Source organism: Panulirus ornatus, chromosome 25 (genome assembly GCF_036320965.1).
Source record: "Panulirus ornatus isolate Po-2019 chromosome 25, ASM3632096v1, whole genome shotgun sequence".
NCBI lineage: Eukaryota > Metazoa > Arthropoda > Malacostraca > Decapoda > Palinuridae > Panulirus > Panulirus ornatus.
In genome coordinates this window covers 24,843,780-24,984,133 of record NC_092248.1, presented here as the reverse complement: position 1 = coordinate 24,984,133, position 140,354 = coordinate 24,843,780, and the positions used below count along the sequence as shown (strand labels likewise).

The 140,354-nt window shown below is 40.8% G+C and overlaps 1 protein-coding gene across 1 annotated transcript; it reads left to right on the top strand.

The window, feature by feature from the left end:
• The first annotated feature begins 18,792 nt into the window (after nt 1-18,792).
• Nucleotides 18,793-113,628, top strand: LOC139757345 (ionotropic receptor 21a-like). Its single transcript, XM_071677768.1, has 10 exons — nt 18,793-18,802; nt 19,181-19,285; nt 38,318-38,459; nt 39,135-39,325; nt 60,237-60,362; nt 71,997-72,162; nt 72,867-73,108; nt 77,538-77,722; nt 111,504-111,734; nt 113,572-113,628. Exons 1-10 carry the CDS (start codon nt 18,793-18,795, stop codon nt 113,626-113,628), a joined length of 1,455 nt encoding a protein of 484 aa, XP_071533869.1.
• The last annotated feature ends 26,726 nt before the right edge of the window (nt 113,629-140,354 follow it).

The window sequence follows — 140,354 nt, the reverse complement described above, 5'->3', positions numbered from 1 at the left end:
AGTATTCCTGGTAAATTATATGGGCGGGTATTGATTGAGAGGGTGAAGGCATGTATAGGGCATCAGACTGGGGAAGAACAGTGTAGTTTCAGAAGTGGTAGAAGATGTGTGGATCAGGTGTTTGCTTTGAAGAATGTATGTGAGACATACTTATAAAAGCAAATAGATTTGTATGTAGCATTTATGGATCTGGAGAAGGCATGTGATAGAGTTGATAGAGATGCTCTGTGGAAGGTATTAAGAATATTTGGTGTGGGAGGCAAATTGTTAAAAGCAGTGAAAAGTTTTTATTCAGGATGTAAGGCATGTGCACGTGTAGGAAGAGAGGAAAGTGACTGGTTCTAAAATGAATAAAAGGTTTTCGGCAGGGGTTTTGATGTCTCCATGGTTGTTTAATTTGTTTATGGATGGGGTTGTTAGGGAGGTGAATGCAAGAGTTTTGGAAAGAGGGGCAAGTATGAAGTCTGTTGGGGATGAGAGAGCTTTGGAAGTGAGTCAATTGTTGTTCGCTGATGATACAGCTCTGGTGGCTGATTCATGTGAGAAACTGCAGAAGCTGGTGACTGAGTTTGGTAAAGTCTGTGAAAGAAGAAAATTAAGAGTAAATTTGAATTAGAGAAAGGTTATTAGGTATAGTAGGGTTGAGGGTCAAGTCAACTGGGAGGTAAGTTTGAATGGAGAAAAACTGAAGGAAGTAAAGTGTTTTAGATATCTGGCAGTGGATCTGGCAGCAGATGGAACCTTGGAAGCGGAAGTGAATCATAGGGTGGGGGAGGCACCGAAAATTCTTGGAGCCTTGAAGAATGTTTGGAAGTCGAGAACATTATCTCGGAAAGCAAAAATTGGTATGTTTGAAGGAATAGTGGCTCCAACAATGTTGTATGGTTGCGAGGCGTGGGCTATGGATAGAGTTGTGCGCAGGAGTGTGGATGTGTTTAAAATGAGATGTTTGAGGATAATATGTGGTGTGAGGTAGTTTGATCGAGTAAGTAATGTAAGGGTAAGAGAGATGTGTGGAAATAAAAAGAGTGTGGTTCAGTGAGCAGAAGAGGGTGTTTTGAAATGGTTTGGTCAAATGGAGAGAATGAGTGAGGAAAGATAGACCAATAGGATATATATATATATATATATATATATATATATATATATATATATATATATATATATATATATAGGGAGGTGAATGCAAGAGTTTTGGAAAGAGGGGTAAGTATGAAGTCTGTTGGGGATGAGAGAGCTTGGGAAGTGAGTGAGTTGTTGTTCGTTGATGATACAGCGCTGGTGGCTGATTCATGTGAAAAACTGCAGAAGCTGGTGACTGAGTTTGGTAAAGTGTGTGAAAGAAGAAAGTTAAGAGTAAATCTGAATAAGAGCAAGGTTATTAAGTACAGTAGGTTTGAGGGTCAAGTCAATTGGGAGGTAAGTTTGAATGGAGAAAAACTGGAAGAAGTAAAGTGTTTTAGATATCTGGGAGTGGATCTGGCAGCGGATGGAACCATGGAAGCGGAAGTGGATCATAGGGTGGGGGAGGGGGCGAAAATTCTGGGAGCCTTGAAGAATGTGTGGAAGTCGAGAACATTATCTCGGAAAGCAAAAATGGGTATGTTTGAAGGAATAGTGGTTCCAACAATGTTGTGTGGTTGCGAGACGTGGGCTATGGATAGAGTTGTGCGCAGGAGGATGGATGTGCTGGAAATGAGATGTTTGAGGACAATGTGTGGTGTGAGGTGGTTTGATCGAGTAAGTAACGTAAGGGTAGGAGAGATGTGTGGAAATAAAAAGAGCGTGGTTGAGAGAGCAGAAGAGGGTGTTTTGAAATGGTTTGGGCACATGGAGAGAATGAGTGAGGAAAGATTGACCAAGAGGATATATGTGTCGGAGGTGGAGGGAACAAGGAGAAGAGGGAGACCAAATTGGAGGTGGAAAGATGGAGTGAAAAGGATTTTGTGTGATCGGGGCCTGAACATGCAGGAGGGTGAAAGGAGGGCAAGGAATAGAGTGAATTGGAGCGATGTGGTATACAGGGGTTGACGTGCTGTCAGTGGATTGAATCAAGGCATGTGAAGCGTCCGGGGTAAACCATGGAAAGCTGTGTAGGTATGTATATTTCCGTGTGTGGACGTGTGTATGTACATGTGTATGGGGGGGGTTGGGCCATTTCTTTCGTCTGTTTTCTTGCGCTACCTCGCAAACGCGGGAGACAGCGACAAAGTATTAAAAAAAAAAAAAAAAAAAAAAAAAAAATTATATATATATATATATATATATATATATATATATATATATATATATATATATATATATATATATATATATATCTATATATATGGGTTCTCAGAAGAGTGAATGTTGGGGTGAAGAGGGTGGTGAGAGTAAGTGAGCTTGGGAAGGAGACTTGTGTGAGGAAGTACCAGGTGAGACTGAGTACAGAATGGAAAAAGTTGAGAACAATGGAAGTAAGGGGAGTGGGGGAGGAATGGGATGTATGTAGGGAATCAGTGATGGATTGCGCAAAAGATGCTCGTGGCATGAGAAGAGTGGGAGGTGGGTTGATTAGAAAGGGTAGTGAGTGGTGGGATGAAGAAGTAAGATTATTAGTGAAAGAGAAGAGAGAGGCATTTGGACGATTTTTGGAGGGAAAAATGCATTTGAGTGGGAGATGTATAAAAGAAAGAGACAGGAGGTCAAGAGAAAGGTGCAAGAGGTGAAAAAGAGGGCAAATGAGAGTTGGGGTGAGAGAGTATCATTAAATTTTAGGGAGAATAAAAAGATGTTCAGGAAGGAGGTAAATAAAGTGCGTAAGACAAGGGAGCAAATGGGAAGTTCAGTGAAGGGCGCAAATGGGGAGGAGATAACAAGTAGTGGTGATGTGAGAAGGAGATGGAGTGAGTATTTTCAAGGTTTGTTGAATGTCTTTGATGATACAGTGGGTGATATAGGGTCGAGGTGGTGTGCAAAGTGAGAGGGTTAGGGAAAATGATTTGGTAAACAGAGAAGAGGTAGTAAAAGCTTTGCGGAAGATGAAAGCCGGCAAGGCAGCAGGTTTGGATGGTATTGCAGTGGAATTTATTAAAAAAGGGGGTGACTTTATTATTGACTGGTTGGTAAGGTTATTTAATGTATGTATGACTCATGGTGATGTGCCTGAGGATTGGCGGAATGCGTGCATAGTGCCATTGTACAAAGGCAAAGGGGATAAGAGTGAGTGCTCACATTACAGAGGTATAAATTTGTTGAGTATTCCTGGTAAATTATATGGGAGGGTATTGATTGAGAGGGTGAAGGCATGTACAGAGCATCAGATTGGGGAAAAGCATTGTGGTGTCAGAAGTGGTAGAGGATGTGTGGATCATTTGTTTGCTTTGAAGAAAGTATGTGAGAAATACTTAGAAAAGCAAATGGATTGGTATGTAGCATTTATGGATCTGGAGAAGGCATATGATAGAGTTGATAGAGATGCTCTGTGGAAGGTCTTAAGAATATATGGTGTGGGAGGCAAGTTGTTAGAAGCAGTGAAAAGTTTTTATCGAGAATGTAAGGCATATGTACGTGTAGGAAGAGAGGGAAGTGATTGGTTCTCAGTGAATGTAGGTTTGCGGCAGGGATGTGTGATGTCTCCATGGTTGTTTAATTTGTTTGTGGATGGGGTTGTTAGGGAGGTGAATGCAAGAACTTTGGAAAGAGGGGCAAGTATGAAGTCTGTTGGGGATGATAGAGCTTGGGAAGTGAGTCAGTTGTTGTTCGCTGATGATACAGCGCTGGTGGCTTATTCATATGAGAAACTGCAGAAGCTGGTGACTGAGTTTGGTAAAGTGTGTGAAAGAAGAAAGTTAAGAGTAAATGTAAATAAGAGCAAGGTTTTTAGGTACAGTAGGGTTGAGGGCCAAGTCAATTGGGAGGTAAGTTTGAATGGAGAAAAACTGGAGGAAGTAAAGTGTTTTAGAAATCTGGGGGTGGATATGGCACCGGATGGAACCATGGAAGCGGAAGTGGATCATAGGGTGGGGGAGGGGGCGAAAATTTTGGGAGCCTTGAAGAATATATGGAAGTCGAGAACATTATCTCGGAAAGCAAAAATCGTATGTTTGAAGGAATAGTGGTTCCAACAATGTTGTATGGTTGCGAGACGTGGGCTATGGATAGAGTTGTGCGCAGGAGGATGGATGTGCTGGAAATGAGATGTTTGAGGACAATGTGTGGTGTGAGGTGGTTTGATCGAGTAAGTAACGTAAGGGTAAGAGAGATGTGTGGAAATAAAAAGAGCGTGGTTGAGAGAGCAGAAGAGGGTGTTTTTGAAATGGTTTGGGCACATGGAGAGAATGAGTGAGGAAAGATTGACCAAGAGGATATATGCGTCGGAGGTGGAGGGAACGAGGAGAAGTGGGAGACCAAATTGGAGGTGGAAAGATGGAGTGAAAAGGATTTTGTTTGATCGGGGCCTGAACATGCAGGAGGGTGAAAGGAGGGCAAGGAATAGAGTGAATTGGATCGATGTGGTATACCGGGGTTGACGTGCTGTCAGTGGATTGAATCAGGGCATATGAAGCGTCTGGGGTAAACCATGGAAAGCTGTGTAGGTATGTATATTTGCGTGTGTGGACGTATGTATATACATGTGTATGGGGGTGGGTTGGGCAATTTCTTTCGTCTGTTTCCTTGCGCTACCTCGCAAAAGCGGGAGACAGCGGCAAAAAAAAAAAATGTATATATATATATATATATATATATATATATATATATATATATATATATATATATATATATATATATATGTTTGTGTGTGTGTGTGTGTGTGTGTGTGTGTAAGTGGATGAGTGTTTCTTCGCCTGTTTCCTAGCGTTGAAGACGGTAAAAAGAATAATGATAATAACAATAATGATAATGATAATAGTGATAATAGTAATAACAATACTAACAATAATAATAATAATAGTAATAATAATAATAACAATAATAATAATAATGATAACAATAATAATAATAATGATAATAATAATAATAATAATAATAATAATAATAATAATAATAGTAATAATAATAATAATAATAATAGTAATAATAATAATAGTAATAATAATGAAAATAATGATACCAATGATAATGATAATATTCTCTTGCACACGGTTTTTTTTATGTCGTCTTGTATGGTAGTGCGATCTTGTCTTGTACGGTCGTGGCATCGTGTTGTCTTGTATTGGCTTGGCATTTTGTCGTCTTGTATGGTCGTGTTTTTTTGCCGTCTTTTGTGGTCGTTGGAATCTTGTCGTCATGTGTGGTTTTGGTATCGAGTCGTCTTGTATGGTCGTGACATCGTGTCGTCTTGTGTGTTCGTGGCATCGTGTCGTCTTTCATGGTCGTGACATCGTTTCGTCTGGTTTGATCGTGGCATCTTGTCGTCTTGTGTGGTCGTAGCATCGTTTCGTCTTGTTTGGTTGTGTCATCGTGTCGTCTTGTATGGTCGTGGCATCTTGTCGTATTGTATGTTCGTGGCATCTTGTCGTCTTTTAAGGCCATGACATCGTGTCGTCTTGTGTGGTCGTGGCATCGTGTCTTCTTGTATGTTCCTGGTATGTTGTCGTCTTTTGTGGTCGTGGCATCGTGTTGTCTTGTTTGGTCTTGTCATCGTCTCGTCTTGTATGGTCCTGGCATCGTGTCGCCTTGTATGGTAGTAGTTCCGTGTCGTCTTGCATGGTCGTGACATCGTGTCGTCTTGTATGGTCGTGGCACCGGTTTGTCTTGTTTGGTCGTGGCACCGTGACGTCTTGTGTGGTCATGGCATCGTTTCGTTTTGTATGGTCGTGGTATCGTGTTGTCTTGTAAGTTCATGGCATCGTGTCGTCTTTGTTGGTCGTGGCATCTTTTCGTCTTGTATGGTCGTGGTATCGTGTCGTCTTATGTGGTCATGGGATCGTGTCGACTGGTATGGTCGTGGCGTCGTGTCGTCTTGTGTGGTCATGTCATCGTGTCGTCTTGCATGGTCGTGGCATCGTGTCGTCATGTATGTTCATGGCATCGTGTCGTCTTGTTTGGTCGTGGCATGTTGTCGTCTTGTTTGGTCGTGGCATGTTGTCGTCTTTTGTGGTCGTGGCATCGTGTCTTTTTGTACGGTCGTTCCATCATGTCGTCTTGTGTGGTCGTTGTATCATGTCGTCTTATATGGTCGTGTCATCGTGTCGTCTTTTTTGTTCGTGGCATCGTGTCGCCTTGTATGGTCGTGGCAAAGTGTCGTCTCTATCGTCATGACATCGTGTCGTCTTGTATGGTCGTGGCATCGTTTCGTCCTTTGTGGTAGTGACATTGTGTCGTCTTGTATGGTCTTGGCACCTCGTCGTCTTGCATGATGGTGGCATCGTGTCGTCTTGTAAGGTAGTGGCATCGTTTCGTCTTGTGTGATCTTGGAATCGTGTCGTCTTGTATGGTCGTGGCATCGTGTCGTCTTCTGTGGTCCCATAGTGGCGTCTTGTATGATTGTGGTATTATGTCGTCTTGTATGTTCGTGGCATCGCGTCGTCTAGTATGGTAATGGCATCCTGCCGTCTTTTATGGTCTTGGTATCATGTCGTCTTGTATGATCGTGGCATCGTGTCGTCTTATATAGTCGTCACATCGTTTGTCTTGTACGGTCGTGTCATCGTGTCATCTTGTGTGGTTGTGGCATCGTGTCGTCTTATATGGTCGTGGCATCATGTCGTCTTGTATGTTCATGGAATTGTGTTCTCTTGTTTGGTCATGGCATCGTGTCTAGTATGTTCGTGGCATCGTGTCATCTTGTATGGTCGTGGCATCGTGTTGCCTTGTATAGTGGTAGCACCGTGTCTTTTTGTATGATCGTGCCATCAGGTCGTCCTGTGTGGTCGTGGCATCGTGTCGTCTTGTTTGGTCGTGGCACCGTGAGTCTTGTATGGTCGTGGCATCTTATCATCTTGTATGTTCGTGGCATCGTGTCGTTTGGTATGGTCAAGGCATCGTGTCGACTTGTGTGGTCATGGCATCGCGTCGTGTTTTATGGTCGTGGCATCGTGTCTTCTTGTATGGTCGTGCCATCGTGTCGTCTTGCATGGTCGTGGTATCGTGTCATCTTGTATGATGGTGGCATCATACCGTCTATAGTGGTCGTGCCATTGTGTCGTTTTGTATGGTTGTGTCTTCATGTCGTCTTGTGGGGTCATTGCATCGTTTCGGTTTTTATGGTCGTGGCATCGTGTCGTCTTTTGTGTTCGTGGCATCCTGTCGTCTTTTATGGTCGTGGCATCGTGTCATCTCTATGGTCATGAGATCGTGTAGTATTGTATGGTCGTGGAAACTGTCGTCTTGTGTGGTCGTGATGTTGTGTCGTCTAGTATGGTCGTGACGTTGTGTCGTCTTGTATGGTCGTGGTATCGTGTCGTCTTGTGTGGTCGTGGCATCGTGCCGTCTTGTATGAATGTGGCATCGTGCCGTCTTGTATGAATGTGGCATCGTGCCGTCTTGTATGAATGTGGCATCGTGTCGTCTTGTATGAATGTGGCATCGTGTCGTCTTGTGTGGTCGTGGCATCGTAACGTCTTTTACGGCAGTGACATCCTGTCGTCTTTTTTGGTCGTGGCATCGTGTCGTCTTGTGTGGTCGTGGCATTGTGTCGTCTTAATGGTCGTGGCATTGTGTCGTCTTGTATGGTCGTGACATCGTTTCGTCTTGTATGGTCTTGGCACCTTATCGTCTTGTATGATGGTGGCATCGTGTCGTCGTGGAAGGCCGTGGCATCGGTTCGTCTTGTGTGGTTTTGGCATCGTGTCGTCTTTTACGGTAGTGGCATCCTGTCGTCTTTTATGGTCGTGGCATTGTGTCGTCTTGTGTGGTCGTGGCATCGTGTCGTCTTAATCTTCGTGGCATTGTGTCGTCTTGTACGTTCGTGGCATCGTGTCGTCTTGTATGGTCGCGGCATCGTGTCGTCTTCTGTGATCCCATCGTGGCGTGTTGTATGATTGTGGTAACGTGTCGTCTTGTATGTTCGTGGCATCGTGTCGTCTTGTATAGTAGTGTTATCATGCCGTCTTTTATGGTCTTGGTATCATGTCGTCTTGTATGGTCGTGGCATCGTTTCGTCTTATATGGTCGTGACATCGTTTGTCTTGTACGGTCCTGTCATCGTGTCATCTTGTGTGGTTGTGGCATCATGTCGTCTTATATGTTCATGCATTGTGTTCTCTTGTTTAGTCATGGCATCGTGTCGTCTAGCATGTTCGTGGCATCGTGTCATCTTGTATGGTCGTGGCATCGTGTCGCCTTGTATGGTGGTGCGACCGTGCCTTCTTGTATGATTGTGGCATCAGGACTTCGTGTTTGGTTGTAGCATCGTGTCGTCTTATTTGGTCGTTGCACAGTTTAGTCTTGTATGGTCGTGGCATCTTATCATCTGTACCTTCGGGCACAGTGTCTTCTTGTAGTCGTGGCATCGTGTCGCTTGTATAGTGGTGGCACAGTGTCTTCTTGTATGATCGTGCATCAGGTCGTCTTGTGTGATCGTGGCATCGTGTCGTCTTGTTTGGTCGTTGCACCGTGTAGTCTTGTCTGGTCGTGTCATCTTATTATATTGTATGTTCGTGGCATCATGTCGTCTTGTTTGGTCGTGGCATCTTGTCATCTTATATGGTCGTGGCATCTTCTCGTCTTTTATGGTCGTGGCATCTTATCGTCTTGTATGGTCATGGCATCGTGTTGTCTTTTGTGTTCGTGGCATCGTGTCTTCCTGTATGGTCGTGGCATTTTGTCTTCTTTAGTGGTCGTGGCATCGTGTGGTCTTGTTTGGTCGTGGCATCTTGTCGCCTTGTATGTTCCTGGCATGGAGTTGTCTTGTATGGTCGTGGTATCGTGTCGTCTTGCATGATCGTGGTACCGTGTCATCTTGTATGGTCATAACATCGCTTCGTTTTGTATGGTCGTGGCATCGTGTCGTCTTGTGTGGTCGTGATATCATGTAATCTTGTATGGTTGTTTGCACCTTGTCTTGTATGGAGGTTGCATCGTGTCGTCTTGTATGGTCGTGGCATCTTATCATCTTGTATGTTCGTGGCATCGTGTCGTCTTGTATGGTCGTGGCATCGTGTCGACTTGTATGGTAGTGGCACCGTTTCTTCTTGTATGATCGTGGCATCAAGTCTTGTGTGGTCGTGGCATCGTGTCGTCTTGTTTGGTCGTAGCACCGTGTAGTCTTTTATGGTCGTCGCATCTTATCATCTCGTATGTTCTTGGCATCGTGTCATCTTGTTTCGTCGTGGCATCGTGTCGTCTTATATGGTCGTGGCATCTTATCGTCTTGTGTGGTCGTGACATCTTGTCGTCTTGTATGGTCATGGCATTGTGTCGTCTTGTAGGTTCGTGGCATCGTGTCTTCTTGTATGGTCGTCAAATCTTATCGTCTTTTGTGGTCGTGGCATCGTGCGGTCTTGTTTGCTCGTGGCATCGTGTCGCCTTGTATGGTCCTGGCATAGTGTCGTCTTTTATGGTCATGGCAACGTGTCGTCTTGCATGATCATGGTATCTTGTCGTCTTGAATGGTCGTGACATTGTGTCGTTTGGTTGTGCCATCGTGACGTATTATATGGTCCTGGCATCGTGTCGTCTTGTATGGTCGTGGCATCGTGTCGTCTTATGTGGTCGTGACATCTGTAGTCTTGTATGGTCTTTCACACCTTGTCTTGTATGGTAGTGGCATCCTGTCGTCTTATATGGTCGTCACATCATTTGTCTTGTACGGTCGTGTCATCGTGTCATCTTCTGTGGTTGTGGCATCGTGCTGTCTTATATGGTCGTGGCATCGTGTTCTATTGTTTGGTCGTGGCATCGTGTCGTCTAGTATGCTCGTGGCATCGTGTCATCTTGTATGGTCGTGGCATCGTGTTGCCTTGTATGGTGGTGGCACCGTGTCTTCTTGTTTGATCGTGCCGGCACATCAGATCGTCTTGTGTGATCATGGCATCGTGTCGTCTTGTTTGGTCGTTGCACCATGTAGTCTTTTATGGTCGTGGCATCTTATCATCTTGTATGTTCGTGGCATCGTGTCGTCTTGTATGATCGTGGCATCGTGACGTATTATATGGTCCTGGCATCGTGTCGTCTTGCATGGTCCTGGCATCGTGTCATCTTGTATGGTGGTGGCATCATGTCGTCTTTAGTGGTCGTGCCATTGTGTCGCTTTGTATGGTTGTGCCATCATGTCGTGTTGGGTGGTTGTTGCATCGTTTCGTCTTGTATGGTCGTTGTATCGTTTCGTCTTGTATGGTAGTGGCATCATGTCGTCTATTGTGTTCGTGGCATCCTGTCGTCTTTTAATTTCGTGGCATAGTGTCGTCTCTATAGTCAGAAGAACGTGTCGTCTTGTATGGTCGTGCCATCGTGTCGTCTTGTCTGGTCGTGACATCGTGTCGTCTTGCATTGTCGTGGCACCTTGTCTTGTAGAATGGTTGAATCGTGTTGTCTTGTAAGGTCGTGGCATCGTGTCGTTTTATGTGGTCGTGACGTTGTGTCGTCTTGTATGGTCGTGGCACCGTGTCGTCTTCTGTGGTCGTGGCATCGTGTCGTCTTGTATGAATGTGGCATCGTGTCGTCTTTTGTGGTCGTGGCATCGTGTGGTCTTGTTTGCTAGTGGCATCGTGTCGCCTTGTATGGTTCTAGCATCGTTTCGGCTTGTATGGTCGTGGCACTGTGTCGTCTTGCATGATCGTGGTATCGTTTCGTCTTGTATGGTCGTGGCATCGTGTCGTCTCGTTTGGTCGTGGCATCGTGACGTATTATATGGTCCTGGCATCGCGTCGTCTTGCATGGTCGTGGCATCGTGTCGTCGTATGTGGTCGTGACATTATGTAGTCTCGTATGGTCTTTTGCAACTTGTCTTGTATGGTGGTCGCATCCTGTCGTCTTGTACGGTCGTGGCAACGCGTCGTCTTTTATGGTCGTGGCATCGTGTCGTCTTGTATGGTCTTCGCATCGTCTCGTCTTGTATGGTCGTGGTATCGTGTTATATTGTATGGTGGTGGCATCATGTCGTTTTTAGTGGTCGTGTCATTGTGTCGCTTTGTATGGTTGTGCCATCATGTCGTCTTGGGTGGTTGTTGCATCGTTTCGTCTTGTATGGTCGTTGTATCGTTTCGTCTTGTATGGTAGTGGTATCATGTCGTCTATTGTGTTCGTGGCATCCTGTCGTCTTTTATTTTCGTGGCATAGTGTCGTCTCTATAGTCAGAAGATCGTGTCGTCTTGTATGGTCGTGGCATCGTGTCGTCTTGTCTGGTCGTGACATCGTGTCGTCTTGTATCGTCGTGGCACCTTGTCTTGTAGAATGGTTGAATCGTGTCGTCTTGTAAGGTCGTGGCATCGTGTCGTTTTATGTGGTCGTGACGTTGTGTCGTCTTGTATGGTCGTGGCGCCGTGTCGTCTTCTGTGGTCGTGGCATCGTGTCGTCTTGTATGAGTGTGGCATCGTGTCGTCTTCTGTGGTCGTAGCATCGTGACGTCTTTTATGGTAGTGGCATCGTGTCGTCTTTTATGGCTCTGGCATCGTGGAGTCTTGTATGGTCGTGGCATCGTGTCGTCTTATATGGTCGTGACATCGTTTCGTCTTGTATGGTCGTGGCATCGTGTCGTCTTATGTGGTTGTTTTCATCGTGTCGTCTTGTATAGTCGTGGCATCGTTTCGTCTTGTGTGATCGTGGCATAGTGTCGTTTTGTATGATCTTTGCATCGTGACGTCTTATATTGTCGTCGCATCGTGTTCTCTCTATGGTCATGACATCATGTTGTCTTGTATGGTCGTGGCATCGTGTTGTCTTGAATGGTTTTGACATCATGTAGTCTTGTATGGTCGTTTTCACCTTGTCGTCTTGTATGGTGGTGTCATCCTGTCGTCTTGTATGGTCTTGGCATCGTGTCGTCTTGTGTGGTCGTGGCATCGTGTTGTCTTCATGGTCGTTGCATTGTGTCGTCTTATATGGTCGTGTATCGTTTCGTCTTGTATGGTCGTGTCATCGTGTCGTCTTTTGTGTTTGTGGCATCGTGTCGTCTTGTATGGTCGTTGCATCGTTTCGTCTTGTGTGGTCATGGCATCGTGTCGTTTTGTATGGCCGTGGCATCAAGTCGTCTTGTATTGTCGTCGCATCGTGTTGCCTCTATGGTCATGACATCTTAACGTCTTGCATGGTCGTGGTATCATGTTGTCTTGTGTGGTCGTGAGATCTTGTAGTCTTGTATGGTCGTTTGCACCTTGTCGTCTTTTATGGTGGTGGCATCGTTTCAACCTGTATGGTCGTGGCATCTTGTCGTCTTTTGTGGTCGTGGAATCGTGTCGTCTTTTATGGTCGTTGCATCGTATCGTCTTGTATAGTCGTGGCATCGTTTTGTCTTGTGTGATCGTGGCATCGTGTCGTCTTGTATGGTCATGGCATCATGTCATTTTGTATGGTGGTGGCATCTAGTCGTCTTATGTGGTCGTGGCATCGTGTCGTTTTGTATGGTCGTTTCATCATGTCGTCTTGTATGATCGTTGCATCGTGTCGTTTTGTATGGTTGTGTCGTCATGTCGTCTTTTGTGTTCGTGGCATCGTGTCGCCTGGTATGGTCGTTGCATCGTGTCGTCTGTATCGTCTTGATATCATGTCGTCTTGTATGGTCGTGGCAACGTGTCGTCCTTTGTGGTAGTGACATCATGTCGTCTTGTATGGTCTTGGCACCTTGTTGTATTGTATGATGGTGGCTTCGTGTCGTCTTGTAAGGTCGGTGCGTCGTTTCGTCGTGTTTGGTCGTGGCATCGTGTCGTCTTGTATGGTAGTGGCATCGTGTTGCCTTGTATGGTGGTGGCACCGTGTCTTCTATGACCGTGGCATCAGGTAGTCTTTTGTGTTCGTTGAATAGTGTCGTCTTGTTTGGTCGTGGCACCATGTATTCTTGTATGGTCGTGGCATCTTATCATCTTGTGGCCGTGGCATCGTGTCGTCTTGTTTGGTCGTGGCATCGTGTAGTCATGTGTGGTGTTGGCATCGTGTCTTGTATGGTCGTGTCATCTGGTCGTCTTTTGTGTTCGTGGCATCGTGTCGTATTGTATGGTCGTGGCATCGTGTCGTCTCTATGGTCATGACATCGTGTTCTCTTGTATGTTCGTGGCATTGTGTCGTCTTGTATTGTCGTTGCATCGTGTAGTCTCTGTGGTCATGACATCGTGTCGTCTTGTATGGTCGTAGCATCGTGGCGTCTTGTGTGGTCATGACATCATGTGTGTTGTATGGTTGTTTGCACCTTGTCGTCTTGTATTGTGGTGGCATCCTGTCGTCTTGTATGGTCGTGCCACCGTTTCGTCTTGTGTGGTCGTGGCATTGTGTCGTCTTTTATGGTCGTGGTATCGTGTCTTCTTGTATGGTCGTGTCATCGTGTCGTCTCTATGGTCATGACATCATGTCGTCTTGTGTGGTCGTGGCATCGTGTCGTGTTTTGTGTTCGTGTCACCGTGTCGTCTTGTCTGGTCGTGGCATCGTGTCGTCTCTATGGTCATGACATCATGTCGTCTTGTATGGTCGTGGCATCGTGTCGTCTTATATTGTCTTCGCCGCGTGTAGTCTCTATGGTCATGAAATCGTGTCGTCTTGTATGGTCGTAGCATCGTGTCGTCTTGTGTGGTCATGATATCATGTAGTGTTGTAAGGTTGTTTGCACCTTGTCGTCTTGTATTGTGGTGGCATCCTGTCGTCTTGTATGGTCGTGCTACCGTTTCGTCTTGTGTGGTAGCAGCATCGTGTCGTCTTTTATGGTCGTGGCACCGTGTCTTCTTGTAAGGTCGTGTCATCGTGTCGTCTCTATTGTCATGACATCATGTCTTCTTGTGTGGTCGTGGCATCGTGTCGTGTTGTAAGGTTGTTTGCACCTTGTCGTCTTGTATTGTGGTGGCATCCTGTCGTCTTGTATGGTCGTGCCACCGTTTCGTCTTGTGTGGTAGTGGCATCGTGTCGTCTTGTGTGGTCGTGGCATCGTGTCGTGTTTTGTGTTCGTGGCACCGTGTCGTCTTGTCTGGTCGTGGCATCGTGTCGTCTCTATGGTCATGACATCATGTTGTCTTGTATGGTCGTGGCATCGTGTCGTCTTATATTGTAGTCGCACCGTGTAGTCTCTATGGTCATGACATCGTGTCGTCTTGTATGGTCATGACATCATGTAGTGTTGTATGGTTGTTTGTACCTTGTCGTCTTGTATTGTGGGGGCATCCTGTAGTCTTGTGTGGTCGTGGCATCGTGTCGTCTTATATTGTCGTCGCACTGTGTAGTCTCTATGGTCGTGACGTGTCGTCTTGTATGGTTGTGGCATCGAGTCATCTTGCATGGTCGTGCCACCGTGTCGTCTTGTGTAGTTGTGGCATCGTGTCTTCTTGTATGGTCATGGCATCATGTCGTCTTGTGTGGTCGTTGCATCGTGTCGTCTTGTATGGTCGTAACCTTGTGTCGTCTTTTGTGCTCCTGGCAGTATGTCGTCTTGCATGGTCGTGACAATGTTTCGTCTAGCATGGTCGTGGCATCGTGTCGTCTTGTGTGGTTTTGGTATCGTTTTGTCTTGTATGGCTGTGGTATCGTGTCGTTATGTATGTCGTGGCATCTTGTCGTCTTTTATGGTCGTGGCTTCGTGTCGTCTTGTGTGGTCGTGGCATCGTGTCGTCTTGTATGGTCGTGGCCTTGTGTCGTCTTTTGTGATCGTGGCAGTATGTCGTCTTGTATGGTCGTGACAATGTTTCGTCTAGTATGGTTGTGGCATCGTGTCGTCTTGTATGGTTTTGGCATCGTTTTGTCATGTATGGCTGTGGCATCGTATCGTTATGTATGTCGTGGCATCTTGTCGTCTTGTATGGTCGTGGCTTCGCGTCATCTTGTGTGGTTTTGGCATCGTTTTGTCTTATATGGCTGTGGTATCGTGTCGTTATGTATGTCGTTGCATCGTGTCATCTTGTATGGTCGTGGCTTCATGTCGTCTTGTATGGTCGTGGCATCGTGTCGTCTTGTATGGTCGTGGCATTGTGTCGTCTTTTGTGTTCGTGGCATCGTGTCGTCTTGTATGACCGTGGCATCGTGTCGTTTTGTATGGTCTTGGCATTGTGTCGTCTTGTATGGTCGTAGCATTGTGTCGTCTTTTGTGGTCATGACTTCGTGTCGTCTTGTATGTTCTTAACATCGTGCCGTCTTGGATTGTCTTGGCATCCTGTCGTCATGTATGGTCGTGCTATCGTGTCGTCTCTTGTGGTCGTGGCATCTAGTCGTCTTGTATTTTTCGTGGCATCGTGTCGTCTTGTATGGTCGTGGCCTTGTGTCGTCTTTTGTGCTCGTGGCAGTATGTCGTCTTGTATGGTTGTGACAATGTTTCGTCTAGTATGGTCGTGGCATCGTGTCGTCTTATGTGGTTTTGGCATCGTTTTGTCTTGTATGGCTGTGGTATCGTGTTGTTATGTATGTCATGGCGTCTTATCGTCTTCTATGGTCGTGGCTTCGTGTCGTCTTGTGTGATCGTGGCATCGTGTCGTCTTGTATGGTCGTGGCCTTGTGTCGTCTTTTGTGATCGTGGCAGTATGTCGTCTTGTATGGTCGTAACAATGTTTCGTCTAGTATGGTTGTGGCATCGTGTCGTCTTGTGTGGTTTTGGCATCGTTTTGTCATGTATGGCTGTGGCATCGTGTCGTTATGTATGTCGTGGCATCTTGTCGTCTTGTATGGTCGTGGCTTCGTGTCATCTTGTGTGGTTTTGGCATCGTTTTGTCTTGTATGGCTGTGGTATCGTGTCGTTATGTATGTCGTTGCATCGTGTCGTCTTGTATGGTCGTGGCTTCGTGTCGTTATGTATGTCGTGGCTTCGTGTCGTCTTGTATGGTCGTGGCATCGCGTCATCTTTTGTGTTCGTGGCATCGTGTCGTTTTGTATGGTCTTGGCATTGTGTCGTCTTGTATGGTCGTAGCATTGTGTCGTCTTTTGTGGTCGTGGCATAGTGTCGTCTTTTGTGGTCATGACCTCGTGTCGTCTTGTATGTTCTTAGCATCGTGCCGTCTTGGATTGTCTTGGCATCCTGTCGTCTTGTATGGTCGTGCTATCGTGTCGTCTCTTGTGGTCATGGCATCTAGTCGTCTTGTATTTTTCGTGGCATCGTGTCGTCTTGCATGGTCTTGTCAACGTGTAGACTTGTAAGGTCGTGCCATCGCGTCGTCTTGTGTGTTCGTGGCATTGTGTCGTCTTGTGTGGTCGTGGCATCGTATCGTCTTACATGGTCGTTTCATCATGTTGTCTTCTATGGTCGTGGCATAGTGTCGTCTTGTATTGTTTTGGCATCGTGTCGTCATGTATGGTCGTGGCATCGTGTCGTCTTGTATGGTCTTGGCATTGTGTCTTCATGTATGGTCGTGGCATTTTGTCATCATGTGTGGTCGTAAACTCGTGTCGTCTTGTATTTTCGTTTCATCGTGTCGTCTCTTATGGTCGTCCAGCGTGTCGTCTTGTGTGGTCGTGGCATCGTGTCGTCTTGTATTGTCGTGGCATCATGTTTTCTTGTATGGTCTTGGCATCGTGCCGTCTTGAATTGTCTTGGCATCGAGTAGTCTTGTATGGTCGTGAAATCGTGTCGTCTTGTGTGGTCGCGGCATCGTGTCGTCTTGTATGGTCGTGGCATCGTGTCGTATTGTATGGTCGTGAAACACTGTAGTCTTGTATGGTCGTGGCATCGTGTCGTCTTGTATGGTTGTGGCATCGTGTCGTCATGTATGGTCGTGGCATCGTGTCGTCTTGTGTGGTCGCGGCATCGTGTCGTCTTGTGTGGTCATGGTATCGTGTCGTCTTGTGTGGTCATGGCATCGTGTCCTCGTGTATGATTGTGGCATCGTGTTGTCTTGCGTGGGCATGGCATTGTGTCGTCTTGTATGGTCGTGACATCGTGTCGTCTTGTATGGTCGTGGCATCGTGTCGTCTTGTGTGGCCATGGCATTGTGTCGTCTCGTGTGGTCGTGGCATCGGGTCGTCTTGTGTGGTCATGACATGGTGTCGTCTTGTGTGGTCATGGCATCGTGTCGTCTTGTGTGGTCTTGACATCGTGTTGACATATATGGTCGTGGCATCGTGTCGTCTTGTATGGTCGTGGCATCGTGTCGTCATGTATGGTCATGGCATCCTGTCGTCTTGTATGGTTGCGGCATCGCGTCGTCTTGTATGGTCGTGGCATATGTCGTGGTTATGGCCTCCGTTTGAAGTGTTGATTAAGCGTGGACGGAGTGATGCAGTTGTCATAACGATGTAGTTTTTGTATTATGAAGTTTACAAACTTCAAATGGGTAGGAATATTTGTAAGCTACACTGGCAGACTGAAATGGGTTATTGATCCGAATGAGGCTGTTTTTCGTTAGACAGTCACTAGTTTTCTTATTCATATGGCAATGATGATGTTGAGACGGTTTCCAGGGATGTTGCAGGTAATGATCATATCCATTATCTGATAATAGACAAAATTATTTAATACAAGCGAGGTGTTGATTGAAAAGTTGTCTCACCAGACTTCTGCTGTATTGTATTACAGAATGCGTTGGTCAAGCATCTTCCTGTTATTACTTGTTGTGAGCAGTGAGTCCCAGAATGTAAAGTCTGAAGCGTGGGAGATGAGTAGTGAGGATGTGACCATGCTGGTACACCAATTGGTGAAGGAACATCTGGCGAAGTGTCATCTGCTCCTGGTTACCACAGCAAAACACTCACCACTCCTACACCACATCACTAGGTGAGCACACCACATCACTAGGTGAGCGCACCACATCACTAGGTGAACACACCACATCACTAGGTGAGCACATTACATCATTAGGTGAGCACGCCACATCACAACGTGAGAGCACCACATAGCTAGGTGAGCACACCACATCACAAGGTGAGCACACCACATCACTAGGTGAGCGCACCACATCACTAGGTGAGCACACCACATCACAACGTGAGAGCACCACATAGCTAGGTGAGCACACCACATCACAAGGTGAGCACACCACATCACTAGGTGAGCACACCACATCACTAGATGAGCACACCACATCACTACGTGAGAGCACCACCTCACTAGGTGAGCACACCACATCACTAGGTGAGCACACCACATCACTAGGTGAGCGCACCACATCACTAGGTGAGCACACCACATCACTAGATGAGCACACCACATCACTACGTGAGAGCACCACCTCACTAGGTGAGCACACCACATCACTAGGTGAGCGCAAAACATACCTAGGTGAGCACACCATATCACTAGGTGAGCACACCACATCACTAGGTGAACACACTACATCACTAAGTGAGCACACCACATCACTAGGTGAGCACAGCTCATCACTACATGAGCACATTAAATCACTACATGGGTGCACCACATCAGTAGGTGAGAACACCACATCACTAGTTGAGCACACCACTTCACTAGGTGAGCACACCACTTCACTAGGTAAGCACACCACTTCACTAGGTGAGCACACCACATCACTATTTGAGCACAACACACCAATACGTGAGAACGCCACATCACTAGGTGAGCACACCATATCACTAGGTGAGAGCACAACATCACTAGGTGAGCACACCACATTACTAGGTGAGCACGCCACTTCACTAGGTGAGCACACCATATCACTAGGAGAGCATACCACATCACTGGATGAGCACACCAAATCACCAGGTGAGAACAACACGACAGTAGGTGAGCACACCACATCACTAGGAGAGCATATCACATCACTAGGTGAGCATACCTCATCACTAGGTGCGGACACCATGTCACTAGGTGAGAACACCACATCACTATTTGAGTACACCACACCACTACATTAGAACACCACGTCACTAGGTGAGCATATCACGTCACTAGGTGAGCATACCACATCACTAGGTGCGGACACCATATCATCAGGTGAGAACAGCACATCACTATTTGAGCACACCACACCACTAAATTAGAACACCACATCACTAGGTGTGCATACTACATCACTGGGTGAGAACACCACATCAATAGGTGAGAACACCACATCACTAGGTGAGAATACCATATCACTAGGTGAGCATATCACATCGCGAGGTGAGCATACCACATCACTAGGTGAGAGCAATACATCACTAGGTGAGCACACCACATTACTATGTGAGCACATCATATCATTAGGTGAGAACACCACATCACTATTTGAGCACAACACACCGCTACGTGAGAACGCCACATCACTAGGTGAGCACACCATATCACTAGGTGAGAACACCATACCACTAGGTGAGCATATCACATCGCGAGGTGAGCATAACACATCACTAGGTGCGCACACCACATAACTAGGTGAGCACCTCATATCACTACGTTAGCACGCCACATCGCTATGTGAGCACAACACAACACTAGGTGAGAATACCATATCACTGGATGAGAACACCACATCACAAGGAGAGCACACCACACCACTACATTACAACACCATATCACTGAGTGAGAACACCACATATCTAGGTGAGCACACAACAGCAATAGGTGAGCACACCACATCACTAGGTGAGAATACCACAGCATTGGGAGAGCACACCACATCACTAAGTGAGAACAACACATCAGTAGGTGAGCACACCACATCACTAGGTGAGAAAACCATATCACTAGGTGAGCATATCACATCGCTAGGCGAGCGTACCACATCACTAGGTGAGCACACCACATCCCTAGGTGCGCAGCTTGATAATAGTGATAATGAGAATAAGAAAGATAAGTAAGATAATGATAATAGTGAAAATAATAATGATAATAATAATAATAACAAAAACAACAACAACAACAACAACAGCAGTAATAATGATAATAGTAATAATAATTATAATAATAATAATAATAATAATAATAATAATAATAATAATAATAATAATAATAATAATAATAATAATAATAATAATAATAATAATAATAATAATAATAATAATAATAATGATAATAATAATTTTAGGGAGAATAAAAAGATGTTCTGGAAGGAGGTAAATAGGGTGCGTAAGACAAGGGAGCAAATGGGAACTTCAGTGAAGGGCGTAAATGGGGAGGTGATAGCAAGTAGTGGTGATGTGAGAAGGAGATGGAATGAGTATTTTGAAGGTTTGTTGAATGTGTCTGATGACAGAGTGGCAGATATAGGGTGTTTGGGTCGAGGTGGTGTGCAAAGTGAGAGGGTTAGGGAAAATGATTTGGTAAACAGAGAAGAGGTAGTAAAAGCTTTGCGGAAGATGAAAGCCGGCAAGGCAGCAGGTTTGGATGGTATTGCAGTGGAATTTATTAAAAAAGGGGGTGACTGTATTGTTGACTGGTTGGTAAGGTTATTTAATGTATGTATGACTCATGGTGAGGTGCCTGAGGATTGGCGGAATGCGTGCATAGTGCCATTGTACAAAGGCAAAGGGGATAAGAGTGAGTGCTCAAATTACAGAGGTATAAGTTTGTTGAGTATTCCTGGTAAATTATATGGGAGGGTATTGATTGAGAGGGTGAAGGCATGTACAGAGCATCAGATTGGGGAAGAGCAGTGTGGTTTCAGAAGTGGTAGAGGATGTGTGGATCAGGTGTTTGCTTTGAAGAATGTATGTGAGAAATACTTAGAAAAGCAAATGGATTTGTATGTAGCATTTATGGATCTGGAGAAGGCATATGATAGAGTTGATAGAGATGCTCTGTGGAAGGTATTAAGAATATATGGTGTGGGAGGAAAGTTGTTGGAAGCACTGGGGGGTTTTTATCGAGGATGTAAGGCATGTGTACGTGTAGGAAGAGAGGAAAGTGATTGGTTCTCAGTGAATGTAGGTTTGCGGCAGGGGTGTGTGATGTCTCCATGGTTGTTTAATTTGTTTATGGATGGGGTTGTTAGGGAGGTAAATGCAAGAGTTTTGGAAAGAGGGGCAAGTATGAAGTCTGTTGGGGATGAGAGAGCTTGGGAAGTGAGTCAGTTGTTGTTCGCTGATGATACAGCGCTGGTGGCGGATTCATGTGAGAAACTGCAGAAGCTGGTGACGGAGTTTGGTAAAGTGTGTGGAAGAAGAAAGTTAAGAGTAAATGTGAATAAGAGCAAAGTTATTAGGTACAGTAGGGTTGAGGGTCAAGTCAATTGGGAGGTGAGTTTGAATGGAGAAAAACTGGAGGAAGTGAAGTGTTTTAGATATCTGGGAGTGGATCTGTCAGAGGATAGAACCATGGAAGCGGAAGTGGATCATAGGGTGGGGGAGGGGGCGAAAATTTTGGGAGCCTTGAAAAATGTGTGGAAGTCGAGAACATTATCCCGGAAAGCAAAAATGGGTATGTTTGAAGGAATAGTGGTTCCAACAATGTTGTATGGTTGCGAGGCGTGGGCTATGGATAGAGTTGTGCGCAGGAGGATGGATGTGCTGGAAATGAGATGTTTGAGGACAATGTGTGGTGTGAGGTGGTTTGATCGAGTAAGTAATGTAAGGGTAAGAGAGATGTGTGGAAATAAAAAGAGCGTGGTTGAGAGAGCAGAAGAGGGTGTTTTGAAATGGTTTGGGCACATGGAGAGAATGAGTGAGGAAAGATTGACCAAGAGGATATATTTGTCGGAGGTGGAGGGAACGAGGAGAAGAGGGAGACCAAATTGGAGGTGGAAAGATGGAGTGAAAAGGATTTTGTGTGATCGGGGCCTGAACATGCAGGAGGGTGAAAGGAGGGCAAGAAATAGAGTGAATTGGAGCGATGTGGTATACCGGGATTGACGTGCTGTCAGTGGATTGAATCAAGGCATGTGAAGCGTCCGGGGTAAACCATGGAAAGCTGTGTAGGTATGTATATTTGCGTGTGTGGACGTGTGTATGTACATGTGTATGGGGGGGGGGGTGGGGGCCATTTCTTTCGTCTGTTTCCTTGCGCTACCTCGCAAACGCGGGAGACAGCGACAAAGTATAAAAAAAAAAAAAAAAATAATAATGATAATGTATAAGTTTGTTGAGTATTCCTGGTAAATTATATGGTAGGGTATTGATTGAGAGGGTGAAGGCATGTACAGAGCATCAGATTGGAGAAGAGCAGTGTGGTTTCAGAAGTGGTAGAGGATGTGTGGATCAGGTGTTTCCTTTGAAGAATGTATGTGAGAAATACTTAGAAAAGCAAATGGATATATATGTAGCATTTATGGATCTGGAAAAGGCATATGATAGAGTTGATAGAGATGCTCTGTGGAAGGTATTAAGAATATATGGTGTGGGAGGCAAGTTGTTAGAAGCAGTGAAAAGTTTTTATCGAGGATGTAAGGCATATGTACGTGTAGGAGGAGAGGAAAGTGATTGGTTCTCAGTGAATGTAGGTATGCGGCAGGGGTGTGTGATGTCTCCATGGTTGTTTAATTTGTTTATGGATGGGGTTGTTAGGGAGGTGAATGCAAGAGTTTTGGAAAGAGGGGCAAGTATGAAGTCTGTTGGGGATGAGAGAGCTTGGAAAGTGAGTCAGTTGTTGTTCCCTGATGATACAGCGCTGGTGGCTGATTCATGTGAGAAACTGCAGAAGCTGGTGACGAGTTTGGTAAAGTGTGTGAAAGAAGAAAGTTAAGAGTAAATGTGAATAAGAGCAAGGTTATTAGGTACAGTAGGGTTGAGCGTCAAGTCAGTTGGGAGGTAAGTTTGAATGGAGAAAAAACTGGAGGAAGTAAAGTGCTTTAGAAATCTGGGAGTGGATCTGGCAGCAGATGGAACCATGGAAGCAGAAGTGAATCATAGGGTGGGGGAGGGGGCGAAAATCCTGGGAGCCTTGAAGAATGTGTGGAAGTCGAGAACATTATCTCGGAAAGCAAAAATGTGTATGTGTGAAGGAGTAGTGGTTCCAACAATGTTGTATGGTTGCGGGTCGTGGGCTATGGATAGAGTTGTACGCAGGAGGGTGGATGTGCTTGAAATGAGATGTTTCAGGACAATGTGTGGCGTGAGGTAGTTTGATCGAGTAAGTAATGTAAGGGTAAGAGAGATGTGTGGAAATAAAAAGAGCGTGGTTGAAAGAGCAGAAGAGGGTGTTTTGAAATGGTTTGGGCACATGGAGAAAATGAGTGAGGAAAGATTGACCAAGAGGATATATGTGTCGGAGGTGGAGGGAACGAGGAGAAGTGGGAGACCAAATTGGAGGTGGAAAGATGGAGTGAAAAAGATTTTGAGTGATCGGGGCCTGAACATGCAGGAGGGTGAAAGGCCGGCAAGGAATAGAGGGAATTGGATTGATGTGGTATACTGGGGTTGACGTGCTGTCAGTGGATTGAATCAGGGCATATGAAGCGTCTGGGGTAAACCATGGAAAGCTCTTTTGGGCCTGGATGTGGAAAGGGAGCTGTGGTTTCGGGCATTATTGCATGACAGCTAGAGATTGAGTGTGAACGAATGGAGCCTTTGTTGTCTTTTCCTAGCGCTACCTCGCACATGAGGGGGGAGGGGGATGGTATTCCATGTGTGGCGAGGTGGCGATGAGAATGAATAAAGGCAGACAGTGTGAATTGTGTGTATGGGTATATATGTATGTGTTTGTGTCTGTATATATATGTGTACATTGAGATGTATAGGTATGTATATTTGCGTGTGTGGACGTGTATGTATATATATGTGTATGGGGGTTGGTTGGGCATTTTCTTTCGTCTGCTTCCTTGCGCTACCTCGCAAACGCGGGAGACAGCGAGAAAGCCAAATAAGTAAATATAAATATATAAATAATAATAATAATAATAATGATAATAATAATAATAATAATAATAATAATAATAATAATAATAATAATAATAATAATTATAATAATAATAATGATAATGATAATAATAATGATAATAATAATAATGATAATAGTAATAATAATAATAATAATAATAATAATACTAATGATAATAATAATATTAATAATAATAATAACAATAATAATAATAATGAGAATAATAATAATAACAATAATTATAATAATAATGATAATAATAATAATAATAATAACAATAATAATAATAATAATAATAATGATAATAATAATAATAATAATAACGGGGATAGGGGTGAAAGAATACTTCCCACGTATTCCTCGCGTGTCGTAGAAAGCGACTAGAGGGGACGGGAGCGGGGGGCCGGAAATCCTCCCCTCCTTGTATTAACTTTCTAAAATGGGAAACAGAAGAAGGAGTCACGCGGGGAGTGATCATCCTCCTCGAAGGCTCAGAGTGGGGTGCCTAAATGTGTGTGGATGTAACCAAGATGTGAAAAAAGGAGAGATAGGTAGTATGTTTGAGGAAAGGAACCTGGATGTTTTGGCTCTGAGTGAAACGAAGCTCAAGGGTAAAGGGGAAGAGTGGTTTGGAAATGTCTGGGGAGTGAAGTCAGGGGTTAGTGAGAGGACAAGAGCAAGGGAAGGAGTAGCAATACTCCTGAAACAGGAGTTGTGGGAGTATGTGATAGAATGTAAGAAAGTAAATTCTCGATTAATATGGGTAAAATTGAAAGTTGATGGAGAGAGGTGGGTGATTATTGGTGCATATGCACCTGGGCATGAGAAGAAAGATCATGAGAGGCAAGTGTTTTGGGAGCAGCTGAATGAGTGTGTTAGCGGTTTTGATGCACGAGACCGGGTTATAGTGATGGGTGATTTGAATGCAAAGGTGAGTAATGTGGCAGTTGAGGGAATAATTGGTATGCATGGGGTGTTCAGTGTTGTAAATGGAAATGGTGAAGAGATTGTAGATTTATGTGCTGAAAAAGGACTGATGATTGGGAATACCTGGTTTAAAAAGCGAGATATACATAAGTATACTTATGTAAGTAGGAGAGATGGCCAGAGAGCGTTATTGGATTACGTGTTAATTGACAGGCGTGCGAAAGAGAGACTTTTGGATGTTAATGTGCTGAGAGGTGCAACTGGAGGGATGTCTGATCATTATCTTGTGGAGGCTAAGGTGAAGATTAGTATGGGTTTTCAGAAAAGAGGAGTGAATGTTGGGGTGAAGAAGGTGGTGAGAGTAAGTGAGCTTGGGAAGGAGACCTGTGTGGGGAAGTACCAGGAGAGACTGTGTACAGAATGGAAAAAGGTGAGAACAATGGAAGTAAGGGGAGTGGGGGAGGAATGGGATGTATTTAGGGAATCAGTGATGGATTGCGCAAAAGATGCTTGTGGCATGAGAAGAGTGGGAGGTGGGCTGTTTAGAAAGGGTAGTGAGTGGTGGGATGAAGAAGTAAGAGTATTAGTGAAAGAGAAGAGAGAGGCATTTGTACGATTTTTGCAGGGAAAAAATGCAATTGAGTGCGAGAAGTATAAAAGAAAGAGACAGGAGGTCAAGAGAAAGGTGCAAGAGGTGAAAAAAAGGGCAAATGAGAGTTGGGGTGAGAGACTATCAGTAAATTTTAGGGAGAATAAAAAGATGTTCTGGAAGGAGGTAAATAGGGTGCGTAAGACAAGGGAGCAAATGGGAACTTCAGTGAAGGGCGTAAATGGGGAGGTGATAACAAGTAGCGGTGATGTGAGAAGGAGATGGAATGAGTATTTTGAAGGTTTGTTGAATGTGTCTGATGACAGAGTGGCAGATATAGGGTGTTTTGGTCGAGGTGGTGTGCAAAGTGAGAGGGTTAGGGAAAATGATTTGGTAAACAGAGAAGAGGTACTAAAAGCTTTGCGGAAGATGAAAGCCGGCAAGGCAGCAGGTTTGGATGGTATTGCAGTGGAATTTATTAAAAAAGGGGGTGACTGTATTGTTGACTGGTTGGTAAGGTTATTTAATGTATGTATGACTCATGGTGAGGTGCCTGAGGATTGGCGGAATGCGTGCATAGTGCCATTGTACAAAGGCAAAGGGGATAAGAGTGAGTGCTCAAATTACAGAGGTATAAGTTTGTTGAGTATTCCTGGTAAGTTATATGGGAGGGTATTGATTGAGAGGGTGAAGGCATGTACAGAGCATCAGATTGGGGAAGAGCAGTGCGGTTTCAGAAGTGGTAGAGGATGTGTGGATCAGGTGTTTGCTTTGAAGAATGTATGTGAGAAATACTTAGAAAAGCAAATGGATTTGTATGTAGCATTTATGGATCTGGAGAAGGCATATGATAGAGTTGATAGAGATGCTCTGTGGAAGGTATTAAGAATATATGGTGTGGGAGGCAAGTTGTTAGAAGCAGTGAAAAGTTTTTATCGAGGATGTAAGGCATGTGTACGTGTAGGAAGAGAGGAAAGTGATTGGTTCTCAGTGAATGTAGGTTTGCGGCAGGGGTGTGTGATGTCTCCATGGTTGTTTAATTTGTTTATGGATGGGGTTGTTAGGGAGGTAAATGCAAGAGTCCTGGAAAGAGGGGCAAGTATGAAGTCTGTTGGGGATGAGAGAGCTTGGGAAGTGAGTCAGTTGTTGTTCGCTGATGATACAGCGCTGGTGGCTGATTCATGTGAGAAACTGCAGAAGCTGGTGACTGAGTTTGGTAAAGTGTGTGGAAGAAGAAAGTTAAGAGTAAATGTGAATAAGAGCAAGGTTATTAGGTACAGTAGGGGTGAGGGTCAAGTCAATTGGGAGGTGAGTTTGAATGGAGAAAAACTGGAGGAAGTGAAGTGTTTTAGATATCTGGGAGTGGATCTGTCAGCGGATGGAACCATGGAAGCGGAAGTGGATCATAGGGTGGGGGAGGGGGCGAAAATTTTGGGAGCCTTGAAAAATGTGTGGAAGTCGAGAACATTATCTCGGAAAGCAAAAATGGGTATGTTTGAAGGAATAGTGGTTCCAACAATGTTGTATGGTTGCGAGGCGTGGGCTATGGATAGAGATGTGCGCAGGAGGATGGATGTGCTGGAAATGAGATGTTTGAGGACAATGTGTGGTGTGAGGTGGTTTGATCGAGTAAGTAACGTAAGGGTAAGAGAGATGTGTGGAAATAAAAAGAGCGTGGTTGAGAGAGCAGAAGAGGGTGTTTTGAAATGGTTTGGGCACATGGAGAGAATGAGTGAGGAAAGATTGACCAAGAGGATATATGTGTCGGAGGTGGAGGGAACGAGGAGAAGAGGGAGACCAAATTGGAGGTGGAAAGATGGAGTGAAAAAGATTTTGTGTGATCGGGGCCTGAACATGCAGGAGGGTGAAAGGAGGGCAAGGAATAGAGTGAATTGGAGCGATGTGGTATACAGGGGTTGACGTGCTGTCAGTGGATTGAATCAAGGCATGTGAAGCGTCTGGGGTAAACCATGGAAAGCTGTGTAGGTATGTATATTTGCGTGTGTGGACGTGTGTATGTACATGTGTATGGGGGGGGGGTTGGGCCATTTCTTTCGTCTGTTTCCTTGCGCTACCTCGCAAACGCGGGAGACAGCGACAAAGTATAAAAAAAAAAAAAAAAAAAAAAAATAATAACGGTAATAATAATAATGATAATTGTAATAATATATTTTTTTTTTTATTATACTTTGCCTTTGTACAATGGCACTATGCACGAATTCCGCCAATCCTCAGGCACCTCACCATGAGTCATACATACATTAAATAACCTTACCAACCAGTCAACAATACAGTCACCCCCTTTTTTAATAAATTCCACTGCAATACCATCCAAACTTGCTGCCTTGCCGGCTTTCATCTTCCGCAAAGCTTTCACTACCTCTTCTCTGTTTACCAAAACATTTTCCCTAACCCTCTCACTTTGCACACCACCTCGACCTAAACACCCTATATCTGTAATAATAATAATAATGATAATAATAAAAATAATAGTAAGGGTAATAATAATAATAATGATAAAAATGGTAAAAATGATAATAATAATAATAATTATAATAATAATAATAATAATAATAATAATAATAATAATAATAATAATAATAATAATAATAATGATAAAAATGGTAATAATAATAATAATAATAGAAATAATAATAATAATAATAATAATAATAATAATAATAATAATAATAATAATAATAATGATAATAATAATGTGATGTCTCCATGGTTGTTTAATTTGTTTATGGATGGGGTTGTTAGGGAGGTAAATGCTAGAGTTTTGGAAAGAGGGGCAAGTATGAAGTCTGTTGGGGATAAGAGAGCTTGGGAAGTGAGTCAGTTGTTGTTCGCTGATGATACAGCGCTGGTGGCTGATTCATGTGAGAAACTGCAGAAGCTGGTGACTGAGTTTGGTAAAGTGTGTGGAAGAAGAAAGTTAAGAGTAAATGTGAATAAGAGCAAGGTTATTAGGTACAGTAGGGTTGAGGGTCAAGTCAATTGGGTGGTGAGTTTGAATGGAGAAAAACTGAAGGAAGTGAAGTGTTTTAGATATCTGGGAGTGGATCTGGCAGCGGAAGGAACCATGGAAGCGGAAGTGGATCATAGGTTGGGGGAGGGGGCGAAAATTCTGGGGGCCTTGAAGAATGTGTAGAAGTCGAGAACATTATCTCGGAAACCAAAAATGGGTATGTTTGAAGGAGTAGTGGTTCCAACAATGTTGTATGGTTGCGGGTCGTGGGCTATGGATAGAGTTGTACGCAGGAGGGTGGATGTGCTTGAAATGAGATGTTTGAGGACAATGTGTGGTGTGAGGTAGTTTGATAGAGTAAGTAATGTAAGGGTAAGAGAGATGTGTGGAAATTAAAAGAGCGTGGTTGAGAGAGCAGAAGAGGGTGTTTTGAAATGGTTCGGGCACATGGAGAAAATGAGTGAGGAAAGATTGACCAAGAGGACATATGTGTCGGAGGTGGAGGGAACGAGGAGAAGTGGGAGACCAAATTGGAGGTGGAAAGATGGAGTGAAAAAGATTTTGAGTGATCAGGGCCTGAACATGCAGGAGGGTGAAAGGCCGGCAAGGAATAGAGGGAATTGGATTGATGTGGTATACTGGGGTTGACGTGCTGTCAGTGGATTGAATCAGGGCATATGAAGCGTCTGGGGTAAACCATGGAAAGCTCTTTTGGGCCTGGATGTGGAAAGGGAGCTGTGGTTTCGGGCATTATTGCATGACAGCTAGAGACTGAGTGTGAACGAATGGAGCCTTTGTTGTCTTTGCTTTGAAGAATGTATGTGAGAAATACTTAGAAAATCAAATGGATTTGTATGTAGCATTTATGGATCTGGAGAAGGCATATGATAGAGTTGATAGAGATGCTCTGTGGAAGGTATTAAGAATACATGGTGTGGGAGGAAAGTTGTTAGAAGCAGTGAAAAGTTTTTATCGAGGATGTAAGGCATGTGTACGTGTAGGAAGAGAGGAAAGTGATTGGTTCTCAGTGAATGTAGGTTTGCGGCAGGGGTGTGTGATGTCTCCATGGTTGTTTAATTTGTTTATGGATGGGGTTGTTAGGGAGGTAAATGCAAGGGTTTTGGAAAGAGGGGCAAGTATGAAGTCTGTTGGGGATGAGAGAGCTTGAGAAGTGAGTCAGTTGTTGTTCGCTGATGATACAGCGCTGGTGGCTGATTCATGTGAGAAACTGCAGAAGCTGGTGACTGAGTTTGGTAAAGTGTGTGGAAGAAGAAAGTTAAGAGTAAATGTGAATAAGAGCAAGGTTATTAGGTACAGTAGGGTTGAGGGTCAAGTCAATTGGGAGGTGAGTTTGAATGGAGAAAAACTGGAGGAAGTGAAGTGTTTTAGATATCTGGGAGTGGATCTGGCAGCGGATGGAACCATGGAAGCGGAAGTGGATCATTGGGTGGGGGAGGGGGCGAAGATTCTGGGGGCCTTGAAGAATGTGTGTAAGTCGAAAACATTATCTCGGAAAGCAAAAATGGGTATATTTGAAGGAATAGTGGTTCCAACAATTATGTATGGTTGCGAGGCGTGGGCTATGGATAGAGTTGTGCTCAGGAGGATGGATGTGCTGGAAATGAGATGTTTGAGGACAATGTGTGGTGTGAGGTGGTTTGATCGAGTGAGTAACGTAAGGGTAAGAGAGATGTGTGGAAATAAAAAGAGCATGGTTGAGAGAGCAGAGGAGGGTGTTTTGAAGTGGTTTGGGCACATGGAGAGAATGAGTGAGGAAAGATTGACCAAGAGGACATATGTGTCGGAGGTGGAGGGAACGAGGAGAAGAGGGAGACCAAATTGGAGGTGGAAAGATGGAGTGAAAAAGATTTTGTGTGATCGGGGCCTGAACATGCAGGAGGGTGAAAGGAGGGCAAGGAATAGAGTGAATTGGAGCGATGTGGTATACCGGGGTTGACGTGCTGTCAGTGGATTGAATCAAGGCATGTGAAGCGTCCGGGGTAAACCATGGAAAGCTGTGTAGGTATGTATATTTGGTGTGGGACGTGTGATTTACATGTGTATGGGGGGGGGGTTGGGCCATTTCTTTCGTCTGTTTCCTTGCGCTACCTCGCAAACGCGGGAGACAGCGCAAAGTTATAAAAAAAAAAAAAAAAATATAAGGTAATATAATAATGATAATTGTAAGTAATATATTTTTTTTTTTATTATACTTGTGCTTGTATATTGGCGCTATGCACGATTCGCCATCTCAGGACCTCACCATGAGTCTACATCATTAATAACCTTAACCAACCAGTCAACAATTGTTCAGTCACCCTTTTTTTAATAAATTCCTACTTGCATTACCATCCAAACTTGCTGCCTAGCCGGCTTTCATTTTCCGCAAACTTTCCAACTCTATCATCTCGTTTACCAACATTTTCCACTAACCCTTTCACTTTTGCACACCACCTCGACCTAAACACCCTATATCTGTAATAATAATAATAATGATAATAATAAAAATAATAGTAAGGGTAATAATAATAATAATGATAAAAATGGTAAAAATGATAATAATAATAATAATTATAATAATAATAATAATAATAATAATAATAATAATAATAATAATAATAATAATAATAATAATGATAAAAATGGTAATAATAATAATAATAATAGAAATAATAATAATAATAATAATAATAATAATAATGATAATAATAATAATAATAATAATAATGATAATAATAATGTGATGTCTCCATGGTTGTTTAATTTGTTTATGGATGGGGTTGTTAGGGAGGTAAATGCAAGAGTTTTGGAAAGAGGGGCAAGTATGAAGTCTGTTGGGGATAAGAGAGCTTGGGAAGTGAGTCAGTTGTTGTTCGCTGATGATACAGCGCTGGTGGCTGATTCATGTGAGAAACTGCAGAAGCTGGTGACTGAGTTTGGTAAAGTGTGTGGAAGAAGAAAGTTAAGAGTAAATGTGAATAAGAGCAAGGTTATTAGGTACAGTAGGGTTGAGGGTCAAGTCAATTGGGTGGTGAGTTTGAATGGAGAAAAACTGAAGGAAGTGAAGTGTTTTAGATATCTGGGAGTGGATCTGGCAGCGGAAGGAACCATGGAAGCGGAAGTGGATCATAGGTTGGGGGAGGGGGCGAAAATTCTGGGGGCCTTGAAGAATGTGTAGAAGTCGAGAACATTATCTCGGAAACCAAAAATGGGTATGTTTGAAGGAGTAGTGGTTCCAACAATGTTGTATGGTTGCGGGTCGTGGGCTATGGATAGAGTTGTACGCAGGAGGGTGGATGTGCTTGAAATGAGATGTTTGAGGACAATGTGTGGTGTGAGGTAGTTTGATAGAGTAAGTAATGTAAGGGTAAGAGAGATGTGTGGAAATTAAAAGAGCGTGGTTGAGAGAGCAGAAGAGGGTGTTTTGAAATGGTTCGGGCACATGGAGAAAATGAGTGAGGAAAGATTGACCAAGAGGATATATGTGTCGGAGGTGGAGGGAACGAGGAGAAGAGGGAGACCAAATTGGAGGTGGAAAGATGGAGTGAAAAAGATTTTGAGTGATCAGGGCCTGAACATGCAGGAGGGTGAAAGGCCGGCAAGGAATAGAGGGAATTGGATTGATGTGGTATACTGGGGTTGACGTGCTGTCAGTGGATTGAATCAGGGCATATGAAGCGTCTGGGGTAAACCATGGAAAGCTCTTTTGGGCCTGGATGTGGATAGGGAGCTGTGGTTTCGGGCATTATTGCATGACAGCTAGAGACTGAGTGTGAACGAATGGAGCCTTTGTTGTCTTTGCTTTGAAGAATGTATGTGAGAAATACTTAGAAAATCAAATGGATTTTTATGTAGCATTTATGGATCTGGAGAAGGCATATGATAGAGTTGATAGAGATGCTCTGTGGAAGGTATTAAGAATATATGGTGTGGGAGGAAAGTTGTTAGAAGCAGTGAAAAGTTTTTATCGAGGATGTAAGGCATGTGTACGTGTAGGAAGAGAGGAAAGTGATTGGTTCTCAGTGAATGTAGGTTTGCGGCAGGGGTGTGTGATGTCTCCATGGTTGTTTAATTTGTTTATTCATGGGGTTGTTAGGGAGGTAAATGCAAGGGTTTTGGAAAGAGGGGCAAGTATGAAGTCTGTTGGGGATGAGAGAGCTTGAGAAGTGAGTCAGTTGTTGTTCGCTGATGATACAGCGCTGGTGGCTGATTCATGTGAGAAACTGCAGAAGCTGGTGACTGAGTTTGGTAAAGTGTGTGGAATAAGAAAGTTAAGAGTAAATGTGAATAAGAGCAAGGTTATTAGGTACAGTAGGGTTGAGGGTCAAGTCAATTGGGAGGTGAGTTTGAATGGAGAAAAACTGGAGGAAGTGAAGTGTTTTAGATATCTGGGAGTGGATCTGGCAGCGGATGGAACCATGGAAGCGGAAGTGGATCATTGGGTGGGGGAGGGGGCGAAGATTCTGGGGGCCTTGAAGAATGTGTGTAAGTCGAAAACATTATCTCGGAAAGCAAAAATGGGTATATTTGAAGGAATAGTGGTTCCAACAATTATGTATGGTTGCGAGGCGTGGGCTATGGATAGAGTTGTGCTCAGGAGGATGGATGTGCTGGAAATGAGATGTTTGAGGACAATGTGTGGTGTGAGGTGGTTTGATCGAGTGAGTAACGTAAGGGTAAGAGAGATGTGTGGAAATAAAAAGAGCGTGGTTGAGAGAGCAGAGGAGGGTGTTTTGAAGTGGTTTGGGCACATGGAGAGAATGAGTGAGGAAAGATTGACCAAGAGGACATATGTGTCGGAGGTGGAGGGAACGAGGAGAAGAGGGAGACCAAATTGGAGGTGGAAAGATGGAGTGAAAAAGATTTTGTGTGATCGGGGCCTGAACATGCAGGAGGGTGAAAGGAGGGCAAGGAATAGAGTGAATTGGAGCGATGTGGTATACCGGGGTTGACGTGCTGTCAGTGGATTGAATCAAGGCATGTGAAGCGTCCGGGGTAAACCATGGAAAGCTGTGTAGGTATGTATATTTGCGTGTGGGGACGTATGTCTATACATGTGTATGGTGGGGGGGGGGTTGGGCCATTTCTTTCGTCTGTTTCCTTGCGCTACCTCGCAAACGCGGGAGACAGCGACAAAGTATAATAAAAAAAATAAAATAAATATAATAATAATAATAATGATAATAATAATAATAATGATAATCATAATAATGATAATAATACTAATAATAATTATAATAATAATAATAATAATAATAATAATAATAATAATAATAATAATAATAATAATAATAATAATGATAATAATAATAATAATGATAATGATGATAATAATAATAATAATAATAATAATAATAATAATAATAATGATAATAATAATAATAGTAATAATAATAATAACAATAATAATAATAATAATAATAATAATAATAATAATAATAATAATAATATTAATGACATTGATAAGAATAATAGAAATGATATTAATAATAATGATGATAATGATAATAATATTGAAAATGATGATAGTAATAATGATAATAATAATAATAATAATAATAATAATAATGATAATAATTATCCCTGGGGATAGGGGATTAAGAATACTTCCCACGTATTCCCTGCGTGTCGTAGAAGGCGACTAAAAGGGGAGGGAGCGGGGGGGCTGGAAATCCTCCCCTCTCGTTTTTTTTTTTTTAATTTTCCAAAAAGAAGGAACAGAGGGGGCCAGGTGAGGATATTCCAAAAAAGGCCAAGTCCTCTGTTCTTAGCGCTACCTCGCTAACGCGGGAAATGGCGAATTGTTTAAAAGAAAAGAAAGAAACAATAATAATAATAATAATAATAATAATAATAATAATAATAATAATAATAATAATAATAGTAATAATGATAACAATAATGATAATATTTTTTTTTTTTCAAACTATTCGCCATTTCCCGCGATAGCGAGGTAGCGTTAAGAACAGAGGACTGGGCCTTTGAGGGAATATCCTCACCTGGCCCCTCTCTGTTCCCTCTTTTTGGAAAAAAAAAAAAAAACGAGAGGGGAGGATTTCCAGCCCCCCGCTCCCTTCCCTTTTAGTCGCATTCTACGACACGCAGGGAATGCGTGGGAAGTATTCTTTCTCCCCTATCCCCAGGGACAAAATAATAATAATGATAATAATAATAATGATAATAATAATAATGATAATGATAATAATAATAATAATAATAATAATAATAATAATATAATGATAATGATAATAATGATAATAACAATAATGATAATAATAACAATGATAATAATAATGAAATAATAATAATAATAATAATAGTGATGATAATGATAATAATGAAAATAATAATAATAATGATAATAATGATAAAAATAATAATTATAATAATAATAATAATACAAAATAATAATAGCAATAATAATAGTAATAATGATAATAATAATAATAATAATAACAACCATGGACACATCACACACCCCTACCGCAAACCTACATTCACTGAGAACCAATCACTTTCCTCTCTTCCTACACGTACACATGCCTTACATCCTCGATAAAAACATTTCACTGCTTCTAACAACTTGCCTCCCACACCATATATTTTTAGTACCTTCCACAGAGCATCTCTATCAACTCTATCATATGCCTTCTCCAAATCCATAAATGCTACATACAAATCCATTTGTTTTTCTAAGTATTTCTCACATACATTCTTCATAGCAAACACCTGATCCACACATCCTCTACCACTTCTGAAACCACACTGCTCCTCCCTAATATGATGCTCTGTACATGCCTTCACCCTCCTAATCAATACCCTCCCATATAACTTCCCAGGAATGATCAACAAACTTATACCTCTGTAATTTGAGCACTCACTCTTATCCCCTTAGCCTTTGTACAATGGCACGATGCACACATTCCGCCAATCCTCAGTCACCTCACTATGAATCATACATACATTATATGACCTTACCAACCAGTCAACAATACAGTCACCCCCTTTTTTAATAAATTCCATTGCAATGCCATCCAAACCTGTTGCCTTGCCGGCTTTCATCTTCCGCAAAGCTTTTACTACCTCTTCTCTGTTTACCAAATCATTTTCCCTAACCCTCTCACTCTGCACACCACCTCGACCAAAACACCCTATATCTGCCACTCTATCATCAAACACATTAAACACAGCCTCAAAATGCTCACTCCCTTTCCTTCTCACATCACCACTACTTGTTATCACCTTCCCATTAGCCCCCTTCACTGAAGTTCCCATTTGCTTTCTTGTATTACGCAATTTATTTACCTCCTTCCAGAACATCTTTTTATTCTCCATAAGATTTAATGACACTCTCTCACCCAACTCTTATTTGTTCTCTTTTTCACCTCTTGCACCTTTCTCTTGACCTCCTGTCTCTTTCTTTTATACATCTCCCACTCATTTGCATTTTTTCCCTGCAAAAATCGTCCAAATGCCTCTCTCTTCTCTTTCACTAATAATCTTAATTCTTCATCCCGCCACTCACTACCCTTTCTAATCAACCCACCTCCCACGCTTCTCATGCCACGAGCATCTTTTGCACAAGCCATCATTCCTTCCCTAAATACGTCCCATTCCTCCACCACCCTCCTTACCTCCTTTGTTCTCATCTTTTTCCATTCTGTACTCAGTCTCTCCTGGTACTTCCTCACACAAGTCTCCTTCCAAAGCTCACTTACTCTCACCACCCTCTTCACCCCAACATTCACTCTTCTTTTCTGAAAACCCATACTAATCTTCACCTTCGCCTCCATAAGATAATGATCAGACATGCCTCCAGTTGCACCTCTCAGCACATTAACATCCAAAAGTCTCTCTTTCGCGCGCCTGTCAAATAACACGTAATCCAATAACGCTCTCTGGCCTGCTTACATACGTATACTTATGTATATCTCGCTTTCTAAACCAGGTATTCCCAATCACCAGTCCTTTTTCAGCACATAAATCTACAAGCTCTTCAACATTTCCATTTACAACACTGAACACACCATGTATACCAATTATTCCCTCAACTGCCACATTACTCAACTTTACATTCAAATCACCCATCACTATAACGAGGTCTTGTGCATGAAAGCCACTAACACACTCATTCAGCTGCTCCCAAATCACTTGCCTCTCATGATCTTTCTACTCATGCCCAGGTGCATATGCACCAATAATCACCCATATCTCTCCCTCAACTTTCAGTTTTACCCATATTAATCTAGAATTCACTTTCTTACATTCCATTACATACTCCCACAACTCCTGTTTCAAGAGCAGTGCTACTCCTTCCCTTGCTCTTGTCCTCTCACTAATCCCTGACTTTACTCCCAAGACATTCCAAACCACTCTTCCCCTTTACCCTTAAGCTTCGTTTCACTCAGAGCTAAAACATCCAGGTTCCTTGTTAGGGAGGTGAATGCAATAGTTTTGGAAAGAGGGGCAAGTATGAAGTCTGTTGGGGATGAGAGAGCCTGGGAAGTGAGTCAGTTGTTGTTCGCTGATGATACAGCGCTCGTGGCTGATTCATGTGAGAAACTGCAGAAGCTGGTGACTGAGTTTTGTAAAGTGTGTGAAAGAAGAAATTTAAGAGTAAATGTGAATAAGAGCAAGGTTATTAGGTACAATAGGGTTGAGGGTCAACTTAATTGGGAGGTAAGTTTGAATGTAGAGAAACTGGAGGAAGTAAAGTGTTTTAGATATCTGGGAGTGGATCTAGCAGCGGATGGAACCATGGAAGCGGAAGTGGATCATAGGGTGGGGGAGGGGGCGAAAATTCTGGGAGCCTTGAAGAATTTGTGGAAGTCGAGGACATTATCTCCGAAAGCAAAAATGGGTATGTTTGAAGGAATAGTGGTTCCAACAATGTTGTATGATTGCGAGGCGTGGTCTATGGATAGAGTTGTGCGCAGGAGGGTGGATGTGCTGGAAATGAGATGTTTGAGGACAATATGTGGTGTGAGGTGGTTTGATCGAGTAAGTAATGTAAGGGTAAAAGAGATGTGTGGAAATAAATAGAGCGTGGCTGAGAGAGCAGAAGAGGGTGTTCCGAAATGGTTTGGGCACATGGAGAGAATGAGTAAGGAAAGATTGACCAAGAGGATATATGTGTCGGAGGTGGAGGGAACGAGGAGGAGTGGGAGACCAAATTGGAGGTGGAAAGATGGAGTGAAAAAGATTTTGAGTGATGGGGGCCTGAACATGCAGGAGAGTGAAAGGCGGGCAAGGAATAGAGTGAATTGGATCGATGTGGTATTCCGGGGTCGACGTGCTGTCAATGAATTGAGTCAGGGCATGTGAAGCGTCTGGGGTAAACCATGGATAGTTCTTTGGGGCCTGGATGTGGAAAGGGAGCTGTGGTTTCGGGCATTATTGCATGACAGCTAGAGACTGAGTGTGAACGAATTGGGCCTCTGTTGTCTTTTCATAGCGCTACCTCGCACACATGAGGGGAGAGGGGGATGTTATTCCATGTGTGGCGAGGTGGCGATGGGAATGAATAAAGGCAGACAGTGTGAATTGTGTGCATGTGTATATATGTATATGTCTGTGTGTGTATATATATGTGTACATTGAGATGTATGGGTATGTATATTTGCGTGTGTGGACGTGCATGTATATACATGTGTATGGGGGTGGGTTGGGCCTTTTTTTTCGTCTGTTTCCTTGCGCTACGTCGCAAACGCGGAGACAGCGACAAAGCAAAATAATAAGAAAAAAAAATAATTATAACAAGGTTGATAATTTAAATAATTGTGATAGTAATAATAACAATGATAATAATAATAATGACAACAATAATAATAGAATTAAAATTGTATTATTGTTTTTAATGGGTTCTTGTTTTGTTGAAAGTGTCAATGAAGGCTATCACTATAGAACTCTTTCCGCTCCAGGTATCTTTACAATAGATTTATTTTTTGGTGGTAAAACGGTGACCCTACTGGAGTAGCTCTACTTTAGTGTGAACCAATAGATAATGTTTTGTTACCTTTGATATATCACTATTGTGTAGGTTACTACCACGAGAAGATGAGATGACATATGACCACATATTCCAGACGTGTCTATGATGGTGCAGGTGGTGTGGTGGCCGAGGTCAGGTCGTTGTTCTTCTTGGACCAATCGTCACAAGAGCGCTTCCTGGAGGGTGTGTGGGGGGATGTTAGGTTCCCGTGTCGGGCCCTGATCCTCCATCTCACCAATAACCAGCTTGCCATCAGGTAATGTGACACTTATATACGAATCTCTATTACTATAACTGGGTCACTAACGGGGCATCAACATATGCTCTTTGCCAGATTGATATCAAACCTTGAGTACCTGAAGACAACGGAAAATGGACTCTATCAGCAGCAGATGTTTTCATTCTCATGCATAAATCTTTTTCATTTAATCTCTCGAAAATTCGAGAAAAATTTTAAAGAAAACGATGTGCCTTATTTTTCTTGGGGATGGGGGATCATTTCTCATTGAGTATTTCTGATTTTCTTCTCAGTCTTTTATATACGGAAAATATATTTGATTTTTCTTTATGTCGAGAATAATGCCCTTCACTCCAGCAAAGTTTCTTTTTTATCCCATTATATGCATCATCTTCCCTACTTTGTGATACTTTGTTCTCATGAAGCCAATAAACTTTACAAAATCAAGACTACAGTATCTCTCTACGTAATTCATAATCTTGATGATAAAGTCTCTGCGGTGTTGATGTTGTTTAATCTTCAGATAACTATGCGTCAGTCGTGCTGTGAACAAACCCTAAGTCTGACCTTCATTTGAGAAACATTTGCTTTAAAGATAATTTCAAAACATTTTCTCATCGACTAATGATAAGATAACTCAAAACTCTACTTATAGTATGAGCTTAAGTGATGACCGTTGGTTATCATTTACAGGTTTTTTGAAGTATCAAGTTTGTGGCAGCGGCCGGAGACACGCGTTGTGATTGTGGGTGGCAAGTCAGATATGGAGGCTCTTCTGTACCATTCTAGTCTTCGTAACACTGTTCACCTCCTCTACCTAGCCGCAGACATCCACAAGAACCTCACAGTCACCACAAGGCTCAGGACAAGACCCTCCAGCAGAGGTACTCGTAGTCAGCTCCAGCACCTCAACTTTCTCACGACAGGATGTAGTTGGCAGCAACAGCTTCCTGTACGTGTGACACTCTCGGATGTTGCTGCTACTGGTTGTAGGATTTAATACAAATGAATTCCAACATCAACAGCCTATTGGATCCTAGTGAAGCTCCTTCCGATAATGGAAGAGAACAGAAATTCATGTATTAGTTTGGCATCTGGGAGACACACAGATTGGTCAAAAAGGATAACATGTAAACTTTTCATAGAGCTAAATGTGTGCAAACAACGTTTTTCGTCGTCTTGAAGCGTAATACATATCAAATTTCTTTTAAAACGTATGTCTGATACTGCTTCCAGCAACCGTATTTTACAAATCATTCCATATGTTAACAATCCTGTTGACGAAAAGGCACTTCGCCTCATTATGGTTCAAATATTTGCCCACGAGTTTATATCCATTACTAAGTGTGAAATCAAACGAATCAGTCCATAAGTAGCACGTTGAATAGAGATGATCGAACCCTTTTATTATCTTGAGTACTTGTATTAATGCACCTCCTAACCCTCACTTTCCGAAGCTAGGTAATTCCAATCTGGTCAGTTAGCTCTCATGAAATTTGTTCTTCAGGCCGGAAACCATCTTGGCAGCTCGCCTCTGTGCCCTCTGCACTCTATTCATGCTGTTCGTTAAGTAAGACGACCAAAACTGAACTCAATATTTAAGAATGATATTCACCAAGTGACTTGTACAGATTAAGACTAATTTCCCGAGACTTAAATTCGAAAGTCCTATTAATGATTCTAAGAATTGTGCTCGTTATGGTCACTGTTTCTGTAACTGCGCTAGTGAATGTAGGTCACCAGGTACCACACGTAAGTAGTGTTTCCTCATTTACTTCTTGTTGCTGACCATAAATTATACTGGAGTTCTCTTTCCATTTTTACTATCGCTTTATAAAACTTTGTAATTATATAAATAAAAATTCATTAGCCGTTTGTCAGTCTAATCCATCAGCCTGTCTATATTAGTTTGAAGCTGCAGCTGTTCAGTTTCTGTTGTATATGTAATCCCAATTGAATATCTTCCTCGAATTTCGATAGCTTAGAATGCATCCCATCATTAGTATTATCGGTATATATGAGAAAGAAAATCAGTCTCAAGATTGATCCCTGTAGCACACCACTTTTTACGTCAAACCATTCGAGTTGGGCTTGACCATTAATCACTACCCGTTATTTGCATCCAAACAGACAATATCGAAGTGGAATCCTATCCATACCAAGAAATTAATTCATTAGTAATCTTTGATGTGAAAATTTTTTGAACGATTTTTGAAGTTCAAATAAATGACATTGAGCTTTATTTTCATGATGTATGTTGACTGTTGCTTTATTTTCATTATACACGTTGATTATTGCTATATTTACATGATATATGTTCACTGGTGCTTTAGTTTCATATCATATGTTGATTGCTGCTTTATTTTCATGATATATGTTGATTGTTGCTTTATTTTCATGATATATGTTGATTGTTGCTTTATTTTCATGATATATGTTGATTGTTGCTTTATTTTCATGATATATGTTGATTGTTGCTTTATTATCATATGTTGATTGTTCCTTTATTTTCATAATACATGCTGATTGCTGCTTTATTTTCATAACATATGTTGATTGATGCTTTATTTTCATAACATATGTTGATTGTTTCTTTGTTTTCATAACATATGTTGATTGTTTCTAGATTTTCATAATGTATGTTGATTGTGCTTTACTTTCATAATATATGTTGATTGTTGCGAAATTTTCATGATATATGTTTATTATTGCTTTGTTTTCATAATACATGTTGATTGTTGCTTTATTTTCATAATATATGTTGATTGTTGCTAGATTCTCATGATATATGTAGATTGTTGCTTTATTTTCATAACATATGTTGATTGTTGCTTTATTTTCATGATATTTTTAGATTGATGCTTTATTTTCATAGCATATGTTGATTGATGCTTTATTTTCAAAAGACATATTGATTGTTGCTTTATTTTCATAGTATATGTTGATTGTTGACTCATTTTTATAAGATATTTGGATTGCTGCTTTATTTTCATGATAAATGTTGATTGTTGCTTTATTTTCATAACATACGTTCATTGTTGCTTTATTTTCATAATCTATGTTGATTGTTGCTTTATTTTCATAATCTATGTTGATTATTGCTTTATTTTCATGATATATAATGATTATTGCTTTATTTTCATGATATATGTTCACTGTGGGTTATTTTCATAATATATGTTGATTCTTACTTTGATTTGATAATACATGTTGGTTGTTGCTTTATTTTCATATGTTGATTGTTGCTTTATTTTCATAACATACGTTCATTGTTGCTTTATTTTCATAATTTATGTTGATTGTTGCTTTATTTTCATAATCTATGTTGATTATTGCTTTATTTTCATGATATATAATGATTATTGCTTTATTTTCATGATATATGTTCACTGTGGGTTTTTTTTCATAATATATGTTGATTCTTACTTTGATTTCATAATATATGTTGGTTGTTGCTTTATTTTCATAAGTTGATTGTTGCTTTATTTTCATGATATATGTTGATTGCTGCTTTGTTTTCTTATTGTATATTGATTGTTGCTTTATTTCCTTATTGTAGGTTGATTGTTGCTTTCTTTTCATAACAAGTATTGATTGTTACTTTATTTTCATAATATATGTTGATTGTTGCTTTATTTTCATAATATATATTGACTGTTGCTTTATTTTCATAATATATTATGACTGTTGCTTTATTTTCGCATTATATGTTAACTGTTGCTTTATTTTCATGGTATATGTTGATTGTTGCTTATTATCATAATGTATGTTGACTGTTTCTATATTCTCATAATATATGTTGATTGTTGCTTTATTTTCATAATAAATGTTGATTGTAGCTTTACTTTCATAACATATGTTGATTGTTGCTTTATTTTCTTGATATATGTTGATTGTTGCTTTATTTTCAGAATATATGTTGAATGTTGCTTTATTTTCATAATGTATGTCTATTGCTGCTTTATTTTCGTAATATATCTGAATTGTTGCTTTATTTTCATGATATATGTTGATTTTTGCTTTCTTTTCATAACATATGTTGATTGTTTCTGTATTTTCATAATATGTGTTGATTGTTGCTTATTTTCTTGACATATGTTGATTGTTGCTTTATTTCCATAATATATGTAGATTGCTGCTTTATTTTCATGATATGTGTTGATTGTTGCTTTATTTTCATGGTATATGCTGACTGTTGCTTTATTTTCATTATATATATGTAGCATTTATGGAACTGGAGTAGGTCTATGATAGAGTTAATAGAGATGCTCTGTGGAAGGTATCAAGAATATATGGTGCTCAGGTAAGGTGTTAGAAGCAGTGAAAACTTTTTATCGAGGATGTAAGGCATATGTACTTGTAGGAAGAGAGGAAAATGAGTGGTTCTCAGTAAATGTTGGTTTGCGGCATGGGTGCACGATGTCTCCATGGTTATATAATTTGTTTATGGATGTGCTTGTTAAGGATATGAATGCAAGAGTTTTGGAAAGAGGGGAAAGTATGCAGTCTCTTGTGGATAAGAGAGCTTGGGAAGTGAGTCAGTTGTAGTTCGCTGATATGATATATATATATATATATATATATATATATATATATATATATATATATATATATATATATATATATATATATATATATATATATATATATATATATATATATATATATACATATATATATATATATATATATATATATATATATATATATATATATATATATATATATATATATATATATATATATATATATATATATATATATATATATATATATATATATATATATATATATATATATATATATATATATATATATATATATGAATACGAGGCAAGCATGCTAACCGCTAGGCTAATGGCCTGTATAATAGGAAACAACTGTTCGAAATACTAAGTACTCGAATACCCTTCGTCTCACTATGGTGAGCAACGGGGTCTATCGGTTGTTTCCGAACAGAACACATAGCCAGCTGATAGCGTTTTACCGAACCTGACTGTACAACGCGGAGTTATATGAATACGAATAAAGTTTATATGATCGCGCACCTTCATAGAACATACAAACCTCCATGAGCCAGGGTCGAACCTGGGACCCCTTGTGCAAGAGGCAGGCATGCTAACCGCTAGGCTAAGGGACTGTATAATAGGAAACAACTATTCGAAATACTAAGTACTCGAATACCCTTCGTCTCACTGTGGTGAGCAACGGGGTCTATCGGTTGTTTCCGAACAGAACACATAGCCAGCTGATAGCGTTTTACCGAACCTGACTGTACAACGCGGAGTTATATGAATACGAATAAAGTGTATATGAACGCACACCTTCATAGAACATACAAACCTCCATCAGCCAGGATCGAACCTGGGACCCCTTGTGCAAGAGGCAGGCATGCTAACCTTGGGAAGTGAGTCGGTTGTTGTTCGCTGATGATACAGCGCTGGTGGCTGATTCATGTGAGAAACTGCAGAAACTGGTGACTGAGTTTGGTAAAGCGTGTGAAAAAAGAAAGTTAAGAGTAAATGTGAATAAGAGCAAGGTAATTAGGTACAGTAGGGGAGAGGGTCAAGTCAATTGGGAGGTAAGTTTGAATGGAGAAAAACTGGGGGAAGAAAAGTGTTTTAGATATCTGGGAGTGGATCTGTCAGCGGATGGAACCATAGAAGCGGAAGTGGATCATAGGGTGGGGGAGGGGGCGAAAATCCTGGGAGCCTTGAAGAATGTGTGGAAGTCGAGAACATTATCTCGGAAAGGAAACATGGGTATGTTTGAAGGAATAGTGGTTCCAACAATGTTGTATGGTTGCGAGGCGTGGGCTATGGATAGAGTTGTGCGCAGGAGGATGGATGTGCTGGAAATGAGATGTTTGAGGACAATGTGTGGTGTGAGGTGGTTTGATCGAGTAAGTAACGTAAGGGTAAGAGAGATGTGTGGAAATAAAAAGAGTGTGATTGAGAGAGCAGAAGAGGGTGTTTGGAAATGGTTTGGGCACATGGAGAGAATGAGTGAGGAAAGATTGACCAAGAGGATATATGTTTCGGAGGTGGAGGGAACGAGGAGAAGTGGGAGACCAAATTGGAGGTGGAAAGATGGAGTGAAAAAGATTTTGAGTGATCGGGGCCTGAACATGCAGGAGGGTGAAAGGAGGGCAAGGAATAGAGTGAATTGGATCGGTGTGGTATACCGGGGTTGACGTGCTGTCAATGGATTGAATCAGGGCATGTGAAGCGTCTGGGGTAAACCATGGAAAGCTGTGTAGGTATGTATATTTGCATGTGTGGACCTAAGTATATACATGTGTATGGCGGTGGGTTGGGCCATTTCTTTCGTCTGTTTCCTTGCGCTACCTCGCAAACGCGGGAGACAGCGGCAAAATATATATATATATATATATATATATATATATATATATATATATATATATATATATATATATATATATATATATATATATATTTATATATATATATATATATATATATATATATATATATATATATATATATATATATATATATATATATATATATATATATATATATATATATATATATATATATATAAATATATATATATATATATATATATATATATATATATATATATATATATTTATTTATTTATTTTTATTATACTTTGTCGCTGTCTCCCGCGTTTGCGAGGTAGCGCAAGGAAACAGACGAAAGAAATGGACCAACCCCCCCCCCCCATACACATGTATATACATACGTCCACTCACGCAAATATACATACCTACACAGCTTTCCATGGTTTACCCCAGACGCTTCACATGCCCTGCTTCAATCCACTGACAGCACGTCAACCCCGGTATACCACATCGCTCCAATTCACTCTATTCCTTGACCTCCTTTCACCCTCCTGCATGTTCAGGCCCCGATCACACAAAATCTTTTTCACTCCATCTTTCCACCTCCAATTTGGTCTCCCTCTTCTCCTTGTTCCCTCCACCTCCGACACATATATCCTCTTGGTCAATCTTTCCTCACTCATCCTCTCCATGTGCCCAAACCACTTCAAAACACCCTCTTCTGCTCTCTCAACCACGCCCTTTTTATTTCCACACATCTCTCTTACCCTTACGTTACTCACTCGATCAAACCACCTCACACCACACATTGTCCTCAAACATCTCATTTCCAGCACATCCATCCTCCTGCGCACAACTCTATCCATAGCCCACGCCTCGCAACCATACAACATTGTTGGAACCACTATTCCTTCAAACATACCCATTTTTGCTTTTCGAGATAATGTTCTCGACTTCCACACATTCTTCAAGGCCCCCAGAATTTTCGCCCCCTCCCCCACCCTATGATCCACTTCCGCTTCCATGGTTCCATCCGCTGCCAGATCCACTCCCAGATATCTAAAACACTTCACTTCCTCCAGTTTTTCTCCATTCAAACTCACCTCCCAATTGACTTGACCCTCAACCCTACTGTACCTAATAACCTTGCTCTTATTCACATTTACTCTTAACTTTCTTCTTCCACACACTTTTCCAAACTCAGTCACCAGCTTCTGCAGTTTCTCACATGAATCAGCCACCAGCGCTGTATCATCAGCGAACAACAACTGACTCACTTCCCAAGCTCTCTCATCCCCAACAGACTTCATACTTGCCCCTCTTTCCAAAACTCTTGCATTTACCTCCCTAACAACCCCATCCATAAACAAATTAAACAACCATGGAGACATCAGACACCCCTGCCGCAAACCTACATTCACTGAGAACCAATCACTTTCCTCTCTTCCTACACGAACACATGCCTTACATCCTCGATAAAAACTTTTCACTGCTTCTAACAACTTTCCTCCCACACCATATATTCTTAATACCTTCCACAGAGCATCTCTATCAACTCTATCATATGCCTTCTCCAGATCCATAAATGCTACATACAAATCCATTTGCTTTTCTAAGTATTTCTCACATACATTCTTCAAAGCAAACACCTGATCCACACATCCTCTACCACTTCTGAAACCACACTGCTCTTCCCCAATCTGATGCTCTGTACATGCCTTCACCCTCTCAATCAGTACCCTCCCATATAATTTACCAGGAATACTCAACAAACTTATACCTCTGTAATTTGAGCACTCACTCTTATCCCCTTTGCCTTTGTACAATGGCACTATGCACGCATTCCGCCAATCCTCAGGCACCTCACCATGAGTCATACATACATTAAATAACCTTACCAACCACTCAACAATACAGTCACCCCCTTTTTTTAATAAATTCCACTGCAATACCAATATATATATATATATATATATATATATATATATATATATATATATATATATATATATATATATATATATATATATATATATATATATATATATATATATATATATATATATATATATATATATATATATATATATATATATATATATATATATATATATATATATATATATATATATATATGCATAGGGTGTTTTGGTCGAGGCGTTGTGCAAAGTGAAAGGGCTTGGGAAAATGATTTGGTAAACGGAGAAGAGGTAGTAAAAGCTTTTCGGAAGATGAAAGCCGGCAGGGCAGCAGGTTTGGATGGTATTGCAGTGTAATTCATTAAAAAATGGGGTGACTGTATTGTTGACTGGTTGGTAAGGTAATTTAATTTACGTATGATTCATGGTGAGGTGCCTGAGGATTTGGGGAATGCTTGCATAGTGCCATTGTACAAAGGCAAAGGGGATAAGAGTGAGTGCTCAAATTACAGAGGTATAAGTTTGTTGTTCGCTGATGATACAGCGCTGGTGGCTGATTCATGTGAGAAACTGCAGAAGCTGGTGACTGAGTTTGGTAAAGTGTGTGAAAGAAGAAAGTTAAGAGTAAATGTGAATAAGAGCAAGGTTATTAGGTACAGTAGGGTTGAGGGTCAAAGTCAATTGGGAGGTAAGTTTGAATGGAGAAAAACTGGGGAAGAAAGTGTTTTAGATATCTGGGAGTGGATCTGTCAGCGGATGGAACCATAGAAGCGGAAGTGGATCATAGGGTGGGGGAGGGGGCGAAAATCCTGGGAGCCTTGAAGAATGTTGGAAGTCGAGAACATTATCTCGGAAAGCAAAACATGGGTATGTTTGAAGGAATAGTGGTTCCAACAATGTTGTATGGTTGCGAGGCGTGGGCTATGGATAGAGTTGTGCGCAGGAGGGTAGATTTGCTTGAAATGAGATGTTTGAGGACAATATGTGGTGTGAGGTGGTTTGATCGAGTAAGTAACGTAAGGGTAAGAGAGATGTGTGGAAATAAAAAGAGTGTGATTGAGAGAGCAGAAGAGGGTGTTTGGAAATGGTTTGGGCACATGGAGAGAATGAGTGAGGAAAAATTGACCAAGAGGATATATGTTTCGGAGGTGGAGGGAACGAGAAGAAGTGGGAGACCAAATTGGAGGTGGAAAGATGGAGTGAAAAAGATTTTGAGTGATCGGGGCCTGAACATGCAGGAGGGTGAAAGGAGGGCAAGGAATGGAGTGAATTGGATCGATGTGGTATACCGGGGTTGACGTGCTGTCAATGGATTGAATCAGGGCATGTGAAGCGTCTGGGGTAAACCATGGAAAGCTGTGTAGGTATGTATATTTGCATGTGTGGACGTAAGTATATACATGTGTATGGCGGTGGGTTGGGCCATTTCTTTCGTCTGTTTCCTTGCGCTACCTCGCAAACGCGGGAGACAGCGGCAAAATATATATATATACATATATATATATATATATATATATATATATATATATATATATATATATATAATATATATATATATATATTTATTTATTTATTTTCATTATACTTTGTCGCTGTCTCCCGCGTTTGCGAGGTAGCGCAAGGAAACGTCCACTCACGCAAATATACATACCTACACAGCTTTCCATGGTTTACCCCAGACGCTTCACATGCCCTGCTTCAATCCACTGACAGCACGTCAACCCCGGTATACCACATCGCTCCAATTCACTCTATTCCTTGACCTCCTTTCACCCTCCTGCATGTTCAGGCCCCGATCACACAAAATCTTTTTCACTCCATCTTTCCACCACCAATTTGGTCTCCCTCTTCTCCTTGTTCCCTCCACCTCCGACACATATATCCTCTTGGTCAATCTTTCCTCACTCATCCTCTCCATGTGCCCAAACCACTTCAAAACACCCTCTTCTGCTCTCTCAACCACGCCCTTTTTATTTCCACACATCTCTCTTACCCTTACGTTACTCACTCGATCAAACCACCTCACACCACACATTGTCCTCAAACATCTCATTTCCAGCACATCCATCCTCCTGCGCACAACTCTATCCATAGCCCACGCCTCGCAGCCATACAACATTGTTGGAACCACTATTCCTTCAAACATACCCATTTTTGCTTTTCGAGATAATGTTCTCGACTTCCACACATTCTTCAAGGCCCCCAGAATTTTCGCCCCCTCCCCCACCCTATGATCCACTTCCGCTTCCATGGTTCCATCCGCTGCCAGATCCACTCCCAGATATCTAAAACACTTCACTTCCTCCAGTTTTTCTCCATTCAAACTCACCTCCCAATTGACTTGACCCTCAACCCTACTGTACCTAATAACCTTGCTCTTATTCACATTTACTCTTAACTTTCTTCTTCCACACACTTTTCCAAACTCAGTCACCAGCTTCTGCAGTTTCTCACATGAATCAGCCACCAGCGCTGTATCATCAGCGAACAACAACTGACTCACTTCCCAAGCTCTCTCATCCCCAACAGACTTCATACTTGCCCCTCTTTCCAAAACTCTTGCATTTACCTCCCTAACAACCCCATCCATAAACAAATTAAACAACCATGGAGACATCACACACCCCTGCCGCAAACCTACATTCACTTAGAACCAATCACTTTCCTCTCTTCCTACAAGAACACATGCCTTACATCCTCGATAAAAACTTTTCACTGCTTCTAACAACTTTCCTCCCACACCATATATTCTTAATACCTTCCACAGAGCATCTCTATCAACTCTATCATATGCCTTCTCCAGATCCATAAATGCTACATACAAATCCATTTGCTTTTCTAAGTATTTCTCATATACATTCTTCAAAGCAAAGACTTGATCCACACATCCTCTACCACTTCTGAAACCACACTGCTCTTCCCCAATCAGATGCTCTGTACATGCCTTCACCCTCTCAATCAGTACCCTCCCATATAATTTACCAGGAATACTCAACAAACTTATACCTCTGTAATTTGAGCACTCACTCTTATCCCCTTTGCCTTTGTACAATGGCACTATGCACGCATTCCGCCAATCCTCAGGCACCTCACCATGAGTCATACATACATTAAATAACCTTACCAACCACTCAACAATACAGTCACCCCCTTTTTTTAATAAATTCCACTGCAATACCATATATATATATATATATATATATATATATATAATATATATATATATATATATATATATATATATATATATATATATATATATATATATATATATATATATATATATATATATATATATATATATATATATATATATATATATATATATATATATATATATATATATATATATATATATATATATATGCATAGGGTGTTTTGGTCGAGGCGTTGTGCAAAGTGAAAGGGCTTGGGAAAATGATTTGGTAAACGGAGAAGAGGTAGTAAAAGCTTTTCGGAAGATGAAAGCCGGCAGGGCAGCAGGTTTGGATGGTATTGCAGTGTAATTCATTAAAAAATGGGGTGACTGTATTGTTGACTGGTTGGTAAGGTAATTTAATTTACGTATGATTCATGGTGAGGTGCCTGAGGATTTGGGGAATGCTTGCATAGTGCCATTGTACAAAGGCAAAGGGGATAAGAGTGAGTGCTCAAGATACAGAGGTATAAGTTTGTTGGGTATTCCTTGTAAATCATATGGGATGGTATTTATTGAGTGCGTGAAGGCATGTACAGAGCATCAGACTGGGGAAGAGCAGTGTGGTTTCAGAATTGGTAGAGGATGTGTGGATCAGGTCTTTGCTTTGAAGAATGTATGGGAGAAATATTTAGAAAAGCAAATGGATTTGTATGTAGCATTTATGGATCTGGAGAAGGCATATGATAGAGTTGATAGAGATGCTCCGTGGAAGGTATTAAGAATATATGGTGTGGGAGGCAAGTTGTTAGAAGCAGTGAAAAGTTTTTATCGAGTATGTAAGGCATGTGTAAGTGTAGGAAGAGAGGAAAGTGATTGGTTCTCAGTGATTGTAGGTTTGCGGCAGGGGTGTGTGATGTCTCCATGGTTGTTTAATTTGTTTATGGATGGGGTTGTTAGGGAGGTGATTCAAGAGTTTTGGAAAGAGATCCAAGTATGCAGTCTGTTGTAGATGAGAGAGCTTGGGAAGTGAGTCAGTTGTTGTTTGGTGATGATACAGCGCTGGTGGCTGATTCATGTGAGAGACGGCAGAAGCTGGTGACTGAGTTTAGTAAAGTGTGTGAAAGAAGAAAGTTAAGAGCAAATGTGAATAAGAGCAAGGTTATTAGGTACAGTAGGGTTGAGGGTAAAGTCAATTGGGAGGTAAGTTTGAATGGAGAAAAACTGGAGAAAGTAAAGTGTTTTAGATATCTGTGAGTGAATGTGGCAGCGGATGGAACCATGGAAGCGGAAGTGAAGCATAGGGTGGGGGAGGGGGCGAAAATCCTGGGAGCCTTGAAGAATGTTTGGAAGTCGAGAACATTATCTCGGAAAGCAAAAATGTGTATGTTTGAAGGAATAGTGGTTCCAACAATGTTGTATGGCTGCGAGGCGTGGGCTATGGATAGAGTTGTGCGCAGGAGGGTAGATTTGCTTGAAATGAGATGTTTGAGGACAATATGTGGTGTGAGGTGGTTTGATCGAGTAAGTAATGTAAGAGTAAGAGAGATGTGTGGAAATATAAAGAGTGTGGTTCAGAGATGCAGAAGAGGGCGTTTCGAAATGGTTTGGTCACATGGAGAGAATGAGTGAGGAAAGATTGACCAAGAGCATATATGTGTCAGAGGTGGAGGGAACGAGGAGAAGTGGGAGACCAAATTGGAGGTGGAAAGATGGAGTGAAAAAGATTTTGAGTGATCGGGTCCTGAACATGCAGGAGTGTGAAAGGTGTGCAAGGAATAGAGTGAATTGAAACGATATGGTATACCGGGGTCGACGTGCTGTCAATGGATTGATCCAGGGCATGTGAAGCGTCTGAGGTAAACCATGGAAAGTTCTGTGGGGCCTGGATGTGGAAAGGGAGCTGTGGTTTCAGTGCATTATTACATGACAGCTAGAGACTGAGTGTGAACGAATGGGGCCTTTGTTGTCTTTTCCTAGCGGTACCTCGCACACATGAGGGGGGACGGGGTTGTTATTCCATGTGTAGCGAGGTGGCGATGGGAATTAATAAAGGCAGACAGTATGTATTATGTACATGTGTATATATGTATATGTCTGTGGTTGTTTATATATATGTGTACATTGAGATGTGTAGGTATGTATATTTGCGTGTGTGGACGTGTATATGTATACATGTGTATGTGGGTGGGTTGAGCCATTCTTTCGTCTGTTTCCTTGCGCTACCTCGCTAAAGCGGGAGACAACGACAAAGCAAAATAAATAAATTTAAATATATATATATATATATATATATATATATATATATATATATATATATATATATATATATATATATATTGATTTATTCATTTATTTATAGTTACTATACTTTCTCGCTGTCTCCCGCGTTAGCGAGGTAGCGCAAGTGAAATAGACGAGAAAATGGCCCAACCAACCCACATACTTATGTAATATATATACGTTTACACACAGAGACACATACATATACATCACACCGTATACATATATATATATACACGCACACATATATACATATATACATGTGTATATAATTCATACTATGTGCCCGTATTTATTACTGTCGCCGCCCCTCCACACATGAAAAGACAAACCCCTCCGCCCGCATGTGCGCGAGGTATTAATAGGAAAAGACAACAAAGGCCACATTCGTTCACACTCAGTCTCTAGCTGTCATGTATAATGCACCGGAACCACAGTACTCTTTCCACAACCAGGCCTTACAAAACTTTCCATTGTTTACCCCAGACGCTTCAAATGCCCTGGGTTCAATGTATTGACAGCGCGACGATCCCGGAATAACATATCGGTCCAATTCACTATATTCCTTGCACGCCTTTCATCCCACTGCATGTTCAGGCCCCGATTACACAAAATTGTTTTCACTCCATTTTTGCACCTCCACTTTGGTTTCCCACTTCTCGTTCCCTCAACCTCTGACACATATAACGTCTTTGTCAATCTTTCCTCACTCATTGTCTCCTTGTGACCAAACCATTTCAAAACACATTGTTATGGTCTCTCAACCACACTCTTTTATTACCACACATCACTCTTACCCAATTATTACTTACTCGATCAAACTACAACACACCACATATTGATTCAAACATCTCATTTCCAACACATCCAAACTCCTTCGCACGACTCTATCTATAGGCAACGCCTCGCAACCTTGTAATATCTTTGGAACCTCTATTCCTTAAAACATACTAAATTTTGCTTTCCAAGATAACGTTCTCGATTCCACACGTTTTTCAACGCTCCCAGAATAGTCGCACCCTCCCCCACCCTATGATTCACTTCCGCTTATATGGTTCCGTCCGCTGCCAAATCCACTACCATGTATTTAAAACACCACTTCCTCTAGTTTCTCTCCATTCAAACTTACCTCCCAATTGACTTGTCCATCAACCCTACTGTACCTAATAACCTTGCTTTTAGTCACATTTACTCTCAGATTTCTTCTTTCACACACATTACCAAACTCAGTCACCAGCTTCCGAAATTTCTCACACGAATCAGCCACCAGCGCTGTATCATTACCGAACAACAACTGACTCACTTCCCAAGCTCTCTCATTCACAACAGACTGCATACTTGCCCCTCTTTCCAAAACTCTTGTATTCACCTCCCTAACAACCCCATCCATAAACAAATCAAACAAGCATGGAGACATCACACACCCCTGCAGCAAACCAACATACACTGACAACCAGTCATTTTCCTGTCTGCCTACACGTACACATGCCTTACATCCTCTATAAAAACTTTTCACTGCTTCTAACAACTTGCCCCATACACCATATATTCTTAACACCTTCCACAGAGCATCTCTGTCAATTTTATCATATGCTTTCTTTAGATTCATAGATGCTTCATCCAAATTCATTTGCTTTTCTAAGCAAACACCTGATCCATATATCCTCTTACCATTTCTGAAAACAAGCTGCTCCTCTCCAATCTGATGCTTTGTACAGGTCTTCATCCTCTCAATCAGTACCCTCCCATGTAATTTCCCAGGAATACTCAACAAACTTATACCTCTGTAACTTGAGCACTCACTTTTATCCCCTTTGCCTTTGTGCAATGGCACTATGGAAGCATTCCGCCAATACTCAGGCACCTCACCATGATTCATACATACATTAAGGAACCTTTTTTGATAAATTCCACTGCAATACCATTCAAATCCACTGCCTTGACGGCATCCATCTCCCGCAAAGCTTTTACTGCCTCCTCTCTATTTACCAACTCATTCTCCCTAACCCTCTCACTTTGCACACCACCTCGACCCATATACCATATATCTGCCGCTCAGTCATAACACATCCAACAAACCTTCAAGATACTCACTCCATCTCCATCTCACATCACCACTACTTGTTATCACCTCTCCATTAGCCCCCTTCAGTGAAGTTTCCATTTGTTCCCTTGTCTTACGCTCTTTATTTACCTCCTTCCAAAACATCTTTTTATTCTTTCTCACATAGGAGGTGGGCAGATTAGAAATTGTAGTGAGTGGTGGGATGAAGAAGTAAGATTATTAGTGAAAGAGAAGAGAAATGCATTTGGATGAATTTTGCCAGGACATAATGCAAATGACTGGGGGATGTTTAAAAGAAAGAGAATGGTCAAGAGAAAGGTGCAGGAGGCGAAAAAATTGGCAAATGAGAGTTGGGGTGAGAGATTATCATTAGATTTTAGGGAAATTAAAAAGATGTTTTGGAAGTAGGTAAATAAAGTGCGCAAGACAAGGGAACAAATGGGAACATCATTGAAGGGACTAATGGGGAGGTGAAAACAAATAGTGGTGATGTGAGAAGGAGATGGAGTAAGTATTTTGAAGGTTTGTTAAATGTGTTTCATGATAGAGCGGCAGATATAGGGTGTTTTGGTCAAAGTGGTGTGGAACATGAGAGGGTTAGAGAAAATGATTTGGTATACGGAGAAGAGGTAGTAAAAGGTTTGCGGAAGATGAAAGCCGGCAAGGCAGCGGGTTTGATTGGTATTGCAGTGGAACTTATTAAGAAAGGGGGTGACTCTATTGTTGACTGGTTGGTGAGGTTATCAAATGTATATGAGACTCATGGTGAAGTGCCAGAGGACTGGCGGAATGCGTGGATAGCGCCATTGTACAAAGGCAAAGGAGATAAGAGTGATTGCTCAAATTTCAGAGGAATAAGTTTTTTGAACTTTCCTGTGAAATTATATGAGAGGGTATTGAGTTAGTGGGTGAAGGCATGTAAAGAGCATGAGATTGGGGAAGAGCAGTATGGTTTCAGACTTGGTGGAGGATGTTTGGATCAGGTGTTTGCTTTGAAAAATGTAAATGAGAAATACTTAGGAAAGCAAATGGATTTGTATGTAGCATTTATGGATCTGAAGAAGGCATATCATAGAGTTGATAGAGATGCTCTGTGGAAGGTTTTAAGAATACATGGTGTGGGAGGTAAGTTGTTAGAAGCAGTGAAAAGCTCGGTTTGCGGTAGAGGTGCGTGATGTCTCCATGGTTGTTTAATTTGTTCATGGATGGGGTTGTTAGGGGGGTGAATGCAAGAATATAGGAATGACTGGCAAGTATGCAGTCTGTTGTGGATGTGAGAGCTTGGGAAGTGAGTCAGTTGCTGGTCGTTTATGATACAGCGCTGGTGGCTGATTCGTGTGAGAAAGTACAGAATCTGGTGACTGAGTTTGGTAAAGTGTGTGAAAGAGGAAGGCTGAGAGTAAATGTGAATAAGACCAAGGTTATTAGGTACAATAGGGTTTAGGGACAACTCTATTGGGAGGCAAGTTTCAATGGAGAAAGCTGGAGGAAGTGAAGGGTTTTAGATATCAGGGAGAGGATTTAACAGTGGCTGAGACCATGAAAGCGGAAGTGAGTCATAGGGTGGGGGAGGGGGCGAAAGTTCTGGGAACGTTGAAGAATGTGTGGAAGTCGAGAACAGCATCTCGGAAGTCAACTGGGAGGTAAGTTTGAATGGAGAAAAACCGAAGGAATTGAACTGTTCTAGATATTTGGGAGTGGATTTGGCAGCGGATAAAATCATGGAATCGGAAGTGAATCATAGAGTTGGGGAGGGGGCGAAAGGTATGCGAACTTTGAAAAATGTGCGGAAGTCGAGAACGTTATATTGGAAAGCAAAAATGGGTATGTTTGTAGAAATAGTGGTTCCAACAATAATATTTAGTTGCGAGGCATGTGCTATAGATAGAGTTGTGCGGAGGAAGGTGGATGTGTCGGAAATGAGATGTTTGAGGACAATATGTGGTGTGAGGTGGTTTGATCGAATAAGTAATGAAAGAGTAAGAGAAATATGTGGTAAGAAAAAGAGTGTGGTTGATAGAGCAGAAGATGTTGTTTTAAAATGGTTTCATCACATAGAGGGAATGAGTGAGGAGAGATTGACAAAGAGGATACATGTGTCAGAGGTGGAGGGAACAAGAACCGGGAGACCAAACTGAAGGTGAGAAGTTAGAGTGAAAAAGATTTTTAGTGATCGGGGCATGAATATTCAGGAGAGTGAAAGGCGTGCAAGGAATAGAGTGAATTAGAACGCTGTGGTATACCGGGGTCGACGTGCTGTCAATGGATTAAACCAGGGCATGTGAAGCGTCTGGGGTAAACCATGGATAGTTTTGTGGGGCCTGGATGTGGAAAGGGAGCTGTGATTTCGGTGCATTATACATTACAGCTAGAGAATGAGTGTGAACGAATGAGGCCTTTGTTGTCTTTTCCTAGCGCTGCCTCGCGCACATGCGGGAGGAGGGGGTTGTCATTTCATTTGTTGCAGGGTATCGACGTGAATGATGAAGGGCAGACATAATGAATTACGTACATGTGTACATATGTATATGTTTGTGTGTGTATGTATATGAACACACACAACCATGGAGACATCACGCACATTTGCCGCAAACCAACATTCACTGAGATCCAATCACTTTCCTCTTTTCTTACACATACACATGCCTTACATTCCCGATAAAAACTTTTCACTGCTTCTAACAACTTACCTCCCACACCATATATTCTTAATACAGAGCATCTCTATCAGCTCTATCATATACCTTTTCCAGATCCATAAATGCTATATAGAAATCCACTTGCTTTTATAAGTATTTCTTACACACATTTTTCAAAGCAAACACCTAATGTACACATCCTATATCACTTCTGAAACCACACTGCTCTTCCCCAATCTGACGCTCTGTACATGCCTTCACCCTCTCAATCAATACCCTCCCGTACAATTTCCCAGGATTACTCAACAAACTTATACCTCTGCAATTTGAGCACTCATTCTTATCCCCTTTCCCTTTTTACAATGGCACTATGCAAGTATTGCGCCAGTCCTAAGGCACCTCACCATGAGTCATACATAAACTGATTAACCTTACCAACCAGCCAACAATAGAGTCACCCCCTTATTTAGTAAGTTCCACTGGAATACAATCCAAACCCGCTGCCTTGCCGGAGTCCATTTTCCGCAAAGCTTTTACTACCTCTTTTCTTTTTACCAAATCATTCTCCCAAACCCTCAAAATCTGCACACCACCTCGAACAAAACACCCTATATCTGCCACTCTATCATCAAACACTTTCAACAAACCTTGAAAATACTCACTGAATCTCCTTCTCACATTACCACTACTTGATATCATCTTCCCATTAGCCCCTTTCACTGATGTTCCCATTTGCTCAATTGTCTTACGGAATTTATTTACTTCCTCCCAAAACATCTTCTATTCTCCCTAAAAGTTAATGATACTCTCTCACCCCAACTTTCATTGCCCTGTTTTTCACCTCTTGTACCTTTCTCTTGACCTGCCTCTTTCCTGTATACATCTCCTAGTCATTTGTATTATTTCCCTGCAAAAATCGTCCAAATGCCTCTCCCTTCCCCGTCACTAATAATCTTTCTTCTTCATCCCACCACTCACTACCCTTTCTAGTCTGCCCGCCGCCTACACTTCTCATGCCGCAAGCATCTTTTGCGCAAGCCAACACTGCTTCCCTAATACATCACATTCCTCTCCCACTCCCCTTACATCCTGTGTTCTCACGTTTTTCCATTCTGTACTCAGTCTTTCCTAGTACTTCCTCACACAAGTCTCCTTCTCAAGCTCACTTACTCTCACCACTCTCTTCACCACAACATTCTTCTTTTCTGAAAACCTCTACAAATCTTCACCTTCGTCTCCACAAGGTAATGATCAGATATTCCTCAAGTTGCATCTCCCAGCATATTAACATCCAAAAGTCTCTCTTTAGCGCGCCTATCAATTAACACGTAATCCAATAACGCTCTCTGGCCATCTCTCCTACTTACATACGTATACTTATGTATATTTGTCTTTTTAAACAAGGTATTCCCAATCATCAGTCCTTTTTTTGCGCACATATCCAGAAGTTCTTCGCCATTTCAATTTACAATGGGGATGAGCATTGTGGCTTCAGAAGTGGTAATGGCCGTGGGAGAGAAATGGGTTGTGTGGTAATAAAAAGCGTGTTGTTGAGAAAGCAGAAGAGGGTGTTTTGAAATGGTTTGGTGTTTGCTTTGAAGAATGTATGAGAGAAATACTTAAAAGAACAAATGGATTTGTATGTAGAATTTATGGATCTGTAGAAGACATATGATAGAGTTGATAGAGATGCTTTTTGGAAGGTTTTAAGAATATATGTTGTGCGAGGCAAGTTATTAGAAGCAATGAAAAGGTTTTATCGAGGATGTAAGTCATGTTCACGAGTAGGAAGAGAGGAAAGTCATTGGTGTTCAATGAATGTTGGTTTGGCAGGGGTGCGTGATGTGTCACTGGTTGTTTAATTTGTTTATGGATGGGGTTGTTAGGGAGGTGAATACAAGAGTTTTGGAAGGAGGGGCAAGTATGCAGTCTGTTGTGGATGAGAGAGCTTGGGAAGTGAGTCAGTTGTTGTTCGCTGATGATACACCGCTGGTGACTGATTCGTGTGGGAAACTGCAGAAGCTGGTGACTGAGTTTGGTAAAGTGTGTGAAAGAAGAAAGTTAAGAGTAAATGTGAATAAGAGCAAGGTTAATTATTAGGTACAGTAGGGTTGAAGGTCAAGTGAATTGGGATTCAAGTTAGAATGGAGAAAAACTGGAGAAAGTGAAGTGTTTTAGATATATGGGAGTGGATTTAGCAGGGATGGAACCATGGAAGCTGAAGTGAATCATAGGGTGGGGTACGAGGTGAAATTTCTGGGAACGTTGAAGAATGTGTGGAAGTCGAGAACATTTTCTCGGAAAGGAAAAATGGGTATGTTTGAAGGAATAATGGTTCCAGCAATGTTATATGGTTGCGAGGCATGGGTTATAGATAGAGTTGTGCGGAGGAGGGTGGATGTGCTGGAAGTGAGAAGTTTGAGGACAATATGTAGTGTCAGGTGGTTTGAGCGAGTAAGAAATAATAGGGTAACAGAGATGTGTGGTACTAGAAAGAGTGTGGCTAAGAGAGCAGAAGAGGGTGTTTTGATATAGTTTGGTCACATGGAGAGAATGTGTGAGGAAAGATTGACCAAGAGGATATATATGTCAGAGGTGGAGGGAACGAGGAGAAGTGGGAGACCAAATTGGAGGTGGAAAGATGGAGTGAAAAAGATTTTGAGTAATCAGGGCCTGAACATGCAGGAGGGTGAAAGGCGTGCAAGGAATAGTGAATTGGAACGATGTGGTATACTGGGGTCGACATGCTGTCAATGGATTGAACCAGGGCGTGGGAAGCGTCTGGGTTAAACCATGGAAAGTTCTGTGGGGCCTGGATGTGGAAAGAGAGCTGTGGTTTCAGTGCATTATACATGACAACTAGAGACTGAGCGTGAACGAATGTGGCCTTTGCTGTCGTTTCCTATCGCTACCTCGCGCACATGCGGGGGAAAGGGTTATTTCATGTGTCGCTGGGTGGCGATGGGACTGAATAAAGCAGAGAGTATGAATTATGTACACGTGTTTATATGTACATGTCTCTGTGTGTATATATATGTATACGTTGAGATGGATAGGTATGTATATTTGGGTGTGTGGGCGTGTATGTATATACATGTGTATGTGGGTGAGTTGGGCCATTCTTTTATCTGTGTCCTTGCGCTACCTCGCTAACGCGGGAGACAGCGACAAAGCAAGATAATATGTAGAGAGAGAGAGAGAGAGAGAGAGAGAGAGAGAGAGAGAGAGAGAGAGAGAGAGAGAGAGAGAGAGAGAGAGAGAGAGAGAGAGAGAATGAGATGAGTACGTATATGGATTGATATGTGGACTGAAAGGAGGAGAGGTACTTAGATATGATTCGTTACTCATTTCATTGATAAATCCCCAGATACATCTTTGTATACGGTGTAATCCATGAATACCTTCCCTCGTATCATGTGTCCCAGGCTGGAGTGACCACATCAACATTTACCGACGATGTCTTTATTGTGGCAACGGGGAAGTGGACGTACAACTGCTACAACGGTGGCATCCCTCTCGTGTTCTCCAGGACCTCAAGTCCATCTTCACAGGTTTGTAAAGTGTCTTGGTAATGTCCACCTCTCGTAGTATGACCCATAACAATTCGTTAACATTTCCAAAATGGAAAAGCATGTGAATATATGAATCAAATATCAGCGAACAAGGTATTGTGGATGAAAACATCGACAAGTATTCATTTTTCTATGCGTATTCTTAATGAAATTAAGAGTATACATAACACAAAGGATGATATATGCTTGGCTTCACACACACGCACACACACACACACACACACACACACACACACACACACACACACACACACACACACACACATACACACACACTTGTGTGAGGAAGTACCAGGAGATATTCACTGTAGAATGGCAAAAGGTGAAATGGAATGGGTTGTGTGGTAATAAAAAGAGGTTGAGAGAGCAGAAGAGGGTGCTTTGAAATGGTTTGGTCACATGGAGAGAATGAGTGAGGATAGAATGAAAAAGAGGATACATGTGTCAGAGGTGGAGATCAAATTAGAGTTGGAAGAGTGGAGTGAAAAGGTTATTGACCAATCGGGGCCAAAACATATAGGAGGTTGAAAGGCGTGAAAGGATTAAAGTAAATTAGAAAGATGTGGTAAACAGGGTAGACGTGTTGTTAATGGCTTGAATCAGGGCATGTGAAGCGTCTAGGGTAAACCGTGGAAAGTTTTGTTGGGCCTGGATGTGGAAAGAGAGCTGTAGTTTAGGTGCATTACACATGACCGCTAGAGACTGAGTGTGAACGAATGTGGCCATTGTTGTCTTTTCCTAACAGTGATGGGGGAGGGGATGCCATTTTATTTGTGGCGGGTTGGCGACAAGATTGAATGAAGGCAACAAGTATGAATATGTACATATTTATATATGTATATGTCTGTGTATGTATATGTAAGTATACGTTGAATTGTATATGTATGTGCATGTGCGTGTGTGGGCATTTATGTATATACATGTGTATATGGGTGGGTTGGGCCATTCTTTTGTCTGTTTCCTTGCGTTACCTTGCTGGCATGGGAGATACCGACTGATTATGATAACAAAATTAAGTTTCTAAATGGAGAAACAGAAGTAGTCATGCGGGGAATGCTAATCCTCCTCGAAGGCTCAGATTGGGCTATAAGAATGTGTGTTGATGTAACAAAGATGAGAAAATAGGAGAGATAGGTAGTATATTTAAGGAAAGGAACCAGAATGTTTTGCCTCTGAGTAAAACGAAGCTCAAAGGTATAGATGAAGAGTTGTTTGGGAATGTCCTGGGAGGAAATTCACGGGTTGGTGAGAGGACAAGAGCATAGGATAGAGTAGCACTACTCTAGAAACAAGAGTTGTGGGAGTATGTGACAGACTGTAAGAAAGTAAACTCTAGATTGATATGATTAAGACTGAAAATGGATGGAAAGAGATTGGTCATTATTGGTGCCTATGCACTTGGTCATGAGAAGAAATATCATGAGAGGCAACTGAGTGTGTTGACAGGTTTGATGCACGAGACCAGGTTATGCCGATGGGTGATTTCAATATAAAGGTGAGTAATGTGGCAGTTGATGGTCTAATTGGTGTACATGGGGTGTTCAGTGTTGAAAATGGTGAAGAGCTTGTAGATTTGTGTGCTGAAAAAGGACAGGTGATTGGGAATATCTGGTTTGAAATCAGAGATATACATAGGTATACGTATGTAAGTATGAGGGATGGGAAGAGAGCGTTATTGAATTATGTGTTAATCGATAGGCGTGTGAAAGGGAGATTTTTGGATGTTAATGTGTTGAGAGGAGCAACTAGACATATGTCTGATCATCATCTTGTGGAGCAAAGGTGAAGATTTGCAGGGGTTTCCAGAAAAGGAGAGAGAATGGTGGGTGAAGAGGATGGTGAGAGTAAGTGAGCTTGGAAAAGAGACCGATGTGAGGAAATACCAGAGGGATTGAGTGTAGAATGGAATACGTGAGAGTTAAAGACGTAAAGGGAGTGGGGAGGAACGGGATGTATTTAGGAAAGCTGTGATGGCTTGCACCAGTGATGCTTGTGGCATGAGAAACGTGGAAGGTGGACATATTAGAAAGGATAGTGAGTGGTGGGATGAAGATAATATATTGATAGTGAAAGAGAAGAGAGAGGAGTTTGTTCAATTTTTACAAGGAATTAGTGACAATGACTGGGAGATATATAAAAGAACCAGGCAGGAGGGCGAGAGAAAGGTGCAAGAGGTGAAAAAGAGGGCAAATGTGAGTTGGGGTGAGAGAGTATCATTAGATTTTAGGGAGAATAAAAAGATGTTATGGATTAAGGAAAATAACGTGCGTAAGACAAGAGAACAAATGGAACATCAGTGAAGGGGGCTAATGGGGAGGTAATAACAAATAGTGGTGAAGTGAGAAGGAGGTGGAGTGAGTATTTTGAAGGTTTGTTAAATGTGTTTGGTGATAGAGTGGCAAATATAGAGTGTTTTAGCGAGCTGGTGGACGAAGTGAGGGTCAAGGAGAATGGTTTGGTAAAGAGATAATAGACAGTGAAAGCTTTGCGGAAGATTAAAGCTGGCAAAGCGGTGGGTTTGGATGGTATTGTAGTGGAATTCATCAAGAATGGAGGAGACTGTGTTGTTGACTGGTTGGTGACGATATTCAGTGTATGTACGGCTCATGGTGAAGTATCTGATGATTAGCTGAAGAATGCATAGTGCCATTGTACAAAAGGAAAGGGGATAAAGGTGAGTGTTCAAATTACAGATTTAGATAATATGGTAGATTAGTGATTGAGAGGGTGAAGGCATGTACAGATCATCAGATTTGGGAAGAGAAGTGTGGTTTCAGATGTGGTAGAGGACGTGTGGATCAGGTGTTTGCTTTGAAGAATGTATGTGAAAATACTTAGAAGACCAAATGCATTTGTATGGAGCATTAATGGACCTGGAGAAGGCATATGATAAAGTTGATAGAGATGCTCTGTGGAGGATATTAAGATTATATGGTGTGGGTGGAAAGTTCCTAGAAGTAGTGAAAAGTTTCTATCGAAGATGTAATGCATGTGTACAAGTAGGAAGAAAGGAAAGTGATTGGTTTATGGATAGGATTGTTTGGGAGGTGAATGCAAGAGTTTTGGAGAGAGGGGCAAGTATGCAGTCTGTTGTGGATGAGAGGAATTGGGAAGTGAGTCAGTTGTTGTTCGTTGATGATACAGCGCTGGTGTCTGATTCGGGTGAGAAACTGCAGAGGTTGGCAACAGAGTTGGTAAAGTTTATGAAAGATAACGCTGCAAGTAAATATGAGTAATGCCAAGGTTATTCGGTACAGTACGGCAGAGGGACAAGTCAACTGTGAGGTAAGATTGAATGGAGAAAAACTGTGTTTTTGATATCATGGGGTGGATTTAACAGCGGATGGAACCATGGAAGCGGAAGTGAGTCACAGGGTAGAGGAGGTGGTGTCGGTTCTGGGAGCGTTGAAGAATGTGTGGAAGGCAAGAACATTATCTCGGAAAACAAAAATGGGTATGTTTGAAGGAACAGTAGTTCCACCAATGTTATACGGTTGCGAGGCGTGGGCTATAGGTAGTGTTGTGCGGACGAGTGTGGATGTATTGGAAATTAGATGTTTGAGGAGAGTGTGTTGCGTGAGGTGGTTTGAACGAGTAAGTAATGGAAGGGTAAGAGAGATATGTGGTAATAAACAGAGTGTGGTTGAGAAATCAGAAGAAGGGTGTTTCGAGATATATATATATGTATATATATATATATATATATATATATATATATATATATATATATATATATATATATATATATATATATATATATATATATATATATATATATATATATATATATATATATATATATATATATATATATATATATATATATATATATATATATATATATATATATATATATATATATATATATATATATATATATATATATATATATATATATATATATATATATATATATATATATATATATATATATATATATATATATATATATATATATATATACTGAAGACAGTAGTCAGATGAGGGTCATGTTGGTGATGGAAAGCGGAAGGACTGGCGGGAGCTGCCTCGTCCTCTTGCCTGATGTGGTGCCTCCAGTTTCTTTGCCATCTGAAGTTTGCATCAGCCTTCACTCCTGCCTGCAGTAGCATGCTTTCCGACATGTTTCATGAGCTCCTCTTCGCCAACGGAACTACCTTGGCCACCAGTGATGCTACTACGTTTGTGAATCAAAAACCATTGCAACACAAACCTCGCAAGGTGGTAGTGTCCCGCAGTGTATCGAGACAGACTTCCCCAGAACTTTTTTAAAGTGGAAGTAAATGTTTATAGTTGTGTTACTGGAGTGATAGTTTTCATACATGGTGCTTTGATAAGAAAATAGTGAAATTGGAAAAAATGTAGGTTAGACATTGAAGCTTATTGATACAGTGGTTAAATTGATGAGAACTACTATTGACTTTTGTGTAAATAAATTAAACATTTTCTTTTTCCATATCCAGAGGTTGAACCATTATGTGACATTCATTTTTTCTTTTCATTTCGGGCTAGAAGTTTCAGTTTTCTAAATTGTTTCTTACATTTTTCATATGTATATATATGTATGTGTGTGTGTGTGTGTATATGTGCGTGTGTGTGTGTACGTGTGTGTATGTGTGTATATATATATATGTATATTATCCCTGGGGATAGGGGTGAAAGAATACTTCCCACGCATTCCTCGCGTGTTGTAGAAAGCGACTAGAGGGGACGAGAGCGGGGGGCCAGAAATCCTCCACTCCTTGGATTTTTTTTTTTTAACTTTCTAAAATGGGAAACAGAAGAAGGAGTCACGCGGGGAGTGCTCATACTCCTCGAAGGCTCAGATTGGGGTGCCTAAATGTGTGTGGATGTAACCAAGATGTGAAAAAAGGAGAGATAGGTAGTATGTTTGAGGAAAGGAACCTAGATGTTTTGGCTCTGAGTGAAACGAAGCTCAAGGGTGAAGGGGAAGAGTTGTTTGGGAATGTCTTGGGAGTAAAGTCAGGGGTTAGTGAGAGGACAAGAGCAAGGGAAGGAGTAGCAGTACTCCTGAAACAGGAGTTGTGGGAGTATGTGATAGAATGTAAGAAAGTAAATTCTCGATTAATATGGGTAAAACTGAAAGTTGATGGAGAGAGATGGGTGATTATTGGTGCATATGCACCTGGGCATGAGAAGAAAGATCATGAGAGGCAAGTGTTTTGGGAGCAGCTGAATGAGTGTGTTAGTGGTTTTGATGCACGAGACCGGGTTATAGTGATGGGTGATTTGAATGCAAAGGTGAGTAATGTGGCAGTTGAGGGAATAATTGGTATACATGGGGTGTTCAGTGTTGTAAATGGAAATGGTAAAGAGCTTGTAGATTTATGTGCTGAAAAAGGACTGATGATTGGGAATACCTGGTTTAAAAAGCGAGATATACATAAGTATACTTATGTAAGTAGGAGAGGTGGCCAGAGAGCGTTATTGGATTACTTGTTAATTGACAGGCGCGCGAAAGAGACACTTTTGGATGTTAATGTGCTGAGAGGTGCAACTGGAAGGATGTCTGATCATTATCTTGTGGAGGCTAAGGTGAAGATTTGTAGGGGTTTTCAGAAAAAAAAGAGTGAATGTTGGGGTGAAGAGGGTGGTGAGAGTAAGTGAGCTTGGGAAGGAGACTTGTGTGAGGAAGTACCAGGAGAGACTGAGTACAGAATGGAAAAGGTGAGAACAATGGAAGTAAGGGGAGTGGGGGAGGAATGGGATGTATTTAGGGAATCAGTGATGGATTGCGCAAAAGATGCTTGTGGCATGAGAAGAGTGGGAGGTGGGTTGATTAGAATGGGTAGTGAGTGGTGGGATGAAGAAGTAAGAGTATTCGTGAAAGAGAAGAGAGAGGCATTTGGACGATTTTTGCAGGGAAAAAATGAAATTGAGTGGGAGACGTATAAAAGAAAGAGACAGGAGGTCAAGAGAAAGGTGCAAGAGGTGAAAAAAGGGCAAATAAGAGTTGGGGTGAGAGAGTATCATTAAATTTTAGGGAGAATAAAAAGATGTTCTGGAAGGAGGTAAATAAAGTGCGTAAGACAAGGGAGCAAATGGGAACTTCAGTGAAGGGCGCAAATGGGGAGGTGATAACAAGTAGTGGTGATGTGAGAAGGAGATGGAGTAAGTATTTTGAAGGTTTGTTGAATGTTTTTGATGATAGAGTGGCAGATATAGGGTGTTTTGGTCGAGGTGGTGTGCAAAGTGAGAGGGTTAGGAAAAATGATTTGGTAAACAGAGAAGAGGTAGTAAAAGCTTTGCGGAAGATGAAAGCCGGCAAGGCAGCAGGTTTGGATGGTATTGCAGTGGAATTTATTAAAAAAGGGGGTGACTGTATTGTTGACTGGTTGGTAAGGTTATTTAATGTATGTATGACTCACGGTGAGGTGCCTTAGGATTGGCGGAATGCGTGCATAGTGCCATTGTACAAAGGCAAAGGGGATAAGAGTGAGTGCTCAAATTACAGAGGTATAAGTTTGTTGAGTATTCCTGGTAAATTATATGGGAGGGTATTGATTGATAGGGTGAAGGCATGTACAGAGCATCAGATTGGGGAAGAGCAGTGTGGTTTCAGAAGTGGTAGAGGATGTGTGGATCAGGTGTTTGCATTGAAGAATGTATGTGAGAAATACTTAGAAAAGCAAATGGATTTGTATGTAGCATTTATGGATCTGGAGAAGGCATATGATAGAGTTGATAGAGATGCTCTGTGGAAGGTATTAAGAATATATGGTGTAGGAGGCAAGTTGTTAGAAGCAGTGAAAAGTTTTTATCGAGGATGTAAGGCATGTGTACGTGTAGGAAGAGAGGAAAGTGATTGGTTCTCAGTGAATGTAGGTTTGCGGCAGGGGTGTGTGATGTCTCCATGGTTGTTTAATTTGTTTATGGATGGGGTTGTTTGGGAGGTGAATGCAAGAGTTTTGGAAAGAGGGGCAAGTATGAAGTCTCTTGGGGATGAGAGAGCTTGGGAAGTGAGTCAGTTGTTGTTCGCTGATGATACAGCGCTGGTGCTGATTCATGTGAGAAACTGCAGAAGCTGGTGACTGAGTTTGGTAAAGTGTGTGAAAGAAGAAAGTTAAGAGTAAATGTGAATAAGAGCAAGGTTATTAGGTACAGTAGGGTTGAGGGTCAAGTCAATTGGGAGGTGAGTTTGAATGGAGAAAAACTGGAGGAAGTGAATTGTTTTAGATATCTGGGAGTGGATCTGGCAGCGGATGGAACCATGGAAGCGGAAGTGGATCATAGGGTGGGGGAGGGGGCGAAAATTCTGGGAGCCTTGAAGAATATGTGGAAGTCGAGAACATTTTCTCGGAAAGCAAAAATGGGTATGTTTGAAGGAATAGTGGTTCCAACAATGTTATATGGTTGCGAGGCGTGGGCTATGTCCTCAAACATCTCATTTCCAGCACATCCATCCTCCTGCTCACAACTCTATCCATAGCCCACGCCTCGCAACCATACAACATTTTTGGAACCACTATTCCTTCAAACATACCCATTTATTCTTTCCGAGATAATGTTCTCGACTTCCACACATTCTTCAAGGCTCCCAGAATTTTCGCCCCCTCCCCCACCCTATGATCCACTTCCGCTTCCATGGTTCCATCCGCTGCCAGATCCACTCCCAGATATCTAAAACACTTCACTTCCTCCAATTTTTCTCCATTCAAACTCACCTCCCAATTGACTTGACCCTCAACACTACTGTACCTAATAACCTTGCTCTTATTCACATTTACCCTTAACTCTCTTCTTTCACACACTTTACCAAACTCAGTCACCAGCTTCTGCAGTTTCTCACATGAATCAGCCACCAGCGCTGTATCATCAGCGAACAACAACTGTCTCACTTCCCAAGGTCTCTCATCCCCAACAGACTTCATACTTGCCCCTCTTTCCAAAACTCTTGCATTTACCTCCCTAACAACCCCATCAATAAACAAATTAAACAACCATAGAGGCATCACACACCCCTGCCGCAAACCTACATTCACTGAGTACCAATCACTTTCCTCTCTTCCTACACGTACACATGCCTTACATCCTCGATAAAAACTTTTCACTGCTTCTAACAACTTACCTCCCACACCATATATTCTTAATACCTTCCACAGAGCATCTCTATCAACTCTATCATATGCCTTCTCCAGATCCATAAATGCTACATACAAATGCATTTGCTTTTCTAAGTATTTCTCACATACATTCTTCAAAGCAAACACCTGATCCACACATCCTCTACCACTTCTGAAACCACACTGCTCTTCCCCAATCTGATGCTCTGTACATGCCTTCACCCTCTCAATCAATATCCTCCCATATAATTTACCAGGAATACTCAACAATATATATATATATATATATATATATATATATATATATATATATATATATATATATATATATATATATATATATATATATATAGGGTGAAAGGAGGGCAAGGAATAGAGTGAATTGGATCGATGTGGTATTCCGGGTTGACGTTGTGTCAGTGGATTGAATCAGGGCATGTGAAGCATCTGGGGTAAACCATGGAAAGCTGTGTAGGTATGTATATTTGCGTGTGTGGACGTGTGTATGTACATGTGTATGGGGGGGGGGGGGGTTGGGCCATTTCTTTCGTCTGTTTCCTTGCGCTACCTCGCAAATGCGGGAGACAGCGACAAAGTATAAAAAAAAAAAAAAAAAAAAAAAATATATATATATATATATTTTGCTTTGTCGCTGTCTCCCGCGTTTGCGAGGTAGCGCAAGGAAACAGACGAAATAATGGCTCAACCCAACCCCATACACATTTATATACATACGTCCACACACGCAAATATACATACCTACACAGCTTTCCATGGTTTACCCCAGACGCTTCACATGCCCTGATTCAATCCACTGACAGAACGTCAACCCGGAATACCACATCGATCCAATTCACTCTATTCCTTGCCCTCCTTTCACCCTCCTGCATGTTCAGGCCCCGATCACACAAAATCTTTTTCACTCCTTCTTTCCATCTCCAATTTGGTCTCCCACTTCTCCTCGTTCCCTCTACCTCCGACACATATATCCTCTTGGTCAATCTTTCCTCACTCATTCTCTCCATGTGCCCAAACCATTTCAAAACACCCTCTTCTGCTCTCTCAACCACACTCTTTTTATTTCCACACATCTCTCTTACCCTTACGTTACTTACTCGATCAAACCACCTCACACCACACATTGTCCTCAGACATCTCATTTCAAGCACATCCATCCTCCTGCGCACAACTGTATCCATAGCCCACGCCTCGCAGCAATACAACATTGTTAGAACCACTATTCCTTCAAACATACCCATTTTTGCTTTCCGAGATAATGTTCTCGACTTACACACATTCTTCAAGGCTCCCAGGATTTTCGCCTCCTCCCCCACCCTATGATCCACTTCCGCTTCCATGGTTCCATCCGCTGCCAGATCCACTCCCAGATATCTAAAACACTTTACTTTCTCCAGTTTTTCTCCATTCAAACTTACCTCCCAAATGACTTGACCCTCAACACTACTGTACCTAATAACCTTGCTCTTATTCACATTTACTCTTAACTTTCTTCTTTCACATACTTTACCAAACTCAGTCACCAGCTTCTGCAGTTTCTCACATGAATCAGCCACCAGCGCTGTATCATCAGCGAACAACTGACTCACTTCCCAAGCTCTCATCCACAACAGACTTCATACTTGCCCCTCTTTCCAAAACTGTTGCATTCACCTCCCTAACAACCCTATCCATAAACAAATTAAACAACCATGGAGACATCACACACCTCTACCGCAAACCTACAGCGGATGGAACCATGGAAACGGAAGTGTATCATAGGGTGGGGGAGGGGGCGAAAATCCTGGGAGCCTTGAAGAATGTGTGGAAGTCGAGAACATTATCTCGGAAAGCAAAAATGGGTATGTTTGAAGGAATAGTGGTTCCAACAATGTTGTATGGTTGCGAGGCGTGGGCTATGGATAGAGTTGTGCGCAGGAGGATGGATGTGCTTGAAATGAGATGTTTGAGGACAATGTGTGGTGTGAGGTGGTTTGATCGAGTAAGTAACGTAAGGGTAAGAGAGATGTGTGGAAATAAAAAGATCGTGGTTGAGAGAGCAGAAGAGGATGTTTTGAAATGGTTTGGGCACATGAAGAGAATGAGTGAGGAAAGATTGACCAAGAGGATATATGTGTCGGAGGTTGAGGGAACGAGGAGAAGTGGGAGACCAAATTGGAGGTGGAAAGATGGAGTGAAAAAGATTTTGTGTGATCGGGGCCTGAACGTGCAGGAGGGTGAAAGGAGGGCAAGGAATAGAGTGAATTGGAGCGATGTGGTATACCGGGGTTGACGTGCTGTCAGTGGATTGAAGCAGGGCATGTGAAACGTCTGGGGTAAACCATGGAAAGCTGTGTAGGTATGTATATTTGCGTGTGGGGACGTATGTATATACATGTGTATGGGGGGGGTTGGGCCATTTCTTTCGTCTGTTTCCTTGCGCTACCTCGCAAACGCGGGAGACAGCGACAAAGTATAATAAAAAATAAAAATATATATATATATATATATATATATATATATATATATATATATATATATATATATATATATATATATATATATACCTCAGCGAGGTAGCGCCAGGAAGGTCTTATCCCTTCATGTCCATACATGTGTAATCATGGGTAATGTACCGAAACCACATCCTCCTATCCACATCCTTGGTTAAGAGACTTTTATATTGTTTATTCAGGGCGTTTCGCATGCCCTGGTTCAATCTGTTGACGGCTCGTTGAATCCAGTATACCATATCGATCTATTATACTCTATTCCTTGCATGCCTTTCACCCACTGCATGTTCAGGCCCAGTTTGCTCAAAATCTTTTCCACTCCATCCTCCCATCCGCACTTGAGCCTCCCACTTCTCCTCGTTCCCTCCACATCTGACACATATATATTCTTTGTCAACCTTTCCTCACTCGTTTTATCCATATGTTTAAACCAGTTCAACACACCCTCCTCTGTTCCTTCAACCACCGTCTTTTTGATTGCACACATTTTTCATACTTTTCCATTAATTACTCGGTCAACCCAACTCACACCGCTCATTGCCCTCAAACATTTCATTTTCAACACATCCATCCTCCTCAACACAATCCCATCTCTAGCCCATGCCTCACAACCAAATGATATTACTAGAACTGCTAATCCTTCAAGTATACCTATTCTTGCTCTCTGAGTTAACGTTCTCTTTTTCCAAACATTCTTCATTGCTCACAGAACATTCGCTCTCTCCCCAACCCTACGGCTTACTTATACTTACATAGTTCCATTCGCTGCCAAGTCCACTCACTTTATCTCCTTCGACTACTTTGTTTCCGCTATCACTACTTAACAGATAGTACCTTGGAATTTTAAATTCGGTGAGGATATTTCTACTGATGAAACCTTTCCAGGATTCGTCAAGAAAATCATATCATAATTTCCTTCAAACGCTGTTGTGTCCAACTCAGAAATGTCATTGTGTATAATCCAAACATTAACAGGAAATACTGTAGATCAAACTGAGTCAAAGGCATTATATTTTTAGAGAAACTGGAGAGCTTCATGGGCCATAGGTTCAAGATCATGGCTGTCCATGCGAACTACATCTCGAGGTTCCAGCGAGACAGCCAGTCACCAGGGACCACCATGACGCCTGTGGACTCCCTCGATGTCAGGATGCTTAAGGCCTTCGCTGCCCACGCCAACTTCACGTGAGAGAGAGAGAGAGAGAGAGAGAGAGAGAGAGAGAGAGAGAGAGAGAGAGAGAGAGAGAGAGAGAGAGAGAGAGAGAGAGAGAGAGAGAGAGAGAGAGAGAGATCAACACATCTCATGTCCTTCCTCCTAGTGATGAGCATTTCAAATTGCTCTGGTCTTAAGTTACGTTTTTTCTTACACTGAAATGTTATTCTTCTCTCAGTACACCAGTGTGATAACTGTGTGTTACGGGGAAAGAGTTTCACACTCGTGTTACCCCGTCTCCTAACCATGTATGTATGAACCCTTCTCATGTATGCACACACACACACACAAACACACACATACACACACACACACACACACACACACACACACACACACACACACACTACAGCATGAAGGTCCATATGAGTGTGTGTGTGTGTGTGTGTGTGTGTGTGTGTGTGTGTGTGTGTGTGTGTGTGTGTAATACGCTAGACTACTGTAATGCTGGTTCATGAGTAAAGTGTCATATGACGTCATCAGATAAGTAAAGGATCCGGATGTGCGACGGGTGTGACGTCATCATCTGAGTATACCTAAAATCCTTCTGTAAAAACAAAACAAATTTATAATTCCACATGAATGATACGTGGCCAATGTTCACACGCTCCATCTCCTGCCCTAACCTCAGCACATCACAGGAACTCCTCCAGCCTGAGTGTGTCCTTGACCACAGGTACCAGGTGTGGGAACCACGGGATCGGCAGTGGGGGTTGCAGATAGAAAACGGCAGCTGGACGGGGACGGTGAGCGTTCTGCAGGATCAACAAGCCGATTTCTCTCTACTACTCACACTCACATCGTCACGGATGCAGGCCGTGCAGTTCTCAGCCATCTACCTGCGCACAACCATCGTCATACTTTCCCTCAAACCAAAACTTTTACCTCAGCACATGGCAATCATCAGACCGTTTCCAGGTGAATAGATTCATGTTGTCTGTGTCTGGATTATGAGCTGTGGCGATGGAATGCGAGTGGAAACCATTAACAGAGGAAGGTTCACAAAGTAATGGAAGTTGTGGTCAGGCAATGGTATACCCTCAGTGTTAGATGTACGAGACAGAAGACTACGTGGCTGAAGCACTACGTCTAAGTCCGCTACACTCCAGATCAAGTTTCCTGCATATGTATTACTGAACTGATGGTAAAATAACTCATCCACAGATATATTTCAGGCCGTTCATGATCTTAAACCAAGATAAAAGTTAAGTAAGATTTGGAAATACAAGATATTATGCTGAAAAATTTTAACTTCCTGACACAAGCAATATTCATGTACAGTTGTCCCATTCTTATAGATTTTCAATCCGCATAAAGACAAAATTTCCAGAGTTTGGTCTGATTCCCTGCAAGATGGAAGAATACAATACATCCTGATGAATTTTTCTCTTTATTCCTTGAAGCAAGTTGTACACATTCGGAAACAATAACAAAATGGTAGAACAACAAAATGAAGAACTGCTTCTTTGTAAAAAAAAAAAAAAATTACGTGAGTAGTTACAAGATAGCAACAACTTATATGATAAGTTACAAAAGATTTTGTGGAATGAGTATGTAAAGATTTGGTTCCTTGTCTCTGACGTGCTAATCTCTTAGACAACAAGCTCTTCCTTGTGTTTTTCCTCCACCACTCGTTTTGGAACAAGACCATCTGAAACGCATTGACATGTGTTCCTCCACTACTTTGAAAGTATTACAGAAGCTTTTCCAAGCTACGTCGATATCGTTTTGATTAAGGATATCATACCAAGTTTCCCCACAAAAGCAGTGCTAGTCTGAGGTTTGGGATCTTTTCACGACTCTTGTGTTAACAAGAAATACGGGCTATGTTATCATTTTCCTCAAAGTTATTTGCTGATGATCACTTGTACCAATCAATTCTCGCTTCTACTTTATGAACGAAATTCTCAATGTAGCTAAAACTAAATCTAATCTGTTTTTATCACGAGTAAGTTACTCAGTACTTTTGTTGTTGGACTTTCCAGTAAATCTAGGGTGAGTATTTGTCCCGTATTCCTGGAAAGAGATTTTCTCCAGTCAGATTTCAGTATGATCAAATCTCCCATTATGATCAAATCCTTTTTTAAACCAGAATTCTGGCAGTTGATCATTAAGACTGTGCTTGTGGCATATAAACTAACCGAAGTATCATTTCTTTTTTATGATAGGATTTAGATCAGATTTAACGAAGAGTAAGAAATTGCATATATTTCCCCTCTTACTAATAAACAGATTACACAAAATAGGCATATTTGGTGAAGTTTCTTTTTTTTTCTTGATCTCTTAGCAAGATTATTTTGCCCATCATGTCATATTTTCCTCTAAAATAATTACTTCTAACTGTGATAAATGATTACGAACGCGCCGTGCAGGAACATAGAATAATCTGATGTGTAGACGAAGACTTTTCGTCACTGGTACTTGTGTATGCAGCAGTGGAATGATGTTCTGAGCATTTGGGTTAATCAGAATAATTTTCGTATGCAGTTTGTGCACACTTTCTTATAATCAGTTCGCTGAGTTTCGTTACCTGTAAATGCGTTTAAAACTCTCTTAGTATATGTGAATGTGTGTATTTGTGTGTGTGTGTGTGTGTGTGTGTGTGTGTGTGTGTGTGTGTGTGTGTGTGTGTGTTTGTAGCATCGGGAAAAGGAAGACCAAGGGTGTCGCAAAATTGACCTCTTCCGCTCTGGTCCTCAACACACACACACTCTCTCTCTCTCTCTCTCTCTCTCTCTCTCTCTCTCTCTCTCTCTCTCTCTCTCTCTCTCTCTCTCTCTCTCTCTCTGGGAACTTTTCTGTACCTGTCCTACTCTGCCTTTACTCATACCTTTTCTTGATGCCAACAAACGACAACTGACACATCCCATCTCCTTCCTCCATCCTACTACCCCAGACTACCCCTGATATGGCATCTACCTTGAAACTACACACTACCTGCCTTACTTCATTCTCCTCTCTGCAAACCTACCAACCGTGTTCCATATATTCCTGGTTCCACGTCCACCCTCTCTCTACATGCATACCACGTTCCTTAGCCTAAATCCTTTTATTCGTCTTCCTGTCGTCTACGTACCTAACTTCATAATCCATGTTTATCGAGAAAGAGCCTAATATTCTCGTTTAACATTCTACCAAGGTGAACTTTCCCCCATTCCACTCAAATCGAGTGCGATTTTCATGCTTGCAGAAAGCACACGGTAACGTCCCACATTAAACATTACAAAGTAAAACTTAAGTCACATGGTATAGATGGGGATGTATTTCAATGGCTTTAGCTCTGGATGACTGACTTGAAGCACAGTCAAAGTTCTGAATAGTTAAACGTAACAAGTTGTGTGCTGCAGGGATTAGTCATGGGGCCAATTCTCTTTTTCCTTTTCATGAATGACATGATAACGAGTTCCGGTTTAAGAGATCAACATTTGCTGATGTTCATAAGTTGAAAACTATTTTACAACAGAAATACAGTACCTACAACTACATAGACAAACTATCAGATTGGACTCAAAGACGGGAAAATGATCATATCGGTGATTAGAATCGAACACATCATCAGTAAATCCAATAAGACAAGCTACAGTATGAATGATCTTGAACTAGAAATAACAAGTGAAAAAGACTCGAGTTTAATGCTGTGTGATGATTGAAATATAAGCAAGCAGTGCGCATATCCTAGACTTCACAAATGAGACATTGTAATTTAAGACAAAGAAATTAATCCCCACATTTTACATTTAACTTTACAATCCCAACTTGAATATTGAGTTCATTTATTGTCGTCTCTCTTCAAAAAAGAATGAGTGTAAAGTGAAAGTGTAAAGCCTCTAGCTGCTGACTTCTGGCCAGACAGCTCAAACTTTCTTACTTCGAAAAAGCAGGAGGATATGTGCTGTTTTGATATAAGTGTTCAAAACTTTGATCGCGATGTAAACAGCTACTTAAGGCTAGATTTATCTAATTTCGCTGATACTTATGGATGCAAACTCAGAGAAAACGTTTTACTTCGAATGAGGCGAAGTTTTCTTTCTCCAACAAATGGAACAAAAGGAATAATCTATCAGATACGACAATTAAAAAGAAAACCATAGATAAATTTGGAAATATATTTGTCAAACACATCAGTTCCACAAGTGACATTCCGTGTGGTCAATTACATACAGAGTTTAGATTCATATCCTCTTAAGTTATCTGTTTGTTTCTCTTCTTTTGTTACAGTAACAGTTATGCCTCTGATTCCGTGTACTGTCACAAACTGCCTAGAAAAAAAAAACCAATAGCCTGTTGCTGTTTTCTTCTCCTTTAATTCTCTTGTGTTGAACTATTACATTAATCCTGAGCTAAACGGCTTCACTTTTGAAACGACTGCTTCTTGTTATATCGAGTTTTATTTTTCTAATTGTCAATACATATTTCAAGGAATCAAGCGACAAGGTTGAAAAACTACTAGTGTATTAGAGAAAAAAACTACGAGATTTTAAAGCGATTGTTTCCAGAGCAAACTTGAAAAATTTTCATTTCTTATATCTACAAGCATCTCTTCTTGATGTGAGCTTATCTCACAATATGAGTTTATATCTCACAATATAAAACAGGAAAATTGATTATCGAAAATCTCTTCCTCAAGTTTATATTTTCACAACAGAATCATCTAAAAGTAAAATCATACCATCATTGATACTTTGGAATGATGATGCAGAAACCCTGTACAAGTGACAGAGCTGAGTCATATCGCACTTTACTCACTTCCCTCATTGGTTAATGTGTGAGGGAAGCATCAGGTGTGGCGTCCTTACATCAGTGTTAAGAAGAAATTGTCCAAATTCTTGCAAAAGTGATTTTTGAATTATAAGAAAGTTGTTTTGGATCTAAGATGTTCAATAACATAATCAATCTAATATCATTATGCAATTTGCTTACTTAAATCAACGCAAACCTCATTACAATTCAGTGCTCTCCTCTTTCTTAGTATCTACAAATTAATCAATTCATTTAAGAGACTGAACTCTTTGAACCATATACATATATGCATGATGATCATAGATATAATGGTAAGAATATGATGATTCATCTCTGGGATTATCATAACTTCTTCCCTTGACTCCGTGACCACCTTAGCCTCTCGACATTACTCGTGAGGGGCTGTTCTAAAGTACATCACATGTCAACTTGCATCAGTTGCTAATTCAAAACTGAATTACCACAATTTACGATATACATTGTGTAATTAGACGTCAGTGTGGATGAAGAAATTTTTTTCGTCTAGATCGAGGTTATCAATCTCCTCTTCAACAACTCCTTCAAACATTATTACGTATCCTTATAAATTTTCCTTTGTATGTTTCAGGCATACTATGGTTGGTATTGACTGTAACTATCCTGCTGTGGGCCATCGCGCTGTGGTTGATACAAATAACCAGGACCTGGATGTTAGGTAGTGGTGGTGCCCAACTGAGCTCCACTCTCCTCTACAGCTGGGGAGTGCTCATGGAAAACTGGACCCCATACCTTCCAGCTAAACTCACGGGACGGGTGAGCATATAATGAATTAGAAATAGCAGTCTCCGCTGATCCCCATCCAAATCGTTATTCAGGAACGTGAACTCAATAGATTGTACACATATTTCATTTTTTTTTATTATACTTTGTCGCTGTCTACCGCAATAGCGAGGTAGTGCAAGGAAACAAACGAAACAATAGCCCAACCCACCCAAATACGTATGTATATACATACACGTCCACACACACAAATATACATACCTATACATCTCAACGTATACATATATATACACACACCGACATATACATATATAGACATGTACATAATTCATACTGTCTGCTTTTATTCATTCCCATCGCCACCCCGACACACATGAAATAACAACCCCCTCCCCCCGCATGTGTGCGAGGTAGCGCTAGGAAAAGACAACAAAGACCACATTCGTTCACACTCAGTCTCTAGCTGTCATCTATAATGCTCCGAAACCACAGCTCCTTTTCCACATCCTGGCCCCACAAAGCGTCCCATGGTATACCCCAGACGCTTCACATGCATTGGTTAAATCCACTGACAGCACGTCGACCCCGGTATACCACATCGTTCCAATTCATTCTATTCCTTGCACGCCTTTCACCCTCCTGCATGTACAGGCCCAGATCACTTAAAATCTTTTTCACTTCAGCTTTCCACCTCCAATTTAGTCTCCCACTTCTCCTCGTTCCCTCCACCTCTGACAAATATATCCTCTTTGTCAATCTTTCCTCACTCATTCTCTCCATGTGACCAAACCATTTCAAAACACCCTCTTCTGCTCTCTCAACCACACTCTTTTCATTGCCACACATCTCTCTTACCCTTTCATTAATTACTCGATCAAACCACCTCACACCAAATATTGTCCTCAAACATAACATTCCCAGCACATCCACCCTCCCCCGCACAACTCTATGTATAGCCCACGCCTCGGAACCATAAAACATTGTTGGAATCACTATTTCTTCAAATTTACACATCTTTGCTTTTCCACACATTTTTCAACGCTCCCAGACAAAGCACACATTCGTTCACACTCAGTCTCCAGCTGTCATGTATAATGCATTGAAACCACAGCTCTCTCTTCACATCCAGGCCCCACAGAACGTTCCATTGTTTAGCCCAAACGCTTCATATGCCCTGGTTTAATCCATTGACAGAACGTCGACCCCGGTATACCAAATCGTTCCAATTCATTCTATTCCTTGCACACTTTTCACCCTCCTGCTTGTTCAAGCCATGTTTTCGACTTCCACACATTTTCAACGCTCCCAGAACTTTCACCCCCTCTCCCACCCTATGATCTACTTCCGCTTCCATGGTTGCACCCGCGGCCAAATCTACTCCCAGATATCTAAAATATTTCACTACTCCAGTTTTTCTCCATTCAAACTTACCTCCCAAATGACTTGTCCCTCAACCCAACTGTACCTGATACCTTGCTCTTATTCAAATTTACTCTCAGCTTTCTTCTTTCACACACATTAATAAACACAGTCACCAGCTTCTGCAGTTTCTCGCATGAATCAGCCACCAGCGATATATCATCAGCGAACAACAACTGGCTCACTTCCCATGATCTCTCATCCACTACAGAGTGCATGCTTGCCCCTCTTTCCAAAACACTTGCGTTCACCTCCCTAACAACCCCATCCATAAAGAAATCAAACAACCATAGAGATATAACGCAACACTGCTTCAAACCAACATTCACTGAGAAGCAATCACATTCCTATCTTCCTACACGTACGCATGCTTTACATCCTCGGTAAAAGCTTTTCACTGCTTCTAACAACTTACCTCCCACACCATATATTCTTAATACCTTACACAAAGCATCTCTATCAACTCTATCATATGCCTCCTCCAGATCCATAAATGCTACATACAGATCCATTTCCTTTTCTAAGTATTTCTCATATACATTTTCTCAAACACCTGATCCACACATTCTCTACCCCTTCTGAAACCACACTGCTCTTCCCCAGTCTGATGCTCTGTACGTATCTTCACCCTCTCAATCAATACCTTCCCATATAATTCCCTAGCCATGCTTAACAAACTTATACCTCTGTAATTTGAGCACTCACTCTTATCCTCTTTGCCTTTGTGTAATGGCACTATGCAAGCATTCCGTCAGTCCTCAGGTACCTCACCATGAGTCATACATACATTAAATAACCATACCAACCAGTCAACAGTACAGTCACCCCATTTTAATGGATTCCACTGCAGTATCATCCAAACCCGTTACCTTGCCGGCTTTCATCTTCGGCAAAGCGTTTACTACCTCTTCTCTGTTGAGCAAATCATTCTCCCTAACCCTCTCTCTTTGCACAACACCTCAACCAAAACACCCTATGTTTCCCACTCTATTATCAAACACATGCAAAACCTTCAAAAACCTCACTCCATCTAGTCACATCACCTCTACTTGTTATCACCTCCTCATTAGCCCCCTTCACTGATGTTCCCATTTGTTCCCTTATCTTACGCACTTTATTTACCTCTTTCCAAAACATCTTTTTATTCTCCCTGAAATTTAATGATACTCTCACCCCAACTCTCATATCCCTCTTTATCGCCTCTTGCATCTTTCTCTTGACCTCTTGCATCTTTCTTTTATACATCTCCCAGTCCTTTGCATTATTTCCCTGCAAAAATCGTCCAAATGCCTCTCTCTTCGCTTTCACTGATAATCTTACTTCTTCATCCCGCCACTCACTACACATAATAATCTGCCCACCTCCCACGCCTCTTATGCCACAAGCATCTTTTGCGCAAGCCATCACTGCTTCCTTAAATACATCCCAATTCTCCCCCCCTCCCCTTACGTCCTTTGTTCTCACCTTTTTCCATTCTGTATTAAGTCTCTCCTGGTAGTTCCTGACACAAGTCTCCTTCCCAAGCTCACTTAATCTCACCACTCTCTTCACGCCAACATTCTCTCTTCTTTTCTGAAAACCTCTACAAATTTTCACCTTCGCCTCCACAAGATAATGATCAGACATCCCTCCAGTTGCACCTCTCATTACATTAACATCCAAAAGTCTCTCTTTCAAGTACCTATCAATTAACAGGTAATCCAATAACGCTCTCTGGCCATCTCTCCTACTTACAAGCTCATACTTAATTATATACCTCTATTAAAAACAAGTATTACCAATATCCAGTTTTTTTCACCACATAGATATTCAAACTCCTCACCATTTCCATCTACATCACCGACCACCACATGTACACCAATTTTTCCCTCAAATGCCACATTACTCACCTTTACACTTTGAGTATTACCTATATCAATCTAGAGTTTACTTTCTTACACTCTATCAAATACTCCCACCACTCCTGTTTCAGGAGTAATGCTACTAATTACCTTACTCTTTTTCTCTCACTAACCCCTAACTTAACTCCCAAGACATTCACAAAACACTCTTCCCCTTTACGCATGAGCTTCGTTTCACTCATAGACAAAACATCCAGGTTCCTTTCCTCAAACAAACTACCTATCTCTCTTTATTTCTCATCTTCGTTATATTCACACACAATTAGACACCACAATCTGAGCCTTCAAGGAGGATAATCATTCCCCGCGTGACTCCTTTTGCTTCCACATTTAGAATATCAAAATATAAGGTGGGGAGGATTTCTAGCCCCACGCACCCGTCCCCTTTAGACGCCTCCAACGACACGTGAGGAATCCGTAGGAAGTATTCTTTCTCCCTATCGCCAGGGATAACATATATATATATATATATATATATATATATATATATATATATATATATATATATATATATATATATATATATATATATATATATATATATATATATATTTATATATATATATATATATATATATATATATATATATATATATATATATATATATATATATATATATATATATATATATATATATATATATATATATATATATATTCATTTATCTATTTATTTATTTTGCTTTGTTGCTGTTTCCTGCGTTAGCGAGGTTGCGCAAGGAAACAGACGAAAGAATGGTCCAACCTCCCCACATACACATGTATATACATACACGTCGACACCCGCAAATATACATACCTATACATCTCAATGTATACATATATATATCCACACAGACATATACATATATACCCATGTACACAATTTATCTGTCTGCCTTTATTCATTCCCATCGCTACCTCGCCACATATCCATCCTCCTGCGCACAACTCTATCCATAGCCAACGCCTCGCAACCATACAACATTGTTGGAACCACTATTCCTTCAAACATACCCATTTTTGCTTTCCGAGATAATGTTCTCGACTTCCACACATTCTTCAAGGCCCCCAGAATTTTCGCCCCCTCCCCCACCCTATTATCCACTTCCGCTTCCATGGTTCCATCCGCTGCCAGATCCACTCCCAGATATCTAAAACACTTCACTTCCTCCAGTTTTTCTCCATTCAAACTCACCTCCCAATTGACTTGACCCTCAACCCTACTGTACCTAATAACCTTGCTCTTATTCACATTTACTCTTAACTTTCTTCTTTCACACACTTTACCAAACTCAGTCACCAGCTTCTGCAGTTTCTCACATGAATCAGCCACCAGCGCTGTATCATCAGCGAACAACAACTGACTCACTTCCCAAGCTCTCTCATCCCCAACAGACTTCATACTTGCCCCTCTTTCCAAAACTCTTGCATTTACCTCCCTAACAACCCCATCCATAAACAAATTAAACAACCATGGAGACATCACACACCCCTACGGCAAACCTACATTCACTGAGAACCAATCACTTTCCTCTCTTCCTACACGTACACATGCCTTACATCCTCGATAAAAACTTTTAACTGCTTCTAACAACTTTCCTCCCACACTATATATTCTTAATACCTTCCACAGAGCATATATATATATATATATATATATATATATATATATATATATATATATATATATATATATATATATATATATATATATATATATATATATATATATATATGTATATATATATATATATATATATATATATATATATATATATATATATATATATATATATATATATATATATATATGTATATATATATATATATATATATATATATATATATATATATATATATATATATATATATATATATATATATATATATATATATAAATAAATATATATACATACGTCCACACACGCAAATATACATACCTACACAGCTTTCCATGGTTTACCCCAGACGCTTCACATGCCTTGATTCAATCCACTGACAGCATGTCAACCCCGGTATACCACATCGCTCCAATTCACTCTATTCCTTGCCCTCCTTTCACCCACCTGCATGTTCAGGCCCCGATCACACAAAATCTTTTTCACTCCATCTTTCCACCTCCAATTTGGTCTCCCTCTTCTCCTTGTTCCCTCCACCTCCGACACATATATCCCCTTAGTCAATCTTTCCTCACTCATCCTCTCCATGTGCCCAAACCACTTCAAAACACCCTCTTCTGCTCTCTCAACCACGCTCTTTTTATTTCCACACATCTCTCTTACCCTTACGTTACTCACTCGATCAAACCACCTCACACCACACATTGTCCTCAAACATCTCATTTCCAGCACATCCATCCTCCTGCGCACAACTCTATCCATAGCCCACGCCTCGCAACCATACAACATTGTTGGAACCACTATTCCTTCAAACATACCCATTTTTGCTTTCCGAGATAATGTTCTAGACTTCCACACATTCTTCAAGGCCCCGAGGATTTTCGCCCCCTCCCCTACACTATGATCCACTTACATATATATATATATATATATATATATATATATATATATATATATATATATATATATATATATATATATATATATATATATATATATATATATATATATATATATATATATATATATATATATATATATATATATATATATATATATATATATATATAATATATATATATATATATATATATATATATATATATATATATATATATATATATATATATATATATATAATATATATATATATATATTATATATATATATATATATATATATATATATATATATATATATATATATATATATATATATATATATATATATATATATATATATATATATATATATATATATATATATATATATATATATATATATATATATATATATATATATATATAATATATATATATATATATATAAAATATATAAATATATATATAATTATATATATTTATATATATATATAATATATAATATATATATAAAAATATATATATATAATATATATATAAATATATATAATATATATAATATATATATATATATATATATAATATATATATATATAATATAATATATATTATATATATATATATATTATATATAATATATATATATATATAATATAAATATATTTTTTTTTTTTTTTTTATACTTTGTCGCTGTCTCCCGCGTTGCAAAGTAGCGCAAGGAAACAACGAAAGAAATGGCCCAACCCCCCCCCCCCCATACACATGTACATACACACGTCCACACACGCAAATATACATACCTACACAGCTTTCCATGGTTTACCCCAGACGCTTCACATGCCTTGCTTCAATCCACTGACAGCACGTCAACCCCTGTATACCACATGACTCCAATTCACTCTATTCTTGCCCTCCTTTCACCCTCCTGCATGTTCAGGCCCCGATCACACAAAATCTTTTTCACTCCATCTTTCCACCTCCAATTTGGTCTCCCTCTTCTCCTCGTTCCCTCCACCTCCGACACATATATCCTCTTGGTCAATCTCTCCTCACTCATTCTCTCCATGTGCCCAAACCATTTCAAAACACCCTCTTCTGCTCTCTCAACCACGCTCTTTTTATTTCCACACATCTCTCTTACCCTTACGTTACTTACTCGATCAAACCACCTCACACCACACATTGTCCTCAAACATCTCATTTCCAGCACATCCATCCTCCTGCGCACATCTCTATCCATAGCCCACGCCTCGCAACCATACAGCATTGTTGGAACCACTATTCCCTCAAACATACCCATTTTTGCTTTCCGAGATAATGTTCTCGACTTCCACACATTTTTCAAGGCTCCCAAAATTTTCGCCCCCTCCCCCACCCTATGATCCACTTCCGCTTCCATGGTTCCATCCGCTGACAGATCCACTCCCAGATATCTAAAACACTTCACTTCCTCCAGTTTTTCTCCATTCAAACTCACCTCCCAATTGACTTGACCCTCACCCTACTGTACTAATAACCTTGCTCTTATTCACATTACTCTCAACTTTCTTCTTCCACACACTTTACCAAACTCAGTCACCAGCTTCTGCAGTTTCTCACATGAATCAGCCACCAGCGCTGTATCATCAGCGAACAACAATTGACTCACTTCCCAAGCTCTCCCATCCCCAACAGACTTCATACTTGCCCCTCTTCCAGACTCTTGCATTTACCTCCCTTACAACCCCATCCATAAACAAATTAAACAACCATGGAGACATCACACACCCCTGCCGCCCAAACCTACATTCACTGAGAACCAATCACTTTCCTCTCTTCCTACACGTACACATGCCTTACATCCTCGATAAAAACTTTTCAACTGCTTCTAACAACTTGCCTCCCACACCATATATTCTTAATACCTTCCACAGAGCATCTCTATCAACTCTATCATATGCCTTCTCCAGATCCATAAATGCTACATACAAATCCATTTGCTTTTCTAAGTATTTCTCACATACATTCTTCAAAGCAAACACCTGATCCACACATCCTCTACCACTTCTGAAACCGCACTGCTCTTCCCCAATCTGATGCTCTGTACATGCCTTCACCCTCTCAATCAATACCCTCCCATAAAGTTTACCAGGAATACTCAACAAACTTATACCTCTGTAATTTGAGCACTCACTCTTATCCCCTTTGCCTTTGTACAATGGCACTATGCACGCATTCCGCCAATCCTCAGCACCTCACCATGAGTCATACATACATTAAATAACCTTACCAACCAGTCAACAATACAGTCACCCCCTTCTTAATAAATTCCACTGCAATACCATCCAAACCTGCTGCCTTGCCGGCTTTCATCTTCCGCAAAGCTTTTACTACCTCTTCTCTGTTTACCAAATCATTTTCCCTAACCCTCTCACTTTGCACACCACCTCGACCAAAACACCCTAAAATCTGCCACTCTGTCATCAACACATTCAACAAACCTTCAAAATACTCATTCCATCTCCTTCTCACATCACCGCTACTTGTTATCACCTCCCCATTTACGCCCTTCACTGAAGTTCCCATTTGCTCCCTTGTCTTACGCACCCTATTTACCTCCTTCCAGAACATCTTTTTATTCTCCCTAAAATTTACTGATAGTCTCTCACCCCAACTCTCATTTGCCCGTTTTTTCACCTCTTGCACCTTCTCTTGACCTCCTGTCTCTTCTTTTATACTTCCCACTCAATTGCATTTTTTCCCTGCAAAAATCGTCCAAATTATATATATATATATATAATATATATATATATAATTATAATATTATATATATATATATATATATATATATAAAATATATATATATTAATTATAATATACTATATATATATATATATATTATAATATATATATATATATATTATAATATATATAATATATATTATATATATTATATATATATATATATTATATATATATTATATATATAATATATTAATTATTATATAATATATAAATATATATATATATATATATATATATATATATATATATATATATAAATATATATGTAACCAAGATGTGAAAAAAGGAGAGATAGGTAGTATGTTTGAGGAAAGGAACCTGGATGTTTTGGCTCTGAGTGAAACGAAGCTCAAGGTAAAGGGGAAGAGTGGTTTGGAAATGTCTGGGGAGTGAAGTCAGGGGTTAGTGAGAGGACAAGAGCAAGGGAAGGAGTAGCAATACTCCTGAAACAGGAGTTGTGGGAGTATGTGATAGAATGTAAGAAAGTAAATTCTCGATTAATATGGGTAAAATTGAAAGTTGATGGAGAGAGGTGGGTGATTATTGGTGCATATGCACCTGGGCATGAAAGAAAGATCATGAGAGGCAAGTGTTTTGGGAGCAGCTAAATGAGTGTGTTACCGGTTTTGATGCACGAGACCGGGTTATAGTGATGGGTGATTTGAATGCAAAGGTGAGTAATGTGGCAGTTGAGGGAATAATTGGTATGCATGGGGTGTTCAGTGTTGTAGATGGAAATGGTGAAGAGCTTGTAGATTTATGTTCTGAAAAAGGACTGATGATTGGGAATACCTGGTTTAAAAAGCGAGATATACATAAGTATACTTATGTAAGTAGGAGAGATGGCCAGAGAGCATTATTGGATTACGTGTTAATTGACAGGCGTGCGAAAGAGAGACTTTTGGATGTCAATGTGCTGAGAGGTGCAACTGGAGGGATGTCTGATCATTATCTTGTGGAGGCTAAGGTGAAGATTAGTATGGGTTTTCAGAAAAGAAGAGTGAATGTTGGGGTGAAGAAGGTGGTGAGAGTAAGTGAGCTTGGGAAGGAGACCTGTGTGAAGAAGTATCAGGAGAGACTGAGTACAGAATGGAAAAAGGTGAGAACAATGGAAGTAAGGGGAGTGGGGGAGGAATGGGATGTATTTAGGGAATCAGTGATGGATTGCGCAAAAGATGCTTGTGGCATGAGAAGAGTGGGAGGTGGGCTGTTTAGAAAGGGTAGTGAGTGGTGGGATGAAGAAGTAAGAGTATTAGTGAAAGAGAAGAGAGATGCATTTGGACGATTTTTGCAGGGAAAAAATGCAATTGAGTGGGAGAAGTATAAAAGAAAGAGACAGGAGGTCAAGAGAAAGGTGCAAGAGGTGAAAAAAAGGGCAAATGAGAGTTGGGGTGAGAGACTATCAGTAAATTTTAGGGAGAATAAAAAGATGTTCTGGAAGGAGGTAAATAGGGTGCGTAAGACAAGGGAGCAAATGGGAACTTCAGTGAAGGGCGCAAATGGGGAGGTGATAACAAGTAGTGGTGATGTGAGAAGGAGATGGAATGAGTATTTTGAAGGTTTGTTGAATGTGTCTGATGACAGAGTGGCAGATATAGGGTGTTTGGGTCGAGGTGGTGTGCAAAGTGAGAGGGTTAGGGAAAATGATTTGTAAACAGAGAAGAGGTAGTAAAAGCTTTGCGGAAGATGAAAGCCGGCAAGGCAGCAGGTTTGGATGGTATTGCTGTGGAATTTATTAAAAAAGGGGGTGACTGTATGTTGACTGGTTGGTAAGGTTATTTAATGTATGTATGAAATCATGGTGAGGTGCCAAAGGATTGCGGAATGCGTGCATAGTGCCATTGTACAAAGGCAAAGGGGGTAAGAGTGAGTGCTCAAATTACAGAGTATAAGTTTGTTGAGTATTCCTGGTAAATTTTATGGGGGGGTATTGATTGAGAGGGTGAAGCATGTACAGAGCATCAGATTGGGGAAGAGCAGTGGTGGTTTCAGAAGTGGTAGAGGATGTGTGATCAGTGTTTGCTTTGAGAATGTATGTGAGAAATACTTAGAAAAGCAAATGATTTGTATGTAGACATTTATGATCTGGAGAAGGCATATGATAGAGTTGATAGAGATGCTCTGTGGAAGTATTAAGAATATATGGTGTGGGAGGCAAGTTGTTAGAAGCAGTGAAAAGTTTTTATCGAGGATGTAAGGCATGTGTACGTGTAGGAAGAGAGGAAAGTGATTGGTTCTCAGTGAATGTAGGTTTGCGGCAGGGGTGTGTGATGTCTCCATGGTTGTTTAATTTGTTTATGGATGGGGTTGTTAGGGAGGTGAATGCAAGAGTCTTGGAAAGAGGGGCAAGTATGAAGTCTGTTGGGGATGAGAGAGCTTGGGAAGTGAGTCAGTTGTTGTTCGCTGATGATACAGCGCTGGTGGCGGATTCATTTGAGAAACTGCAGAAGCTGGTGACGGAGTTTGGTAAAGTGTGTGGAAGAAGAAAGTTAAGAGTAAATGTGAATAAGAGCAAGGTTATTAGGTACAGTAGGGTTGAGGGTCAAGTCAATTGGGAGGTGAGTTTGAATGGAGAAAAACTGGAGGAAGTGAAGTGTTTTAGATATCTGGGAGTGGATCTGTCAGCGGATGGAACCATGGAAGCGGAAGTGGATCATAGGGTGGGGGAGGGGGCGAAAATTTTGGGAGCCTTGAAAAATGTGTGGAAGTCGAGAACATTATCTCGGAAAGCAAAAATGGGTATGTTTGAAGGAATAGTGGTTCCAACAATGTTGTATGGTTGCGAGGCGTGGGCTATGGATAGAGTTGTGCGCAGGAGGATGGATGTGCTGGAAATGAGATGTTTGAGGACAATGTGTGGTGTGAGGTGGTTTGATCGAGTAAGTAACGTAAGGGTAAGAGAGATGTGTGGAAATAAAAAGAGCGTGGTTGAGAGAGCAGAAGAGGGTGTTTTGAAATGGTTTGGGCACATGGAGAGAATGAGTGAGGAAAGATTGACCAAGAGGATATATGTGTCGGAGGTGGAGGGAACGAGGAGAAGAGGGAGACCAAATTGGAGGTGGAAAGATGGAGTGAAAAAGATTTTGTGTGATCGGGGCCTGAACATGCAGGAGGGTGAAAGGAGGGCAAGGAATAGAGTGAATTGGAGCGATGTGGTATACAGGGGTTGACGTGCTGTCAGTGGATGAATCAAGGGCATGTGAAGCGTCCGGGTAAACCATGAAAGCTGTGTAGGTATGTATATTTGTGTGTGTGGACGTGTGTATTACATGTGTATGGGGGGGGTTGGCATTTCTTTCGTCTGTTTCCTTGCGCTACCTCGCAAACGCGGGAGACAGCGACAAGTTAATAAAAAAAAAAAAAAAAAAAATAATATATATATATATATATATATAATATATATATATATTAAATATAATAATATATATATATATATATATATATAATATATAATATATATATATATATATATTATATTATATAATATATATATATATATGATATTAGAATAATATATAATAAAAAATTTTTGAATAATAATATATATCCTATTTACCTATCATATTATAATATATATAAAAATATATAAATAATATATAGATATAATATTAATACATATTATATATATCAATATCTAAAATAATAATATTATATTATATATATCATATATATATATTATATATATATATAATATATAAATAAATTTATATGATAATTTTTATTTATACTTATTATTATACTTTGTCCGTCTCCCGCGTTGCGAGTAGCAGCAAGAGAAACAAAAAAGAAAGGGCCCAACCCCCCCCATACACTGTATATACATACGTCCACACACGCAACAATACATACCAACACAGCTTTCCATGGTTTACCCAGACGCTCACATGCCTTGATTAAATCCACTGACAGCACGTCAACCCCTAGTATACCACATCGCTCCAATTCACTCTATTCCTTGCCCTCCTTTCACCCTCCTGCATGTTCAGGCCCCGATCACACAAAATCTTTTTCACTCCATCTTTCCACCTCCAATTTGGTCTCCCTCTTCTCCTCGTTCCCTCCACCTCCGACACATATATCCTCTTGGTCAATCTTTCCTCACTCATTCTCTCCATGTCCCAAACCATTTCAAAACACCCTCTTCTGCTCTCTCAACCACGCTCTTTTATTTCCACACATCTCTCTTACCCTTACGTTACTCACTCGATCAAACCACCTCACACCACACATTGTCCTCAAACATCTCATTTCCAGCACATCCATCCTCCTGCGCACAACTCTATCCATAGCACACGCCTCGCAACCATACAACATTGTTGGAACCACTATTCCTTCAAACATACCCATTTTTGCTTTCCGAGATAATGTTCTCGACTTCCACACATTCTTCAAGGCTCCCAGAATTTTCGCCCCCTCCCCCACCCTATGATCCACTTCCGCTTCATGGTTCCATCCGCTGCCAGATCCACTCCCAGATATCTAAAACACTTCACTTCCTCCAGTTTTTCTCCATTCAAACTCACCTCCCAATTGACTTGACCCTCAACCCTACTGTACCTAATAACCTTGCTCTTATTCACATTTACTCTTAACTTTCTTCTTCCACACACTTTACCAAACTCAGTCACCAGCTTCTGCAGTTTCTCACATGAATCAGCCACCAGCGCTGTATCATCAGCGAACAACAACTGACTCACTTCCCAAGCTCTCTCATCCCCAACAGACTTCATAAATTGCCCTCTTTCCAAAACTCTTGCATTTACCTCCCTAACAACCCCATCCATAAACAAATTAAACAACCATGGAGACATCACACACCCCTGCCGCAAACCTACATTCAAATGAGAACCAATCACTTTCCTCTCTTCCTACACGTACACATGCCTTACATCCTCGATAAAAACTTTCACTGCTTCTAACAACTTGCCTCCCACACCATATATTCTTAATACCTTCCACAGAGCATCTCTATCAACTCTATCATATGCCTCTCCAGATCCATAAATGCTACATACAAATCCATTTGCTTTTCTAAGTATTTCTCACATACATTCTTCAAAGCAAACACCTGATCCACACATCCTCTACCACTATCTGAAACCACACTAGCTCTCCCAATCTGATGCCTCTGTACATGCCTTCACCCCTCATCATATAATACCCTCCCCATATAATTTACCAGAATACTCACAAACTTATACCTCTTAATTTGAGCACTCACTCTTATCTCCTTTGCCTTTGACAATGGCACTATGCACGCATTCCGCCAATCCTCAGGCACCCCTCACCATGAGTCATACATACATTAAATAACCTAACCACCAGTCAACAATACAGTCACCCCTTTTTTAATAAATTCCACTGCAATACCATCCAAACACTGCTGCCTTGCCGGCTTTCATCTTCCGCAAAGCTTTACTACTACCTCTTCTCTGGTTTACCAAATCATTTTTCCCTAACCTCTCACATTGCACATCCACCCGACCAAACACCCTATATCTGCCACTCTATCATCAACACATTCAACAAACCTTCAAAATACTCACATCCATCTCTCTCACATCACCACTACTTGTTATCACCTCCCCATTAGCCCTTCACTGAAGTTCCCATTTGCTCCCTTGTCTTAACCACTTTATCTTACCTCCTCCAGAACATCTTTTATTCTCCGAAATTTAATGATACTCTCTCACCCCAACTCTCATTTGCCCTTTTTTTCACCTCTGCACCTTTCTCTTGACCTCCTGTCTCTTTCTTTTATACATCTCCACTCAATTGCATTTTTCCTGCAAAAATCGTCCAAATGCCTCTCTCCTTCTTCTTCACTAATACTCTTACTTTTTTTCATCCCACACTCACTAAACCCATTCTAATCACCCACCTCCCACTCTTCTCATGCCACAGCATCTTTTGCGCAATCCATCACTGATTCCCTAAATACATCCCATTCCTCCCCCTCCCCTTACTTCCATTGTGTTCTCATCCTTTTTCCATTCTGTACTCAGTCTCTCCTGTTACTTCCTCACACAGGTCTCCCTTCCCAAGCTCACTTACCTCACCACTCTCTTCACACCCAAACTCACTCTTCTTTTCTGAAAAACCCATACAAATCTTCACACTTAGCCTCCACAAGATAATGATCAGACATCCCTCCAGTTGCACCTCTCAGCACATTAACATCCAAAAGTCTCTCTATTCGCACGCTGCCTTCAATAACACGTAATCCAATAACGCTCTCCGCATCTCTACCTACTTACATTACGTATAACTATGTATAATCCGCTTTTTAAACCAGGTAATTTCCCAATCATCAGTCCTTTTTCAGCACATAAATCTACAAGCTCTCACCATTTCCATTTACACACTGAACACCCATGTATACCAATTATTCCCTCAACTGCCACATTACTCACCTTTGCATTCAAATCACCCATCACTATAACCCGGTCTGTGCATCAAAACCACTAACACACTCATTCACTGCTCCCAAAAAAACTTGCCTCTCATGATCTTTCTTCTCATGCCCCGGTGCATATGCACCAATAATCACCCACCTCTTCCTTTAATTTCAGTTTTTACCCCTATTAATCGAGAATTTATTTTTAAATTTGACAGGCGTGCGAAAGAGAGACTTTTGGATGTTAATGTGCTGAGAGGTGCAACTGGAGGGATGTCTGATCATTATCTTGTGGAGGCTAAGGTGAAGATTAGTATGGGTTTTCAGAAAAGAGGAGTGAATGTTGGGGTGAAGAAGGTGGTGAGAGTAAGTGAGCTTGGGAAGGAGACCTGTGTGGGGAAGTACCAGGAGAGACTGTGTACAGAATGGAAAAAGGTGAGAACAATGGAAGTAAGGGGAGTGGGGGAGGAATGGGATGTATTTAGGGAATCAGTGATGGATTGCGCAAAAGATGCTTGTGGCATGAGAAGAGTGGGAGGTGGGCTGTTTAGAAAGGGTAGTGAGTGGTGGGATGAAGAAGTAAGAGTATTAGTGAAAGAGAAGAGAGAGGCATTTGGACGATTTTTGCAGGGAAAAAATGCAATTGAGTGGGAGAAGTATAAAAGAAAGAGACAGGAGGTCAAGAGAAAGGTGCAAGAGGTGAAAAAAAGGGCAAATGAGAGTTGGGGTGAGAGACTATCAGTAAATTTTAGGGAGAATAAAAAGATGTTCTGGAAGGAGGTAAATAGGGTGCGTAAGACAAGGGAGCAAATGGGAACTTCAGTGAAGGGCGTAAATGGGGAGGTGATAACAAGTAGTGGTGATGTGAGAAGGAGATGGAATGAGTATTTTGAAGGTTTGTTGAATGTGTCTGATGACAGAGTGGCAGATATAGGGTGTTTTGGTCGAGGTGGTGTGCAAAGTGAGAGGGTTAGGGAAAATGATTTGGTAAACAGAGAAGAGGTAGTAAAAGCTTTGCGGAAGATGAAAGCCGGCAAGGCAGCAGGTTTGGATGGTATTGCAGTGGAATTTATTAAAAAAGGGGGTGACTGTATTGTTGACTGGTTGGTAAGGTTATTTAATGTATGTATGACTCATGGTGAGGTGCCTGAGGATTGGCGGAATGCGTGCATAGTGCCATTGTACAAAGGCAAAGGGGATAAGAGTGAGTGCTCAAATTACAGAGGTATAAGTTTGTTGAGTATTCCTGGTAAATTATATGGGAGGGTATTGATTGAGAGGGTGAAGGCATGTACAGAGCATCAGATTGGGGAAGAGCAGTGCGGTTTCAGAAGTGGTAGAGGATGTGTGGATCAGGTGTTTGCTTTGAAGAATGTATGTGAGAAATACTTAGAAAAGCAAATGGATTTGTATGTAGCATTTATGGATCTGGAGAAGGCATATGATAGAGTTGATAGAGATGCTCTGTGGAAGGTATTAAGAATATATGGTGTGGGAGGCAAGTTGTTAGAAGCAGTGAAAAGTTTTTATCGAGGATGTAAGGCATGTGTACGTGTAGGAAGAGAGGAAAGTGATTGGTTCTCAGTGAATGTAGGTTTGCGGCAGGGGTGTGTGATGTCTCCATGGTTGTTTAATTTGTTTATGGATGGGGTTGTTAGGGAGGTAAATGCAAGAGTCCTGGAAAGAGGGGCAAGTATGAAGTCTGTTGGGGATGAGAGAGCTTGGGAAGTGAGTCAGTTGTTGTTCGCTGATGATACAGCGCTGGTGGCTGATTCATGTGAGAAACTGCAGAAGCTGGTGACTGAGTTTGGTAAAGTGTGTGGAAGAAGAAAGTTAAGAGTAAATGTGAATAAGAGCAAGGTTATTAGGTACAGTAGGGTTGAGGGTCAAGTCAATTGGGAGGTGAGTTTGAATGGAGAAAAACTGGAGGAAGTGAAGTGTTTTAGATATCTGGGAGTGGATCTGTCAGCGGATGGAACCATGGAAGCGGAAGTGGATCATAGGGTGGGGGAGGGGGCGAAAATTTTGGGAGCCTTGAAAAATGTGTGGAAGTCGAGAACATTATCTCGGAAAGCAAAAATGGGTATGTTTGAAGGAATAGTGGTTCCAACAATGTTGTATGGTTGCGAGGCGTGGGCTATGGATAGAGTTGTGCGCAGGAGGATGGATGTGCTGGAAATGAGATGTTTGAGGACAATGTGTGGTGTGAGGTGGTTTGATCGAGTAAGTAACGTAAGGGTAAGAGAGATGTGTGGAAATAAAAAGAGCGTGGTTGAGAGAGCAGAAGAGGGTGTTTTGAAATGGTTTGGGCACATGGAGAGAATGAGTGAGGAAAGATTGACCAAGAGGATATATGTGTCGGAGGTGGAGGGAACGAGGAGAAGAGGGAGACCAAATTGGAGGTGGAAAGATGGAGTGAAAAAGATTTTGTGTGATCGGGGCCTGAACATGCAGGAGGGTGAAAGGAGGGCAAGGAATAGAGTGAATTGGAGCGATGTGGTATACAGGGGTTGACGTGCTGTCAGTGGATTGAATCAAGGCATGTGAAGCGTCTGGGGTAAACCATGGAAAGCTGTGTAGGTATGTATATTTGCGTGTGTGGACGTGTGTATGTACATGTGTATGGGGGGGGGGGTTGGGCCATTTCTTTCGTCTGTTTCCTTGCGCTACCTCGCAAACGCGGGAGACAGCGACAAAGTATAAAAAAAAAAAAAAAAAAAAAATATATATATATATATATATATATATATATATATATATATATATATATATATATATATATATATATATATATATATATATATATATATATATATATATATATATATATTTTTTTTTTTTTTTATACTTTGTCGCTGTCTCCCGCGTTTGCGAGGTAGCGCAAGGAAACAGACGAAAGAAATGGCCCAACCCCCCCCCATACACATGTATATACATACGTCCACACACGCAAATATACATACCTACACAGCTTTCCATGGTTTACCCCAGACGCTTCACATGCCTTGATTCAATCCACTGACAGCACGTCAACCCCGGTATACCACATCGCTCCAATTCACTCTATTCCTTGCCCTCCTTTCACCCTCCTGCATGTTCAGGCCCCGATCACACAAAATCTTTTTCACTCCATCTTTCCACCTCCAATTTGGTCTCCCTCTTCTCCTCGTTCCCTCCACCTCCGACACATATATCCTCTTGGTCAATCTTTCCTCACTCATTCTCTCCATGTGCCCAAACCATTTCAAAACACCCTCTTCTGCTCTCTCAACCACGCTCTTTTTATTTCCACACATCTCTCTTACCCTTACGTTACTTACTCGATCAAACCACCTCACACCACACATTGTCCTCAAACATCTCATTTCCAGCACATCCATCCTCCTGCGCACAACTCTATCCATAGCCCACGCCTCGCAACCATACAACATTGTTGGAACCACTATTCCTTCAAACATACCCATTTTTGCTTTCCGAGATAATGTTCTCGACTTCCACACATTCTTCAAGGCTCCCAGAATTTTCGCCCCCTCCCCCACCCTATGATCCACTTCCGCTTCCATGGTTCCATCCGCTGCCAGATCCACTCCCAGATATCTAAAACACTTCACTTCCTCCAGTTTTTCTCCATTCAAACTCACCTCCCAATTGACTTGACCCTCAACCCTACTGTACCTAATAACCTTGCTCTTATTCACATTTACTCTTAACTTTCTTCTTCCACACACTTTACCAAACTCAGTCACCAGCTTCTGCAGTTTCTCACATGAATCAGCCACCAGCGCTGTATCATCAGCGAACAACAACTGACTCACTTCCCAAGCTCTCTCATCCCCAACAGACTTCATACTTGCCCCTCTTTCCAAAACTCTTGCATTTACCTCCCTAACAACCCCATCCATAAACAAATTAAACAACCATGGAGACATCACACACCCCTGCCGCAAACCTACATTCACTGAGAACCAATCACTTTCCTCTCTTCCTACACGTACACATGCCTTACATCCTCGATAAAAACTTTTCACTGCTTCTAACAACTTTCCTCCCACACCATATATTCTTAATACCTTCCACAGAGCATCTCTATCAACTCTATCATATGCCTTCTCCAGATCCATAAATGCTACATACAAATCCATTTGCTTTTCTAAGTATTTCTCACATACATTCTTCAAAGCAAACACCTGATCCACACATCCTCTACCACTTCTGAAACCACACTGCTCTTCCCCAATCTGATGCTCTGTACATGCCTTCACCCTCTCAATCAATACCCTCCCATATAATTTACCAGGAATACTCAACAAACTTATACCTCTGTAATTTGAGCACTCACTCTTATCCCCTTTGCCTTTGTACAATGGCACTATGCTCGCATTCCGCCAATCCTCACACCTCACCAAGTCATACATACATTAAATAACCCACCAACCAGTCAACAATACAGTCACCCCCTTTTTAATAAATTCCACTGCAATACCATCCAAACCTTGCTGCCTTGCCGGCTTTCATCTTTCCCCAAAGCCCTTTACTACCTTCCTGTTTACCAAACCATTTTCCCTAACCCTCTCACCTTTTTCACACCACCTCGACCAAAACACCCTAAATCTCCACTCTATCATCAAACACATTCAACAAACCTTCAAAATACTTTACTCCTCTCTTCTCACATCACCATACTTGTTATCACCTCCCCATTTGCGCCCTTCACTGAAGTTTTCCCATTTGCTCCCTTGTCTTACCCCACTTTATTTACCTCCCTTTCCCGAACATCTTTTTTTTCTCCCTAAAATTTAATGTACTCTCTCACCCCAACTCTCATTGCCCTTTTTTTCACCTCTTGCACCTTTCTCTTGACCTCCTGTCTCTTCTTTTATACATTCCCACTCAATTGCATTTTTTCCCTGCAAAAATCGTCCAAATGCCTCTCTCTTCTCTTTTATAATACTCTTTTTCTTCTCCCCCCCCCTTATACCCTTTCAATAAACCCCCCCCCACTCTTCTCATGCCACAAGCATCTTTTTCGCAATCCATCACTGATTCCCTAAAAAACACCCATTCCCCCCCCCACCCCCTTCTTCCATTTTTACCTTTTTTCCTTCTGTACCGTCTCTCCTGGTATTTACAATCTCCTTCCCAAACTCACTTCCTCCCACCCTTTTCACCCCCATTCATCTTCTTTTTTGAAAACCATAAAATTTTTTACCACTCCAAAAGATAATGATCAGAATCCCCCCGTTGACCCTCAGCACTTAAAAATCCAAAATCTCTCTTTCGCCGCCGTCAATTAAAGTAATCCAAATAACGCTTCTGGCCATCTCCTTTTCTAAATATTATGTATTCCCAAAAAATTCCCCTCCTTTTTCAAACATAAAACTCAAGCTTCACCCTTTCCTTAAAAAAATGAAACCCCATGTATACCAATTATTCCCTCAACCTGCCACATTACTCACCTTGCATCAAATCAACCATCACTATAACCCGTCTCTGCATCAAAACCCCCTAACACACCCCATTCAGCTGCTCCCCAAAAAACTTGCCTCTCAAAGATCTTTCTCCCCATGCCCCGGTGCATATGCACCAATAATCCCCCACCTCTCTCCATCAATTTCAGTTTTACCCATATTAAAATTTTGGGAGGCAATTGTTAGAAGCAGTGAAAAGTTTTTATCGAGGATGTAAGGCATGTGTACGTGTAGGAAGAGAGGAAAGTGATTGGTTCTCAGTGATGTAGGTTTGCGGCAGGGGTGTGTGATGTCTCCATGGTTTTTTTGTTTAATTTGTTTATGGATGGGGTTGGTTAGGAGGTAAATGCAAGAGTCCTGGAAAGAGGGGCAAGTATGAAGTCTGTTGGGGATGAGAGAGCTTGGGAAGTGAGTCAGTTGTTGTTCGCTGATGATACAGCGCTGGTGGCTGATTCATGTGAGAAACTGCAGAAGCTGGTGACTGAGTTTGGTAAAGTGTGTGGAAGAAGAAAGTTAAGAGTAAATGTGAATAAGAGCAAGGTTATTAGGTACAGTAGGGTTGAGGGTCAAGTCAATTGGGAGGTGAGTTTGAATGGAGAAAAACTGGAGGAAGTGAAGTGTTTTAGATATCTGGGAGTGGATCTGTCAGCGGATGGAACCATGGAAGCGGAAGTGGATCATAGGGATGGGGGAGGGGGCGAAAATTTTGGGAGCCTTGAAAATGTGTGGAAGTCGAGAACATTATCTCGGAAAGCAAAAATGGGTATGTTTGAAGGAATAGTGGTTCCAACAATGTTGTATGGTTGCGAGGCGTGGGCTATGGATAGAGTTGTGCGCAGGAGGATGGATGTGCTGGAAATGAGATGTTTGAGGACAATGTGTGGTGTGAGGTGGTTTGATCGAGTAAGTAACGTAAGGGTAAGAGAGATGTGTGGAAATAAAAAGAGCGTGGTTGAGAGAGCAGAAGAGGGTGTTTTGAAATGGTTTGGGCACATGGAGAGAATGAGTGAGGAAAGATTGACCAAGAGGATATATGTGTCGGAGGTGGAGGGAACGAGGAGAAGAGGGAGACCAAATTGGAGGTGGAAAGATGGAGTGAAAAAGATTTTGTGTGATCGGGGCCTGAACATGCAGGAGGGTGAAAGGAGGGCAAGGAATAGAGTGAATTGGAGCGATGTGGTATACAGGGGTTGACGTGCTGTCAGTGGATTGAATCAAGGCATGTGAAGCGTCTGGGGTAAACCATGGAAAGCTGTGTAGGTATGTATATTTGCGTGTGTGGACGTGTGTATGTACGTGTGTAGGGGGGTTGGGCCATTTCTTTCGTCTGTTTCCTCGCGCTACCTCGCAAACGCGGGAGACAGCGACAAAGTATAAAAAAAAAAAAAAAAAAATATATATATATATATATATATATATATATATATATATATATATATATATATATATATATGTATATATATATATATACATATATATATATATATATATATATATATATATATATATATATATATATATATATATATATTTTTTTTTTTTTTTTTTTTTTTTTTTTTTTGCTTTCTCCCGCGTTTGCGAGGTAGCGAAAGGAAGCAGACGAAAGAAATGGCACAACCCACCCCCATACACATGCCTTGATTCAATCCACTGACAGCACGTCAACCCCGGTATACCACATCGCTCCAATCCATTCTATTCTTTGCCCTCCTTTCACCCTTCTGCATGTTCAGGCCCCGATCACACAAAATCATTTTCACTCCATCTTTCCACCTCCAATTTGGTGTCCCTCTTCTCCTCGTTCCCTCCACCTCCGACACATATATCCTCTTGGTCAATCTTTCCTCACTCATTCCCTCCATGTGACCAAACCATTTCAAAACACCCTCTTCTGCTCTCTCAACCACGCTATTTTTATTTCCACACATCTCTCTTACCCTTACGTTACTTACTCGATCAAACCACCTCACACCACACATTGTCCTCAAACATCTCATTTCCAGCACATCCATCCTCCTTCGCACAACTCAATCCATAGTCACGCCTCGCATCCATAGAATATTGTTGGAACCACTATTCCTTCAAACATACCCATTTTTGCTTTCCGAGATAATGTTCTCGACTTCGAACCATTCTTCAAGGCTCCCAGAATTTTCGCCCCCTAACACCCACCCTTCGATCCACTTCCGCTTCCATGGTTCCATCCGTTGCCAGATCCACTCCCAGATATCTAAAACACTTCACTTCCTCCAGTTTTTCTCCATTCAAACTCACCTCCCAATTGAATTGACCCTCAACCCTACTGTACCTAATAACCTTGCTCTTATTCACATTTACTCTTAACTTTCTTCTTTCACACACTTTACCAAACTCAGTCACCAGCTTCTACAGTTTCTCACATGAATCAGCCACCAGCGCTGTATCATCAGCGAACAAAAACTGACACACTTCCCAAGCTCTCTCATCCACAACAGACTGCATACTTGCCCCTCTTTCCAAAACTCATGCATTCAACTCCCTAACAACCCCATCCATAAACAAATTAAACAACCATGGAGACATCACACACCCCTGCCGCAAACCTACATTCACTGAGAACCAATCACTTTCCTCTCTTCCTACACGTACACATGCCTTACATCCTCGATAAAAACTTTTCACTGCTTCTAACAACTTTCCTCCCACACCATATATTCTTAATACCTTCCACAGAGCATCTCTATCAACTCTATCATATGCCTTCTCCAGATCCATAAATGCTACATACAAATCCATTTGCTTTTCTAAGTATTTCTCACATACATTCTTCAAAGCAAACACCGGATCCACACATCCTCTACCACTTCTGAAACCACACTGCTCTTCCCAAATCTGATGCTCTGTACATGCCTTCACCCTATCAATCAATACCCTCCCATATAATTTGCCAGGAATACTCAACAAACTTATACCTCTGTAATTTGAGCACTCACTCTTATCCCCTTTGCCTTTGTACAATGGCACTATGTACGCATTCCGCCAATCCTCAGGCACCTCACCATGAGTCATACATACATTAAATAACCTTACCAACCAGTCAACAATACAGTCACCCCCTTTTTTAATAAATTCCACTGCAATACCATCCAACCCTGCTGCCTTGCCGGCTTTCATCTTCCGGAAAGCTTTTACTACCTCTTCTCTGTTTACCAACTCATTTTCCCTAACCCTCGCACTTTGCACACCACCTCGACCAAAACACCCTATATCTTCCACTCTATCATCAAACACATTCAACAAACCATCAAAATACTCACTCCATCTCCTTCTCACATCACCACTACTTGTTATCACCTCCCCATTTGCGCCCTTCACTGAAGTTCCCATTTGCTCCCTTGTCTTACGCACTTTATTTACCTCGTTCCAGAACATCTTTTTATTCTCCCTAAAATTTAATGATACTCTCTCACCCCAACTCTCATTTGCCCTTTTTTTCACCTCTTGCACCTTTCTCTTGACCTCCTATCTCTTTCTTTTATACATCTCCCACTAAATTGCATTTTTTCCCTGCAAAAATCGTCCAAATGCCTCTCTCTTCTCTTTCACTAATACTCTTACTTCTTCATCCCACCACTCACTACCCTTTCTAATCAATTCACCTCCCACTCTTCTCATGCCACAAGCATCTTTTGCGCAATCCATCACTGATTCCCTAAATACATCCCATTCCTCCCCCACTCCCCTTTCTTCCATTGTTCTCACCTTTTCCCATTCTGTACTCAGTCTCTCCTGGTACTTATTCACACAAGTCTCCTTCCCAAGCTCACTTACTCTCACCACCATCTTCACCCCACCATTCACTCTTCTTTTCTGAAAACTCATACAAATCTTCACCTTAGCCTCCACAAGATAATGATCAGACATCCCTCCAGTTGCACCTCTCAGCACATTAGCATCCAAAAGTCTCTCTTTCGCGCGCCTGTCAATTAACACGTAATCCAATAACGCTCTCTGGCCATCTCTCCTACTTACATAAGTATACTTATGTATATCTCGCTTTTTAAACCAGGTATTCCCAATCATCAGTCCTTTTTCAGCACATAAATCTACAAGCTCTTCACCATTTCCATTTACAACACTGAACACCCCATGTATACCAATTATTCCCTCAACTGCTACATTACTCACCTATATATATATATATATATATATATATATATATATATATATATATATATATATATATATATATATATATATATATATATATATAATATATATATATATATATATTATATATATATATATATATATATATATATATATATATATATATATATATATATATATATATATATATATATATATATATATATATATATATATATATATATATATATATATATATATATATATATATATATATATATATATATACATATATATATATTTGTTTTATTTTTTATTATACTTTGTCGCTGTCTCCCGCGTTTGCGAGGTAGCACAAGGAAACAGACGAAAGAAATGGCCCAACCCCCCCACCCCCCATACACATGTTTATACATACGTCCATACACGCAAATATACATACCTACACAGCTTTCCATGGTTTACCCCAGACGCTTCATATGCCTTGATTCAATCCACTGACAGCACGTCAACCCCGGTATACCACATCGCTCCAATTCACTCTATTCCTTGCCCTCCTTTCACCCTCCTGCATGTTTAGGCCCCGATCACACAAAATCTTTTTCACTTCATCTTTCCACCTCCAATTTGGTCTCCCTCTTCTTCTCGTTCCCTCCACCTCCGACACATATATCCTCTTGGTCAATCTTTCCTCACTCATTCTCTCCATGTGCCCAAACCACTTCAAAACACCCTCTTCTGCTCTCTCAACCACGCTCTTTTTATTTCCACACATCTCTCTTACCCTTACGTTACTCACTCGATCAAACCACCTCACACAACACATTGTCCTCAAACATCTCATTTCCAGCACATCCATCCTCCTGCGCACAACTCTATCCATAGCCCACGCCTCGCAACCATACAACATTGTTGGAACCACTATTCCTTCAAACATAACCATTTTTGCTTTCCTAGATAATGTTCTCGACTTCCACACATTCTTCAAGGCCCCCAGAATTTTCGCCCCCTCCCCCACCCTGTGATCCACTTCCGCTTCCATGGTTCTCATCCCCAACAGACTTCATACTTGCCCCTCTTTCCAAAACTCTTGCATTTACCTCCCTAACAACCCCATCCATAAACAAATTAAACAACCATGGAGACATCACACACCCCTGCCGCAAACCTATATTCACTGAGAACCAATCACTTTCCTTTCTTCCTACACGTACACATGCCTTACATCCTCGATAAAAACTTTTCACTGCATCTAACAACTTTCCTCCCACACCATATATTCTTAATACCTTCCACAGAGCATCTCTATGAACTCTATCATATGCCTTCTCCAGATCCATAAATGCTACATACAAATCCATTTGCTTTTCTAAGTATTTCTCACATACATTCTTCAAAGCAAACACCTGATCCACACATCCTCTACCACTTCTGAAACCACACTGCTCTTCCCCGATCTGATGCTCTGTACATGCCTTCACCCTCTCAATCAATACCCTCCCATATAATTTACCAGGAATACTCAACAAACTTATACCTCTGTAATTTGAGCACTCACTCTGATCCCCTTTGCCTTTGTACAATGGCACTATGCACGCATTCTGCAAATCCTCAGGCACCTCACCATGAGTCATACATATATTAAATAAACTTACCAACCAGTCAACAAAACAGTCACACCCTTTTTTAATAAATTCCACTGCAATACCATCCAAACCTGCTGCCTTGCCGGCTTTCATCTTCCGCAAAGCTTTCACTACCTCTTCTCTGTTTACCAAATCATTTTCCCTAACCCTCTCACTTTGCACACCACCTCGACCAAAACACCCTATATCTGCCACTCTATCATCAAACACATTCAACAAACCTTTCAAAATACTCACTCCATCTCCTTCTCACATCACCACTACTTGTTATCACCTCCCCATTTGCGCCCTTCACTGAAGTTCCCATTTGCTCCCTTGTCTTACGCACTTTATTTACCTCGTTCCAGAACATCTTTTTATTCTCTCTAAAATTTAATGATACTCTCTCACCCCAACTCTCATTTGCCCTTTTTCTTCACCTCTTGCACCTTTCTCTTGACCTCCTGTCTCTTTCTTTTATACATATCCCACTCAATTGCATTTTTTCCCTGCAAAAATCGTCCAAATGCCTCTCTCTTCTCTTTCACTAATACTCTTACTTCTTCATCCCACCACTCACTACCCTTTCTAATCAATTCACCTCCCACTCTTCTCATGCCACAAGCATCTTTTGCGCAATCCATCACTGATTCCCTAAATACATCCCATTCCTCCCCCACTCCCCTTTCTTCCATTGTTCTCACCTTTTCCCATTCTGTACTCAGTCTCTCCTGGTACTTATTCACACAAGTCTCCTTCCCAAGCTCACTTACTCTCACCACCATCTTCACCCCACCATTCACTCTTCTTTTCTGAAAACTCATACAAATCTTCACCTTAGCCTCCACAAGATAATGATCAGACATCCCTCCAGTTGCACCTCTCAGCACATTAGCATCCAAAAGTCTCTCTTTCGCGCGCCTGTCAATTAACACGTAATCCAATAACGCTCTCTGGCCATCTCTCCTACTTACATAAGTATACTTATGTATATCTCGCTTTTTAAACCAGGTATTCCCAATCATCAGTCCTTTTTCAGCACATAAATCTACAAGCTCTTCACCATTTCCATTTACAACACTGAACACCCCATGTATACCAATTATTCCCTCAACTGCTACATTACTCACCTATATATATATATATATATATATATATATATATATATATATATATATATATATATATATATATATATATATATATATATATATATATATATATATATATATATATAATATATATATATATATATATATATATTATATATATATATATATATATATATATATATATATATATATATATATATATATATATATATATATATATATATATATATATATATATATATATATATATATATATATATATTTGTTTTATTTTTTATTATACTTTGTCGCTGTCTCCCGCGTTTGCGAGGTAGCACAAGGAAACAGACGAAAGAAACGGCCCCACCCCCCCACCCCCCATACACAAGTTTATACATACGTCCACACACGCAAATATACATACCTACACAGCTTTCCATAGTTTACCCCAGACGCTTCATATGCCTTGATTCAATCCACTGACAGCACGTCAACCCCGGTATACCACATCGCTCCAATTCACTCTATTCCTTGCCCTCCTTTCACCCTCCTGCATGTTTAGGCCCCGATCACACAAAATCTTTTTCACTTCATCTTTCCACCTCCAATTTGGTCTCCCTCTTCTTCTCGTTCCCTCCACCTCCGACACATATATCCTCTTGGTCAATCTTTCCTCACTCATTCTCTCCATGTGCCCAAACCACTTCAAAACACCCTCTTCTGCTCTCTCAACCACGCTCTTTTTATTTCCACACATCTCTCTTACCCTTACGTTACTCACTCGATCAAACCACCTCACACAACACATTGTCCTCAAACATCTCATTTCCAGCACATCCATCCTCCTGCGCACAACTCTATCCATAGCCCACGCCTCGCAACCATACAACATTGTTGGAACCACTATTCCTTCAAACATAACCATTTTTGCTTTCCTAGATAATGTTCTCGACTTCCACACATTCTTCAAGGCCCCCAGAATTTTCGCCCCCTCCCCCACCCTGTGATCCACTTCCGCTTCCATGGTTCTCATCCCCAACAGACTTCATACTTGCCCCTCTTTCCAAAACTCTTGCATTTACCTCCCTAACAACCCCATCCATAAACAAATTAAACAACCATGGAGACATCACACACCCCTGCCGCAAACCTATATTCACTGAGAACCAATCACTTTCCTTTCTTCCTACACGTACACATGCCTTACATCCTCGATAAAAACTTTTCACTGCATCTAACAACTTTCCTCCCACACCATATATTCTTAATACCTTCCACAGAGCATCTCTATGAACTCTATCATATGCCTTCTCCAGATCCATAAATGCTACATACAAATCCATTTGCTTTTCTAAGTATTTCTCACATACATTCTTCAAAGCAAACACCTGATCCACACATCCTCTACCACTTCTGAAACCACACTGCTCTTCCCCGATCTGATGCTCTGTACATGCCTTCACCCTCTCAATCAATACCCTCCCATATAATTTACCAGGAATACTCAACAAACTTATACCTCTGTAATTTGAGCACTCACTCTGATCCCCTTTGCCTTTGTACAATGGCACTATGCACGCATTCTGCCAATCCTCAGGCACCTCACCATGAGTCATACATATATTAAATAAACTTACCAACCAGTCAACAATACAGTCACACCCTTTTTTAATAAATTCCACTGCAATACCATCCAAACCTGCTGCCTTGCCGGCTTTCATCTTCCGCAAAGCTTTCACTACCTCTTCTCTGTTTACCAAATCATTTTCCCTAACCCTCTCACTTTGCACACCACCTCGACCAAAACACCCTATATCTGCCACTCTATCATCAAACACATTCAACAAACCTTTCAAAATACTCACTCCATCTCCTTCTCACATCACCACTACTTGTTATCACCTCCCCATTTGCGCCCTTCACTGAAGTTCCCATTTGCTCCCTTGTCTTACGCACTTTATTTACCTCGTTCCAGAACATCTTTTTATTCTCTCTAAAATTTAATGATACTCTCTCACCCCAACTCTCATTTGCCCTTTTTCTTCACCTCTTGCACCTTTCTCTTGACCTCCTGTCTCTTTCTTTTATACATATCCCACTCAATTGCATTTTTTCCCCTGCAAAAATCGTCCAAATGCCTCTCTCTTCTCTTTCACTAATACTCTTACTTCTTCATCCCACCACTCACTACCCTTTCTAATCAATTCACCTCCCACTCTTCTCATGCCACAAGCATCTTTTGCGCAATCCATCACTGATTCCCTAAATACATCCCATTCCTCCCCCACTCCCCTTTCTTCCATTGTTCTCACCTTTTCCCATTCTGTACTCAGTCTCTCCTGGTACTTATTCACACAAGTCTCCTTCCCAAGCTCACTTACTCTCACCACCATCTTCACCCCACCATTCACTCTTCTTTTCTGAAAACTCATACAAATCTTCACCTTAGCCTCCACAAGATAATGATCAGACATCCCTCCAGTTGCACCTCTCAGCACATTAGCATCCAAAAGTCTCTCTTTCGCGCGCCTGTCAATTAACACGTAATCCAATAACGCTCTCTGGCCATCTCTCCTACTTACATAAGTATACTTATGTATATCTCGCTTTTTAAACCAGGTATTCCCAATCATCAGTCCTTTTTCAGCACATAAATCTACAAGCTCTTCACCATTTCCATTTACAACACTGAACACCCCATGTATACCAATTATTCCCTCAACTGCTACATTACTCACCTATATATATATATATATATATATATATATATATATATATATATATATATATATATATATATATATATATATATATATATATATATATATATATATATATATAATATATATATATATATATATATATATATATATATATATATATATTTTTTTTTTTTTTTTTTTTTTTTTTATACTTTGTCGCTGTCTCCCGCGTTTGCGAGGTAGCGCAAGGAAACAGACGAAAGAAATGGCCAACCCCCCCCCCCCCCCCATACACATGTACATACACACGACCACACACGCAAATATACATACCTACACAGCTTCCCATGGTTTACCCCAGACGCTTCACATGCCTTGATTCAATCCACTGACAGCACGTCAACCCCTGTATACCACATGACTCCAATTCACTCTATTCCTTGCCCTCCTTTCACCCTCTTGCATGTTCAGGCCCCGATCACACAAAATCTTTTTCACTCCATCTTTCCACCTCCAATTTGGTCTCCCTCTTCTCCTCGTTCCCTCCACCTCCGACACATATATCCTCTTGGTCAATCTCTCCTCACTCATTCTCTCCATGTGCCCAAACCATTTCAAAACACCCTCTTCTGCTCTCTCAACCACGCTCTTTTTATTTCCACACATCTCTCTTACCCTTACGTTACTTACTCGATCAAACCACCTCACACCACACATTGTCCTTAAACATCTCATTTCCAGCACATCCATCCTCCTGCGCACATCTCTATCCATAGCCCACGCCTCGCAACCATACAACATTGTTGGAACCACTATTCCCTCAAACATACCCATTTTCGTTTTCCCGAGATAATGTTCTGGGACTTCCAACATTTTTCAAGGCTCCCAAAATTTTCCCCCCTCCCCCCCCCTATGATCCATTTCCCGGGTCCATGGTTCCATCCGCTGACAGATCACTCCCAGATATCTAAAACACTTCTATTCCTCCAGTTTTTCTCCATTCAAACTCACCTCCAATTTGGACTTAAACCCTACCCCTTCGGGTACCTAATTAACCTTGCTCTTATTCATTTTACTCTCAATTTTCCCTTCTTCCCACACTTTACCAAACTCAGTCCAGCTTTTTGCAGTTTCTCACATGAACCCAGCCACCAGCGCTGTTCATCGCGAACAACAAATGACTCACTTCAAAGCTCTCTCATCCCCAACAGACTTCAAAACTTGCCCCCTCTTTCCAGGATTTCTTGCATTTTCCTCCCTTACAACCCATCCATAAACAAATTAAAAAACCCATGGAGAAATCACCCCCCCCTCCCGGCAAAACCTACATTCACTGAAACAATCACTTTCCTCTCTTCCTACACGTACACATGCCTTACACCCTCGATAAAAAACTTTTTTTCATTTTTGCCTTTTAAAATTGCCTCCACACCATATATTCTTTAATTCCTTCCCCAGGGCTTCTCTATCAACTCTTATCATATGCCTTCTCCAGAGTCCATAAATGCTTACTTACAAATCCATTTGCTTATATATATATATATATATAATATATATATATATTATATATATAAAATATATATATATATTATATATATATATTATATATTATATATATATATATTATATATATATTATATATATATATATTTGTTTTTATTTTTTATTATACTTTTTTCGCTTTTCTCCCGCGTTTGGGGTAGCCAAGAAACAGACGAAAGAAATGGGCCCCACCCCCCCCCCCCCATACACATGTTTTATACATACCCCCCACACACGCAAATATACATTACTACACAGCTTTCCATGGTTTACCCAGGCGCTTCATATGCCTTGATTCAATCCACTGACAGCACGTCAACCCCGGTATACCACATCGCTCCAATTCACTCTATTCCTTGCCCTCCTTTCACCCTCCTGCATGTTCAGGCCCCGATCACACAAAATCTTTTTCACTCCATCTTTCCACCTCCAATTTGGTCTCCCTCTTCTCCTCGTTCCCTCCACCTCCGACACATATATCCTCTTGGTCAATCTTTCCTCACTCATTCTCTCTATGTGCCCAAACCACTTCAAAACACCCTCTTCTGCTCTCTCAACCACGCTCTTTTTATTTCCACACATCTCTCTTACCCTTACGTTACTCACTCGATCAAACCACCTCACACAACACATTGTCCTCAAACATCTCATTTCCAGCACATCCATCCTCCTGCGCACAACTCTATCCATAGCCCACGCCTCGCAACCATACAACATTGTTGGAACCACTATTCCTTCAAACATAACCATTTTTGCTTTCCTAGATAATGTTCTCGACTTCCACACATTCTTCAAGGCCCCAGAATTTTCGCCCCTCCCCCACCTGTGCTCCACTTCCGCTTCCATGGTTCTAAACCCCAACAGACTTCATACTTGCCCCCTCTTTCCAAAATCTTGCATTTACCTCCCTAACAACCCATCCAAACAAATTTAAATCAACCATGGTGAATTAAACCCCCCTGCGCCAACAATATTCTGAGAACCAATCCTTTTTCCTCTTTTTTCCTACACGTACACATGCTTACATCTCGTAAAAACTTTTATGCATCTAACAACTTTCCTCCCACACCATATTTTTCTTAATACCTTCCTCAGAGCTCTCTTTAACTTATCTATGCCCTTTTCCGACCATAAATGCTACATACAAACCATTTTGCTTTTCTAAGTATTTCTCACATACATTCTTCAAAGCAAAAAAACCTGATCCACCCCATCCTTACCACTTTCTGATACCCCCACTGCTCTTCCCCGATCTGATGCTTGTACATGCCTTCACCTTCAATCAATACCCTCCTATAATTTACCCGGAATATCAAAAAACTTTACCTCTGTAAATTTGAGCACTCACTCTGATCCCTTTGCCTTTGTACAATGGCACTATGCCGCATTCGCCAATCCTCAGGGACTCACCATGAGTCTATAATAATTAAATAAAATTACCAATAGTCAACAATACAGTCACCCTTTTTTAATAAATTCCATGCAAATACCATCAAACTGCTGCCTTTGCGGCTTTCATCTTCCGCAAAGCTTTCACTACTCTTCTCTGTTACCAAATCATTTTCCCTAACCCCTCACTTTGCACACCACCTCGACCCAAAAACCCTATATCTCCACTCTATCATCAAACACATTCACAAACCTTTCAAAATACTCACTCCATCTCCTTTCACATCCCCACTACTTGTTATTCCCTCCCTTTGCGCCCTTCACTGATTTCCCATTTGCTCCTTTTACGCAATTTATTTACCTCTTTCCCGAAAATCTTTTTATTCTCCTAAAATTTATGATTTCTCTCTCACCCCAACTTCATTTGCCCTTTTTTTCACCTCTTTTCACCTTTCTCTGACCCCCTGTCTCTTTCTTTTATCATTTCCCCCTCAATGATTTTTTCCCTGCAAAAATCGTCCAAATGCCTCTCTCTTCTCTTTCACTAATACTCCCTTCTTCTTCATCCCACCACTCCTACCCTTCTAAACAACCACCTCCCACTCTTTCTCATGCCACAAGCATCTTTTGCGCAATCCTCACTGATTCCCTAAATACATCCCATTTTCCTTTTCCCCACTCCCCTTACTTCCATTTTTCTCACCTTTTTCCATTCTGTACTCAGTCTTCCCGGTTACTTTCACAAAAAGAGAGGAGAAAAGAAGAAGAGAGAGAGAGAGAGAGAGGAGAGAGAGAGAGAGAGAGAGAGAGAGAGAGAGAGAGAGAGAGAGAGAGAGAGAGAGTGCATGATAGTGTTGATTTGGTTAAGAAGTTATATCATCTGCAGCTGTTGCCTGGACTGTTGCTTGTGTCATGCCTGATCCTGAACACGGCTTACCGCTCCTCTCTGGTGGCTCACCTCATCGTCCAGGACAAGGACGCTGAGATCAACACCTTCCACGACCTGCTGGCTCGTGATGGATGGCAGTGGGGCACTGAGCGAATAGGTGACGTGCTCATTGTATATTTCCAAAATAGTCCAAATCCAGAGGTTAAAAGGATATCTAAAGAGCTGCAGGTGAGTGACGTGCAGGTGTTACCATCACATCTGGCAACGTAAAATACTTTCATTGGTAGTATAAATGTTGAGTCCAAGTTTTCTATCTAATTGCTTTGATCTTTGCCCAACATTCGTGTCAATATCTGAACTTGTACCGTAATTACTCTTAGTCCAATGACTTAGTTTTGGTTGCCTGAGATAGAGAGGAAAATAATTTATTTTGGAAGACACAATACTTCGGTTAAACGAGAAATCTCAGCAGATTGATCAAATGATAAAACAAGCAAATATTTTATATTTTTACGCTAAACTTTTACCAAACTAACTTAAACACTTCTTTACTATGCACTGAAGGTGAAGTTAACGGTCGCTTTTATTGCTAGAACTGTATTATCATAGCTTTTCTAGATGCTACTAAAAAGAAGAAAGACTAAGAAATCCTTTTGTGAAGTTGAATGGCATTTTCATAACGCGACTCTAGGAGTCATCCAACATATATAACTGAAATGAGAAAGCTCATAGATACCATAGTTACTATGGCGGTGTATGGCCACTGAAAACTGTTACAGTGTACATTAAGATGGAGCTACTTCATGTACTGTTATACACCGTACGTCTGAGACTTACATATACGTAGGAGGAACATCAAGAAATGATATACATTACGACACACATAGGACACAGTGAAAGCAACGTCTGATGATTAAGGAACACAATAAACCTTGAAGGTTGATGACGTAAAACAATAAACCTTGAAGCTTGATGACGTAAAACTTGTCACACTTGCGTGTCATAACATTTACAATCAATGTTGCTTACAAGAAACTGACGATCCCAACGTGACGTTATCAACTCTCTAGATCGTACTGCTCCTAAAGAACGACCCAGGCTGAGCCACCAGCGCCAGACACGTCAGATCAGACGAGAAACATTATCCTTCGTAAGTAATATTCACAATAACATAATGGGTAATGGGATGGGAAAATATGACTATTATGAGCGATAACATAATGAGTAGTGGGATGAGACGATATAACTATTATGAACAATAACATAATGGGTAGTGGGATGGGACGATATGACCATTATGAGCCATAACATAATGGGTAGTGGGATGGGACGATACAACCATTATGAACCATAATATGATGGGTAGTGGGATGGGACGATACAACCATTATGAACCATAATATGATGGGTAGTGTGACGGGAATACAGAGAAAAGGTAGAATAAAGAATATAACGAGAGGGATAGAAATGCTATATCAAAGACTGTCATGGAAATAAAGATAGCGCCGGAGCCAGTGAGTCAGATATGGTTGGTGGTTGTGACTGGTGCTTGGAGGAACCCTAAGTAGAGTGCAAGCTGGAGGTTATTGATGAACTAACTAGCTAATTAGAATAGCTAATTGATATAACTAACCATACACAATACATTTTTTTCTTTTCGTTTCTGCAAGTCCAAAAACTAGAGGTCGAGTTTTAAATAATACTATTTTTTGTTTTTACTTTATTTCAAAATTGCTTTTCCTTAATGTTTACTTCATTCTTATGGATTTTCCTTTACTATTTCTCTATGATCCTTTGCTCATATTCTTTCTATAGAGCACTAGGGCCGTAGTGGCGTCGTGATGCAAGAATACCGAACATTGTGACCAGAGTTATGGAACCTAGTAAGATCTCATCCCTAATGATATTGCTATCCTCGTTAACCGGATTAGCTTCTTTGTGAGCTGAACATAACATTCATCGGGTCGATCTACAGGAAATGGTGAATGTCCCCTCAGACTTGACGATGGTGTTAAGGTTATGTTCCATATATGGCTGCGTTTCGTATACTGGTGATGTATTACAGATGATATTAAAGATACCATATGCCTCTCAAACAGAGGATATTCTCTATAAAGCATAATGTTATGTATAGATGAAGCTTGAAGGACAACTTCATCTTTTAAAACTTGTCATTTTATTTAGATGGTCAAACAAAATTTTCGTGATTTTCTGTCTTTTTGGACATATATGCCAGACTATCATAACATAAACAAAACACCATACGAGGCTGTGGTGCCAGAAAAAGCCAGAAACACAGAAATGACTATGGTAATATGAGTATACGACTTGAGAGAATATATATATATGGAACCATGGAAGCGGAAGTGGATCATAGGGTGGGGGAGGGGGCGAAAATTTTGGGAGCCTTGAAAAATGTGTGGAAGTCGAGAACATTATCCCGGAAAGCAAAAATGGGTATGTTTGAAGGAATAGTGGTTCCAACAATGTTGTATGGTTGCGAGGCGTGGGCTATGGATAGAGTTGTGCGCAGGAGGATGGATGTGCTGGAAATGAGATGTTTGAGGACAATGTGTGGTGTGAGGTGGTTTGATCGAGTAAGTAACGTAAGGGTAAGAGAGATGTGTGGAAATAAAAAGAGCGTGGTTGAGAGAGCAGAAGAGGGTGTTTTGAAGTGGTTTGGGCACATGGAGAGAATGAGTGAGGAAAGATTGACCAAGAGGATATATGTGTCGGAGGTGGAGGGAACGAGGAGAAGAGGGAGACCAAATTGGAGGTGGAAAGATGGAGTGAAAAGGATTTTGTGTGATCGGGGCCTGAACATGCAGGAGGGTGAAAGGAGGGCAAGGAATAGAGTGAATTGGAGCGATGTGGTATACAGGGGTTGACGTGCTGTCAGTGGATTGAATCAAGGCATGTGAAGCGTCCGGGGTAAACCATGGAAAGCTGTGTAGGTATGTATATTTGCGTGTGTGGACGTGTGTATGTACATGTGTATGGGGGGGGGTTGGGCCATTTCTTTCGTCTGTTTCCTTGCGCTACCTCGCAAACGCGGGAGACAGCGACGAGGTATAAAAAAAAAAAAAAAAAAAAAAAAAAAAAATATATATATATATATATATATATATATATATATATATATATATATATATACATATATATATATATTTTATTTTTTTATTTTGCTTTGTCGCTGTCTCCCGCGTTAGCGAGGTAGCGCAAGGAAACAGACGAAAGAATGGCCCAACCCGCCCACATACACATGAATATACATGCACGTCCACACACACAAATATACATACCTATACATCTCAATGTACACATATATATACACACACAGACACATACATATATACACAGCACATAATTCATACTGTCTGCATTTATTTGTTCCCATCGCCACCCCGCCACACATCGAATAACAACCCCTTACCCCCTCATGTGTGCGAGGTAGCGCTAGGAAAAGACACCAAAGGCCCCATTCCTTCACACTCAGTCTCTAGCTGTCATGTAATAATGCACCGAAAACACAGCTCCCTTTCCAAATCCAGGCCTCACACAACTTTCCATGGTTTACCCCAGACGCTTCACATGCCCTGGTTCAATCCATTGACAGCACGTCGACACCGGTATACCACATCGTTCCAATTCACTCTATTCCTTGCACGCCTTTCACCCTCCTGTATATTCAGGACCCGATCACTCAAAATCTTTTTCACTCCATCTTTCCTCCTAAAATATGGTCTCCCACTTCTCCTCGATCCCTCCACCTCTGACACATATATCCTCTTGGTCAATCTATCCTCACTCATTCTCTCCATGCGACCAAAGCATTTCAAAACACCCTCCTCTGCTCTCTCAACAACACTCTTTTTATTTCCACACATCTCTCTTACCCTTACATTACTTACTCGATGAAACCACCTCACAAGACATATTGTCCTCAAACATCTCATTTCCAGCACATCCACCCTCCTCCGCACAACTCTATCCATAGCCCACGCCTCACAAACATACAACATTGTTGGAACGACTATTCCTTCAAACATACCCATTTTTGCTTACCGAGATAATGTTCTCGACTTCCAAACATTCTTCAAACATCCCAGAATTCTCGCCCCCTCCCCCACCCTATGATTCACTTCCGCAACCACTGCTCCATCCGCTGCCAGATCCACTCCCAGATATCTAAAACACTTTACTTCCTCCAGCTTTTCTCCGTTCAAACTTACCTCCCAATTGACTTGACCCTCAACCCTACTGTACCTAATAACCTTGCTCTTATTCACATTTACTCTTAACTTTCTTCTTTCACGCACTTTACCAAACTCAGTCACTAGCTTCTGCAGTTTCTTACATGAATCAGTCACCAGCGCTGTATCATCAGCGAACAACAACTGACTCACTTCCCAAGCTCTCTCATCCAGGACAGACTGCATACTTGCCCCTCTTTTCAAAACTCTTGCATTCACCTCCCTAACAACCCCATCAATAAACAAATTAAACAACCATGGAGACATCACACACCCCTGCCGCAAACCTACATTCACTGAGAACCAATCACTTTCCTCTCTTCCTACACGTACACATGCCTTAAATCCTCGATAAAAACTTTTCACTGCTTCTAACAACTTGCCTCCCACACCATGTATTCTTAGTACCTTCCACAGAGCATCTCTATCAACTCTATCATATGCCTTCTCCAGATCCATAAATGCTACATAGAAATCCATTTGTTTTTCTAAGTATTTCTCACATACGTTCTTCAAAGCAAACACCTAATCCACACATCCTCTACCACTTCTGAAACCACACTGCTCTTCTCCAATCTGATGTTCTGTACATACCTTCACCCTCTCAATCAATACCCTCCCATATAATTTACCAGGAATACTCAACAAACTTATACCTCTGTAATTTGAGCACTCACTCTTATCCCCTTTGCCTTTGTACAATGGCACTATGCAAGCATTCGGCCAATCCTCAGGCACCTCACCACGAAACATAAACATATTAAATAACCTTATCAACCAGTCAACAATACTGTCAACCCCTTTTTAGATAAATTCCACTGCAATATCATCCAAACCTGCTGCCTTGCCGGCTTTCATCTTCCGTAAAGCTTTTACTACCTCTTCCCTATTTACCAAATCATTTTCCCTAACCCTCTCACTTTGCACACCACCTCGACCAAAACACCCTATATCTGCCACTCTATCATCAAACACATTCAACAAACCTTCAAAATACTCACTCCATCTCCTTCTCACATCACCACTACTTGTTATCACCTCCCCATTTGCTCCCTTCACTGAAGTTCCCATTTGCTCCCTTGTCTTACGCACTTTATTTACCTCCTTCCAGAACATCTTTTTATTCTCCCTAAAATTTAATGATACTCTCTCACCCCAACTCTCATTTGCCCTTTTTTTCACCTCTTGCACCTTTCTCTTGACCTCCTGTCTCTTTCTTTTATACATCTCCCACTCAATTGCATTTTTTCCCTGCAAAAATCGTCCAAATGCCTCTCTCTTCTCTTTCACTAATACTCTCACCTCTTCATCCCACGACTCACTACCCTTTTTAATCAACCCACCTCCCACTCTTCTCATGCCACAAGCATCTTTTGCGCAATCCATCACTGATTCCCTAAATACATCCCATTCCTCCCCCACTCCCCTTACTTCCATTGTTCTCACCTTTTTCCATTCTGTACTCAGTCTCTCCTGGTACTTCCTCACACAGGTCTCCTTCACAAGCTCACTTACTCTCACCACCCTCTTCACCCCAACATTCACTCTTCTTTTCTGAAAACCCATACAAATCTTCACCTTAGCCTCCACAAGATAATGATCAGACATCCCTCCAGTTGCACCTCTCAGCACATTAACATCCAAAAGTCTCTCTTTCGCACTCCTGTCAATTAACACGTAATCCAACAACGCTCTCTGGCCATCTCTCCTACTTACATAAGTATACTTATGTATATCTCGCTTTTTAAACCAGGTATTCCCAATCATCAGTCCTTTTTCAGCACATAAATCTACAAGCTCTTCACCATTTCCATTTACAACACTGAACAACCCATGTATACCAATTATTCCCTCAACTACCACATTACTTACCTTTGCATTCAAATCACCCATCAATATAACCCGGTCTCGTGCATCAAAACCACTAACACACTCATTCAGCTGCTCCCAAAACACTTGCCTCTCATGATCTTTCTTCTCATGCCCGGGTGCATATGCGCCAATAATCACCCACCTCTCTCCATCAACTTTCAGTTTTACCCATATTAATCGAGAATTTACTTTCTTATAATTCTATCACATACTCCCACAACTCCTGTTTCAGGAGTATTGCTACTCCTTCCCTTGCTCTTGTCCTCTCACTAACCCCTGACTTTACTCCCCAGACATTCCCAAACCACTCTTCCCCTTTACCCTTGAGCTTCGTTTCACTAAGAGCCAAAACATCCAGGTTCCTTTCCTCAAACATGTATACACATGTATATACATACGTCCACACACGCAAATATACATACCTACACAGCTTTCCATTGTTTACCCCAGACGCTTCACATGCCTTGATTCAATCCACTCACAGCACGTCAACCCCGGTATACCACATCGCTCCAATTCACTCTATTCCTTGCCCTCCTTTCACCCTCCTGCATGTTCAGGCCCCGATCACACAAAATCTTTTTCACTCTATCTTTCCACCTCCAATTTGGTCTCCCTCTTCTCCTCGTTCCCTCCACCTTCGACACATATATCCTCTTGGTCAATCTTTCCTCACTCATTCTCTCCATGTGCCCAAACCACTTCAAAACACCCTCTTCTGCTCTCTCAACCACGCTCTTTTATTTCCACACATCTCTCTTACCCTTACGTAACTCACTCGATCAAACCACCTCACACCACACATTGTCCTCAAACATCTCATTTCCAGCACATACATCCTCCTGCGCACAACTCTATCCATAGCCCACGCCTCGCAACCATACAACATTGTTGGAACCACTATTCCTTCAAACATACCCATTTTTGCTTTCCGAGATAATGTTCTCGACTTCCACACATTCTTCAAGGCCCCCAAAATTTTCGCCCCCTCCCCCACCCTATGATCCACTTCCGCTTCCATGGTTCCATCCGCTGGCAGATCCACTCCCAGATATCTAAAACACTTCACTTCCTCCAGTTTTCCTCCATTCAAACTCACCTCCCAATTGACTTGACCCTCAACCCTACTGTACCTAATAACCTTGCTCTTATTCACATTTACTCTTAACTTTCTTCTTCCACACACTTTACCAAACTCAGTCACCAGCTTCTGCAGTTTCTCACATGAATCAGCCACCAGCGCTGTATCATCATATATATATATATATATATATATTTATTTATTTTCCTTTGTCGCTGTCTCCCGCGTTTGCGATGTAGCGCAAGGAAACAGACTAAAGAAATTGCCCAACCCACCTCCATACACATGTATATAAATACACGTCCCCACGCGCAAATATACATACCCATACATCTCAATGTACACATATATATACGCACACAGACATATCCATACATATACTTGCACACAATGCACACTGTCTGCCTTTATCCATTCACATCGCCACCTCGCCACACATTGAATAACATCCCCAACCTTCCGCATGAGCTCGAGTTAGCGCTAGGAAAAGACAACAAAGGCCACATTTGTTAACACTCACTCTCTAGCTGTCATGTATAATGCACCGAACCGCAGCTCCCTTTCCATATCCAGGCCACACAGAACTTTTCATAGTTTACCCCAGAGGCGCCACATGCCCTGGTTGAATCCACTGACAGCACGGCGACCCCGGTATACCACATCGCTTTAATTCACTCTATTCCTTGTACTCCTTTCACGCACCTGTATGTTCAGGCCCCGATCACTCAAAATCTTTTTCACTTAATCTTTCCACCTCCAATTTGGTCTCCCACTTCTACACGTTCCCTGCACGTCTGACATATATATCCTCTTTGTCAATATTTCCTCACTTATTTTCCCCATGTGATAAGACCATTTCAAAACACTCTCTTCTTTTCTCTCAACCACACATTTTACCACCACACATCTCTCTTACCCTTCCATTACTTACCCCATCAAAACACTTCACACCACAAATTGTCATCAAACATCTAATTTCCAACACCTCCACCCTCTTGCGCACAACACTAGCCCACGCTTCGCAACCATGTAACATTGTTGGAACTACTTCCTTCAAACATACCCATTTTTGCTTTTCAAGATAACGTTCTCCCAGATATGTAAAACACTTCACTTCTTCCAGTTTTCTCCATTCAAACTTACCTCCCATTTGATTTGTCCCTCAACCCCACTGTCCCTAATAACTTTGCTCTTATTCATATTTACTCTCAGCTTCCTTCTTTCACACACTTTAGCATACTCAATCACCAGCTTCTGCAGTTTCTCACATGAATCACACATGAATCAGCCACCAGCGCTGTATCATCAGCGAACTACAAGTGACTCACCTCCCAAGCTCTCGCATCAACAACAGACTGCATACTTGCACCTCTTTCCAAAACTCCTGCATTTACCTCCCATAAAACTCCATCCATAAACAAATCAATTAAACAACCATGGAGACATCTCGCATCCTTGCCGCAAACCAACATTCACTGAGAACCAATCACTTTCATCTCTTCCTACACGTACACATGCCTTACATCCTCGATAAAAAAAATTCACTGCTTCTAACAACTTGCCTCCCACATCATATATTCTTAATACCCTCCACAGAGCATCTCTATCAACTCTATCATATACCTTCTCCAGATCCATAAATGCTACATACAAATCCATTTGCTTTTCTAAGTATTTCTCACATACATTCTTCAAAGCAAACACCTGATCCTCACATCCTCTACCATTTCTGAAACCACACTGCTCTTCCCCAGTCTGATTCTCTGTACATGCCTTCACCCTCTCAATCAATACCCTCCCATTTGATTTCCCAGGAATACTCAAGAAACATTTACCTCTGTAATTTGAGCACTTACTTTTATCCGCTTTTCCTTTGTACAATGCACCATGCAAGTTTTACGCCAATCCTCAGGCAGCTCACCACTAGTCATACGTACATTAAACAACCTTACCAACCAGTTAACAATAGAGTCACCACCTTTTTTAATAAATTCCACTGCAATACCATCTAAATCCGCTGTCTTGCTGGCCTTTAATCTTCTGCAAAGCTTTTACTACCTCTTCTCTGTTTACCAAATCATTCTCCCTAACCCTCTCACTTTGCACACCACCTCGACCAAAACACCCCATATCTGCCACTCTGTCATCAAACACATTCAACAAACTTTCAAAATACTGTCTCCATCTCCTTCTCAGATCACCTCTACTTGTTACCCCTACCAATTAGCCCCTTTCATTGATCTTCCCATTTGTTCCCTTGTCTTATGCACAGTATTTATCTCCTTCCAAACATCTTTTAATTCTCCCTAAAATTTGATGATAGTCTCTCACCCCAACTCTTATTTATCCTCGTTTTTACATCTTGCACCTTTCTATTGACCTCCTGCCTCTTTCTTTTATACATCTCACAGTCATTTGCATTGTTTCCCTGCAAAAATCACCCAAATGCCTCTCTCTTTTCTCTCACTGATAATCTTACTTCTTCATCCCACCACTCACTACCCTTTCTAATCTCCCCTCCTATATGTTCTAGCCCCGATCCCTCAAAAAATCTTTCAGTCCATCCTTCCACCTCCAATTTGGTGTTCCGCTTCTCCTCGTTCCCTCCATCTTTGACACATATATCCTTTTTGTCAATCTTTCCTCACTCATTTTCTCTATGTGTGCAAACCATTTAAACATACCCTCTTCTGCTCAGTCAACCACACTCTTTTGCATTACTACACATCTTTCTTACCCTCTCATTATTATCTCGACCAAACTACCTCACACCACATATTATTATGAAATATTTCATTTACAACCCATCAGCACAACCCTCTCTATAGCCTGTGCTTTGCAACCATATAACATTGTTGGAACCACTATTCCCTCAAGCATATCTATTTTTGCTCTCAGAGATAACGTTCTCGCCTTCCACATATTCCTCAACGCTAGCAGAACCTTCTTCCCCTCGTCCACCTTGTGACTAACTTCCGTTCCATCCACTACTGAGTCCACTCCCAGATATCTAAAACACTTCACTTCCTCCATTTTTTTTTCCATTCAAACTTACCTCCCAGTTAACTTTTCCCTCGACCCTACTGAACGTAATAACCTTGTTCTAATTCAGATTTACTCTCAACTATCTTCTTTCATCCACTATACCAAACTAAGTCACCAACTTCTGCAGTCTCTTACCTGAATCAGCTACCAGCGCTGTATCATGAGCGAACAACAACTCACTCACTTCCCATTCCCTCTCATCCGCAACAGACAGCATACTTTTCCTCTCTCCAAAATTCCTTCGTTCACCTCCCTAACAACTCCATCCATGAACACCACTGACGTAATCCGACATCTGCTGGGAACCAATCACTTTTCTTTCTTCTCACTCGTACACATGCCTTACATCCTTGGTAAAAACTTTTCACTGCTTTTAGCAACTTACCTCCAACACCATATACCCCTAAATCCTTCCACAAAGCATCTCTATCACCCCATGATATGCCTTCTCCAGATCCATAAATGCTACGTTCATCTCTAATTCTAAAGTAATTCTCACATACTTTTTCAAAGGAAACAGCTAATCAACACTTCCTCTACCACTTCCGAAACAACACTTCTCTTCCCCAATCTGATGCTCTGTATATACCTTTATCCTCTCGTCAATACCCTCCCATATAATTTCCCAGGAATACTCAACAAACTTACGCCTCCGAAATTTGAACACTCATCTTTATCCCCTTTGCCTTTTTACAATGGTACTATGCATTCATTCCGTCAACCCTCAGGCATTTACCCTTGCGCCACACATACACTAAATACCCTTACCAACCAATCAACGACACAGTCACCCCTTTTCTAATAAATTTCACTGCAATACTATCCAGACCTGCCGCCTTGCCGAGTTTCATCTTACGCAAAGCTTTCACTACCTCTTCTCTCTTCACCAAACCATTCTCCTTGACCCTCTTACTTTGCACTCCACCCCGACCAAAACACCCTATAGCTGCCAATCTATCATTAAACACATTCAACAAACTTTGAAATATTCACTCCATCTCCTCACTTCATCACTACTTGTTATTACCTCTCCATTTCCCGTATTCACCGATGTTCCCATTTCTTTTCTTGTCTTACGCACTTTATTTACCTTCTTCTATAACATCTTTTTATTTTCCCTAAAATCTAATGATATTCTCTCACCCCAACCCTCATTTGCCCTCTTTTTCACCTCTTACACCTTTCTTTTGACCTCCTGCTTCTTTCTTTTATATCTTTCCCAGTCATTTGCGTTACTTCCCTACAAAAATCGTCCAAACGCCTGTCTCTTCTCTATTGCTAACAATCTTACTTCATCCCACCATTCACTACCCTTTCTAATCTGCCCACCTCCCACATTCTTCATACCACATGCATCTTTTGTGCAAGCCATAAATGCTTCCCTAAATACATCCCATTCCTCCCCTAATCTCACCTTTTGCTATACTGCACTCAATCCCTCCTGGTATTTCCTCACACAAGAGTTTTTTCGAAGCTCACTTACTCCCACGACTCTCTTCACCCCAATATTCTCTCCTCTTTTCTGAAAGCCTTTACAAATCTTCACCTACGCCTCCAGAAGATAGTGATCAGACATCTCTCCAGCTGCCTCTCTCAGGACATCAACATCCAAAAGTCTCTATTATCCACTCCTATCAATTAACACATAATCCAATAATGCCCTCTGGGCATTACTCTTGCGTGTTTTTGTGTGCATGTGTGTTTGCATATGAACTGCATGTTTGTCTTAATGAATTACTTTGAGGAAGACCAAACAATTATCCATCTTTGGTATAGATTTTTATATTTCAGGCAGAAGTCTTAATCTTGACCTTATTGCCTTCATGGTAGGGTCTTTTGTCTCTTTAACAAGGCCAGGAAATTTGTTCTCTCTTCCCACGCAAAGCTTGATAGGTCAATATGCCTCCTAAGCCCAAACTCTGTACTTATACGCCCGCTTGGCCTCAGTATGCTCCAGCTGAGGAGCAGTTCAGGCGGGTGCTAGACGGTGGCTACTCGTACATCACCTTCAAGTCTGCTGTGGTAAAACCCGTGGCAACCAAATACACCAACACAAGAGGCTACACGCCCATCCACATCAGCCGCACCGAGTATCCCGTCTTCCTTGGAAATGGATGGGCCTTTAGGTGAGTTACTGGTCAACGAAAACGAGGGAATAGTTGAGAGTGTTAAGCTCGAAAATTTTAACGAAAATAATATATTTCATAATTATCTTTTACGATCACTTACAATGCACATAAATACTACTAGCCAGCTTATGATTAAAAACTTGTTATAACTTATCAACTTATGTATGTGGAAGGTATTATGAGTATATGGTGTGGGAGGTAAGTTATCAGAAGCATTAAAAAGTTTTTATCGAGGATGCAAGGCATGTGTGCGAGTAGGAAGAAAGGAAAGTGACTGGTTCTCAGTGAATGTTGGTTTACGGCAGGGGTGCGTGATGTCTCCATGGTTGTATGAATTGTTTATGGATGGAATTCTTAGGAAGATGAATGCTAGAGTTTTGGAGACAGGGGAAAGTATGCAGTCTTTTGTGGATGAGAGAGCTTGGGAAGTGAGTCTGTTGTTGTTCGTTAATGATACAACTTTCCACCTCCAATTTGGTCTTCCACTTCTCCTCGTTCCCTCCACTTCTGTCAAATATATCCTCTTTGTCAATCTTTCCTCACTCATTCTCTCCATGTTACCAAACCATTTCAAAACACCCTCTTCTGCTCTCTCACCACACTCTTTTTATTACCACACATCTCTCTTACCCTATTATTACTTACTCGATCAAACCACCTCACACCACATATTGCCCTCAAACATCTAATTTTCAGCACATCCACCCTCCTCCGCACAACTCTATGGCCCAAGCCTCGCAACTATATAACTTTGTTGGAGACACTATTCGTTCAAACATACCCATTTTTGCTTTCCGAGATAATGTTCTCGACTTCCATATATTCTTCAATGCTCCCAGAACATTTGCCCCTTCCCCCACCCTATGATTCACTTCCGCTTCCGTGGTTCCATCCGCAGCCAAATCCACTCCTAGATATCTAAAACACTTCACTTCCTCCAGTTTTTCTCCATTCAAACTTACCTCCCAGTTGACGTGTCTCTCAACCTTAATGTACCTAATAACCTTGCTCTTATTCACATTTACTCTCAGCTTTCTTCTTTCACACACTTTACCAAACTCAGTCACCAGCTTCTGCAGTTTCTCACCCGAATGAGCCACCAGCGCTGTATCATCAGCGAACAACAACTCACTCACTTCCCAAGCTCTCTCATCCACAACAGACTGCATACGTACCCATTTCCAAAACTTGCATTCACCTCCCTAACAACCCCATCCATAAACAAATTATACAACCATGGAGACATCACACACCCCTGCCGAAAACCAACATTCACTGACAATCAATCACTGTCCTCTCTTCCTGCACGTACACATGCCTTACATCCTCGATAAAAACTTTTCACTGCTTCTAACAACTTGCCTCCCACACCACATAATCTTAATCCCTGCCACAGAGCATCTGTATCAACTCCATCATATGCCTTCTCCAGATCCATAAATGCTACATACAATTCCATTTGCTATTCTAAGTATTTCTCATATACATTTTTCAAAGCAAATACCTGATCCACACATCCTCTACCACTTCTGAAACCACACTGCTCTTCCCCAATCTGATGCTATGTACATGCCTTCACCCTCTCAATCAATACCCTCCATATCCTTTTCCAGGAATATCAAAGAAATCTTATAACTATGTAATTTGAGCACTCACTTCTATACTCTTTCAATCAATACCCTCCCATCCAATTTCCCAGGAATACTCAACAAACTTACACCTCTGTAATTTGAGCACTTACTTTTATCCCGATTGCCTTTGTACAATGGCACTATAGAAGCATTGCGCCAATCCTCAGGCACCTCACCATGATTCATAAATACTTTAAATAATCTTACCAACCAATGAACAATATGTTTACCTTCTTTTTTGATAAATTCACCCGCAATTCCATCCAAACCCGTTGCCTTGCCGGCTTTCATCTTCCGCAAAACTCTTACTTCCTCTTCTCTGTTTACCAAATCATTCTCCCTAATCCTGTCACTTTGCACACCACCTCGACAAAAAACCTTATATCTGCCACTTCATCATCAAACACATTCAACCAATCTTCAAAATACTCATTCCATCTCATTCTCACACCACCACTATTTGTTATCATCTCCCCATTAGCCCCCTTCACTGATGTCTCCTTTTGTTCCCTTGTCTCACGCACTTTCTTTACCTCCTTCCAAAACATATTTTCATTGTCCCTAAATTTTAAAGACACTCTCTCACCCCAACTCTCATTTGCCCTCTTTTCCACCTCTTGCACCTTTCCCTTGATCGCCGGCCTCTCTCTTTTATACATCTCCCAGTCATTTGCATTATTTCCCTGCAAATATCGTCCAAATGCCTCTCTCTTCTCTTTCACCACTCACTACCTTTTCTTATCTTTCCACCTCCCACGATTCTCATGCCACAAGGATCTTTTGCACAAGCCATCACTCCTTCCCTAAAGCCATCCTATTCCTCCCCCCACTCCTTTCACCCCAACATTCTCCCTTCTTTTCTTAAAACATCTGCAAATCTTCCCTTTCACCTCCACAAGATAATGATCAGATATCCCTCCAGTTGCACCTCTCGGCACATTAACATATAAAAGTCCCTCTTTTGCGCGCCTATCAATTAACACGTAATCCAATAACGCTCTTTCACATCTCTCCTACTTACATACGTATAATTATGTATATCTTGCTTTTTAAACAAGATATTCCCAATCACCAGTCCCTTTTCAGCACATAAATCTACAAGCTCTTCACCATTTCCATTTACAACACTGAACAATCCCGTGTACATTAATCATTCCCTCAACTTCCACATTATTCACCTTTGCATTTAAATCACCTATCATTATAACACGGCCTCCTGCATCAAAACTACTAACACGCTCACTCAGATGCTCCCAAAACACTTGCCTCTAAATATCTTTCTTCTCATGCCCAGGTTCATATGCATCAAAAATCACCCATCTATCTCGAACCACAATTCGTTTCACCAGTATTATTCTAGAATTTACTTTCTTACGCTCTATCACATACTCCCACAACTCCTGCTTCAGGAGTAGTATTACTCCTTCCCATGCTCTAATCCTCTCACTAACACCTGTCTTTACTCTCAAGACATTCCCAAACCACTCTTCCCCTTTACCCTTGAGCTTCGTTTCACTGAGAGTCAAAACATCCAGGTTCCTTTCCTCAAACATACTACCTATCTCTCCTTTTTTCTCATCTTTATTACATCTACACACATTGAGACACCACAATCTGAGCCTTGGAGGAGGAAGAGCACTCCCCGTGTGACTCCTTTTTCTGTTACCCCTTTTAGAAAAATAAAATATAAGGGGGGGGGGAGACATCCAGCACCCACTCCTGTTCCTTTTATTTGCCTTCTACGACACGTGAGGAATGCATGGAACGCACTCATCCTACCCAATCCCTAGGGATAGGAAGTCGAACACGCTAACTTGGAAATCAGTATATATATATGTATATATATATATATATATATATATATATATATATATATATATATATATATATATATATATATATATATATATATATATATATATATATATATATATATATATATATATATATATCGTCCAAATGCCTCTCTCTTCTCTTTCACTAAAAATCTTACTTCTTCATCCCACCACTCACTACCCTTTCTAATCAACCCACGTCCCACTCTTCCCATGCCACAAGCATCTTTTGCGCAATCCATCACTGATTCCCTAAATACATCCCATTCCTCCCCCACTCCCCTTACTTCCATTGTTCTCACCTTTTTCCATTCTGTACTCAGTCTCTCCTGGTACTTCCTCACATAAGTCTCCTTCCTAAGCTCACTTACTCTCACCACCCTCTTCACCCCAACATTCATTCTTCTTTTCTGAAAACCCATACAAATCTTCACCTTAGCTTCCACAAGATAATGATCAGACATCCCTCCAGTTGCACCTCTCAGCACATTAACATCCAAAAGTCTCTCTTTCGCGCGCCTGTCAATTAACACGTAATCCAATAACGCTCTCTGGCCATCTCTCCTACTTACATACGAATACTTATGTATATCTCGCTTTTTAAACCAGGTATTCCCAATCACCAGTCCTTTTTCAGCACATAGATCTACAAGCTCTTCACCATTTCAATTTACAACACTGAACACCCCATGTATACCAATTATTCCATCAATTGCCACATTACTCACCTTTGCATTCAAATCACCCATCACTATAACCCGGTCTCGTGCATCAAAACCACTAACACACTCATTCAGCTGCTCCCAAAACACTTGCCTCTCATGATCTTTCTTCTCATGCCCAGGTGCATATGCACCAATAATCACCCATCTCTCTCCAGGGAAAAAATGCAATTGAGTGGGAGATGTATAAAAGAAAGAGACAGGAGGTCAAGAGAAAGGCGCAAGAGGTGAAAAAGAGGACAAATGAGAGCTGGGGTGAGAGAGTATCATTAACTTTTAGGGAGAATAAAAAGATATTCTGGAAGGAGGTAAATAAAGTGCGTAAGACAAGGGAGCAAATGGGAACTTCAGTGAAGGGCGCAAATGGGGAGGTGATAACAAGTAGTGGTGATGTGAGAAGGAGGAGTGAGTATTTTGAAGGTTTGTTGAATGCGTTTGATGATAGAGTGGCAGATATAGGGTGTTTTGGTCGAGGTGGTGTGCAAAGTGAGAGGGTTAGGGAAAATGATTTGGTAAACAGAGAAGAGGTAGTAAAAGCTTTGCGGAAGATGAAAGCCGGCAAGGCAGCAGGCTTAGATGGTATTGCAGTGGAATTTATTAAAGAAGGGGGTGACTGTATTATTGACTGGTTGGTAAGGTTATTTAATGTATGTATGACTCATGGTGAGGTACCTGAGGATTGGCGGAATGCGTGCATAGTGCCATTGTACAAAGGCAAAGGGGATAAGAGTGAGTGCTCAAATTACAGAGGTATAAGTTTGTTGAGTATTCCTGGTAAATTATATGGGAGGGTATTGATTGAGAGGGTGAAGGCATGTACAGAGCATCAGATTGGGGAAGAGCAGTGTGGTTTCAGAAGTGGTAGAGGATGTTTGGATCAGGTGTTTGCTTTGAAGAATGTATGTGAGAAATACTTAGGAAAGCAAATGGATTTGTATGTAGCATTTATGGATCTGGAGAAGGCATAAGATAGAGTTCATAGAGATGCTCTGTGGAAGGTATTAAGAATATATGGTGTGGGAGGCAAGTTGTTAGAAGCAGTGAAAAGTTTTTATCGAGGATGTAAGGCATGTGTACGTGTAGGAAGAGAGGAAAGTGATTGGTTCTCAGTGAATGTAGGTTTGCGGCAGGGGTGTGTGATGTCTCCATGGTTGTTTAATTTGTTTATGGATGGGGTTGTTAGGGAGGTGAATGCAAGAGTTTTGGAAAGAGGGGCAAGTATGAAGTCTGTTGGGGATGAGAGAGCTTGGGAAGTGAGTCAGTTGTTGTTCGCTGATGATACATCGCTGGTGGCTGATTCATGTAAGAAACTGCAGAGGCTGGTGATTGAGTTTGGTAAAGTGTGTAAAAGAGGAAAGTTAAGAGTAAATGTGAATAAGAGCAAGTTAATTAGGTACAGTAGGGTTGAGGGTCAAGTCAATTGGGAGGTAAGTTTGAATGGAGAAAAACTGGAGGAAGTAAAGTGTTTTAGATATCTGGGAGTGGATCTGGCAGCGGATGGAACCATGGAAGCGGAAGTAGATCATATGGTGGGGGAGGTGGCGAAAATCCTGGGAGCCTTGAAGAATGTGTGGAATTCGAGAACATTATCTCAGAAAGCAAAAATGGGTATGTTTGAAGGAATAGTGGTTCCAACAATGTTATATGGTTGCGAGGCGTAGGCTATGGATAGAGTTGTGCGCAGGAGGATGGATGTGCTGGAAATGAGATGTTTGAGGACAATGTGTGGTGTGAGGTGGTTTGATCGAGTAAGTAACGTAAGGGTAAGAGAGATGTGTGGAAATAAAAAGAGCGTGGTTGAGAGAGCAGAAGAGGGTGTTTTGAAATGTTTTGGGCACATGGAGAGAATGAGTGAGGAAAGATTGACCAGGAGGATATATGTGTCGGAGGTGGAGGGAACGAGGAGAACTGGGAGACCAAATTGGAGGTGGAAAGATGGAGTGAAAAAGATTTTGTGTGGTCGGGGCCTGAACATGCAGGAGGGTGAAAGGAGGGCAAGGAATAGAGTGAATTGGATCGATGTGGTATACCGGGGTTGACCTGCTGTCAGTGGATTGAATCAGGGCATGTGAAGCGTCTGGGGTAAACCATGGAAAGCTGTGTAGGTATGTATATTTGCGTGTGTGGACGTATGTATATACATGTGTATGGGGGTGGGTTGGGCCATTTCTTTCGTCTGTTTCCTTGCGCTACCTCGCAAACGCGGGAAACAGCGACAAAGCAAAAAAGAAAAAAAAAAAATATATATATATATATATATATATATATATATATATATATATATATATATATATATATATATATATATATATATATATATGTATGTATATATATATGTTAGTTTGAATTGAGAAAAACTGGAGAAAGTGAATTGTTTTAGATATCTGGAAGTACATTTGGCAGCGGATGGATCCATTTAAGCGGAAGTGAATCATAGGGTGGGAGAGGGGGACGAAAGTTCTGAGAGCGTTGAAAAATATGTGGAAGTCGAGAACGTTATCTTGGAAAGCAACAATAGGTATGTTTGAAATAATAGTGGTTCCAACGATTTTATATGGTTGCGAGTCGTGGGTTATACATAGAGTCGTGCGTAGGAGGTTGGATGTGCTGGAAATTAGATATTTGAGGACAATATATGATGTGAGGTGGTTTGATCGAGTAAGTAATGAAAGGGTAAGAGGGATGTGTGGTAATAAGAAGACTGTTTGTTGAGAGAGCCGAAGCTGGTGTTTTGAAATGGTTTGGTCACATGGAGAGTGAGTGAGGAAAGTGGATATATGTGTCATAGGTGGAGGGACGATTAGTGGGAGGTCAAATTGGTGGTGGAAAGATGGAATGAAAAAGATTTTGAGTGATCGGGGCCTGAATATGCAGGAGGGTGAAAGGCGTGCAAGGAATAGAGTGAATTGGAACTATGTGGTATGCCGGAGTCGACATGCTGTCAATGTATTGAACCAGGGCATGTGAAGTGTCTGGGTAAACCATGGAATGTTCTCTGAGGTGTGCGTGAGTTGGGCCATTCTTTCGTCTGTTTCCTTACGCTACCTCGCTAACATAGGAGACAACGAGAAAGCATAATCCGTATTTAATTCTCAAGAATACTATACTTAATAATACCTATTTCTTCTCTCTTCTCGAAGTAATTGTTGATATCCTAAGTAGAAAATAAATGTTGAAGTGTAAAGAACATATCACAGCAGCTTCTTGATTCAGTGTGTGTGGTGATGAGAGAAGTGATGGTAGGTATACCCATGGGTGATATGGCTGTTGATGTAGATGAACAGCATACAAGGACACGACAGACATACAGAAGGGTATTATAACTATATTTGTTCATTTCTAACATCACAGGCACTCATGACCCTTAATGTACCCAAAGCGAGTTCGGATGACATTGAACATATTACCAAGGTTATGCAGCCGTACATTCTCTCTCTCTCTCTCTCTCTCTCTCTCTCTCTCTCTCTCTCTCTCTCTCTCTCTCTCTCTCTCTCTCTCTCTCTCTCTCTCTCTCTCTCTCTCTCGTTGTATTGCTATTGCAAATAAGATTGTACCAGTGAGATTTTTTTGGGTTACATGAAAACTAGTCATGAACCACAAATTTTTACCAAATTTCAGGAGAGGTGCACCATTTCGTCATCGCATCAGTCAAATGATGCAACGGCTCACTGAAGGCGGATTGATAGACTACTGGCTCGATGACCTCATTGCTAAAGAGAGTAAAATTATGTCTACCGTCACAGAAAACGGCACAGAAATGAACAACGATATGTCAGAGGTACTTATATCTTTCAAATGTCATTTTTAAAAAGACAATTAGATGTAAATAAATAAATGAATACATATATATATATATATATATATATATATATATATATATATATATATATATATATATATATATATATATATATATATATATATATATATATATATATATGTAGATTTTTTCTTTTCATACTATTCGCCATTTCCCGCGTTTGCGAGGTAGCGTTTAGAACAGAGGACTGGGCCTTAGAGGGAATATCCTCACCTGGCACCCTTCTCTGTTCCCTCTTTTGGAAAATTAAAAAAGAATATATATATTCTTTCTTTCAAACTATTTGCCATATCCCGCATTAGCAAGGTAGCGTTAAGAACAGAGGACTGGGTCTCTGAGGGAATATCCTCACCTGGCCCCCTTCTCTGTTCCTTCTTTAGGAAAATTAAAAAAAAAAAAAAGGGGAGGATTTCCAGCCCACGGCTCCCTCCCCTTTTAGTCGCTTTCTACAACACGCAGGGAATATGTGGGAAGTATTCTTTCTCTCCTATCCCCAGGGATAATATATATATATATATATATATATATATATATATATATATATATATATATATATATATATATATATATATATATATATATATATATATATATATATATATATATATATATATATATATATATATATATATATATATATATATATATATATATATATATATATATATATATATATATATATATATATATATATATATATATATATATATATATATATATATATATATATATATATATATATATATATTCAATGAGAACCAATCACTTTCCTTTCTTCCTACACGTACACATGCGTGTAGGAAGAGAGGAAAGTGATTGATTCTCAGTGAATATATATATATATATATATATATATATATATATATATATATATATATATATATATATATATATATATATATATATATATATATATATATATATATATATATATATATATATATATATATATATATATATATATATATATATATATATATATATATATATATATATATATATATATATATATATATATATATATATATATATATATATATATATATATATATATACATATATATATATATATATATATATATATATATATATATATATATATATATATATATATATATATATATATATATATATATATATATATATATATATATATATATATATATATATATATATATATATATACCAATCCCTGGGGATAGGGGTGAAAGAATACTTCCCACGCATTCCTCGCGTGTCGTAGAAAGCGACTAGAGGGGACGGGATCGGGGGGGCCAGAAATCCTCCCCTCCTTGTATTTTTTTAAACTTTCTAAAATGGGAAACAGAAGAAGGAGTCACGCGGGGAGTGCTCATACTCCTCGAAGGCTCAGATTAGGGTGCCTAAATGTGTGTGGATGTAACCAAGATGTGAAAAAAGGAGAGATAGGTAGTATGTTTGAGGAAAGGAACCTGGATGTTTTGGCTCTGAGTGAAACGAAGCTCAAGGGTGAAGGGGAAGAGTGGTTTGGGAAGGTCTTGGGAGTAAAGTCAGGGGTTAGTGAGAGGACAAGAGCAAGGGAAGGAGTAGCAGTACTCCTGAAACAGGAGTTGTGGGAGTACGTGATAGAATGTAAAAAGGAAATTCTCGATTAATATGGGTAAAACTGAAAGTTGATGGAGAGAGATGGGTGATTATTGGTGCATATGCACCTGGGCATGAGAAGAAAGATCATGAGAGGCAAGTGTTTTGGGAGCAGCTGAATGAGTGTGTTAGTGGTTGTGATGCACGAGACCGGGTTATAGTGATGGGTGATTTGAATGCAAAGGTGAGTAATGTGGCAGTTGAGGAATAATTGGTATACATGGGGTGTTCAGTGTTGTAAATGGAAATGGTGAAGAGCTTGTAGATTTATGTGCTGAAAAAGGACTGATGATTGGGAATACCTGGTTTAAAAAGCGAGATATACATAAGTATACTTATGTAAGTAGGAGAGATGGCCAGAGAGCGTTATTGGATTACGTGTTAATTGACAGGCGCGCGAAAGAGAGACTTTTGGATGTTAATGTGCTGAGAGGTGCAACCGGAGGGATGTCTGATCATTAGCTTGTGGAGGCTAAGGTGAAGATTTGTATGGGTTTTCAGAAAAAAAGAGTGAATGTTGGGGTGAAGAGGGTGGTGAGAGTAAATGAGCTTGGGAAGGAGACCTGTGTGAGGAAGTACCAGGAGAGACTGAGTACAGAATGGAAAAAGGTGAGAACAATTTAAGTAAGGGGAGTGGGGGAGGAATGGGATGTATTTAGGGAATCAGTGATGGATTGCGCAAAAGATGCTTGTGGCATGAGAAGTGTGGGAGGTGGGTTGATTAGAAAGGGTAGTGAGTGGTGGGATGAAGAAGTAAGAGTATTAGTGAAAGAGAAGAGAGAGGCATTTGGACGATTTTTGCAGGGAAAAAACGCAGTTGAGTGGGAGACGTATAAAAGAAAGAGACAGGAGGTCAAGAGAAAGGTGCAAGAGGTGAAAAAAAGGGCAAATGAGAGTTGGGGTGAGAGAGTATCATTAAATTTTAGGGAGAATAAAAAGATGTTCTGGAAGGAGGTAAATAAAGTGCGTAAGACAAGGGAGCAAATGGGAACTTCAGTGAAGGGCGCAAATGTGGAGGTGATAACAAGTAGAGGTGATGTGAGGAGATGGAGTGAGTATTTTGAAGGTTTGTTGAATGTGTTTGATGATAGAGTGGCAGATATAGGGTGTTTTGGTCGAGGTGGTGTGCAAAGTGAGAGGGTTAGGGAAAATGATTTGGTAAACAGAGAAGAGGTAGTAAAAGCTTTGCGGAAGATGAAAGCCGGCAAGGCAGCAGGCTTAGATGGTATTGCAGTGGAATTTATTAAAGAAGGGGGTAACTGTATTATTGACTGGTTGGTAAGGTTATTTAATGTATGTATGACTCACGGTGAAGTGCCTGAGGATTGGCGGAATGCGTGCATAGTGCCATTGTACAAAGGCAAAGGGGATAAGAGTGAGTGCTCAAATTACAGAGGTATAAGTTTGTTGAGTATTCCTGGTAAATTATATGGGAGGGTATTGATTGAGAGGGTGAAGGCATGTACAGAGCATCAGATTGGGGAAGAGCAGTGTGGTTTCAGAAGTGGTAGAGGATGTGTGGATCAGGTGTTTGCTTTGAAGAATGTATGTGAGAAATACTTAGAAAAGCAAATGGATCTGTATGTAGCATTTATGGATCTGGAGAAGGCATATGATAGAGTTGATAGAGATGCTCTGTGGAAGGTATTAAGAAATTATGGTGTGGGAGGCAAGTTGTTAGAAGCAGTGAAAAGTTTTTATCGAGGATGTAAGGCATGTGTACGTGTAGGAAGAGAGGAAAGTGATTGGTTCTCAGTGAATGTAGGTTTGCGGAAGGGGTATGTGATGTCTCCATGGTTGTTTAATTTGTTCATGGATGGGGTTGTTAGGGAGGTGAATGCAAGAGTTTTGGAAAGAGGGGCAAGTATGAAGTCTGTTGGGGATGAGAGAGCTTGGGAAGTGAGTCAGTTGTTGTTCGCTGATGATACAGCGCTGGTGGCTGATTCATGTGAGAAAATGCAGAAGCTGGTGACTGAGTTTGGTAAAGTGTGTGAAATAAGAAAGTTAAGAGTAAATGTGAATAAGAGCAAGGTTATTAGGTACAGTAGGGTTGAGGGTTAAGTCAATTGGGAGGTGAGTTTGAATGGAGAAAAACTGGAGGAAGTGAAGTGTTTTAGATATCTGGGAGTGGATCTGGCAGCGGATGGAACCATGGAAGCGGAAGTGGATCATAGGGCAGGGGAGGGGGCGAAAATTCTGGGAGCCTTGAAGAATGTGTGGAAGTAAAGAACATTATCTCGGAAAGCAAAAATGGGTATGTTTGAAGGAATAGTGGTTCCAACAATGTTGTATGGTTGCGAGGCGTGGGCTATGGATAGAGTTGTGCGCAGGAGGATGGATGTGCTGGAAATGAGATGTTTGAGGACAATGTGTGGTGTGAGGTGGTTTGATCGAGTAAGTAACGTAAGGGTAAGAGAGATGTGTGGAAATAAAAAGAGCGTGGTTGAGAGAGCAGAGGAGGGTGTTTTGAAATGGTTTGGGCCCATGGAGAGAATGAGTGAGGAAAGATTGGCCAAGAGGATATATGTGTCGGAGGTGGAGGAACGAGGAGAAGAGGGAGACCAAATTGGAGGTGGAAAGATGGAGTGAAAAAGATTTTGTGTGATCGGGGCCTGAACATGCAGGAGGGTGAAAGGAGGGCAAGGAATAGAGTGAATTGGAGCGATGTGGTATACCGGGGTTGACTGCTGTCAGTGGATTGAATCAGGCATTGAAGCGTCTGGGGTAAACCATGGAAAGCTGTGTAGGTATGTATATTTGCGTGTGTGGACGTATGTATATACATGTGTATGGGGGTGGGTTGAGCCATTTCTTTCGTCTGTTTCCTTGCGCTACCTCGCTAACATAGGAGACAACGAGAAGCATAATCCGTATTTAATTCTCAAGAATAACTATACTTAATAATACCTATTTCTTCTTCTTCTCGAAGTAATTGTTGATATCCTAAGTAGAAAATAAATGTTGAAGTGTAAAGAACATATCACAGCAGCTTCTTGATTCAGTGTGTGTGGTGATGAGAGAAGTGATGGTAGGTATACCCATGGGTGATATGGCTGTTGATGTAGATGAACAGCATACAAGGACACGACAGACATACAGAAGGGTATTATAACTATATTTGTTCATTTCTAACATCACAGGCACTCATGACCTTAATGTACCCAAAGCGAGTTCGGATGACATTGAACATATTACCAAGGTTATGCAGCCGTACATTCTCTCTCTCTCTCTCTCTCTCTCTCTCTCTCTCTCTCTCTCTCTCCTTCTCTCTCCTCTCTCTCTCTCTTTCTCTCTCTCTCTCTCTCTTCGTTGTATTGCTATTGCAAATAAGATTGTACCAGTGAGATTTTTTTGGGTTACATGAAAACTAGTCATGAACCACAAATTTTTACCAAATTTCAGGAGAGGTGCACCATTTCGTCATCGCATCAGTCAAATGATGCAACGGCTCACTGAAGGCGGATTGATAGACTACTGGCTCGATGACCTCATTGCTAAAGAGAGTAAAATTTATGTCTACCGTCACAGAAAACGGCACAGAAATGAACAACGATATGTCAGAGGTACTTATATCTTTCAAATGTCATTTTTAAAAAGACAATTAGATGTAAATAAATAAATGAATACATATATATATATATATATATATATATATATATATATATATATATATATATATATATATATATATATATATATATATATATATATATATATATATATATATGTAGATTTTTTCTTTTCATACTATTCGCCATTTCCCGCGTTTGCGAGGTAGCGTTTAGAACAGAGGACTGGGCCTTAGAGGGAATATCCTCACCTGGCACCCTTCTCTGTTCCCTCTTTTGGAAAATTAAAAAAGAATATATATATTCTTTCTTTCAAACTATTTGCCATATCCCGCATTAGCAAGGTAGCGTTAAGAACAGAGGACTGGGTCTCTGAGGGAATATCCTCACCTGGCCCCCTTCTCTGTTCCTTCTTTAGGAAAATTAAAAAAAAAAAAAAGGGGAGGATTTCCAGCCCACGGCTCCCTCCCCTTTTAGTCGCTTTCTACAACACGCAGGGAATATGTGGGAAGTATTCTTTCTCTCCTATCCCCAGGGATAATATATATATATATATATATATATATATATATATATATATATATATATATATATATATATATATATATATATATATATATATATATATATATATATATATATATATATATATATATATATATATATATATATATATATATATATATATATATATATATATATATATATATATATATATATATATATATATATATATATATATATATATATATATATATATATATATATATATATATATATATATTCAATGAGAACCAATCACTTTCCTTTCTTCCTACACGTACACATGCGTGTAGGAAGAGAGGAAAGTGATTGATTCTCAGTGAATATATATATATATATATATATATATATATATATATATATATATATATATATATATATATATATATATATATATATATATATATATATATATATATATATATATATATATATATATATATATATATATATATATATATATATATATATATATATATATATATATATATATATATATATATATATATATATATATATATATATATATATATATATATATACATATATATATATATATATATATATATATATATATATATATATATATATATATATATATATATATATATATATATATATATATATATATATATATATATATATATATATATATATATATATATATATATACCAATCCCTGGGGATAGGGGTGAAAGAATACTTCCCACGCATTCCTCGCGTGTCGTAGAAAGCGACTAGAGGGGACGGGATCGGGGGGGCCAGAAATCCTCCCCTCCTTGTATTTTTTTAAACTTTCTAAAATGGGAAACAGAAGAAGGAGTCACGCGGGGAGTGCTCATACTCCTCGAAGGCTCAGATTAGGGTGCCTAAATGTGTGTGGATGTAACCAAGATGTGAAAAAAGGAGAGATAGGTAGTATGTTTGAGGAAAGGAACCTGGATGTTTTGGCTCTGAGTGAAACGAAGCTCAAGGGTGAAGGGGAAGAGTGGTTTGGGAAGGTCTTGGGAGTAAAGTCAGGGGTTAGTGAGAGGACAAGAGCAAGGGAAGGAGTAGCAGTACTCCTGAAACAGGAGTTGTGGGAGTACGTGATAGAATGTAAAAAGGAAATTCTCGATTAATATGGGTAAAACTGAAAGTTGATGGAGAGAGATGGGTGATTATTGGTGCATATGCACCTGGGCATGAGAAGAAAGATCATGAGAGGCAAGTGTTTTGGGAGCAGCTGAATGAGTGTGTTAGTGGTTGTGATGCACGAGACCGGGTTATAGTGATGGGTGATTTGAATGCAAAGGTGAGTAATGTGGCAGTTGAGGAATAATTGGTATACATGGGGTGTTCAGTGTTGTAAATGGAAATGGTGAAGAGCTTGTAGATTTATGTGCTGAAAAAGGACTGATGATTGGGAATACCTGGTTTAAAAAGCGAGATATACATAAGTATACTTATGTAAGTAGGAGAGATGGCCAGAGAGCGTTATTGGATTACGTGTTAATTGACAGGCGCGCGAAAGAGAGACTTTTGGATGTTAATGTGCTGAGAGGTGCAACCGGAGGGATGTCTGATCATTAGCTTGTGGAGGCTAAGGTGAAGATTTGTATGGGTTTTCAGAAAAAAAGAGTGAATGTTGGGGTGAAGAGGGTGGTGAGAGTAAATGAGCTTGGGAAGGAGACCTGTGTGAGGAAGTACCAGGAGAGACTGAGTACAGAATGGAAAAAGGTGAGAACAATTTAAGTAAGGGGAGTGGGGGAGGAATGGGATGTATTTAGGGAATCAGTGATGGATTGCGCAAAAGATGCTTGTGGCATGAGAAGTGTGGGAGGTGGGTTGATTAGAAAGGGTAGTGAGTGGTGGGATGAAGAAGTAAGAGTATTAGTGAAAGAGAAGAGAGAGGCATTTGGACGATTTTTGCAGGGAAAAAACGCAGTTGAGTGGGAGACGTATAAAAGAAAGAGACAGGAGGTCAAGAGAAAGGTGCAAGAGGTGAAAAAAAGGGCAAATGAGAGTTGGGGTGAGAGAGTATCATTAAATTTTAGGGAGAATAAAAAGATGTTCTGGAAGGAGGTAAATAAAGTGCGTAAGACAAGGGAGCAAATGGGAACTTCAGTGAAGGGCGCAAATGTGGAGGTGATAACAAGTAGAGGTGATGTGAGGAGATGGAGTGAGTATTTTGAAGGTTTGTTGAATGTGTTTGATGATAGAGTGGCAGATATAGGGTGTTTTGGTCGAGGTGGTGTGCAAAGTGAGAGGGTTAGGGAAAATGATTTGGTAAACAGAGAAGAGGTAGTAAAAGCTTTGCGGAAGATGAAAGCCGGCAAGGCAGCAGGCTTAGATGGTATTGCAGTGGAATTTATTAAAGAAGGGGGTAACTGTATTATTGACTGGTTGGTAAGGTTATTTAATGTATGTATGACTCACGGTGAAGTGCCTGAGGATTGGCGGAATGCGTGCATAGTGCCATTGTACAAAGGCAAAGGGGATAAGAGTGAGTGCTCAAATTACAGAGGTATAAGTTTGTTGAGTATTCCTGGTAAATTATATGGGAGGGTATTGATTGAGAGGGTGAAGGCATGTACAGAGCATCAGATTGGGGAAGAGCAGTGTGGTTTCAGAAGTGGTAGAGGATGTGTGGATCAGGTGTTTGCTTTGAAGAATGTATGTGAGAAATACTTAGAAAAGCAAATGGATCTGTATGTAGCATTTATGGATCTGGAGAAGGCATATG

Bases quoted from the DNA above. Each gene is read 5' to 3' on its own strand.
- LOC139757345 (XM_071677768.1), top strand. The intron at 38,460-39,134 runs GTAATGTGACAC...TATCATTTACAG, and splicing joins AATAACCAGCTTGCCATCAG to GTTTTTTGAAGTATCAAGTT. The intron at 39,326-60,236 runs GTACTCGTAGTC...CATGTGTCCCAG, and splicing joins GACAAGACCCTCCAGCAGAG to GCTGGAGTGACCACATCAAC.